The 143,840-nt window shown below is 43.1% G+C and overlaps 5 protein-coding genes, 3 long non-coding RNA genes, 1 other non-coding gene and 2 pseudogenes across 12 annotated transcripts; 6 read left to right on the top strand and 5 right to left on the bottom strand.

Annotated features, from left to right (window-relative positions):
• Positions 1-7,098: 7,098 nt before the first annotated feature.
• Positions 7,099-9,573, bottom strand: LOC121534730. 2 transcript variants are annotated; one of them, XR_005994667.1, is made up of 5 exons: positions 9,471-9,573; positions 8,639-8,746; positions 8,102-8,254; positions 7,825-8,002; positions 7,099-7,715 (listed from the first exon to the last, which is right to left on the bottom strand). It is a non-coding gene; the product is annotated as an uncharacterized LOC121534730 (long non-coding RNA). The 2 variants fall into 2 exon arrangements; XR_005994668.1 differs by having other exon boundaries at positions 7,825-7,944.
• Positions 9,574-26,916: 17,343 nt separating this feature from the next.
• Positions 26,917-27,647, top strand: LOC121534756. The gene is made up of 3 exons (XR_005994680.1): positions 26,917-27,041; positions 27,170-27,307; positions 27,567-27,647. It is a non-coding gene; the product is annotated as an uncharacterized LOC121534756 (long non-coding RNA).
• Positions 27,648-28,770: 1,123 nt separating this feature from the next.
• Positions 28,771-31,140, top strand: LOC121534729. Its single transcript, XR_005994666.1, has 3 exons — positions 28,771-28,897; positions 29,042-29,258; positions 29,738-31,140. It is a non-coding gene; the product is annotated as an uncharacterized LOC121534729 (long non-coding RNA).
• Positions 31,141-44,515: 13,375 nt separating this feature from the next.
• LOC121534728 (SH2 domain-containing protein 1A) lies at positions 44,516-49,310 on the top strand. Its single transcript, XM_041841312.1, has 4 exons — positions 44,516-44,752; positions 45,550-45,610; positions 48,504-48,648; positions 48,748-49,310. The coding sequence occupies exons 1-4, from the start codon at positions 44,547-44,549 to the stop codon at positions 48,768-48,770; spliced, it is 435 nt and encodes a 144-aa protein (XP_041697246.1). The 5' UTR covers positions 44,516-44,546; the 3' UTR covers positions 48,771-49,310.
• Positions 49,311-59,765: 10,455 nt separating this feature from the next.
• LOC121535659 lies at positions 59,766-72,331 on the bottom strand. The gene is made up of 11 exons (XM_041842909.2): positions 72,027-72,331; positions 66,905-66,991; positions 64,700-64,782; positions 64,412-64,596; positions 64,227-64,308; positions 64,042-64,141; positions 63,433-63,796; positions 63,192-63,330; positions 62,868-62,979; positions 60,258-60,333; positions 59,766-60,115 (listed from the first exon to the last, which is right to left on the bottom strand). Exons 3-11 carry the CDS (start codon positions 64,773-64,775, stop codon positions 60,038-60,040), a joined length of 1,212 nt encoding a protein of 403 aa, XP_041698843.1. The 5' UTR covers positions 64,776-64,782; positions 66,905-66,991; positions 72,027-72,331; the 3' UTR covers positions 59,766-60,037.
• On the top strand, positions 67,244-82,119 carry LOC121535658 (annotated as a pseudogene).
• trnae-cuc lies at positions 72,067-72,139 on the bottom strand. Its single transcript has one exon. It is a non-coding gene; the product is annotated as a tRNA-Glu (tRNA).
• A 327-nt stretch (positions 82,120-82,446) lies between the features above and the next one.
• Positions 82,447-94,860, top strand: LOC121535657 (caspase-8-like). Its single transcript, XM_041842904.2, has 6 exons — positions 82,447-82,759; positions 90,638-90,935; positions 91,503-91,585; positions 92,148-92,256; positions 92,417-92,993; positions 93,980-94,860. The coding sequence occupies exons 2-6, from the start codon at positions 90,647-90,649 to the stop codon at positions 94,149-94,151; spliced, it is 1,230 nt and encodes a 409-aa protein (XP_041698838.2). The 5' UTR covers positions 82,447-82,759; positions 90,638-90,646; the 3' UTR covers positions 94,152-94,860.
• Positions 94,861-95,816: 956 nt separating this feature from the next.
• On the bottom strand, positions 95,817-99,279 carry LOC121534727 (annotated as a pseudogene).
• A 4,923-nt stretch (positions 99,280-104,202) lies between these two features.
• LOC121534726 (ciliogenesis associated TTC17 interacting protein) lies at positions 104,203-107,918 on the bottom strand. 3 transcript variants are annotated; one of them, XM_041841308.2, is made up of 10 exons: positions 107,761-107,918; positions 107,473-107,557; positions 107,166-107,351; positions 107,031-107,086; positions 106,307-106,393; positions 105,998-106,165; positions 105,683-105,807; positions 105,303-105,379; positions 105,124-105,212; positions 104,203-104,825 (listed from the first exon to the last, which is right to left on the bottom strand). In XM_041841308.2, exons 2-10 carry the CDS (start codon positions 107,549-107,551, stop codon positions 104,637-104,639), a joined length of 1,056 nt encoding a protein of 351 aa, XP_041697242.1. In that variant the 5' UTR covers positions 107,552-107,557; positions 107,761-107,918; the 3' UTR covers positions 104,203-104,636. The 3 variants fall into 3 exon arrangements, with proteins under 3 accessions (XP_041697242.1, XP_041697245.1, XP_041697243.1); XM_041841311.2 differs by having other exon boundaries at positions 105,998-106,120; XM_041841309.1 differs by lacking the exon at positions 107,761-107,918 and having other exon boundaries at positions 107,473-107,753.
• Positions 107,919-115,731: 7,813 nt separating this feature from the next.
• On the top strand, positions 115,732-124,589 carry LOC121535656 (protein lifeguard 3-like). The gene is made up of 13 exons (XM_041842903.2): positions 115,732-115,836; positions 115,951-116,207; positions 117,660-117,974; positions 118,166-118,233; positions 118,341-118,405; positions 118,505-118,558; positions 118,825-118,875; positions 118,986-119,025; positions 120,344-120,381; positions 120,482-120,569; positions 120,655-120,750; positions 122,313-122,366; positions 124,109-124,589. The coding sequence occupies exons 3-13, from the start codon at positions 117,665-117,667 to the stop codon at positions 124,256-124,258; spliced, it is 1,014 nt and encodes a 337-aa protein (XP_041698837.2). The 5' UTR covers positions 115,732-115,836; positions 115,951-116,207; positions 117,660-117,664; the 3' UTR covers positions 124,259-124,589.
• The last annotated feature ends 19,251 nt before the right edge of the window (positions 124,590-143,840 follow it).

The following is a 143,840-nucleotide window of genomic DNA, read 5'->3' as shown; positions in this document are numbered from 1 at the left end:
ATCTGAAACGTAAGTCATTACATATAATGTGTGGCCTAGGCCTAAAGTTATAGATACATATTTCAATGTTCTAATAAATCATTTCGATTATTTTACCCTTATTGTCGTCATCACCCGTTATAATAAATAATATTTACACAGTTTCAGGACAGACAGACGGCAGCTGAAGTCAAGCAATTCTCTTACTGCGCTTCAAGACAAACGCGTAAACTTGTTTTAAGATGTAGCTCTTCTTTTTGTTGGTATTTCTTTTCATTTTTAAATGGTACACGAAGAGTTGAGCGCTCGTCTGAACGATGGCGGGTATAAGAACTGCCTCAAAGCGGGGTACTGCCTCAAACTGCGGGACGGGTTGCACTCTTTGACCGATACTGAGATGAGATCATTCCATGGTAATCTAGTCACAAGGAACACGGGTCTGCGGCGGCGGTGTCAGAGTGGGTGCAGACCAATGATATGTATAAACCCTGGATGACTGACAGGGGTCGCTGTATTGAAGCCTCCGCGCAGCCGGTAATCCTAAATCATAAAAAATATTTTGGAAGCTATAGAAATGCATTTATTAATGGCTACATTCGTTTTTGACAACTTTATTCTATTACAGACACTTTAATGCATACTTTAAAATTATATTATGTGAGCTAAACATACAAATGTAAAATTAAGAAAATATATAAAGACATTTTCCCTAAAGTATTTGTTTAGAGAGTACTAATATTACTGTCCCCACTACAAAGGAGGAGGAGCATTTCTGTCTTTAATAAAGCCATTTTGTGGGGAAAAACTCATTCTGATTGGCACCCATGCGCAGGCATGTGAAATCCATATATTAAGGCCTGATTAATGTAATTGTAACTCAGTAAAGTCTTTGAAATTGTTGCATGTTGCGTTTATATTTTTGTTCAGTATATATTGACGGAGTGTCTTTGATTTGACATCCTGCAATTGCGCAGTTCAGCGCAAGATGACCGTTAGACCCGATGACATAGCTAGCCAACGTCGCCATGACATTACCTACAAGTGTTATCGGGGATTTCAAGTTGGAAAAGCAGTTTTTGCCTATCTTCATACTGTACTGTCTTTGGTGTAATCAATGGGCAAGTTCGTTTTGCATTACCTGGTGCTCTGGGAGGGTGGAGATTCCATTTATTCCATTCCAGCCTATACAATGAGCCTGTCCTCCTATAGCTCCTCCCACCAGCCACCTCTGCAGCCTCCTCCTCTGAGGGGTGGCAGGTAGCCTAGCGGTTAAGAGCGTTGGGCCAGTAACCAAAAGGTTGATGGTTTGAATGCCCAAGCCGGCAAATTGGTAAAATCGTATTTTCTGCCCTTGAGCAAGGCAGTTAACCCCCAACAACAACTGTTCCCTGGGCACTGATGACCTGGATGTCGATTAAGGCAGCCCCCCGCACCTCTCTGATTCAGAGGGGTTGGGTTAAATGCGGAAGACACATTTCGGTTGAAAGCATTCAGTTGTGCAACTGACTAGGTATCCCCCTTTCCCTTCCCTTCCCAATGGAATGGTCTAAAATGAGCAAACTCCGCCCAGCCTGGGCACTGTGCGATGCAAAACATACTCGCCCATTAGTCCAAACAGTTGCATCGAAAACAAGAGTTTCTATTGGACAAATTCAGATAGGTCACATTATGTTTTCTCTTGTGTTCCACAGCTGTACTCTAGGTTGTTGGGTGTGTGCAGTGTGGAGGACAGAGATCCTGAGGCACCAAATACACCCCAGTGGGACAGTGAACTGGGGGAACTGCAGACCCCCACTCTGGAACCAGGACCACTGGGAACTGGCCAAGGGAGTGTGCGTGTTATTATTTGTTCTAAAACATTACTGATTTATTGGGTTTGTTATAAAAATTGTACACACACCTTACTTTCATCTGTCATATAAGATCATTGACTACTTCTCTCCCCCTCTCCTTCTTTCTTCCTGTGTCTCCCTTTCTCCCTCAGGCCTACATGCCGCGGGGTCAGGCTGGGTTTAAGGGGGCGGAGCTGCTCCACCTCCTCAACTACTGCTCCCACTTCAACTACTTAGACTAGCGCGGAATTCAAGAGGTAACACACACACACGCTCTATCTCTCACACACACTCTCATACACACACTCACTGTTTGACTGTATATGGGTTATTCATGTGTACGTCTCTCCTTTCAGGTTATCAGATGTAGGAACGACCTGATGCACTCCTGTGAGATGCAAGTATGTGACCAGTAGATGAGGTGCTACCAGGTCAGCATACAGCAGCTCCTACGGCACTTCACACACCTGCCAGAGTTGGCAGCAACCGGACAACAGAGACAAGAGGTGTGTGTGTGTGTTATATCAGCTTTCAGATCTGTGTGTTGTATTTAGGGTTGGGCGGTATCCAGATTTTCATATCATCATACCGTCCTTCTCTCATCCCGGGATTTACGATATTACCAGCTTAATACACAAGGCGGCGCCAAAAAACACAAAAAAGCCCATCGGCGTCTATTACCAGAATGCTAACAAAATTAGTACAAGTAATAGAGAATTTCCATGGAGGCTGCTAGCTAATGCTAATAAGCACAAAAGAAAATAAACAAATTGCAAAGAAAGGCAATCCAGCTCATAAAGTTATACATACAGTGGGGAGAACAAGTATTTGATACACTGCCGACTTTGCAGGTTTTCCTACTTACAAAGCATGTAGAGGTCTGTAATTTTTATCATAGGTACACTTCAACTGTGAGAGACGGAATCCAGAAAACAAAAATCCAGAAAATCACATTGTATGATTTTTAAGTAATTAATTTTCATTTTATTGCATGACATACGTATTTGATACATCAGAAAAGCAGAACTTAATATTTGGTACAGAAACCTTTGTTTGCAATTACAGAGATCATACGTTTCCTGTAGGTCTTGACCAGGTTTGCACACACTGCAGCAGGGATTTTGGCCCACTCCTCCATACAGACCTTCTCCAGATCCTTCAGGTTTCGGGGCTGTCGCTGGGCAATACGGACTTTCAGTCCCTCCAAAGATTTTCTATTGGGTTCAGGTCTGGAGACTGGCTAGGCCACTCCAGGACCTTGAGATGCTTCTTACGGAGCCACTCCTTAGTTGCCCTGGCTGTGTGTTTCGGGTCGTTGTCATGCTGGAAGACCCAGCCACGACCCATCTTCAGTGCTCTTACTGAGGGAAGGAGGTTGTTGGCCAAGATCTCGCGATACATGGCCCCATCCATCCTCCCCTCAATACGGTGCAGTCATCCTGTCCCCTTTGCAGAAAAGCATCCCCAAAGAATGATGTTTCCACCTCCATGCTTCACGGTTGGGATGGTGTTCTTGGGGTTGTACTCATCCTTCTTCTTCCTCCAAACACGGCGAGTGGAGTTTAGACCAAAAAGCTCTATTTTTGTCTCATCAGACCACATGACCTTCTCCCATTCCTCCTCTGGATCATCCAGATGGTCATTGGCAAACTTCAGACGGGCCTGGACATGCGCTGGCTTGAGCAGGGGGACCTTGCGTGTGCTGCAGGATTTTAATCCATGACGGCGTAGTGTGTTACTAATGGTTTTCTTTGAGACTGTGGTCCCAGCTCTCTTCAGGTCATTGACCAGGTCCTGCCGTGTAGTTCTGGGCTGATCCCTCACCTTCCTCATGATCATTGATGCCCCACGAGGTGAGATCTTGCATGGAGCCCCAGACCGAGGGTGATTGACCGTCATCTTGAACTTCTTCCATTTTCTAATAATTGCGCCAACAGTTGTTGCCTTCTCACCAAGCTGCTTGCCTATTGTCCTGTAGCCCATCCCAGCTTTGTGCAGGTCTACAATTTTATCCCTGATGTCCTTACACAGCTCTCTGGTCTTGGCCATTGTGGAGAGGTTGGAGTCTGTTAGATTGAGTGTGTGGACAGGTGTCTTTTATACAGGTAACGAGTTCAAACAGGTGCAGTTAATACAGGTAATGAGTGGAGAACAGGAGGGCTTCTTAAAGAAAAACTAACAGGTCTGTGAGAGCCGGAATTCTTACTTGGTAGGTGATCAAATACTTATGTCATGCAATAAAATGCAAATTAGTTACTTAAAAATCATACAATGTGATTTTCTGGATTTTTGTTTTAGATTCCGTCTCTCACAGTTGAAGTGTACCTATGATAAAAATTAAAATCGGCAGTGTATCAAATACTTGTTCTCCCCACTGTATATAGGTATAAGCTACCAAATGTCATTTTGGATGAGTTTGGACATTTACAAGCGAATGTGAACGAGAGACATTGTGCAAATGAACAGAGTTTTGACGTATGCTTGTCTAAAGAAATAACAATACTGGCTCTGGAGCAGCATGTGTACACGCTGTGTCTGTGTGGAGTCTGGAGTCGCTAGGGCAACGGGCCTGCCTGCTCTGAGAAGAGGGGGGAGGAGCAGACGGCCTAGAAAGGAGAAGAGAAAAAACGCAAGGAAATCAAGATAGCAGTGCCAGCTGTCCAGATAACTCATCCAAAGGGCTTTGACTTCTCAAACACAGCAGAAAGCTAATACAATATGATGCCCCGTGTAGTGTATTAAAAGATTATGACTTTCTTAATGGGTTTAAGTGGAACCTTTGAGGATGTTTATTTTAGTATCAAGAGGGAATGTTTTAGTGTAACGCCACATACAACAGACAGGAAGTGTGTGTTGTAGACAGGGGATTGGACAGTAGAGGGAGCCACCCACATCTTGGGAAGATTATATATACTGGGTAAAAAGCGAAGAAGAGGTTAGAGCGGCCATTGCAATTCGGGGGATGCCGTTCTCCGGGTGATCTTGACACCTGTAACTCATGCTGAAAGCTTGTGATATGAATAAACTTATGATCAAGGTTCAGTATGAGCGGACTCCTTTGTTTATCAGCAATAATTGCCAGCATTTACTCGATACTACACCCGTCATCTTATTAATTCAGCCACTTACTTATATAACTAGAAAGTTAAACTTAGGGGTCGTGCTAATGCAGAATTCTGCATTTTTTCACGCAGGAAAAAAATATACAACGCATAAGAAATATCTTGCTGCGTTTTCTAAACACAGATTTACAATTCTTCCTATTTTAATTTCTGCTCGGCATCAGACTCATTTTGTTCTTCAGTTGCACTTCTCCACTTGGATGAGAATTCACGAACGGGCATTCTATCAGCAGGCAGTACTCTGACTGATGTGTAGCTACTTATCTCCGGTAACATGCAAGAATAACTTTAAGCAAAAAATTAGGAAATTTAGCTGGCTACATTCTTTCTATGATGAACATTAGAAATATGATGGCCATGCATCGTTTTTGCAAAAAAGACCTAGCTTTTTCATTGTAAGCTCATTTACTTTGCCAACCAAATAGCATTGCGATAGATAGATATTGTAGGTGTCCTGGAGGGCAGGCAGTGTGCACCCAATGGTGCATTTTGCTGAGCGCATCACCTTCTGTAGCACCTTGCGGTCCACGGCGGTGGAGTTGCCATACCAGGCAGTGATGCAGCCTGACAGTATGCTCTCGATGGTGCTTCTGTAGAACACTGTAAGGGCCCTCTGGGACAGGCCAAATTTCTTCAGCATCCTGAGGTTGAAGAGTCACTGACATGCCTTCTTCACCACAGTGTCCGTCTGGTTTGAACATTTCAGCTTCTCGGTGTATGTATGCAAATGTTTATAAAAAACCTTTTTATATTGACATTGGAGCCTTGAGAACCTCGGAAATATACTATTTAAACATTCTACACCCTTTATATAGCCATTCAACCCCTATACCCATTATTCGCATAATGGATATAACCGCACCTCTATTGCCATGGTCTTCGGCACAGCATATCTCTGATAAGACAATTATGCACTGAATTCTCACTGCCTATCCAAATAGAGCAACTGTGCAATGATTTGTCTTTCACCTTCAGAAAATACATCCCTCTGTTAAGTAACCCACAGAACGCAAGCAGGTAAACGCAACATGCCGCATGATGCAGTGGTAGCCTCCAGAAAGAATGCACGTAAGGTAATAAACATAATAGCATGGTAGGCTATATATACATTATATAAACTATGATGATATACACATAGGCATATATGTATTTTAATCTATAGCTACACCTAGCCTATTATAGGCCTATAATAAATTCCTCTATAAGAAGATGCGGTTATTATCGCATATAGCCCTATATTGCGTAGCTTATTTGAAGGTCAATCAACAATATAATAAGCTATAACCTAATAAGTTGTTCCCTGTTACAAATGGTAACAGGAGCCCTGTGCAGCATAAATAGTGTAACATTGTATCAGCCCCTTCAAAACGCCCTAATTCTTCATGACACCCTTCAAAACGCCCTAATTCTTCATGACACCCTTCAAAATGCCCTAATTCTTCATGACACCCCTCACGCACGTCCACTGATGTCGGAATTTGCCTACATATTCAATCTAAGTATTTGCTTTTCAAATGCAATATTCCCATCACTTTTGATGATTGTTTTCTCATTACTCACAATAAAATCACAAGGCCTACTAAAGTTGTTTAGACCAATCCACTGCTCATAACCTACAGTATATCAATCAGTATTGTGCCAGGTGCCTATTTTAGTAGGCTATAGTTTGTGAACTGTATACTGTAAAATTCTATATATTTATATATCAATTGACATCAATTAATTTAGGTATAACAACTATCAAATCATATGCTGCTGTAAATAGGCATACGTTATTGTCCTTCATCAGCCAGTAAGATTCAATAGGACACATGGAGAGAGCCCCTATGTCTTAGCATTTGATATTATGGTGTAGGGTACAATGCACTGCTGAAATATATGGGTTGGGCAACAGTACATTCTACTCAATATCAGGTTCTCATTGATACACCGTTAACTGATTTAAAGTCAAACATAAAAAACGAGTGATAGGCTACTGTTAGATTTGGCAAGTGACATTTTAGAAAGGTGATGTTGTACTTACAATGTTGCAAGGGGCAGCAATGGCTTACAGCATGCTGCACCAACACTTTTTATTACATCAAAATAATTCATTCATACTATGTAATCGATTGAAACACACACAGCTGTTAGTGCTTAATACATTTATTTATTCAGACCTTTATTTATTTTCGCAGTCCCAGAGACTAAGGACTCTTTTGCAACACACAATTACACAAAAATCACAATCACAGCAGCACAGAAAATACTCAAAGAAAATAAAAATAAAACAAACAACCACATTCCTCAGTAAAGAGGTCCTCAACCGACATTCTGAGTTGCTAATGATGTCGCCATCATCTAGGACTGGAAGAAACGGAGGTGAGGAGAGGAAACATGGCAAAAATGCACTGAAATTAGACATTCCACTAGCGCGTCATCAGGCAAATTACATTTCCCTGGATGGGTTCAGAAGGTGAGGAGTCAGGGGTCAACGTCGGAAGACCAGGCTGCTCCCGAGGGAGGTGGTGGCTGCCTTCTCCCTCTCCTGCGGGAGAGAGCAAGACCGAGAGAAAGAGGCAGGGTGGTGTATGATTTCAGAAAGCATAGCAGTCGTCATCTGAGCTCTCAGCAATAGGACTTCTAACTTCATCTACATCAGAGTCATCAAAAAGCCCCTTCTCCCAGAATCAGCTTGTGGTAGGTGTTCCTGGTGTTGTCTTGATCTTGTGTCAGTTAACTCACTCTTCTCTTCAGGTGGCAGAGAAGGCCATTCCTCCCTCTGACAACTCCACTGCATTGCCTAAAAGTCATATGTAAAGCAGTAAATGATTTACAATTCCACTACACAAAATAGTGTGGAGGGTATTTGTGAAGGAAAACAAAAAGTTCAGTCCAAAAATAGTATAAACCTCAACTTCCTCTGATCTTGCAGCTGTTGGGACAGTGCCTCCAGAGTTCCCGCTGCTCTTTGTAGGCTCCCCCAGTGCTTCTTCATCTCCTGCACCAGGATCCTCTCTTCCTCCTGCAGTCTGTTCACCAACATCAGTCTGTTGAAGATTGCCTTTTTGATGGCAAAATGGCTGTTGCCTCACAGAGGTATAAAACAGAACAGCAGCAATGATTGCAGCCTACGCTGAAGTTAAAACTTCAATCACAATAGATACCTTCTGCAAATCATATACTTACTGGTGCCAAGTCTCTCCCATGGCCACACAAAGTTGTCAGTATTGAGCAGCCACTGTGGGGAGCCTAAACTCTGCCTGCTGCTCGTGAAGTTGAACAATGGCAGCTGTTAAGGCTGCCTTGTCCATAACAATTTCTCAGAATCTGATGCCTCCTCTTGTTGCCGTCGGAGTAAAAAGGGGTGATTAGACGGACTGTAGATTCAGATATATTACATGACTATAAATTATAGAGATACTATAGATGCACAGACAAAGAGAGTACAAAGCAATCAACTCATTTCTAAAGCATTTGTCATCATGCAGTTATAACATTATACAAGGCATGCAGAGTTGTGGCTCACAAGGAACTCTACTGTTTATGGTCATGCAATTTCTCAGTTTAATGAAATGTTTTACATTAGATCAATTAATAACAGGTCATGCCTACATTTGATCATAAATATGGTCTGAAGTGTATGACTAATGCATTTTATTTCACAAATCAGTTTTACTGCTTGATTAATAATGTGTTTGAGTTCATATTGTCGTTGGGCTTTACCTGTCAAACGGTATAGGTAGTGTTTCCTCTGTTTCACAATGAGGTAAAGCCCCTCAATCTTCTTCTGGAGATGCCCCGTCTGCCCTGTCTGACTATCCTGAAGTGTGGCTGTCAAACATAGGGCAAGTTACAAACATGACTCCACTGACATCAATGCAATTATGAAGTTGAGAGACAGAGAAACATTCACTTTTCTACCTGTTGGATTCTGGCTTGAAATATACTTATTCCTGTCATCATATTAGAACGTATTGATTACTTTACATGTATAAGAAATGTATATGTTAGGGGTCAATGAAGGGTGAATAGGAACTTGGTGTATGGAAATTTACTGAGTGAGACAAGGGGAAGTGCCGAAAGTTAATATTCTGTTCAAACATGTTGTTGCTGAATATTCATATTTCTAAGGAAGGAGGCAAAGGGTAGCAGTCTAGTTTCAGTTCCTGATAAGGCAGGCCCGTTGCTGTGGAACTAAGGCAATGAGGAATTTAGAACTCAACTCGAGATAAGGTCAACAGTTGAAGAGAGAAGACACTGCTGGGAGGGGGGCCATAGGGGCCCACCCCAAAGACCATCTGACTACAGTCCTATCCCATACACACACTTCCACGCCCATGAGGGTCCTAGACTTAGGCAGGCCATGACAATACCAGTGAGAGGAACATACTGTGTTTCTGCCTAACAGAGAAGGATTGTTTATCTTAGTCATGCAAGGCGGTGACTCCGCCTAGTCGGAATGTATAAATATATGCTTGTGGGTTGAATAAACTTGGTTTGAGCCTTTTCTGGTAGTCCGTTTGAGTTTACTCTATTTGTTCAGAACCTAACATACCTTCAGGCCACTGCTGCACCTCAGCAACCCACTCCTGGAGCACAGCGTCGTAGATGTCCAGCTCTGCCTGCTTTTCTTCAAGGAGGCTGGTCTCCTCCTTCAGTCTTTTGACATTCTGAAAAATATATAATTCAGTTAAGGAATAACATAGGTGAAGGTTCTAATTTTTCAAGTGACTCACACTAAAAGATTTGACTTTAATGTATACAGTCATCTTGATGTTTTTACTACATCAAGATGACTAGTAAAAATAATAAAAAGCTGAGCCAGGATTGCAGACATAAGATCAGACATGCAGAAATAGATAAACATGAATGAGAAAGCAGATACAGGTAAAAAATAAATAAAATGTTTTATGAACGCCCCCCAAAGAAATACCTTCACACATCTCTTTGCCAACATGCAATCCATATTGGCGAACTTCCTCTTATTCCAGCCCATTGCCAGTAGTGTGATAATGTCTGTCCGTACTGTTGGAAAAACGTCTTCAGTCAGCTATTCTAATAAATTACTACTGTGTGCCTAACCAATCAACATAAAGACTGCAATTACAGACATGTGTACGTTTTTTTTATTTTTACTATAAAATAATTAACATAGCATGACATAATATCACAGCATCATCAGTTAAGCCCAAAAAGTAAATGTCCTTCACTGTCAACTTCTCCCTTCAGTAGTAACGTGTTCAAGAAAATGTCCTGCTTTGGGGCAATTTATTTGGTTTCCATTCGTCAATGTTTGTTTTTTACGGGGTGGGGTAGTTAGCCCCAAGCCCAACCCCCAAGATGGAGGACCATGGACTGCTTTGTCTTCCTCCTACCCTTCAACCTGGTTGCACCTGCCAGGAGTATAAACCCCCTCCGGCTTAGCTCTCCGGGTCATTGGAGTACCCAAGCCTCTCCACCGTGGCAATGTGACAGTCCAGGAGAGGGGCAATTAGGTTTATCTTATTAATTGAAGTGTGCTAGAGCTCAACTATAAGGACCACTTAATAGTTAAACATTATTAAGGGAATTATGTTGCAATCCTAAACCTTCTTCAGCATTAGTTATGTTATCATAATATACTTACCAGCCTTGGACATGTACTTTGTCGTGACAGCAGCTCTGGATATAAAACTATTCACCAGGCTGATTGCGGCCTCCCCATTTGAGCTATAATGCTATAATGAACGAATAACATTTTAAAATAATGTATTTCATTCTATTATTTAAAAAAGCATTACAATATCCTTTCTGGAGAACAGAAAACAGTCATGAAGGAAAACAATTATCTCACGACCATTCATGTGCCTTCGCATGCATAACGAAGAGGGTGCATTTTCAGAAGCTCATCCAACTCTGGCAACGCCTGCACAACTTTCTGCAAATATGGCCAGTATTTGCATGCAACATCGCAGCAGAAAAAGCCCACCGCAAGTACAGTGCATTCGGAAAGTATTCAGACCCCTTGACTTTTTCATCATTTTGTTACGTTATAGCCTTACTCTAAAATGGATTAAATTGTTTTTTTCCCCCCTCATCAATCTACACACAATCCCCCATAATGACAAAGCAAAAACAGTTTTTATAAATGTTTAGAACTGAAATATTACATTTGCATAAGTATTCAGACCCTTTACTCAGTACTTTGTTGAAGCACCTTTGGCAGCGATTACAGCCTTGAGACTTCTTGGGTATGACGCTACAAGCTTGGCACACCTGTATTTGGGGAGTTTCTGCCATTCTTCTCTGCAGATCCTCTCAAGCTCTGTCAGGTTGGATGGGGAGCATTGCAACGCAGATATTTTCAGGTCTCTCCAGAGATGTTCGATCGAGTTCATGTCCAGGCTCTGGCTGGGCCATTCAAGGACATTCAGAGACTTGTCCCGAAGCCACTCCTGCGTTGTCTTGGCCATGTGCTTAGGGTCATTGTCCTGTTGGAAGGTGAACCTTCGCCCCAGTCTGAGGTCCTGAGTGCTCTGGAGCAGGTTTTCATCAACGATCTCTCTGTACTTTGCTCGGTTCATCCTTCCCTTGATCCTGGCTAGTCTCCCAGATCCTGCCACTGAAAAACATCCCCACAGCATGATGCAGCCACCACCATGCTTCACTGTAGGGATGGTGCCAGGTGATGCTTGGCATTCAGGCCAAAGAGTTCAATCTTGGTTTCATCAAATCAGAGAATCTTGTTTCTCATGGTCTGAGAGTTCTTTAGGTGCTTTTTGGCAAACTCCAAGCGGGTTGTCATGTGCCTTTTTCTGAGGAGTGGCTTCCATCTGGCCACTCTACCATTAAGGCCTGATTGAACTCTAGATCTCTGTCAGAGTGACCATCAGGTTCTTGGTCACCTCCCTGACCAAGGCCCTTCTCCCCCGATTGCTCAGTTTGGCCTGGCGGTCAGCTCTAGGAAGAGTCTTGGTGGTTCCAAACTTCTTCCATTTAAGAATGATGGAGGCCACTGTGTTCTTGGGGATCTTTAATGCTGCAGAAATGTTTTGGTACCCTTCCCCAGATCTGTGCCTCGACACAATCCTGTCTCTGAGCTCTACGGACAATTCCTTCGACCTCATAGCTTGGTTTTTGCTTTGACATGCACTGTCAACTGTGGGACCTTATATAGACTGGTGTGTGCCAATCATGTCCAATCAATTGAATTGACCACAGGTGGACTCCAATCAAGTTGTAGAAACATCTCAAGGATGATCAATGGAAACAGGATGCACCTGAGCTCAATTTCGAGTCTCATAGCAAAGGGGCTGAATACTTATGTAAATAAGGTATTTCTGTTTTTTATTTTTATTACATTTGCAAAAATGTCTAAAAACCTGTTTTCACTTTGTCATTATGGGGTATTGTGTGTAGATTGCTAAGGATATACACTACCGTTTAAAATAACATCAAATTGATCAGAAATACAGTGTAGACATTGTTAATGTTGGAATATCTACATAGGCGTACAGAGGCCCATTATCAGCAACCATCAGTCCTGTGTTCCAATGGCACGTTGTGTTCGCTAATCCAAGTTTATCATTTTAAAAGGCTAATTGATCATTACAAAACCCTTTTGCAATTATGTTAGCACAGCTGAAAACTGTTGTGCTGATTAAAGAAGCAATAAAACTGGCCTTCTTGAGACTAGTTGAGTATCTGGAGCATCAGCAATTGTGGGTTCGATTACAGGATCAAAATGGCCAGAAACATTCTTCTGAAACTCATCAGTCTATTCTTGTTCTGAGAAATGAAGGCTATTCCATGTGAGAAATTGCCAAGAAACTGAAGATCTCGTACAACGCTGTGTACAACTCCCTTCACAGAACAGCGCAAACAGGCTCTAACCAGAATAGAAAGAGGAGTGGGAGGCCCCGGTGCAGAACTGAGCAAGAGGACAAATACATTAGAGTGTCTAGTTTGAGAAACAGACGCCTCACAGGTCCTCAACTGGCAGCTTCATTAAATAGTACCCGCAAAACACCAGTCTCAACATCAACAGTGAAGAGGCGACTCCGGGATGCTGAACTTCTAGGCAGAGTTGCAAAGAAAAAGCCATATCTCAGACTGGCCAATAAAAATAAAAGATTAAGATGGGCAAAAGAACACAGACACTGGACAGAGGAAGATTTGAAAAAAAGTGTTATGGACAGACGAATCAAAGTTTGAGGTGTTCGGATCACAAAGAAGAACATTTGTGAGACGCAGACCAAATGAAAAGATGCTGGAGGAGTGCTTGATGCCATCTGTCAAGCATGGTGGAGGCAATGTGATGGTCTGGGGGTGCTTTGGTGGTGGTAATGTGGGAGATTTGTACAGGGTGTAAGGGATCTTGAAGAAGGAAAGCTATCACTCCATTTTGCAACGCCATGCCATACCCTGTTGACGGCACTTGATTGGAGTCAATTTCCTCCTACAACAGGACAATGACCCAAAGCACAGCTCCAAACTATACAAGCACTATTTTGAGAAGAAGCAGTCAGCTGGTATTCTGTCACCGGATCTCAACCCTATTGAGCTGTTGTGGGAGCAGCTTGACCGTATGGTATGTAAGAAGTGCCCATCAAGCCAATCCAACTTGTGGGAGGTGCTTCAGGAAGCATAGGGTGAAATCTCTTCAGATTACCTCAACAAATTGACAACTAGAATGCCAAAGGTCTGCAAGGCTGTAATTGCTGCAAATGGAGGATTCTTTGACGAAAGCAAAGTTTGAAGGACACAATTATTATTTCAATTAAAAATCATTATTTCTAACTTTGTCAATGACTACATTTCCTATTCATTTAGCTGTATTTCCTATTCAAACTAATTTCATGTATGTTTTCATGGAAGACAAGGACATTTCTAAGTGACCCCAAACTTTTGAACAGTAGTGTATATATTTTTTCTTCCATTTTACAATAAGGCTGTTACGTAACAAAATGTGGAAAAAGGGAAGGGGTCTGAATACTTTTCGAAGGCACTGTATTTATCATTAAATTACATGTGCATAAGTATGTGGTTTTAATGTACATTAGCTGTGGTTCCTCTTATTTTGGGAGTAATATAATATTTTGAATCGATTTTCAATAGATCCAACCTAAAAGTGAATGCCTGTGTAGTATCTGAAGAGTCTAGGATTGTGCTGACGTTTACAAAATTGTGTAACAGCTGAACTTTGCTCTACTTGGTTGTAACATCTGGAAAGCATTACTGATGTTCATGGAAAGAGGAGATGTTGAGTGAGGGAGAAGACTAGGGATTGGTTTTTTAGAATCACACCATAATACGTCATAAAGGATATAAAAGCATGTCTTGAACAATAGAATAGGGAATAGCTAATCAGATTGGCTCGGGCTGTTTTCCAGACATCTGCAGGTGTTTGTCAAAATTCGATGCTGTAAACTCTTTGTTATAATAAACCTTTGTGAACAGAGTACAGTGTCGGCGGATCTTCTTATCATCACAAGCATGGACCAGCAAAAGTGTTTCTTTTAGTAACTACACCTGTAAGACAGAGGCTTAGGTTTATAAAAAAAAAAATTGTAATTTAACTTTCATTTAACTAGGCAAGTCAGTTAAAAAACAAATTCTTATTTACAATGACGGCCTACACCGGCCAAACCCGGACGACGCTGGGCCAATTGTGCGCCGCCCTATGGGACTCCCAATCACGGCCGGTTGTGATACAGCCTGGAAACGAACCAGGGGGTCTGTAGTGATGCCTCAAGCACTGAGATGCAGTGCCTTAGACCGCTGCGCCATTCGGGAGGTTACAGTCAATCGGTCTGAGGATTTGAACATTTTATAACACTACTTTGTATTTAATCCCACATTGAAATGAAAGCCAGTGAGCCAACTAAAATTGGTCAGTATATTGCAACTGCATTTAGTACTAGTTCGAAATTTCCTAGCAAGGTAGCCATGCTGTCTGACAAGTTGAATGACGCTAGCCTTGCTGAGGCCCTTACTCTCTTGGGGTTGTTGTATGTAGCGTGATTTCCTTAGGGTCAAGCGACCTGGCTTCAAGCCTCCCTCAGGTCAATACCCCTACCATTTGCTACTCTGATGAGCAGAAGTAGGATAGTGTATTAGGGTCAAAAGCATGTCCTGTTAAGGCGTGAGGGATTTGTTATAGAGAAGCACAGGTTGTGTTTTCTGAACCGAGGGAGTAGTTTAATGATCCTAGCCTTAATAAGTCTGTTAAGAAATCCCCCAAGGGAGATCTCGCTCTTGGCATCTCCCTTGGGGTTCCTTTAGGGCAGGGTTTCCCAAACCTCTCCTCTGCCCCTCCAGACATTTCACATTTTTGTTTTAACCCGTAACTGGCACACATGGTTCAATTAGTCAACTAATCATCAAGCTTTTAACTAATTAAATCAGGTGTGGCAGTTTAGGGTTAAAACAAAAATGTGTAACTTCTGGGGGGGCCGGTGGAGAGGGTTGAGAAACCCTGTTTTAGGGTCAGATGGCCCTGGATAAAGCTTTGTTTAGGGCGATACTCACCCCGCCAAAGATGGAAAGGAAGTTGTGGGGAGAGAGTTGAGTTAAAAATAAAATATAATAAAATGTTATTTGTCACATGCACCGAATACAACCTTACAGTGAAATGCTTACTTCCAAGCCCTTAACCAACAATGCAGTTTTAAGAAAAATAAGAGTTAAGAAAATATTTACTAAATAAACTAAAGTAAAAAATAAAAGATGCAAATAATCTGGGTAGCCATTTGATTAGCTGTTCAGCAGTTTTATGGCTTGGGGGTAGAAGCTGTTAAAAAGCCTTTTGGACCTAGACTTGGAGCTCCGGTACCGCTTGCCGTGCGGTAGCAGAGAGAACAGTCTATGACTAGGGTGGCTGGAGTCTTTGGCAATTTTTAGGGCCTTCCTGGTATAGAGGTCCTGGATGGCAGGAAGCTTGGCCCCAGTGATGTACTGGGCCGTACGCATTACCCTCTGTAGCGCCTTGCGGTCGGAGGCCGAGCAGTTGCCACACTAGGTGGTGGTGCAACCAGTCAGTATGCTCTCGATGGTGCAGCTGTAGAACATTTTGAGGATCTGAGGACCCATGCCAAATCTTTTCAGTCTCCTGAAGGGGAATAGGTGTGGTCGTGCCCTCTTGACGACTGTCTTGGTATGTTTGGACCATGATAGTTTGTTGGTGATGTGGACACCAAGGAACTTGAAGCTCTCAACCTGCTCCACTAAGCCCTGTTGATGAGAATGGAGGCGTGCTCGGCCCTCCTTTTCCTGTAGTCCACAATCATCTCCTTTGTCTTGATCACGTTGAGGGAGAGGTTGTTGTCCTGGCACCGCACTGCCAGGTCTCTGACCTCCTCCCTATAGGCTGTCTCATTGTTGTCTGTGATCAGGCCTACCACCGTTGTGTCATCGGCAAACTTAATGATGGTGTTGGAGTCGTGCTTGGCCACGCAGTCATGAGTGAACTGGGAGTACAGGAGGGGACTAAGCATGCACCCCTGAGGGGCCCCCATGTTGAGGATCAGCGTGGCAGATGTGTTGTTGCCTACCCTTACCACCTGGGGGCGGCCCGTCAGGAAGTCCAGGATCCAGTTGCAAGGAGGTGTTTAGGGAGGTGTTTAGTCCCAGGGTCCTTAGCTTAGTGATGAGCTTTGAGGGCACTATGGTGTTGAACGCTGAGCTGTAGTCAATGAACAACATTCTCACGTACACTACCGTTCAAAGGTTTGGGGTCACTTAGAAATGTCCTTGTTTTCGAAAGAAAAGCAATTTTTTGGTCCATTAAAATAACATCAAATTGATCAGAAATACAGTGTAGACATTGTTAATGTAGTAAATGGCTATTGTAGCTGGAAACAGCTGATTTCTACTTAGGTGTACAGAGGCCCATTATCAGCAACCATCAGTCCTGTGTTCCAATGGCACGTTGTGATTGCAAATCCAAGTTTATCATTTTAAAAGGCTAATTGATCATCAGAAAACCCTTTTGCAATTATGTTAGCACAGCTGAAAACTGTTGTGCTGATTAAAGAAGCAATAAAACTGGCCTTCTTGAGACTAGCTGAGTATCTGGAGCATCAGCAATGAGAAATGAAGGCTATTCCATGCGAGAAATTGCCAAGAAACTGAAGATCTCGTACAACGCTGGGTACTACTCCCTTCACAGAACAGCGCAAACTGGCTCTAACCAGAATAGAAAGAGGAGTGGGAGGCCCCGGTGCACAACTGAGCAAGAGGACAAATACATTAGAGTGTCTAGTTTGAGAAACAGGCGCCTCACAGGTCCTCAACTGGCAGTTTCATTAAATAGTACCCGCAAAACATCAGTCTCAATGTCAGCAGTGAAGAGGCGACTCCGGGATGCTGACCTTCTAGGCAGAGTTGAAAAGAAAAAGCCATATCTCAGACTGTCCATCTTAATATTTTATTTTTATTGCCCAGTCTGAGATGTGGCTTTTTCTTTGCAACTCTGCCTAGAAGGTCAGCATCCCAGAGTCGCCTCTTCACTGTTGACTTTGAGACTGGTGTTTTGCAGGAACTATTTAAACAAGGGATTTTCTAAGTGACCCCAAACTTTTGAACGGTAGTGTAGGTGTTCCTTTTGTCCAGGTGGGAAAGGGCAGTGTTGAGTGCAATAGAGATAGAGATCTGTGGATCTGTTGGGGCGGTATGCAAATTAAAGTGTGTCTAGGGTTTCTGGGATGATGGTGTTGATGTGAGCCATGACCTGCCTTTCAAAGCACTTCATGGCTACAGACGTGAGTGCTACGGGTCGGTAGTCATTTAGGGAGGTTACCTTGGTGTTCTTGGGCACAGGGACTATGGTGGTCTGCTTGAAACATGTAGGTATTACAGACTCAGCCAGGGACAGGTTGAAAATGTTAGTGAAGACACTTGCCAGTTATTGACTAGACTGGTGGGGGTCGGGCGTGCAAGCGGCTCGGGCTGGCTGAAATTTGATATAGAGGATGTCTTAATAAAGACAATCAAAAGGTAAGTCTTTGTACTTTATTTGTAAGAGTTGGTCATTTGTTAGGCTATTGGTTAAAGGTGCAACACAATATTGAATATTGAATTATCATTGATCTAGTTCAGTCTTATGAATCACTTAAACATATTTAATAATATTTTACCTTGCTTGATGACTGTGGACATTTTTGTTTACTTTTTGTTGTTCTAAATAGAGACGGTTAGAAGGGCCATGTTTGATTGTGTAGAAATGCAGGAAATGTGCTTTAGATGCCGCCAAAAATGGGAGGACCCCCAGACCCCCCGTCAAGTTATGTCCCCCCCACTTATAAAACCAAAGTTGCGCCCCTGCTTTTACCCTAACCTTGACCATTTTAAACGTCAACTTCAATGGGGTAGGTACGTCCCAAGGATCCCGCATAGCACGGACCTTGGTTGAATACTGGCTCCTGAACGCCTGAACAGTTCCTGACAGTTCTGCAGCAGCAGTCCACAAGCCGGCGAACAGGCGCCGTCGGCGGCTACGGGATACTGATCGAATCTGCTGGTACTGGAGAATTGGAAACTAGAAAGTTGCATTATTATCGAGCACGACAACACGACATTTGTTTCACCATGGACTCGCTCAGACGGTTTCAGGATGACGGGTATAAAAACTGGATTAAAACGACCATGGGTCTGAATAGGCCCTTTTCACGATGACGTCATCTAACTTCCGCCTTTCCGCGTAGCAGGTTAACTTCACTTCCGTTCGCCCGTAACCTGAGACTTCTCTTCTGAGGTACGTTTAAGTTAAATTAGTAAAGTTAAGAGTAATAATGTTTACGTATATGCAATGGTTTGTAACTTGCTAACGTTATTGTTAATTCATAATTGTTCACTGCCTTAGTTACTTAAAAGTGGGCTAACGTTAGCTAACAACAACTTAGTACCAGATACCGATAACGTTAAAAGGTAGCGTTACATTGCTGCCTGGCTGTAATGTAACAAGTTTACTTAGCTAGCTATCTAACCCTTTGTTAGGCAGTTAGTTTATTCATGAATGTATAGTAACTCACCTATTCAAATACTGTTGTGCATGATAGCTAGATAAATATTGATTCCTGGTCAAAGCTGAATGTTAATTTAGCTGTTTCTTTTCTCCCGGTGTCTGTATCGCAACAGTATCCCATCCAACACCGAAGCATGGCACAATCTTCGAGAAGATGCTATTGCAGTGTACCATTTTGTTCAAACAACAAACAGAAATTCCCGTATCTTCCCGTAAAAATCTCCTCAGCTCAGCAGGGAGGACACTCTTAAGACCCAGGCCATCGCCCGGCTGAGGATTTTAGTCGAGAGGGCCATACGGAGGGTGAAGGAGTACCATATCTGGGATGGGCTTGTTCCTCTTTCCACAGTGGGTTCAGTGAATCAGCTGTGGGCCATCTGCTGCCTCATGTCGAACTATCAGGGACCTCTTGACATTAAAGGAGACAAACCAGTCTGATGTTTTTGTCAACTGGAAGTTGTATATTTCCTGAGTAAGCTAGATGGGCTGTAAATAGAAGTACTTTTATATTACTGTATTGTATGTACAAAAAAATGTAAATATGAATTAACTTTGTTGGTAATTTAATTGATCTAATGTTATACTGTATGTTTTTGTTAAGGGTAATAACTTTTTCATAGCTATTAATGAACCTAATGTGATATATTGTAAAAATATCCAACTATTAACCATGTTATGTGCTTATGTGTCATGGCACTGATGGAACTATTAAATATATGTTTGCAAGCAACTGCTTCCAATCCTTTTTGATTTTGGTAAGAGCATTTACAACATCGCAATCCTTTTCAAAATTTGTATTTCAATACATAGATATACAGTATATAACACAATTAAGTTCATTTGCAGTTAAAGAAAAACATGTCGACATTTACATCACAATCCTTTTCAAAATGTGTGTTTCAGTACATAGGAGATATACAGTATATGACAAGTTAATTTGCAGTTAAAGAAAAAAATGTCAAAGGTTCACCTTCCACATTTACCTTAACACTATTTACACATAAAATTCTGCCTTATGTTTTATAACTTAAGAAGACATCCATGTAGATGTTATAATAGAAATGATCAAGCTTCTGTCGCATTGAGTGGATAATCTCCTCATCCCTAAAGATTCTCTCAACTGTGAAGTCAGTGCGGGTATCTGTAATGAAGTCACACCACTGAAGTCCGCTTAAGGCGAGTTGGCCTTGAACCTGATAGTAGTATTTGTGGCTCTTCTTAAGGCAGGCCTGGCCTTTAACTGTGATCAGGTGTTTAACTTGGGTAACATTTTCAACATCGCAACTCTTAACCTCAGCAAGACCAAATGGTGGTGCTTCTGTTGGGCAGAAGACTTTAGCATCCGGGCTGGCTGCAAGGTGAGGTGAATCAGGGTGGATGATGACCCCGCATTGTTTCAGAGAGACATCACAAAAATCAGAATATTGCCTCAGTATCTCAGGTTCCAGATCCAACCCTCTTCTCATAGCAGCTGTCTGAGGAGTTCCTCTCAGAATGCGGGTTGCCAAAGCCTTGGCAGACAACTCCCCCACGAACATGGCATATTTCACGGAATCTGCTGGCTGTCAGTCGGGGTTTGCGTACCTGGCTCCACAGCTGGCATTCTGACTGCATTCTTGTTTCTGCTTCAATAGCAGCAGACATCTCCTCTGACACAATCAGGCTGTCCAAATGACATTGTTGTATGTAGTTGGGCTCAAAATCAATGGGAAATTTAAAGTTGTAACCTTCAATAGGCAACTGAGGAAACTCACTGGCACCAGGGTGTTTAATAATATCTCTACTTAATTCTAGAGGGCACTGGTAAGAAAGCACAGACCCAAATGGCACAGGGCCAAATTTAGAGTCCACCAAATTAAGGCCCTCAAGCCCGTGCAGCAATTTGCAAATCCCTGGTTGTGGACGGATGTCTTTCAGTTTCTCAGCACTGGCCATGACGTGAGGATCCGGAATAGGCCCTGGCATGAAAGTGAGATATGTCAAGTTTAGATTTCATTAAATGCCACCTTATCTTTTTCACTAAAAAAGACAACCACACTCATCCAGTCTCGTACATGCTTCTAATACAAATAAAAAAATATCCACTGAAAGTCTATATAAAAAGTAACAAATAATAATCACTTTTATGTTTGTATTATTTTAGAAATGCACTAAAGTCTTTGTGCTCTAGTACAGGCGGGGGCTCATTCAGACTCACCATCATAGGCTCGGTACAGTGTGCACTTCACACCAGCTCTGACACTTGTTTTTTTCTTAGCCGCTGGTTTACACACCGCCATATCATTGGTGGCCTCTGGTACAATTCCCTGTGATATAATAATGATGAACAATACATTGTCAAAAGTCAATACAAACTGCAAAGTTCTGCATCAGTGTAACAAATAATGTCTGACCTGTGTCCTAGGCCGGTGCCAGGTCTGCAGTGCGCTGGTGCATGACAGAGGCAATGGCACTGTCTTAAAGCCCATGGTAACATAGTGAGCACTTTGAAAAAGAAGTGCTACTATGTGATTACATAGTGCTTTCCCAGCAGAGCAGGAACATGACATGTGATTGAGTACCACAGGAACCTCTGCAGAGTCTAGTGTAACCTGTTCATAGAGACATAACAATTAGTGCTGTACTTACAAAACATTTTTTCTGCGTTTCATTATAAACTACTGTACACAATTTTCAAAACCCAATTTCTTTTTTTAATTAAGAAAAATTGGCTGTTCTGAAACCTTTGACAAGTAGTGCCAACACTTATCGAAAATTTGAACATTTTGAGTTATCACAGAATCTTTCCCAGTCTTTATTGCCGTCAACAACCCACATCGGTTTGTAAGAATTTCGTTGTGTATTAAGTTTAATGATACAAAATCAGAGCTCAGACTGAGAAACAAACTGATCCACAGTGGAACTTTGTGGAATCATTCTTATTAAATCTGCAACCGCAGCAAAACACAACAAAAAGAAAACTTATCTATCTTAACCTATCTTATCATAATGTTAGAGAACTGTTTATCTGAGAAACCTGAAGCCGATGAGCCTCCTCATTTTTCTTCATGGACCTGTAACATCGCCCTCTCACTGTCACCTCACCGTTAACTACACTTGAGACTGTTTCAATACAGTGATTGGGAGAAAGGGCGCAGCATTAGCCATTAATACATTACTGACTCTTATTTTACGGTCGATACAAACAGCAGTAATATTAAAAAGAGGCTGCAAAACAGAAACTCGTCAGCTCATAACCTTCGCTAGCATAGGGCTAATTTAAGCTAAATAAAGATAAACACGTACCTTCATAATCAAACAGGTAACCTTCAACGAAGAACTTGTAGCCTTTATCAAGCTTCGATCTTGAAGTAAGGGACCACTTGTCAGCAAGTCGTTCTACGTCGTTAAGTCGTATTGGTGGCAGATGTGAAAGGGACTGGGTGAACTCCATAATGATGTGCTACTAGCTAAGCGTTCCTAAGCGACACCGGATGTAAACATAACCTGCATCGCGGCAGAACGGAAGTTGTCTGACGTCACGTGAAAAGGGCCTATTGTCTTAAAACGCGACTTGGAGGTTTCCTAGAAAACGAAACCGAAACTTACCACTGTGAACTCCGAAAAAAAGTAAACATTAAATTAAATGGCGCTATGGGGAACCCAATGTGTAACCAGGTGAATAAAAATGATATCTGCCGGAGTTACAATGTAATATGATTTAAATAATAGTAATAACCATTGGCTCACTGTAGCGTGGATGTCACTGCATGCTTGTTACTTGTTGTCACTTACAAAAGACATATAACAGAAACTTGACACTTCCAAACCGAACAAAAATAGACACTTCCTGTTGCAATTTCCTTTTATTTCTTAAAAGGTCACTTTTAGAATGATTATAACCCTAAATAAATAACAAAACTCTTAATCTAGGTTCCTAAAGTGTGTAAAGAAGAAGTGTGTGAGCAATGGAAAGTTGCGATCTTGGCTAACCATAAAGGCGGACCGGTGTACTGGAATAACTCCAACCCGTACCTGTGGCCTACAAAGAAATGGGAGGTGGCCAAGGTAAAGCAATGAGTAACGGTCTGGCTGTACATATCATGTGTTTTACATTGTAGTGTATTGAGATTATGATGGTGTTAAATGTTTTTTTAAGTGGAACTGAAAGAATGTTGATTTTAGTATCAAGAGGGAATGTTTTAGTGTAACGCCACATACAACAGACAGGAAGTGTGTTGTAGACAGGGGAGACTGGTGATTGGCCAGAAGAGGGAGCATCTTTTTGCATTGTTTATAAGTAGGGGTAAACGAAGAAGAGAGGCAGAGCAGCCATTCTGAGGCGTCGTTCTCCGGGTGTCATGTCACCTGTCACTCATGCTGAAAGCTTGTGATCTGAATAAACTTATGATCAAGGATTCAGTATGAGCGGACTCCTTTGTTTATCAGCAATAATTGCCACCACTCACTCGATACGACAACATATTGTAATGATCCTGCAGTTAGTAGTTGGTACATTATTGTAGTTTGTGTGTGTGTCTGTGTGTGTGTGTTTTGTGTGTTTGAATAGGTCCACATGAACGGTGGAAACGGGAAGCACACCACAGTGGAGGAGTTTGACATCTCTGCATTCCTCAACCTCATGTCCCATTGCCTCCACTTTCGCAAATTTGCCAAACCCAATCTTTTCACACCGGTAAACATTCTCACACGCATGCATGCACACATACATACACACATTCACACATGTGCATGCTTACCTGTGTGGGCTTGCATGTGTGTGTGTGTGCAGGTGACCAACGTGAGGAACAAGGTGATGCACTCGGCTGACTTCCGGGTGGAGAGGAAGAATTTAGAATTGTACCTGGGCCGAATCAAAGAGCTTGGCCGGGCTCTGGAAACACACTCCCCCAAATTGAGGGAGCTGGCAGAGGAGATCGAACAGGTGTGTATGTTTGTGTGTGTGTTTGTGCTAGTAAATCCACACTCAACTTTTCACATTAGCAATCTGACCAGTAAGATATCTTGTCAACTATTCATTATCTTTTCACTATATTTTCCCCAGCTCCAGAATACAGACTTCAGTTTTATTGTGAACCAGTTTGGTAAAAATAGGGCGGAGGGCAAAGCGGCGGGCAATGCGGCGGATGAGGGCAAGATATTCGAGGACATGCAGAAGCTCCAGAAGTTTCTGAGTCTGGAACAACAGATACTAAAGGAAAAGATGGAGTGTCTGACCCAACGCTATGAAGAGGACAGAGAGACAGCCCTTACTGTAAGACACACACGCACACACTGTAAGTCCCCTCACACACACACACACACAGACACACACACACACACAACCTCACTGTAAGACACCTCAAATGTGTGTGTTTGTGTGTACCTCAAGGTGGACGAGCTGCAGTGTGTGAGGGTGTTTCTGGAGGGGAACAAGGACCTGCAGGAGAGCCTGGGACCACAGTGGGAGAAACTGAGAGAGGTGCAGGAAAAAGTGGACTTGCTCAACGACAGAGTGGACACACTGGAGAGGAATACACACACACACGGTGAGAGAGGAACATAGAGAGAGAGATGGATCCAACACCACTCAGGGCATTGGTTTTCCAGACAGAGAGAGTCTGACTGACTGACTGACTGAAGAGAGAGTTACTGAGGATCCAGCCCTACTCAGGGCATTGGTTTTCCAGACAGAGACAGAGAGAGTCTGACTGACTGATTGTCTGTCTGACTGACTGACTGAATAGAGAGTTACTGAGGGATCAAGCCCTACTCAGGGCATTGGTTTTCCAGACAGAGACAGAGAGAGTCTGACTGACTGACTTACTGACTGAAGAGAGAGATACTGAGGGATCCAGCCCTACTCATGCAGCTGTGTGTTGTGTGTTTTCCAGATCCTGAGTTCGCTACTGAAGTCCTCAGATATAAGAACCATCTGTATGAGGAGGCCAACATGCAGGGCTGGCGTCCGCCCGTCTTCTCAGAGATAAAGGAAGGCCTCGGTAAGTCAGAACCTTAACCCTAGCCCTGGGCCTGGAGTTTTTCCCCCAAAAAGACTGTAGCCCATAACTGTCATCCAGATTTTTCCTGGCTAGCCTAGGTTACATAGTCAGGAGAAACTCCTGGCTCTTATCCAAATCTGTGGTGTAATTAACAGATGTCTAATGGCTGTTTTATTATATAATGTGTAATATCTTTATAATATCATCAAACGGCTCTATCAAAACTCGTTAATTGGAAATAAATGCTCTATTGTTATTATTATTATTATTATTATTATGTGAAAACGTTGGAGATGCATGCAGCTGTGTCTCTCTGAAGACTGACCCTCTGACTTTTCTCAAATTGGGCATGTCCAGGTTTCAGGGGTTGTGTGAAGGTTAGAGGTCTGACGTTTCAAGGTACTAAGGTGTGCGGAAATACGAAGGCCTCTCACCAGGAAGTGGCTAAATTGGCCCTGCAGCACCTGAGCCAGCTAGCCAGTGACAGCACTAGTCTGAGTGAGCTAGCCAATGACACAGAGGAGGGAGAGGCATCCAGTAGCCAGACGGACCAACCACAAAGCCTCTCATGCACAGGTACTGTATTCCTCAGCAAATCCAATTTATAGTACAGTATCTGTTATAAGATCATGTCATCATATTAGCATGTTTCTCAAACAAGTCCTAAGTCAGTGAGCTGCTATTTGTGTCTGATTGGTTCCTCTCTACCATGTGACTCTGTCTTCAGGCCCCATGTTCTTTGGTTGTGTCACCGTGGTCCTTAAAACTGACGTCACCTCTGGAGAGAGGCATTCTGGGAAGACAGAGGCTGTTGAGTTTGCCTACAAGAAACTAGCTCTCCTGTTGGATCTACCAGAATCAGGTTAAAGAGCCCACCACCATACAGTAATGTACATCTACCTTTACTGTTTTTCCCCCCCATGTCCATCAAAATGCTTGTTGTCATGGAAACTCTTTTCTTCTTTTGTACCTCAGCTTCACCCTATAAGGATGTGGTCCTGGAGCACTGTCATACGCAGGATGTCCCGCCCCCAGAGGAGGCCCTCCAATCTGATGCCGAGCGGAGGAGCTACCACTGCACCCTCCGATTCACTGGACCAATCACCTTCTATGCCCCAGGTAACGCCACATTCAGTAGAGGGCCAAATGGATAATTTACAATGTTATGTTTTATGATGTATTGAATGTAAATATACTGTGTGTATGTCATGTATATGTCATGTATATAGATATGTATTGTATAATGTTTAAAATATGACTGTTTCTGGTTGACTCCAGAGGGTTCCAGAAAAAAGAAACCGGTGCAGCAGCAGGCAGCTAAAGTGGCCCTCCAGCGGCTGTCCTGGGTCCTCGGCAGTAAGGAAGTGGTGGGAGGGAACTATGTAAGCGCCCTTAAAGAGCTGCTGGAGGCCCAGACCCCACCTCTGGAGATGCCTGATTATGACGTCACAGACAGAGGAGAGGGGGCGGGGGAGGTCACTGAGAGAGGAGGGGGAGTGGAGGAGAGTGAAGGGATGACAAGTGAGATTGAGAAAGGGGGGATAGGGAAGAAGGAGAAAGGAGTGTGGCCAGACGAAGGTGAGGGCTGCCCTCACATCCCACCAGCTCCCGTGATACCTAGCTTGCAGCCCCCCGAAAGTCAGGTGGTCCCAGTGTCAGCCATGGACACCTCAGTTACTATGGATACCATGGTGACCATGGACACCGTGGTTGCCATTGATACCACAGTCACTATGAATACCATGGAGACCCAGGGAGGAGGAGCCTTAGAGTCAGACCCCCGCCAAGCCACGCCCACCCTCCCAGAGGAGCGCAGCGTCTCTTCAGGTACACATTCAAACTCGCATAGCTTTATTGTTCATTTCATGTAAACGGACAGCTTTGTACCTAGAGAAAAATATGTTCAAGAATAAGACAACAGTGAACACTGTTGAAAGAACACAAAGAAAGAAGTGTATGAAAAAGTGTAAGGTCCCTTCATCTGTCCTACCTTTTTCAGACAGCCGGCGGTTCTTTGCGTGTGTGACGGTATGTGTGCAGAAGGACCTCATCCCACAGGAGGCGTCTACGCAAGAGGGAGCGCTACAGGCAGCCTACTGCAGCCTGCTCCAGGGCCTGTCTCTGGAGCTTCCACCTACAGCAGGTACACTACACACCTTACATGGGGGACAACTTCAGGTAGACTGACCTTAGATCAGTACGGGGACAACTTCATCTTACTTCGTTGGTTAGTGGATGTTGCTGTGACTCAACTCGTTGCTACCCTTTCAGGCAGTGAAAGGCAGAGCGTGTTGGAGTTCTTCAGACTGGCAGAGTCTGACCCACCAGTGGAGGACTGTGTAACAACAGCAGAGGGAAAGCACAGGTGCACTCTGGGAATCGTAGGCGAGCTCACGTTCCACAGCCCAGGTGACTTTGTTTATATAAAACACTTTATATTTCATTACAATGGCACATTTGATGAGAAGTAGACATTGGTTATGAAGGGTAGTTGCAGTTTTTCCAGGACATTAAATTATGTCTCACACTCACATGTAACCAGTGGTGTAGTGGATGGTAAACGCTTTTTACCCATCTTTTGCGCCAAAATGCATTGAAACTAAAGGGAGCGTTACTTTACTCTCCTCGTTACTTTACTCACCCCCCCCTCTCTCTCTCGCTCTCTCAGAGGCGGCCCCTAAAAAGCAGCAGGCAGAGCATTGGGCAGCTAAGGAGGCCCTGAGGCGCCTGAGTGGAATCCTGAGTGGGGTTGTGGGCAGCAGCGGAGCGGGTCTGAACTACAAGGGGAACCTCCAGGAGCTGCTGGTCAAGCATGGAGGAGGAGCTAAACCAGAGTACAAGAACAGTACTGGAGCAGGTTATTCTTGACCTCTTTCTCTCTCTGTTTTTTTTTTTTTTTTTTTTTTTTTCTAGTTTATTTTTATTTTAATTTATGATAATTTTTTTTTTTTTTTTTTTGATTTTTTTTTTTTTTTCTCGCTCTGTTTCTCTCTCTCTTTCCTCTCTCTCACTCTCTCCATTTCTCTCTCTGTTTCTTTACTGTCTCTGTCCCTCTGCCATGATCTCTGTCCCTTTCTCCCCACAGTTGCAGGTCAGGTGACAGGGGAAACTTCTGACTATACTCTACAGGCTGACAAGTTATCAGTTAGTGTTGCTGTTGCCATGGAGACAACACCTGAAGATTCGGGCCCGCTTCCCCCCAAGAGATCGGCAGAGATGAAGTCTGGGGGAGAGACGGAAGGTGACTCTCCTTTCAATGTGCTTCTATTCTGAGCTACCCTCATTCTGAATTATCCTAAAACTTGATGTCAATGGTAAACTGTAGGTATGTGTGTTTCAGAAATCCGCCGGTGTCTAGTGCGGTGGGATCTGCAGCCCCCGTGTGTGGTGTGTGAGGATGTGTCTGTGGAGCAGTGGTGTGAGTGGAGGGTGGAGGTCCGACTAGACCGCTATACCTTCCACAACCAGACCCTGTTCAGCTCTAAGAAAGAGGCAATCCGTCGGTCCTACCACAGTCTGGGCACCACAGGGGAGATCTGTCAGCCTGGTACTGGTGAGCAATCAATTAAATTACATTTGACATATGTATAAAGCTTCTCATAAATACAGATGAGCTGAGCCACTAATCATTATTTCACATTTTAAAAACTACTCCTTAGTGACTGTGGTTACACTACACTTGGACTTTCAGTCAAAACAGACAAAATAATATCGATCTCAGCGTCCTCTTTCTCCTCCCTCTATCCTCGCTCCCCCTTTCCTCCCCTCCTCATGTCTCCTTTCTCTCCATCCCTCCCTCTCTCTCCCCCTCTTTCTCCCCATCTACTCTCTTCCCCATCCCGCTCTCTGTAGATGAGAGTCAGTCCATGGGGAAGGTGAAGCAGTTTTTCCTGCAGCGGTCATTCCCATTGCCTGTAGAGGATGTAAAGGAACAGGAGAAGGGCAGGTTCTGCTGCACTCTCAAACACATCACCTGTGTCTTCACCTACAGTGGCCAGGGTAACACCACGAAAAGTTGGAATGGATTTATTTATCATGTATGAGAGGGGCACATGATAACGTTAGTAAATGAAATGAGTGTATTGAATGAATGAATGAATGAACTGAATGTATCACATTGCTAAAGGCAGATTTCATTGACAGGTTCCAGTGAGGCTGCAGCCCGTCAGTCAGCCTGCCAGAGGGCGCTGTCTCAACTGGCTCCTTTTATTGGCAACTGTGGTCCTGTGGCCCCAACCGGCAGCACTGAGAAGGCGGTTCAAAGGCTCCAGATTCTGTTGGAAGGGGCAGGCCTTACATCTGCTAACTCCGCCCTTACAGGAACTCAGTACAGAAGCTCCATCCAGCTGAGGTTCTCTGGGTAACGACTGATTTATAGAGCTCTCATTTCTAAATGTCAGGGAATTTAAAGTTAAAGGGATAGTCCACTCTTAAGTGGTTTAAAACATTTTTTCAACCACTTAACTTGTGTTGTATTTTGAATTAACTATTCCTTTAAGGTGCTGATGACATACAAAAAGCCTTGAATTCACTGTTAGTTGGCAGAGATGTTCCTTAAAGCTGATGTGATTGACAGTTATAGTATGGAGACTCGAGGTCAGGGGAATAAGAAAACCATTAGAGCCCAACTCATCCAACGCTTACTGGGTCTACTGGGGGAGGATGAGATGGGTCAGTACCACACACACACACACACACACACACACACACTGTTATTAGGGCCAGAGATAGCTCAGTCGCACAGGGTTCACCTTGTTTAATACTGACACACACACATAATGTCCACTTCACTACGCACAAACACACACTCACGATACAGTATTGTGAATCCCTCCACAGACTCCAGCAGAGGTACCTCAGTGAGGAACGTTCTAGATGAGTGGTTTGTGAAGAGAGGTCTGGAGAAACCTGGGTTTGAGGAAAACAGGTCTGGGACCAAAGTCACCTTCTCCACCCCTCTACTCTGCTCCTACACAGGCAGGCCTCTGAAATTCCCATACAAACACAAATGCAAACGCACACACACACACACAGTCAGGTTATTTTCTGATTGGCTGTTCTCTCTGTCTCTCCGAAGATTGGCAGGCCAGCAAGGAGAAATCTCAGAAGAGATTGGTCGAAGAATTGCAGAGGCGGGTCAAATACCTGTATGATGGAAGCACCAACTGAGAGCCCAAAGATTGTTTACTTACACTTGGCTCCTGCATGTAACGACAACATGTCCTCCATTTCCCAGCCTGGATATATCTCCTCCCAAGTTTTCCTCTCTTTCTTCTCCTCTCTGGGTTTCATCTGGCCTGTGGTGTTGGTGGTAGATGTGTCTGTCTTTATTAGTATGGTTTTAGGACTATAATATATATATATATATATATATAATATAATAACACTCTTGCATGCACTGTTTTTACCGCAGGGTTTGGTCCTGATATTAAATTATCTTACTTTTAGCAGCTCATTGCTGTTTAATTTTACTCTATGAAGTTTTTGCACAGTCTAACATAATGAATGCACTTACATTTTAGCCATTTAGTCATTGTACTGGTCCCCCGTGGGACCTCAAACTCACCCCAGGTATCCTCTTTTTCAAACATGTAATAATGACCAAAGTACTTAAGCTCTAAATAAAAAGGCTTCTCTCTGATCATGAAAATACCCTCCACTACCTTGTATGATGTTCAATACTTGTCTATCTTATCTGTCTCTCGAAGTGTCTTACTGGTGTAACCATGGGGATCACTGGTGTAACCATGTGGATCACTGGTGTAACCATGGGGTAATGGGGATCACTGGTGTAACCATGGGGTAATGGGGATCACTCGTGTACCATGGGGTAATGGGGATACCTGGTGTAACCATGGGATAATGGGGATCACTGGTGTAACCATGGGGGTAATGGGGATCACTGGTGTAACCATGGGGTAATGGGGATCAGGTGTAACCATGGGGAAATGTGGATCACTGGTGTAACCATGGGGGTAATGGGGATCACTGGTGTAACCATGGGGGTAATGGGGATCACTGGTGTAACCATGGGGTAATGTGGATCACTGGTGTAACCATGGGGGTAATGGGGATCACTAGTATAAACCATGCAGTCACTGGTGGAACTATGCAGTCACTGGGGTAACCATACCGTCACTGGTGTAAATCTAGGATCACTGCTCTTAGTCTTTTGTATGGTTGGCTAAGAGTGTGAGTAATGTTGGGAGAAAAGTATGGAATCCTGGAGCGGGTTGGTTGGTTCATTCTACACCAGCATGTTGAAAGGTTTATTTTAGCCAAAATATAGGTACTCTGTCATTGGTCTCAACATCTTGTGAAGAGTTTGTCTGATTCCCTGTCAATAAACATTTTCAATCATGGCATGAATCATCTTATCATTACTTTTATATTGTTCTTTTCCATCCTTTCCCGCGTAACTAAACATCACCTAGATCAGTTATGTCATTTTAAACTCTGTTTTCTCTTATTGGAGTTTAAACTAGAGACAGTCATGGTAGTGGGTGTTAACTTTAGTTTGAGCTGAAACAGTGATCTAATACCTTACCCAGTGGGCACTAAAGCTCCTCTTAACCACACTACTACAGGACACATTGGTGTGTGTGTGTGTGTGTGCACATTTAATGAAGCTACAGAGCCAGAAACAACTTTCACACACATTGCATGGCCAGACAGACAGTCTCTCAGTACCACATCCTGAAATAAAAAACTTGAACTCTTTGCAGCAAGAGTTGTTTCTGTTTCGCTCTTGTACCTACGCATAAGTGCTTGATTAGCCTCCTAGATAGGAGGCCAATGTAGTACGGTGTCGGTCTACAATTCTGCCACGCTGCTATTTATTGTTGTTTCTGCACCAGCGCCTTTTGATGTGATTGACTATGAATGTGTTATTACACATACCAATATGTTTTACTGCAAACTCTACTTCCTGTAAAACAAATCAAATCAAATTTTATTTGCCACATGCGCCGAATACAACAGGTGTAGACATTACCGTGAAATGCTTACTTACAGCCCTTAATCAACAATGCATTTATTTCTTAATAAAACGTTTTAAAAAACAACAACAAAAAAGTGTTGAGAAAAAAGAGCAGAAGTAAAATAAAATAACAGTAGGGAGGCTATATACAGGGGGGTACCGGTGCAGAGTCAATGTGCGGGGGCACCGGCTAGTTGAGGTAGTTGAGGTAATATGTACATGTGGGTAGAGTTAATGTGACTATGCATAAATAATTAACAGAGTAGCAGCAGCGTAAAAAGATGGGGTGGGGGTGCAAATAGTCCGGGTAGCCATGATTAGCTGTTCAGGAGTCTTATGGCTTGGGGGTAGAAGCTGTTGAGAAGCCTTTTGGACCTAGACTTGGCGCTCCGGTACCGCTTGCCGTGCAGTAGCAGAGAGAACAGTCTATGACTAGGGTGGCTGGAGTCTTTGACAATTTTGAGGGCCTTCCTCTGACACCGCCTGGTATAGAGGTCCTGGATGGCAGGAAGCTTGGCCCCAGTGATGTACTGGGCCGTACGCACTACCCTCTGTAGTGACTTGCGGTCGGAGGCCGAGCAGTTGCCATACCAGGCGGTGATGCAACCAGTCAGGATGCTCTCGATGGTGCAGCTGTAGAACTTTTTGAGGATCTGAGGACCCATGCCAAATCTTTTCAGTCTCCTGAGGGGGAATAGGCTTTGTCGTGCCCTCTTCACGACTGTCTTGGTGTGTTTGGACCATGATAGTTCATCTCCTTTGTCTTGGTCACGTTGAGGGAGGGGTTGTTATCCTGGCACCACACGGCCAGGTCTCTGACCTCCTCCCTATAGGCTGTCTCATCGTTGTCGGTGATCAGGCCTACCACTGTTGTGTCGTCGGCAAACTTAATGATGGTGTTGGAGTCGTGCCTGGCCATGCAGTCATGTGTGAACAGGGAGTACAGGAGGGGACTGAGCATGCACCCCTGAGGGGCCCCCGTGTTGAGGATCAGCGTGGCAGATGTGTTGTTACCTACCCTTACCAACTGGGGGTGGCCCGTCAGGAAGTCCAGGATCCAGTTGCAGAGGGAGGTGTTTAGTCCCAGGATCCTTAGCTTAGTGATGAGCTTTGAGGGCACTATGGTGTTGAACGCTGAGCTGTAGTCAATGAATAGCATTCTCACGTAGGTGTTCCTCTTGTCCAGGTGGGAAAGGGCAGTGTGGAGTGCAATAGAGATTGCATCATCTGTGGATCTGTTGGGGCGGTATGCAAATTGGAGTGGGTCTAGGGTTTCTGGGATAATGGTGTTGATGTGAGCCATGACCAGCCATTCAAAGCACTTCATGGCTACAGACGTCAGTGCTACGGGTCGGTAGTCATTTAGGCAGGTTATCTTAGTGTCCTTGGGCACGGGGACTGTGGTGGTCTGCTTGAAACATGTTGGTATTACAGACTGAGTCAGGGACATGTTGAAAATGTCAGTGAAGACACTTGCCAGTTGGTCAGCACATGCTCGGAGTACACGTCCTGGTAATCCGTCTGGCCCTGTGGCCTTGTGAATGTTGACCTGCTTAAAAGTCTTACTCACATCGGCTACGGAGAGCGTGATCACATAGTCATCCGAAACAGCAAATGTCATATTGTGCACTCAAATAATTGACTCCTGACAGTATGTAAATAGTTATATCGTATGTTAATGTTGTCATGTCGGCTAATATTTGTAACGTGATCCTGCCTTGTGTGTTGTATGAGGTGAAAACAACTATTTTTTGATCACAACAACAAAAAAATGTGAGCACATATTTCTTACTCTTCATGTGTTGTGGACACACTCGCCGACTATTATGTAGTTTCTCTTTCTTATGCTAATGCCCATAAACTGTGCTGTGCTGTGCCATTCCTGCTCTATGTGAATCATAGTTATTAAACCACCTCAATTGGAATCCAACCTGTCTATCATCTGTGCCCTTACAAGCAGCTGGGAGAGAACACATTACACGCTAAGAAAACCCTACGAATATACAGATCCTACACTTCATTGTGGTCCTTCGAGCCGGAACGTCAGTGCTTTCAACCGGAGCAAGGTGCAAGACTACTACGTGAGTGAAGCTTTCACACAACCAGCAGTTCGTCCGAAGCGTCAGACACGGCCACCACAGCATCTACAAGATTATGAAGTAGGCTATGTGAGCCATAGATAGCAAAGTATGATGGCATTCTCATCAAGAAGGAGCGGCCAAAATGACCCCCTTCACCTCGTTACGTGCAACCTCATCCACTCGCCAGGATCAATGGGATGCTGCCCCAGAGTGGGACCATCATAGCCATCACTACAGAGGGTATGGTTCAGAACTTCAGCTAGCCTGCAGAGGAAAAGAGAGGACATAGAGGTAAGCAGAGAAGCCTCCACACCCTATGTTTACCGGGAACACAGGAGAGAAGAGATCCGTAAAGAGAACGAAAAGCTGCGTATGTCTCAACTAATGGTACAGAGAGAATATGTCAAGCTTCATGGAGTTAAACAGGAAATGAGGAAGTTTGTGACCTGACTGCAGCCAGCTACACCCCCACAAAGTCTACTCAACAACCGTCTGGCCGTTCTGTATGGTTCGAGTCGGTCCTTCCAGTCCACCTCATTCCCCCACCTGAGCTAGAGGAAGAGTTCAGTGAGGAGTACGATGACGACGAAGAAGAATGCGACGATGGTGAGTGGCCTGATCCACCACCATGGCCTACAGAGGAAGAATCAGAGCAGCCAGAGAAAGAACAAGTAGTAGACCTGGACAAGATGATGAGTGAGCTCAAAGTCATAATGGATCAGGCAACTTCTGCTTCTGCTAAGCAGAGCAGACCAGCATCCGTAGTCAAGACTCCAGGCCACTCTCCAAGAGAGGCTACACCTTCGCCGTGCCCCAGAGAGTCAAGATACTGTATCACCCTATGGGGACTATCGCCAACCTCTTCACCAGGACAGTGCTGCACTTTCACAGCACTAAGTTGGTGCAGCGACCCAGCAGTCTCTTCCTCATAAGGCTCACCCTTATGCAGCAGCCGTGAGCCACGAATAGCTGCCAGCCAAAGGCAACTAGAGCACCCACCAGCTCGCCAACCAGGTCAGGTTCCACGGATACCTAGGCCAGACCTTTAACCCTGGCTGCCTCCTAGAAGCTTCGCCACCGCAGCAGGGCAGACCTACAGAGGGCCTGGCCAAGGCCAATCATCCTTAACTTCAGCAGCCGACACCCGAGTTCGCTTCCCTGAAGATCGCACTACAGAACCTCCTGCCAGCTGAAGGGAACGAGCTCTTTAAGTATCAGGTCCTGGTGGATCACTTAAAGCTAGAAGAAGCCTGCCTAGTGGCAGATTCCTACCTCAACTCCCCCACGCCTTACTCAGACACCATGGCAGCCCTTAACGAGATGTTTGGACAGCCACACCATGTTGCCCTGCAGAAGATACCCGGTGTCATGGGCTCTCCCGATGTACGCCGTGGAGATACAGCTGCCTTCAAGAAGTTTGCACTACAGGTCTAGTCCTTAGCGGGCATGCTCCGGACACTGGGCCCAGATGGCGACATAGAGCTGAAGTGTGGGTCTCATGAGGAATGCCTACTCAGCAAGCTACCACCTGAGATGAGGTCAGACTTCCACCGTAGCGTGTTTCACCAGCCAGGTACCACATACACCTTCCTCGAGTTCTCAGAGTCCTGGTGTCAAGACTACGATGGCCAGTCATCAAGCAAAGGGCATAAGGACAGGCTCGGGCAGAAGTCAGAAGTGTGCCATGGGAAATGTGCAGCTTCAATCCCACGGAGCTACAACCTGGAGAGTGGAGCTGCTGCCTCAGCATTCAACAGTTCACCTGCCTGCAAGAAGAAAGGCAAGGTGAAGCCATACTGTCCTTATTGCAACATCTCTGAGCACTATCTCCACCAGTGCTCAGCCATTCAGACGCTCACCAAGGAGCAAGTAACAGAGTGGATCAAGACCAACAAGAAGCTTCCCAGTGCACCCTCAAGAAACCCTGTGAGATCTGGTAGGGAACGCAGCTACAAGTCCTTCACAAGGTCAACGCCAGACCCCCCAAAGAGGTACCAAAAGAGGAGAGCTGCCTTGTACCTGGACAGACCAGCTGACCGCAATCGCGTCCTGCTGAAGATGATCAAGGTGCTCCTATACCATGGAGACCGTACCTTTGACACCTACGCTATTCTGGACGATGGGTCCGAGCGTACCATGCTCCTTCCAGACGCGGCATGGAAGCTTGGGTTACAGGGGATGCCTGAAGAACTATCCCTCAGAACCATTTGGCAGGACATCCTGACCCTCTGTGGTGCATCAGTGACCTTCCACATCTCTCCAGCCTTACAACCCAAGACCAGTCCCCATTGGATCACCCCTATCGAACAAGGTTTGTGGCACACCACCTCCGGCCCCACAACTTCCGAGCTGTTCAGGAATGTTGAGAAGCTCTGGCAGGTTGACACCTTACATTTCCGGAACGAGAAAGAGGTGACCCGGTCGAGGCAGGACCAGGAAGCCTAGGCTCTGATGAAGGTGATTTATGCCAAAATGTAAGCCGATTGTTTACTTGTCCCGTCAATAAATCTACCAGATTTATGCAGCAACAGAGTGCTCCTTTTTCTTTATTCTCCCGGGTTGTCACCAGTTGAAGTATCCTGGGGTAAGGAATGTTTATTTTATTTTCAAGTCCCTCAGTCGAGCACCTGATTTCCCCTTTTTCATTTAGCTGGGCTGAAGCACGTTTGGGTATACCTTCTTTCCAGGACCAGGAAGCTGTCGACCTGCTCGAAGACAAGACTGCACACATGGAGGTAGTTGGACTGCTTTGCTACATCACCCCGCTACTGCGCAAGAGAGACACGTCCTGCTTCCAAGCCCCAAAGGAAGCGGTGATACCAAGTGCAGGGAGACGGCTTGCTAAGGATCCAAAGAGAGCTGCAGCCAGTGCTGAGATATAGAAGCTGGTGCAGGCAGGCTCAGCTAAGAGGAGAATCGTGGTACATCCCCCACCATATGGTGAGTCACAACGGCAAGGATCACATCATATTCAACTGCTCCTACCAGTTCCAGGGTCTCAATCTGGTGCCAGGACCTACCTTTGGTGCATCACTCCAGGGATTACTGTTGCGGTTCTACGAGCATGCTGTCAGGATCAGTGGAGACATCAAGAAGATAGTGTGGCGCGACATTAAGAGAGAAGAGCCCCCCCAATGTCTTCAAGTGGCAGGTGCTTCCCTTTGGCACCACCTGCAGCCCATGCTGCACGACCTTGGCTCTCCAGAGGCATGTCACAGAAAACAGCGAGCCTGGAGAAGATGTTTGGTTCTACGTAGAGAGGTGCTTCTACATTGACAACTGCTTCCAGAGCGTGCCAACCCCAGCAGAAGCCAGTCAGCTAGTGGACAAGTGAGAGCTCCTGGCATCTGGCGGGTTCGAACTACGCCAGTGGGCCAGCAACGTGCCAAGCGTCGTCAATGACCTACCGAAGAAGGCCAGATCAGACAGCCTTGAGCTTTGGCTCACCCAAGAGAAAGAAGATTCTATCCTAGGCCTCAGCTGGCACTGGGGTACAAGCATTGAGCTGTGGACTACCGAGTGCCGACCATGCAAAATATGTACAAGGATCTCGCTAGCCAGTACAACCCCCATAGGTTCATTCTGCCGTACAGAGAGCTACAGATCCTGCCACGCTTCACCCTGTCTAGGTGCTACGTACCTGCAGATGTCGACCAATCGAGTGTCACCAGAGAGGTCCATGTGTTCTGCGACGCGTCAGAGAAGGCCTACGGTTCCGTCACATACTGAGAACAGAAGATTGTCAAGGCAAGACCTATCTGCCTTTCTTCCAGAGTTGCTCCAAAGCGACTAGATTCCATGCCAAGACTAGAGCTCTGTGCAGCCGTCACTGGAGCCCATTTTGCCAAGCTGCTAGAGAAAGAGCTTACCTTGAAGATTGACCAGACCACCCTGTGGACAGATTCCACAGCCATGTTGATGTGGCTGCAGTCGGAATCCTGCTAGCTTAAAAGTTTTCGTAGGCACCAGGGTGGCTGAGATTCAATAACTTACAGACCTCCGTGTATCACAAGAGGCAAGACTCTGCAAGACCTTGCAGAGCCCAACTGATGGAGCCAAGGACCACTGTTCCTCCTTCAAAGTCCAGATGAGTGGCCAGCTAAGCCAAATGGCCATCCTGAGGAGGTGTCACTCTGCAAGGGCTGTTTACTCTCACCACGAGGGCTGTTTACTTGGACCTCCTGACCAACATCGATGCAGACTCCTTTCTGGTGGCCCTTAAAAGATTGATCGCCTCCTCAGGGATGCCTGTTGAGCTGTTATGCGAACAGGGAACGATCTTCCAGGGAGGCGAGAAGGAGCTGCTTGAGGCCTTCGCTGACTTGTCTCCCAAACTGCAAGAGCAGCTTGCAAAACAGAACATTGTCTTCCACTTCACCCCTCTGCAGCACCGCACTTCGGAGGAGTTTGGGATAGAGATATTCGCTCCGTTAAGACTTTCCCCTACACTACAGTGGGTGCCCAGTCAGTGACCGAAGAAGTGCTCAGGACTGTACTCATTGAAATCCCTTGGGCTACCTGTCCTCCAGTATTGCAGACCCGGACCCTGTGACCCCCAACCTCCTGTTGATGGGGCAGCCAGACGGATCCCTGCCGCAAGTGGTGTACCTCGAAACTGAGCTCGTCAGCAGACATCGATGGAGACACTACCAGATCCTGACGGATCACTTCTGGTCCAGCTACATCAGGCACTACTTACCCAGCATGCAAGCCCGCCAGAAGTGGCATGCCATCCCTGCAAACCTCAAAGAAGACATGGTGGTTATGTTGGTGGACCCCAGCTTCCGAGAGACCTCTGGCCCATTGGACGGATCATTAAAGTTCACCCAAGTGCAGATGGTCATGTGAGGTCTGCCGAGGTCAATATCAAGGACAGAACCTATTACCGTCATGTCACCCGGTTGGTCATCCTCCCAGCTATCCCAGACAGAGAAGATGACGAAAGTACGCCTGCCATAGCCCTTCCCAAGAGCCATTAGCCTTACTCGGGAGCAAATTGACTTCGCAAGTTTACAAAAAGGCTATGGAGAAGAAATATTAGTTCATCATAGGAGACCTGTAGCTCCGCCCACCGGTGATGTGGAGCAGAGCATGCTGGGCGATCTCCAGCTCTGAGGAAAAGGAAGTAACTAGAGAAAAGTACACAATCCAAGTGATAAGTTCCAGCCATCTCCTGTGATTACCTTTAGTTAGCATTCTTTGTTTTAACCAGTGTGCGTCCTTCAGAAATGTGAGTACATATTTCTTACTCTTCATGTGTTGTGGACTCACTCGGAAAGATTATGTAGTTTCTCTTTCTTATGCTAATTAGCGTTTTTACCGCAAGCTAGCAACTGCAAGCTTGCTAGTTCTGTTGTTTTTGTCATCTCATTTCAGACATTTAGCATTTGATTGTATAGTATAATGTCCCCCAGTGCCTTGTTTTATATGCACTGTGGTTGTATGGATGTATACTGTATAGATTATGTGGGTATTCTGTTAGCTATGAGCATTGTGGATGCAGCTACAGTGAGGGAAAAAAGTATTTGATCCCCTGCTGATTTTGTACGTTTGCCCACTGACAAAGAAATGATCAGTCTATAATTTTAATGGTAGGTTTATTTGAACAGTGAGAGACAGAATAACAACAAAAAAATCCAGAAAAACACATGTCAAAAATGTTATAAATTGATTTGCATTTTAATGAGGGAAATAAGTATTTGACCCCCTAACAATCAGAAAGATTTCTGGCTCCCAGGTTTCTTTTATACAGGTAACGAGCTGAGATTAGGAGCACACTCTTAAAGGGAGTGCTCCTAATCTCAGTTTGTTACCTGTATAAAAGACACCTGTCCACAGAAGCAATCAATCAATCAGATTCCAAACTCTCCACCATGGCCAAGACCAAAGAGCTCTCCAAGGATGTCAGGGACAAGATTGTAGACCTACACAAGGCTGGAATGGGCTACAAGACCATCGCCAAGCAGCTTGGTGAGAAGGTGACAACAGTTGGTGCGATTATTCGCAAATGGAAGAAACACAAAATAACTGTCAATCTCCCTCGGCCTGGGGCTCCATGCAAGATCTCACCTCGTGGAGTTGCAATGATCATGAGAGGAATCAACCCAGAACTACACGGAAGGATCTTGTCAATGATGACAGCTGGGACCATAGTCACCAAGAAAACAATTGGTAACACACTACGCCGTGAAGGACTGAAATCCTGAAGCGCCCGCAAGGTCCCCCTGCTCAAGAAAGCACATATACATGCCCGTCTGAAGTTTGCCAATGAACATCTGAATGATTCAGAGGAGAACTGGGTGAAAGTGTTGTGGTCAGATGAGACCAAAATGGAGCTCTTTGGCATCAACTCAACTCGCCGTGTTTGGAGGAGGAGGAATGCTGCATATGACCCCAAGAACACCATCCCCACCGTCAAACATGGAGGTGGAAACATTATGCTTTGGGGGTGTTTTTCTGCTAATGGGACAGGACAACTTCACCGCATCAAAGGGACGATGGACGGGGCCATGTATCGTCAAATCTTGGGTGAGAACCTCCTTCCCTCAGCCAGGGCATTGAAAATGGGTCGTGGATGGGTATTCCAGCATGACAATGACCCAAAACACACGGCCAAGGCAACAAAGGAGTGGCTCAAGAAGAAGCACATTAAGGTCCTGGAGTGGCCTAGCCAGTCTCCAGACCTTAATCCCATAGAAAATCTGTGGAGGGAGCTGAAGGTTCGAGTTGCCAAACGTCAGCCTCGAAACCTTAATGACTTGGAGAAGATCTGCAAAGAGGAGTGGGACAAAATCCCTCCTGAGATGTGTGCAAACCTGGTGGCCAACTACAAGAAACGTCTGACCTCTGTGATTGCCAACAAGGGTTTTGCCATCAAGTACTAAGTCATGTTTTGCAGAGGGGTCAAATACTTATTTCCCTCATTAAAATGCAAATCAATTTATAACATTTTTGACATGCGTTTTTCTGGATGTATTTGTTGTTATTCTGTCTCTCACTGTTCAAATAAACCTACCATTAAAATTATAGACTGATCATTTCATTGTCAGTGGGCAAACGTACAAAATCAGCAGGGGATCAAATACTTTTTTCCCTCACTGTATATACACTGAACAAAAATATACATACAACAATTTCAACGATTTTAATGGGTTACAGTTCATATAAGGAAATCAATCAATTGTAATACATTTATTAGGCCCTAGTCTATGGATTTCACAACTGGGAATACAGATATGTATCTGTTGGTCACAGATACCTTTTTTTTAAAGGTAGGAGCGTGGATCAGAAAACCAATCAGTATCTGGTGTGAACACCATTTGCCTCATCCAGCGTGACACCATGTGGCCTGAGGATTGTTTTCCCACTCCTCTTCAATGGCTGTGAGAAGTTGCTGGATATGGGCAGAAACTGGAACACGCTATCGTACATGTCGATCCAGAGCATCCCAAACCTGCTCAATGGGTGACATGTCTGGTGAGTATGCAGGCCATGGAAGAACTGGGACATTTTCAGCTTCCAGGAACTGTGTACAGATCCTAGCAACATTATCATGCTGAAACATGAGGTGATAGTGACGGATGAATGGCACTACAATGGGCCTCAGGATCTCGTCACGGTATCTCTGTTCATTGAAATTGCCATCGATAAAATGCAATTGTGTTCGTTGTCCATAGCTTATGCCTGCCCATACCATAACCCCACCGCCACCATGGGGCACTCTGTTGACAACGTTGACATCAACAAACCGCTCGCCCACACAACGCCATCTGCCCGGTACAGTTGAAACCCGGGATTAATCCGTGAAAAGCACACTTCTCCAGCGTGCCAGTGGCCATGGAAGGTGCGAATTTGCCCACTGAAATCGGTTACGACGCCAAACTGCAGTCAGATCAAGACCCTGGTAAGGACGACGAGCACGCAGATGAGCTTCCCTGAGACGGTTTCTTTGGTGCTGCTTGTAGTGCTGTGTGGTAGCATCTCTTTGATCTTTCATTAGTGAAGTCACAGCCACTTCACCCTCACTGTCACACCACAGAGAGAGAGAGAGAGAGAGCAAAAGAGGTGGAGGGGAAGTGAGAGATGAGTGTGTGTGTGGGGGCGTGAAGTGGATATATATCTGGTGGTAAATGGGGAGGAAAGGGAGGTTCAAGATGACCATAGTAGAATAGCTATATTTTCACACACAAAAGTTGAGAGAGAATTAAGTAAAATAATATCATGAATCTCATATTGCTAAAAGGAAACTCCTCTCCCCTTATAAACAACCAATCACGTGTGATTTGTGTTATGGGCCTAGATGTGTCTACTACCAGACAGCCACTTTCGGCTCTAAAGACCTCGAAATTTGACACATCTCCAACCCCCACCACCCTCAAACAGACGTTTGATCTCTCGCATATCATCTGATGGACTGATTGCAGTGGATCTGTTTCTCATTCCAAAACCACCTATCTGTCGCTCGTCGGTCGGCCGCTGCTCCCTCCCACGCATTGCACACTGAGCAATTGGCTCCGCTGTCTGGCCCACCGCGAAGGGGTGTCTGCGCTGTGGTGTGTGTGTGTGTGTGTGTGTGTGTGATGAAGGGGAAAATAACTCAAGTGGGTTTACTAAAACAGCATAGTTGAAACTAAACAAGAATTTGAAATAGCATATTGAAATTGTTTTCTAGAGAAACGTCAATGTGAATGTCCCTGCACAGAAGAAGTCCACCCTGCACAATGTGAAGGAGGTTATGAACAAGGAAATTGTTTTGTTTAGAGTATATAGTTGGTTATATCCTACTTTGTTGACATCCTCTCTCAAAATGATTCAAACTGCCAGGCGCTTAAAAAGTTCATAAAAAGTTATTTAGGCCTGATGCCTATTTATAGTTTGCATAAAGATCCCAGGTAGCACATAACGTTCTGAGAACCAAATGTTTCTTAGAGCTTGGTGAGCGGTTGGTTGTCCTGTGGTTATTTTGCATACAACTTTCCCACAACGTTCTCGGAATGGTGCAGGATAGTTGCTTGGCTTTGGAACATCCTCAGCACATTTAAGGAACTTGACAAAATAACGTTATTTTCTTGCTATTTCATTACTTTAACAGAACATTTTCTAAGTTAAAACATGGTTACATTTAATTTTAATTTTACATTTTAATTTAATTTTGGGGAATGTTCTAGGAACGTTCTCCAACTGGTTTGACATTGGGAATTTTCTGAAATAGTTCAGAGAAGGTTAAGAAACAACATTCTCCTTTGGGAATTTCAATACTTCACCATTACATTTCCACCAGGTTTTCTCATGGTTCTATTTAAAGTCATGTTCGCAGAACATTAAGAAAATGTTCCATAAAAACCTCAAGAAAACATTAGTAACGTTGAAAGAACGTTCTGAGAATGTTATTGAAAAACATATACATTCCGTTCTCATCGTCAACAAAACTCTCTCTATCCTCTATCTTGTTAAGTGTGTTCAGGTGTGTTGGCTGCGCCCACTAATTGGCCACACCTGATCTTAATGAGTGCCTGTTTCCTTTGAAATGGGGTCATTTGAATAGACTAAAGTGAACAGCTTAGTATTAGTTTAAAACCTGGTGGTGCAGTGGACTAATTCCATGGATAGAGAACAGAAGATCATAGGTTTGAATCTCACTGACGCCGTGCAACCATAATAAATAAATATGTTTGCATGATTAATGCTTAAGCAAATTAATTTATATTTGTGCTTGGAGGTCAGAACAGTTAAACTAAGCTAGCTGTGTTATAAAAAGTCTTACTGAAACATTCAGTGGAAGTTTTAAGGAACTTATTTAAGGACCTCCAAATAACCGATAATTTCCATTCTCAGAAAGTTAATAAAACCTCCAAGAAAAACGTCCAAGTAAAACGTTCTCAGAACCTCACTGCAACCTAAAAATGAATGTTCCCAGAACAGGTGAAATTTTCACTTCCGTTCTCAGAACATTAAAAAAACGTTCAGTTTTACAAGTAAGGAAACTTATGGCTTCGTTGCCAGAACCAATGCGAAACCAACAACTTAGTTCCCACAATTTCAAAGGAACCAAATGTGCTAGCTGGAATGCAGCCTGACTCTTGCTCATAGTTTTAATTTCTATATATTTTATGCAAACCCCAAGTAGCCTATAGTTCAATTATTGATTTGTCAAGCCTATATTTAATTCACAATTGAAACCTAAACCATTTTGCTTGTGTGAGATTTAAAACAATTTCAGAAGGAAACACCACAAATTGTCACATGCTCACATCTAATTAATTATAATTCTGTAGGCCTAATATTCAATTTAGTACTTCTCACGTCATAACTCCATTTAAGACAATGGACAAAATATCTAGAAAGAATCACACACACACACACACACACACATTTCCGTCTGTCAGAGAATGGTGTTGTCTGTCTGAATCACACAGACAAAAGGCCCTTGTTTTGACTTGAAGCTGAGAAAAAAACACTAGGTGTGCCGGTTTTTTGCAGTTGACACGATTTAAAAAAAACAGTGTGAAACACCAAGTCGCTGTCTGTTCCTGCCTCGCGCCCTTTCCCACAGTCTGTCTGTCTGTCTGCACTCTCTCATCAGGGCTCCATGGCTCGCAAGGCTGACAGCCGTGCTCATCTCCAAGGTTGTACGCTCACAGAGCCAGAGAGTGAGAGCGCGCTGGTCCTGTCTATCTACTACGGTAATATCGGTAAGGGGAAAACGGAGAGGTTGCTGGAGAGGCATGGTAGAGAGGGGAGCTTTCTCCTGCGGGACAGCGAGAGTCTGCAAGGAGTTTACTGCCTCTGCGTGAGGTGAGTTGATAAACTCATTCTCTAGCCTATTTTTTTGTGGAGCGAGTTTTTGACAGAATTTTACGGATTTAAACTTCCAGAGGCCTATGTGATTTTTTATACTGTTTTTATGTATGCTTTATGTAAGCTTTCTGTTAATGTATATCATGAAATTGTTGATACTATATATGTTGTAGTCATTTCTTACATGACAAAATAGGCCTTATTGTTGGGAAAATCCACAATTTGGCCACTGAATTGTATTTTAATTGAGATTTAGGCCTACAAATTATATGATTGAGCAAAGACCGTTTTATTTAATGTCATATTAAATATAATATCATATGGATGTAGAAATGGAGTAGGCATAGGCTTTTATACAGAGCTTTTAGACAGCTCAAGCAAGCAAACACATTATTTTATTAAATCAGAAAGTTAACATTTTCTGTATCTACATTTTAAGCTGTCACTCGGGCTACAAAGGTTTACTATTATTTAAGTTCAACTAGATTGATTGTTAGGACCATTATCAATTGCTGTAGCATGAAAAAATAACAATAATTGAACAGTAATTGAAATGGTCTATTAATTTGCTGAAAATTACTCATAGGAGTTTAGAGACAAAACAAGATGTCTTGTACTGAGATTAGTAGAAATACCTAATTAGAAATAAGAGCACATTCAGAATGAGTGAATAGTTTTTTCAACGTGTGTGTTTCAATGTCGCCAGTTTGTTTTACCTTTGGTTTATATTGACATAAGGTTGTGAAAATGGATATCCTGAATTTGACTGTAAATCCTTTCTCTCTCTGGTTCAGAAGGACACCGTACGTCCACACTTACAGAATCCACCACTCCTCTGAAGGATGGACACTTCAAGTGAGTTACTCGGTATTATCGTGAGAACACAAGGGAACATGATTTCCAAAGTATTCATTACACATGGAAAATAAACTTGAAACTTGAACTTTTTGAACTATTAATGCTCACTGCACACAGACACGCACAGACACACACATGTACACACGAGTGACTAATACCTCCCATGTTATGCCTGCCCATGCAAGGCCTTGTAGTCAGTGTATACAGTTGAAGTCGGAAGTTTACATACACCTTAGCCAAATACATTTAAACTCAGTTTTTCACAATTCCTGACATTTAATCCTAGTAAACATTCCCTGTCTTAGGTCAGTTAGGCTCACCACTTTATTTTAAGAATGTGAAATGTCAGAATAATAGTAGAGAGAATTATTTATTTCAGCTTTTATTTCTTTCATCACATTCCCAGTGGGTCAGAAGTTTACATACACTCAATTAGTATTTGGTAGCATTGCCTTTAAATTGTTTAACTTCGGTCAAACGTTTCAGGTAGCCTTCCACAAACTTCCCACAATAAGTTGGGTGAATCTTGGGTCATTCCTCCTGACAGAGCTGGTGTAACTGAGTCAGGTTTGTAGGCCTCCTTGCTCGCACACGCTTTTTCAGTTCTGCCCACAAATTTTCAATAGGATTGATGTCAGGGCTTTGTGATGGCCACTCCAATACCTTGACTTTGTTGTCCTTAAGCCATTTTGCCACAACTTTGGAAGTATGCTTGGGGTCATTGTCCATTTGGAAGACCCATTTGCGACCAAGCTTTAACTTCCTGACTGATGTCTTGAGATGTTGCTTCAATATATCCACATAACTTTCCTTCCTCATGATGCTATCTATTTTGTGAAGTGCACCAGTCCCTCCTGCAGCAAAGCACCCCCACAGCATGATGCTGCCACCCCCGTGCTTCACGGTTGGGATGGTGTTCTTCGGCTTGCAAGCATCCCCCTTTTTCCTCCAAACATAACGATGGTCATTATGGCCAAACAGTTCTATTTTTGTTTAATCAGACCAGAGGACATTTCTCCAAAAAGTACGATCTTTGTCCCCATGTGCAGTTGCAAACCGTAGTCTGGCTTTTTTATGGCGGTTTTGGAGCAGTGGCTTCTTCCTTTATGTTGATATAGGACTCATTTTACTGTGGATATAGATACTTTTGTACCTGTTTCCTCCAGCATCTTCACAAGGTCCTTTGCTGTTGTTCTGGAATTGATTTGCACTTTTTGCACCAAAGTACGTTCATCTCTAGGAGACAGAACGCGTCTCCTTCCTGAGCGGTATGACGGCTGTGTGGTCCCATGGTGTTTATACTTGCATACTATTGTTTGTTTGTACAGATGAACGTGGTACCTTCAGGCATTTGGAAATTGCTCCCAAGGATGAACCAGACTTGTGGAGGTCTACAATTCTTTTTCTGAGGTCTTGGCTGATTTCTTTTGATTTTCCCATGATGTCAAGCAAAGAGGCACTGGGTTTGAAGGTAGGCCTTGAAATACATCCACAGGTACACCTCCAATTGACTCAAATGATGTCAATTAGCCTATCAGAAGCTTCTAAAGCCATGACATCATTTTATGGAATTTTCCAAGCTATTTAAAGGCACAGTCAACTTAGTGTATGTAAACTTCTTACCCACCGGAATTGTGATACAGTGAATTATGAGTAAAATAATCTGTCTGTAAACAATTGTTGAAAAATTACTTGTGTCATCCACAAAGTAGATGTCCTAACCGACTTGCCAAAACTATAGTTTGTTAACAAGAAATTTGTGGAGTGGTTAAAAAACAAGTTTTAATGACTCCAACCTAAGTGTATGTAAACTTCCGACTTCAACTGTATATACAGTACTACCCCTTGATTTATTCCACATTTTGTTGTGCTACAGCCTGAATTCCAAATGGATTCAAAATATTTTTTCCTCACCAATCTACACACAATACCCCATAATGACAAAGCGAAAACATGTTTTTAGAATTTTCTGCGAATTTATTGAAAATGAAATACAGAAATATCTCATTTACATACGTATTCACACCCCTGAGGCAATACATGGTAGAATCACCTTTGGCAGAATTTGCCCGAAACATAACGCTTTGTATTCAGGACATGAAGTTCATTTCTTTGCCACATTTTTTGCAGTTTTACTTTAGTGCCTTATTGCAAACAGGATGCATGTTTTGGAATATTTGTATTCTTCCAGGCTTCCTTCTTTTCACTCTGTCATTTAGGTTAGTATTGTGGAGTAACTAGAATGTTGTGGATCCATCCTCAGTTTTCTTCTATCACAGCCATTAAAATCGGTAACGGTTTCCTTCCTCTCTGGCAACTGATTTAGGAAGGACTCCTGTATCTTTGTAGTGACTGGGTGTATTGATACGCCATCAAAGTGTAATTAATAACTTCACCATCCTCAAAGGGATATTCAATGTCTGCATCTACCAATAGGTGCCCTTCTTTACAAGGCATTGGAAAACCTCCCTTTTCTTTTTGGTTGTATCTGTGTTTGAAATTCACTTCTCGACTGAGGGACCTTACAGATAATTGTATGTGTGGGGTACAGAGATGAGGTAATCATGTTAAACACTATTATTGGACACAGATTGAGTCCATGCAACTTATTATGTGACTGGTTAAGTACATTTTTAGTCCTTAACTTATTTAGGCTTGCCATAACAAAGAGGTTGAATACTTATTGATACAAAATCTAAATTTAAACCATTTTAAATTCAGGCCGTAACACAACAAAATGTGGAAAAAGTCAAGGGGTGTGAATACTTTCTGAAGGCACTGTATGTGAGAATAACTGCACTTTATTAACAATCAACAAGTAGACAATGAAGTAGCAGCTTACAATACAACACAATTGTGTGTGTGTGTGTGTGTGTGTGTGTGTGTGTAGTTATCCCCTGGGGAGATGCTGCAGTGTTTTGGGACTCTGGAGAAGCTGATAGAGAGCTGCAGAGCGGGGGTCGCTGCTGACAGCTTACCTCCGCTCACACACCCCCTGGACAAAACACAGCTGAGAGACGAGTGGCTGTGGAGCGGTAGGACATACACACACACACACACAGACACACACACACAAACATATCACTCACACAATGCTTGTAATATAGTTGTAACGCTTTAATCTTTTTCAACAGAGACGGCCTATATGGAAATTTGAAGCCAACCAACACATAATTAAAGTGGGATTACGTGTACGTGTGTGTGTTTGTGTGTGTGTGTGTGTTTGTTTGTGCGCGCATGTGCATTTAATTGAGCCTTTTGTAAACAACAAAAGCATTGTCTCCTAAAGTGCACCTGTTTATGTCTGTGGTTCCACAACTAGGCGTGTGGTTTCACATGGAGGGATGCTTTGAAGTGTGTGTGTGTGTGTGTGAGTTTGTATGCGTACATGTGGACCAGTTGTGCCATAAGTGCACACAAGGACATTAAAACTGCCATCTACCATGGTCTTTCTCTCTGTGTATAATGTACATTATATGACTCATATGTTAAACAGATATGTTACTGTTGAAGATGTTATGAATGAAAAGGCTGTCATTGCAAATAAGAATGTGCTCTTCATTGACTTAGGGAACACTGTCGAAAAAGTGTACAAATCCAAAACAGAGGTTTAAATCCAAATATAGGCAGGATTTATTGGGAGATCATTTCTTTATTGACTTGCCTGGTTAAATAAAGGTTAAATAAATAAAAATAATAATAAAATGTCAATTTGAGTTTTTTGGGTATTAAAGGCATATTCATTTCTTAATCCATTCCTTGTTTGTATATGACTATACAAAATAATGTACATATCACTGTATACAAGGATACACACGTACTCGCATACAGATAAGGCGGCAGGTAGCCTAGTGGTTAAGAGTGTTGGGCCGGGGCCACCCGAGTGGCGCAGCGGTCTAAGGCAGTGTATCGCACTGATCCCAGGATGTGTCACAACCGGCCGTGACCGGGAGTCCCATAGGCCGGCGCACAATTGGCCCAGCGTCGTCCGGGTTAGGGGAGGGTTTGGCTGGGGGGGCTTTACTTGGCTCATCGCGCTCTAGCGACTCCTTGTGGCGGGCCGGGCACTTCTGTCATCAGTTGAACAGTGTTTCCTCCGACACATTGGTGCAGCTGGCTTCCGGGTTAAGCGGGCGGGTGTTAAGAAGTAAGGTTTGGCGGGTCATGTTTCGGAGGAAGCATGACTCGACCTTTGCCTCTCCCAAGCCCGTTGGGGGGTTGCAGTGATGAGACAAGATCGTAAATGGATTGCAATTCAATATCACGAAATTGGGGAGAACAAGAGGGTAAAAAATAAATAAAGTGTTGGGCCAATAACCAAAAGGTGGCTGGTTCGAATCCCCAAGCCGACTAGGTGAACAATCTGTTGATATGCCCTTGAGCAAGGCACTTAACCCTAATTGCTCCAGTAAGTTACTCTGGATAAGAGCGTCAGCTAAAATGTAAATACAGCAGTATAATTTGCTGTTGTTATTTTGTCCACTAGGTAGAGTCACTGTCATTTTGGTATTTGACCCCCAGACTAGTTTGAATTTGCCCCTAGACACTGATCAGATCTGAGTTGGGTCTTTGCATTGTTGATAAATGGTAAAGGTAATGGATTGGGGGAGGGTAAACTAATCTTAGATCTGTTCCTATGGGCGACTTCTACCAGTAACATAACTGACCCCTGTTTTCACAGTCATAACCCCTGACCTTTACATTCATGTAATTGCCAAAGCAGGTCACAAACCAACAACCCTTATAGGTCCACATTTCAACTGTTAAGGGGGTCTTCAAAATATTTAATCTTTCCCCTCACCTGTCACTTTTTTGTGTCCACATCATTTGCCGTATGGTTATTATGACAGCCATTGGGGGACTAGACAGCTAAGCAGCAGCAGAGCCTCTTGTGGAGGAGGCTACTCTGTTGTAGAATTGAGTGTTGTATTCGAGACCACCTAAAGCGAGACCGATTCAAGACCAAGAACGGAGCAAATCGAATCCGAATCAAGACCAAGACCGGAGTGGGTCCGAGACCGAGTCAAGACCGAGACCAGAAAAATGCGAGTCCAATTGAAGACCATGATTGTAATTTTGTCAAATCACTGTCACAAAGAATGTCCAGTATTTCTGTGTTCATATTTCAGAACAACATATGGATTCTTTAGAAAAAATGCATGCTAAGGGAAAATAGAGCCACTCTACAAATGATTACTAACCCAAACACAGTGGGGAACAATGGGCCTTCTACGGACTAAGGATTTATAAAATAATTATTATAATAATAATGAGCATTATATTATTATTTTCAATGATGTTCTGATTTAATCTCTTCAGTTTTTTTTGGAAAGGAAAGGGTTAACACTGAAGCGAAAAAAAGATCCAATCGGGATTTTTCTTTGCTGGTCTCTGGTGAGATAAATCTAGCTAGCTAAGTCAGGCATTGGCTAGGCCATCAGAAGCTAGATAAAGGCATCTGCCATTCAACTGTATTAGGGCAACATTTTGGAGTGACAGTGGAATCAACTAATCATATTTTGACTTAATGGGTGGGACCATTTTTACAAAAATTTATGGAAACTTCTGCCTTCTTGAAGGCCAACAGGTCACTGCGCAATAGTGAGCAGTAGTTTTCCCATGGTCTAGTTAGCTAGCTTTTGATGTCGGCTAGTTAGCGGCAGCTGCAGCAGGTGTAATCAAAGAGGATGTTGTTGCTAATTTGTTAGCTTCTCCCTTTTCAAGAATAACTTGCAACAAGAAGTTAAGTTTCAAATGATCATCATCTGTGTTTTATGTTGCAGCACACTTGCTATTGTTAGCCATCTCTTTGAAAATAACTTATGTGTGTGAAACATTGTTGCATTTAAAGTAGAACTGACAGCATTTTAGCAACATGAAACCTGTTCATATACACCCCCAGGAAGAATATGACAACACAAGATATATAATCTGACAAGCAACCACTTAGATATGGTCATTTTCACATTTTCATAAATTCCTTGAATGTTTGGGAATTACATATACTAAGGCATTTGTGAAAATTCTATAGAAATATAGAGTGGGAAAGCGGCTGTGCATTTGGACAATTAATAGACACTGCAGTAAATAAAACCGCATAAAAACCTCTGTCTTATCCAGGACTGGAGTCTACACAGACCGGTGCGCTATAGCCAATCAGAGCTACAGTAGGCCTTTATACAAACAAGCCATTGCCACACAGGCCTGCTGTCATTCACTTAGAACCTTACTGTGTGTTTACAGGCAGTTGCAACAGCACGACTTTAGATCATTAGAACGCAAAAGCCACAAAATACACCTGAATGGATTTCTGTAAATATGTAAACACCATGGGAGTCCTCTTACATTTGGGAACTTTACAGTCCTATTGATCAAACAACCATGAAAGCGTAGGCTCTCTCTCCATCAGTTATGCACATCACCAACAACAAGATCAACAACTAATGCTAGTCAGAGCAAGATGAGCTAAAATATAACAAAGGAACATTAGATAAACCCTCTGAAGCTTTTTCAGCTATTTGGCCATCAAAATTGCACTGATAAATGATAGGGAATTGTAGCCTCCTCGTCCTTTCTGCAGCGTGCCTGCCAATCCATGTCCCAACCAAGCACCCAAGCTAACTGGCTAAAGTTGTCTAGCTTGCTAACTAGACGAGAGTGCTCTGAAATCGGAGTAGATAGCCAGAGTGAATTTGCAAACGCAGGAGATATGCTAACTGGATAATAGTCATTCAAGTTCTTGCTAGCTAACCAAATGACACCTGCATCTCTAGCTCTGTATAGCCACTGAAAAACAATATGAGGGGGAAAAGTCAGTCACTCACCCACTACTCCAATGGCATGACATGACATCCTCCTAGCAGCTAGCTAGCTAGCTATCTAGCTAACATTAGGCTCTGTGTTTTTAGCTTGCTACATAAATATATGCGCTAGCCTATTAGCCACGTTATGACTGACTTGTGATAATTTCCCTTCTAGTTTGATTGTATTGACCTTCCCAGCATTAGTTACATTCATCCGTTTTTGTCCAGAATATTGAGTCATTGAAACTGAAACAGTGCATCCCGAATGGAGGCAGCAAACAATGTACCAGGCCAGCTGTAATTTACAACCTGATAGCAATATATTTTGGACTACCAAGAAATGTAATGGTGAATTATATTAATCATGCATTGAACTGCATCCATCTATTCTGCCAACAATGCCTTCTTGTACGTCGTTGAGTCAAATATAACCTATTTTTAAAACCTCTTATAAAGTTGGTTCTGTAGCATAAACTGGGAATTTGATATTCTTTGTCTGTTTGTTTCATATCTGCAAAGTAGTTAAAATGCTGTCAGTTCCACTTTAAACTTAAGGTCACAGGTTACTTTGTGTGCTAAACATGAAATGCTATTTGCAATGGGAAGTAATAGTTGTACATTTCGATTGGGAAAGTCTTAATGGTTGTGTTTTTGTATTCTTATGATTGGGACCTACTGGCTTATTATGTCTGAGTTTATGGACTGTTTATCCTTTATCATCATGCTGTGTGTGACTGCTGTCTTTCCATCGGCCCTATGCAGTGGTGTAGTGGTGCCTGGAGAAGTGGGTATACTTTTTTAATTTAGCAAAAAAGTTCCTAAACGGCCAGCCCAGTGAAGGAAAGGCACCCTGTGTGAAAAATCCTATGTTTTCCTATGGCTTTTTTATTAATTTTCCTATAGATTTTTCTGATTTTCACTCTCAAAATCACACTTTGTTTTTATAGAAAATACAAAAATGTGATAGTCTAAGTCCACAACAATGCTTAAACCACATCAATCTGATTGGGTGGGCCTGTCAGGGCCTGGGCCTCTGTCCACCCACTGCCTATGATCACAGCATCACAAATAGCCTACTAACCAACACTTCAGACTAAACTTTTTCAATACCTGGTTTGCATACCCATTGTTGCCTTAGTTAGCATTTACCGGTAGATATAAGTTGAAACGTCTTTCGTACCCTACCGGCTACCGATGTCATTCTTCTGTGAGCTGCTCCATGCCAAAACCATTTTAGAGCTGCACACTCTTGCTGCCTGCAGATGATATTCCGCTGAAACTAAGCTATGTGTGTGCTTTGTGATTGTGTAGGCTACTTTGTGCATGATTTCTCTATTGTCCTACATAATTGATAAGTCGTATACCTCCACTCAGTGGCGATTTTAGCATGTCAATCTTGGTGGGGCAAACTCAAAAAATGTGTTTGAGTTGCATGCCAGCAAAGCCATTACACAACACAACACAACACTAAACAATATATTAATTGTACTATAACGGTGACAAACGGTGCCCACAAACTGTTAGGGCCTACATAAAGCTGTCCCAACAGCAGAGTCCCAACAGCAGTCCCAACACCTTACCACTGTGTTTAAACGGCCAGCTTTAAGTCAGCTGATTCTAGCCATCCCTTCTGGTTAGTTCTAGTCAGGCAGCTTAGTCTCCCATGCAGAGGTCCCCCACTTTTGTTAGTGTCTTATTAGTCAAGGTCATGCCAAATACTTATCACCACATCTCGTTCAGCCTATCAGTGGCCTTGATTCCTGGGACTTCAGTTTCAGTTGGTCTATGACCCCAGCAAGCTGTGTGGTCAGAAACGTGCTTTCCCCATCCTGATGAGCACTTCCACAGTTTTCCCTCCTGCTGAACTTTTCGTCCTGTGGACTGAATCACTGTATGTCTGATGTTTAATTGTGCATGCATCTAAACGTAAGTGCCTTGAGATCTGTGTCATATTATGTGGAGCTAAGTTTTGTTGGGTATTGTGTATAATTACCTTGTGTTGCGCTTGTTAGCTAGATCACGCTCATGCTAGCGTTAGCACTACCGTTAACATTTTTAATTGGAATGCATGCACATTTTATCATGACTGTTAGCGATTAGCTGTTTATTAGCATTGCTCATTTTTGGTGCTAGGCTATTTTCTATTATATATATATATATTGTGATGTCACGAGAGGCTGTGTCCTGGAGGGACGTTACATCCCCCTGAGGTGGCTGCAAACCCAGACAGCTATGGCTCCATCTGCTGGTATGGTCGGGAACTCCACCCCTCTATGGCCAATCTTCCCACGCAGCTGAAACAAATGAGGAGCTGATGAGCTGAAGGTTTGGGAAGGGAAGAGACACACTGAGGGAGTGTGTGGGGGGTGAAGAGACACAGTCTCCAACCTGGGCTCTCTGGAGGACAAGAGTGCTGCACGTCCACTTCCATGAGGAATATAAGGATTTGGAGATACTTACCTTTGGGAAATACTCACCTTTGGATATATGCACCTGTGGAAATACGTGTGGGACATTTGGAAGGACGTTTTGCTGGGTTGGCCACTAGATGCAACGTGGAATACAGTAAGACTGGGGAAAAGTTATTTGAGCGAGTGAGAGTTATGATTGTGGATGTGGAAGAGACATCCCTGAACTGTTAACCCTTAAAGAGACACCAGAGAACAGAATTGTGTTATACTTTCGTTAGTTTCCCAAGACCTTTAATAAAATCCTTGGTTTGTTTGAACCTTGTCTCCTTGCACTACTTGAGCAATCCCGCTGAAAGCTGTGTAGCCTCTCGTGACGTCACAATATATATATATATATATATATATATATATCACACATGCTCATTGTAATTATATTATGTATACATTTCAACATTACTGTAATGTTTATTTGAGCACATTTGCCTGAGTTTCATGTGTACAAGTCCAACAGGCTGTTTAGTCTTTTGCCCAGTGGTGGAAAAAGTACCCAATGGTCATACTTGAATAAAAGTAAAGATACCTTAATAGAAAATGACTCAAGTAAAAGTGAAAGTCACCCAGTAAAATCCTACTTGAGTAAAAGTATTAAGCAAACCAGACGGCACCGTTTTCTTGTTTTTTAAATGTACGGATAGCCAGGGGCACACTCCAACACTCAGACATAATTTACAAACAAAGCATTTGCGTTTGGTGACTCCGCCAGATCAGAGCCAGTAGGTATGACAAGGGATGTTCTCTGCTAAGCATTCAAAATGTAACGAGTACTTTTGGGTGTCAGAGAAAATGTATGGAGTACATTCTTTTCTTTAGGAATACAGTGGAGTAAAAGTAAAAGTTGTCAGAAATATAAATAGTAAAGTACAGATACCCAAAAACACTACTTAAGTAGTACTTGAAAGTATTTTTACTAAAGTATTTTGCACCACTGCTATTGCCATGTGACTAAGCCTTATGCCTGCTGTAGTGTATAGCCCTTGCTGTTGTATACTTACCTGTGCTAGCTTATACAGCAATGTCATTCATATTACTGCAGTGCTATAGCCTATATTTTCTTTCTCCTCTTCCCTTTCAGAACCATAGTTAATGTCAGTTCTCACTGGACATGATTCTCAGTTATCTGAACCATGAGTGGTCAGATGTGTGTGTGAATGTGGACATCTTCTTCAATTAAACTCCCCTGAACCTGGACATCCGCCTTATCCTTGTTCTGACCGGATATTCTGTAGTGGTTGCTACCGGCCTTAAGCCAGCAGCTAAGGTTTCTTATTATATTCATGGTCCTTCGATTCTCTACAACCCTACCCCTATTTTTCACACTGCTACACCTGGCTATCAGCGGAGCCTTGTCTGGCAGCGAAACAGTTAATTCAGCCTAATTTACTGCCTTTTAGAAAAACATAGCTGATATGGCTGACGTGCTTAAACAAATGTGGTTTCTACTGATAATTGAGATGTACAAACTATGGCATAAGGGTACGACGAGCGGATAAGAGGCAATTCGTAATTTTGATTAAGACATTAATGAGCGACCTAGGACGGACGTAGTCAATATAATTATTTGTTCAGCACTTTTGAATGTACAGCAACAGAATTCAGAACATGGGCCGTTCTTACAGTATTCTCCCTGTACACCAAGTCAGAACCGTAGGATAAATAAAGGGGGCATATAAGCAGACAGTGAAAGCTCTTACAATATTCGATGATGACATTTCTCTAAAACAGGCTATAGGCTACATGTGCACCACCAGGTCAGAACAGTAGGGGAAAAGGGTGAGGCACATGGGCTACTAACAGCTTACTACACAACATACACTTACTATTACTTTCTTAGCTACGGTATACATATCTCCCTGGCATATTACATCATTTATGCAGCAGCATACAATACATTTTTGGACTCACCTTGTTGTGCTGTGCTCACTTGAACAGGATGGTGGCGTGGTGGTTCTTCGTGGGTAAATTTTGTCATCAAACTTTGTCATCAAAATCTGTCATTCTCTGGATTTATGGTGCTTTCAAGACAACTGGGAACTCGGAAAAAAACAAGGTCCAATCATGATGTTAGTGATCTTCAGGTCGGAGCTCTAGAAAGATGACCGTTCAAAACATATCTGTGATTTCCCAGTTCCGAGTTTCCAGTTGTTTTGAACGCGGCAGAAGTCATGCTGGATTGACAGGATGGCCAATGTTGAATGTTTATCCTTTTAAGCTTGGAAAAGAGACCCTTAAACCCAGACTTGGACCCACTCCACTGAATAGCAGGCTCGTGATTGCTTTGCAACGCTTGCATTTAGCCACTGATTCCTTCCAAACCACTCATTGTTGAATTTGCGATTTCCAACTTGTTGTGTAATTTTTATGTCCAATGGCCGATGAGCACCGATACGTTTTATCTATAATTTCTCTTCATCATTTCTCTTCATATGACAAGGATTGAAAAGGATTTGCCAGTAGATTGTCGACTTGATTCATGATGATGACTGCTAGCTTGCTAGCTAATATTCTGAAGGTATGATGTTGACATGACCAGTCCAATCAAAGCTACGGTAGATATAACGTGATTTGACATAATTTCATATGTGGACAATGACCTTGAGCCTTATTGGATGGGCACTTCTAATGTAACTCTATGGCAGCACCCAAGGGGCTTGAATTTTCGAGCTCTCCATGTAGATATTGCGGCGACGTAGTGTCCCCATGAGTGACCGAACACTGAGCCAATCACGGCGCAACTAGAGAACATAACCAACCCCTACGCTCTGTATTTTCTGTTGGCTGCCCCACCACCACAGAAAGCACTGAGCTAGGCTGAAACACCTGCATTTTGGAGCTGCCTTACTCAAGAAAGCAAAAAAGAGACCATGTTTGTATGCGTCTTTATTAACTCAATTATTATTATTTTTATACATTGTTTGCAAACTGATATGTGACGCATGTTAATGCCAAAATAACATGCAAAACATGTTTTTGCTAAACAGGTGGGACTCAAAACAGGTGGGGCACACTGAAGGCCTATAGGTTCACCACTGTGCAAACATGTCTATAATAGATAAAGGCTGTTAAGATAATGTTTCAAGAAAGGAGTGTATATATTTGGCGAAGCCGTTTTATGCACTGACTGAATGGAAGCTGATTATTATGAGGTTTTTTACTCCGCTGGTCTCGGGAAGAAATGACGAGTCCTCACTGTCCGAGACCGAGTCAAGACCGAGTACGAATGTAGCCGACACCAAGATAAGACCAATATTTGGTCACGAGACCGGTCTCGAGTAGTACACCACTGGTAGAAGCTACAGTGCCTTGCAAAAGTATTCAGCCCCCTTGGCGTTTTTCCTATTTGTTGCATTACAACCTGTAATTTAAATGGATTTTTATTTGGATTTCATGTAATGGACATACACAAAATAGTCCACATTTGTGAAGTGAAATGAAGAAAATAACTTGTTTCAAAAAATTCTAAAAAATAAATAACGGAAAAGAGGTGCGTGCATATGTATTCACCCCCTTTGCTATGAAGCCCCTAAATAAGATCTGGTGCAACCAATTACCTTCAGAAGTCACATAATTAGTTAAATAAAGTCCACCTGTGTGCAATCTAAGTGTCACATGATCAGTCACATGATCTCAGTATATATACACCTGTTCTGAAAGGCCCCAGAGTCTGCAACACCACTAAGCAAGGGGCACCACCAAGCAAGTGGCACCATGAAGATCAAGGAGCTCTCCAAACAGGTCAGGGACAAAGTTGTGGAGAAGTACAGATCAGGGTTGGGTTATACAAAATATCAACAACTTTGAACATCCCACGGAGCACCATTAAATCCATTATTAAAAAATGGAAAGAATATGGCACCACAACAAACCTGCCAAGAGAGGGCCGCCCACCAAAACTCACGGACCAGGAAAGGAGGGCATTAATCAGAGAGGCAACAAAGAGACCAAAGATAACCCTGAAGGAGCTGCAAAGCTCCACAGCGGAGATTGGAGTATCTGTCCATAGGACCACTTTAAGCCATACACTCCACAGAGCTGGGCCAGAAAAAAGCCATTGCTTAAAGAAAAAAATAAGCAAACACGTTTGGTGTTCGCCAAAAGGCATGTGGGAGACTCCCCAAACATATGGAAGAAGGTACTCTGAGACTAAAATTGAGCTTTTTGGCCATCAAGGAAAACGCTATGTCTGGCGCAAACCCAACACCTCTCATCACCCCGAGAACACCATCCCCACAGTGAAGCATGGTGGTGGCAGCATCATGCTGTGGGGATGTTTTTCATCGGCAGGGACTGGGAAACTGGTCAGAATTGAAGGAATGATGGATGGTGCTAAATACAGGGACATTCTTGAGGGAAACCTGTTTCAGTCTTCCAGAGATTTAAGACTGGGACGGAGGTTCACCTTCCAGCAGGACAATGACCCTAAGCATACTGCTAAAGCAACATTTGAGTGGTTTAAGGGGAAACATTTAAATGTCTTGGAATGGCCTAGTCAAAGCCCAGACCTCAATCCAATTGAGAATTTGTGGTATGACCTAAAGATTGCTGTACACCAGCAGAACCCATTCAACTTGAAGGAGCTGGAGCAGTTTTGCCTTGAAGAATGGGCAAAAATCCCAGTGGCTAGATGTGCCAGGTTTATAGAGACATACCCCAAGAGACTTGCAGCTGCAAAAGTTGGATCTACAAAGTATTGACTTTGGGGGGGTGAATAGTTATGCACGCTCAAGTTTTATTATTTTTTTTATTTATTATTTCTTACTTATTCTTATTTATTATTTCTTGTTTGTTTCACGATCAAAAATATTTTTGCATCTTCAAAGTGGTAGGCATGTTGTGTAAATCAAATGATACAAACCCCCAAAAAATCAATTTTAATTCCAGGTTGTAAGGCAACAAAATAGGAAAAATGCCAAGGGGGGTAAATACTTTCGCAAGCCACTGTAAGCACATAAGAACTCTTAATTGAGTAGACGCTAAGCATGTAAGAACAATGCATGTTAATAAGTAGCGTCCACTCTTGAAAAGATTGGATCGGTATTAACAAATGGTAATGACTGCATCTTGCCCTCTGATAGGCTAAGGGGATCCTCCTTACAGATCGGCCCACGAGACTAGGGGTTTAGGATGATTGGGCTTTAAACAGGCCATCTTGTTTAACTGGCCATATTCACAGGTGTTTCCTTAGCTTCCTCCACCACTGTGATCTCCTCAACACATTTGGACGGCAGGGCCTGAGGGACAAACGGTACAAACCAAAGGGAGAACATTGTTTTTTTAATTCCACGAGAGGGGTTATGATATGGTAGTTTTCTTGTGAATCACCAAGTAAACATAACAAATGTTTCTTAGCTGTGTGTGGGTTTGTTTATTCACCTGAAACTGGTCGTCTCTCTCCAAGAGGTGTTTAATCTTCAGTGGGGGACCAGGGATGTGGGGAAACAAACGCTCCCTGAAACACGCACACACACACACACTCACCACAGTCAGTCAGCAGCCAGGGAATCACACCACTAATACCATAGCCACAGCCGGCCCGCTCATTAGGCAGGATCAGGTGGCTGTCTATGGCGGCAGATTGACGAGGGTAGCATTTTCTGAGCTAAACTGAACAAGACGCACCTCCAACAACAACATTTAAAACCTCACATAATTCTGCCGAAAAACCGTGACAATTTCTCTCAACTAGTGGCATATGGGCGTTTTAGGTGAGAGCTGATGCCGCCCTGTGATAAGCAGTGCCCACTTTGGCAAAGGCAGGGGCCGCAAAATATTTAGCTTGTCCATTCCCAGTGTGCCTCTCCAGGGTGCTGTTAGAGAGACGAATCGGTGCGGCGCTCCACCAACGTTCCGTCAAAAAACTAATCTAACATAAATCATGTAGCAGATATAGGATATGGTAGAAAGAGTATGTGGCCTTTTCTGTAGCCTACAGGTTGGAGATAAAATGTATGACAATGGAATGAGACAGACACTTTACATCATGCAGGTTTCTCCCATAAAATAACCTAACCTAAATGGCACTCAATCAAATACAAAATGTGCTGTCATGTTAACAAACAACATATCCTTAAAACAGGACAGGTCAAAGTAAAATGGACAGTATGGAATGGACAATCACAACTGTTGTCCAGGAGTTTCACCCCATTGTCATGATCAGTGGTTTCAAGTTTGTAGGCGTACATTTTTGACAAGCTGATCATAGCGAAAAAGAAAATACTTCTGCATTTCCCGCTGTGTAAACACATTGCAAATAGGCTCACGATAACTCCTGATAAAGTTGGGTAGCTGATTTCAGAGCTTAAATAGCCAAATTGATTAGTCACAGGAATCAGGACTAATAAAGCCAATGTAACGGCCTGTTTTACAAACGGTGGTCGTACCACATGGATGGCATTCATAAAATTCCATTGGGGCTGACATGGTAGGCTACACCCCAGTAAGCACGAGCCGACATCTTTTGGACCTCTTATTTTGGTGTTTTACAAACGGTAGGCTTACCACATAGATGGGAATTCATACAATTACATTTCAGGCAAAACTGTAGGCTACACCTCAGTAAGCACGGACCGACGCCGACGTCTTTTGGATGTCTTTTTTTGGTGCAGTCCGGACCGGCTTTGATTTCCACATCAACGGACATTGATTTTTGGTCCGGTCCGATCTGAACCAATCATAGACGTCTATGTTTGGTTCAGATTTGGTCCGGTCTGGACCCGCCTTGATTTTGCCCAAACATAGACGTCTAGAAATTACTTATTTTCAACTTTCATTCAGAACCAAAAATGAGCCTGATTTCAACATCCGGAAAGTAGATATTTTCAACGTCTGCAAAATACGTATTTTCAATATCTGGAAAGTAAGTATTTTCAACTTTCATTCAGAACCAAAAATGAACCTGATTTCAACATCCGGAAAATACGTATTTTTCAACGTCGGAAAATATGCAAGTCCTGGAAAATAACTTTTCACCTTTCATACAGAACCTAAATTGAACCTAACTTCAACGTCTTGAGAATTCCTATTTTTTTTAAACATAATTTCAACGTCATTTTGTTTACTAGGACTATTCTAGTTTGGGTTTTTTTTTGGGGGGTACTGTGCCAGTTACTGTGCAATCACTGACGCATTTATGTTTTCCCCTTTCTCTTGTTTTTTAAGAATAAAGGGTGTTTTCCACCTCTTGTTTGAAGGAAGTTCCGTTTCAGAGTGAAAATGTGTGTGGTCTGTGGTCAGAGGCTAAAATCAAACACATCATCACTTATTCCATTAATACTTATTCTATTATTCCATTAATACTTATTCTATTATTCCATTAATACTTATTCTATTATTCCATTAATCTTTCTCTTTGTTTATCTTTCTCTGTCTCTCTGTCTGTCTGTCTGTTTCTCTGTCTGTCTGTCTGTCTGTTTCTCTCTGTCTGTCTGTCTGTGTGTCTGTCTGTCTGTTTCTCTCTCTCTGTCTGTCTGTTTCTCTGTCTGTCTGTTTCTCTGTCTGTCTGTCTGTTTCTCTGTCTGTCTGTCTGTTTCTCTGTCTGTCTGTCTGTCTGTCTGTTTCTGTCTGTCTGTCTGTTTCTGTCTGTCTGTCTGTCTGTCTGTTTCTCTCTCTGTCTGTCTGTTTCTCTGTCTGTCTGTTTCTCTTTCTGTCTGTTTCTCTGTTTCTCTGTCTCTCTGTCTCTCTGTCTCTCTGTGTGTGTGTCTGTCTGTCTGTCTGTTTCTCTGTCTGTCTGTCTGTCTGTTTCTCTCTCTTTCTTTTGTAAATGTATCTGTGTTTCTCTCTGTTCTCTCCCCTCTCCATTTCCTTCTCTCTCAATCTCTCACTTGCTCTCTCCATTTCTGTATCTCTCTCGCTCCTTCTGTCAATTTCTCTGTGTTTCACCTTTGGTTTCTCCCTTTCTCTCTATCTCTCCATTTCCTGCTCTCTTCATCACTCCATTTCTCTCTCCCTCCCTCTCAATACAATTCCATGAACACAACAGAATACCTCTGGAGTCGAATCAGCAGCAGCAGAGACAGGAGGATCATGGGTATTCCCAGTGCGATGGCAGCGACCACCAGAGAGTTCAGCTGATTGGGTGATTCAAACGGTGCCACCTCTGACACACACACACACACACAATGGTGTAAACATAACAAGCAGATGGAAAAAGACAGTGAAATGTGTTTTTTAGCACTGTAAAGCATTCAGTGGTTCTCACATATTTTATTATTCTGAGATTTTCTATGTTACTGTCGTTGTTTTTGCTTCAGTTAGCGCTTTGAGTTTGACAAGCAGATATGATTATAATACTGATGACTGCAGACTCACTGATGGTGTTGCTCCAGCTGCTCCAGTGTTGAGATCCTCTGCAGTAACTACTCTTCCTCACCCTCATCCTTACATCGTATGAATGTGTGGGGTCTGCGTTGGTCTCACTGTATGTCAGTCGCTCCTCAAGGTCGCTCACCTTACAATACACATATACAGACAGCCTCTTAACAAACGGGGCCACCGCTAAACACACGCACGCACACGACTGTCTCTCTCTCTCTTTCTCTGGTATAATTACCTGGCCATTGATCTGTAGCTGGTAGTGGAAGCAGCTGGGTTTGGTGCTAAACCGGCTGGACGGGAGACCCCACTGCACCAGTAGAACCCCTTCTCTGATCCAGGCAGTGATGTTGGTTGGCGGGCGCAGCACGTCAATATCTCTGGTGTGGTATTTATGGGTGTAGATGCACCACACGTCAGGGCGTGACACGTTGAAAGTCAGGATCACCGAGGTGACGCTGTTGTCCACACTGCCTTGGCACCCAGCAGACACATGTCCAACCACACGGTCAGCGTTACCAGTCCCTCCCTGGGCTCCTTGGCCTCCTATGGCCTCAGTGACACAATCCACATTGGAGATCCTCTCAGTTTCCCTACACACACTGATATTCAAACATATACACACATGCACGCACACACACACACACACACACACACACACAGAGCCACGCTTAAAGCAAACACCTTGATTGAGGGTGGGTGTCATGTACTAAAATGAGATTAGCATTTTATTATACAGTAAAATGATAATTACACAGTAATAGCCTATGAATTGACAAGATTGTTCTATTGCAATTGTTAAGCCTTTTAGTTTCTGTGTGTCTTGGATATTGTTGGAGGGGCTTACAAGACGGAGGCATAGGATTGGCGGTCGTTAGGGAGACCATGGAATTTCCAGGAGCAGTTGAGTTGATTGGTTGGGTAGATAAGACAGTGGGCCAGTCCACCTAAAGTTACAGACAGGATTCAGTGAGTGTGCATGCGTGTGCACCTGGGTGAGTGTGTCTTTGTGTCTTTGTGCATGTGTCTTACTGTCTGATAGGTTGCACGTTTTTTCGTAGTCCTCTCTCTGAACCAGCTGCATAACACCATAAGAATCCCTCTGGTACACCATCTGAGAGAAAGAAAGAGAGAGAGAATCTGTAAATCTGTCAATCTGAGTTGGTTTAAGACAGACCCATCATCACAGAGACCTCAGATCATCATAATGATCTCACCTCTCCGTCCATATCGTCATCCTGACAGGGGTCTGAGGGAAGTGGTACCAGGCTCTGGTCTGGTTCTAGGCTCTGGTGTGTGTGTGTGTGTGAATCAGGGCTTTGGGTCTCCACTGGCCCTAAAGTAACTGTCTCAGCCATCGGGTCTGTGCTCCTAGAGACACTTGGCTCAGTCGTTTGGGATACTGTCAGACATAAACACAGAAATAGATCTCAGTAAGGCACACATACACTGCAGGGTAAACACATTTAAGATAGATACTGATAAAACACACATTTATCACTCACCTCTCTCTGTGCTCCCAAGGGAATGCAGTGCCACAGCACAGACCCAGAGCAGTGTGAACACTGGACATAGCACCATAACAAACCTGTGAGGGAGAGACACAGACACACACAGATATAACACCCTGATAAAAACATGACCACTTCGGCAGTTTCACTCAGACCTGATGAGCTTATATGGTCATGGACATTCAGTTGTTTTTGTTTTTTATCTGTTTGGTGCTATGTCACAAGTATGTGGTGAATTTTCAAAATTCGTAGTACAAAACCCCAAACTGGTAACATTTGTAACGCATCAAGTCTCATATTCAAAAAAAAAATTCAAGTGCATTTATTTTTTTTGAAGACCTCTTTCATCACACAACCATTGATCCAAAATATAAGTTTACTGTGAATTACCATGAAAACATTGATTTAATCACCAAAACACAACATAATGATATCTTCTCAATTTAGTTGTTTTAACAACCAATTAATCCAATAGCAATAAAATGCAGGACACATGTTTCAAAATTGCCCTTTGAATGTAATATGCTACAGTACTGTAAATGACAGTACATTACACTGTTTTCACATTAGGCAAAATACTTGCACTACCCTTACAATTGACTGAACATAACATTTCCATCCTTTCAAAGGTGTGATCATTGAAGACATTTTCCACAATAATTGATGCAAATATTCAAATTACTGTAATCAAATTAAACAAATTAAATAAACATAATGTTTAGCAGGCAGTAGTTTGCATCAAGCCTATCTTGAGCTTTTGGCCATAGGTTCTTATCGACATCGCATTTAATGTCCTCATTATTCACGCTCCTGGGGGAAAACCTATTGGAGGAGGGTGGTATGCTAATGGCAATGGTAATCATACATCTTCCACCTGTATTGTAATCATGTATTGTATTTTACAGTATTGTATTTTACAGTATTGTATTGTACTTATGTATTGTAGTGGTCTTGTATGTGGCTCAGTTCATAAGAGCATGGCACTAGCAACACCAGAGTTGTAAGTTCGATTCCCTCTTGGGTCACATATGAAAATGTGTGGACTCTCTGTTGTCACTTTGTATAAAAGCGTCTGCTATGTAAATGGCACATATTATGGTATTACAGTACTGTATCAAAAAGACCCCAGCAAATTCATTTTGGATGCGTGTTTACTGTATAGGGGATGCATTTGTTACATACAGTATATCTCTGATCTTGTCAATATCAGATTATTATTTATATATTTTTTTACTGTGAAGTAAAATCAGAATAGTCATAATCATAATAGTACATAACAGTATATATCATACTTTATATGTTTCTACTTTAGACATACATTTTCATTATGTAGTTCTCAAAATCTTTAGTAGGAAAACCTGTTTAAAATCTATAGGTTTAACAAATGGTTAAGTGATTATCAATTAAGAGCAGTGGGATTAAGTAACAGAAAAATGTATTTAACATATAAGAAGAGAATCATGTCAAAATGAATGTGAGCATTGCATTGTGAAAGGCAATTACTTTATATGAACATGCTTTGCAATGTGAATTTCTAGATGAAACACTGATTAAGTTTGGTGAAAAAGTGACTGTATGATTTTGTGTGTTGTACTTAGACAATTGAAAATGTGCTTAGAGTTTTGAAACAACTACATTTTTGATGATCTGTTTTGAATTTTGTACCAAGAGTTGTGAAAATGTATCACATTCTTGTGAAAATTGAACCAAAGCAATTGGAGAAAAAAAAAACTGTAACTGTCCTTCTACATCACGGATGGGCAACAACTCAAGGCACATCAGGACATCAAAATTCAACAGAGGGCCACATATTTAGTATTTTTTGTTCTACATACTTTCTATCAGGTTTTCTAATGTAGCCTTTAGTAGTTTTTTTAATCATGTCATTCCCTGGGCTTTATAGCTGCTGTAGAGGTTTTCTGAGGTATAGATCTAGGACCAGCTGACATACATCAAATCCTCACCCTATCCATTAGGGGGGTACCTGTCAGATTGACCTTGGATTAGTGTCTAGGGGCAACTGGATTATATACTCATGGGTTTAAGATAGTTGAGAAACACAAATACTAAATTGTCCCCTTAACATTGGACACGTCAAAAGTTCAAAGCACAAAACGTGTTTGTCTTAAGTGTTAATAAGGAGGTAGGAAAGAGGTTAAAAAACGTTTGTCTCATTATATCATGATAAAAGTAACATACCGTTGTATTTCTCTGAACGTACTCCTTGGTTTGGTCTTGATGCCGTTTAGTGTCAGAAGAAAGCGTGTTGACACACACTGTGACTGCCTGGGGAGGTAAAAGTGACGTTTATCATTACTGGAAGTCTGACACACAGGAAACTACAACAGCCACTCAGGGCCTGGTAGAACACTTTAACAACACATCCTTTCTTCCTCTCCTCCTTGAAGTAGGCTGAGCCTACTAACTGCTATGACATGACAGGAAAGGGGAAGGGGGTGACCTAGTCAGTTGCACAACTGAATGCATTCAACCGAAATGTGTCTTCCGCATTTAACCCAACCCCGACCTATGGAATTCATACTTTTTTCACCAAGATCCATAATGTAGCCTACGTAGCCCTTTGCTTTCACCTATCCAGCTATATCAGGTCAGTGGCTAATGGCTACTTCAAGGAAGGGAGGAAGAAGGATGCAAAAGGACCTTAGGGGAATTCAGCCAGATGGATATGATCTCAGATATGATCAATAGCAATGCTTATTTTTAAATTCAATACAAGTAGGGTGACGTGTTTTTTTCTTGGTCTGACAAGAGAAAATCTAAACTATTGTTACTAAACTATTGTTACTAAGCCCTTGTTTTTGTAGTACTATATGCTGTACATTTTTACTGTAGTACTGTTATTAGTACTGTTATTTGAGTGAATTCAGAAAAAGTGGGACACTTTTTGCATTTCCTTCTTCTGTAACCTCTTCAGACATCTATCTATTCAGAAAGTATTCAGACCCCTTGGGTTTTTCCACACTTCGTTACGTTACAGCCTTACTCTAAAATCGATTTAAAAAAACTAAAAATCAATCAATCTACACACAATACACCCTACTGACGAAGCGAAAACAGGTTTTTAGACATTTTTGTACATTTATTAATAATAAAAAACAGAAATACAGTGGGGAAAAAAAGTATTTAGTCAACCACCAATTGTACAAGTTCTCCCACTTAAAAAGATGAGAGAGGCCTGTAATTTTCATCATAGGTACACGTCAACTATGACAGACAAAATGAGAAAAAAAAATCCAGAAAATCACATTGTAGGATTTGTAATGAATTTATTTGCAAATTATGGTGGAAAATAAGTATTTGGTCAATAACAAAAGTTTCTCAATACTTTGTTATATACCCTTTGTTGACAATGACACAGGTCAAACGTTTTCTGTAAGTCTTCACAAGGTTTTCACACACTGTTGCTGGTATTTTGGCCCATTCCTCCATGCAGATCTCCTCTAGAGCAGTGATGTTTTGGGGCTGTCGCTGGGCAACACAGACTTTCAACTCCCTCCAAAGATTTTCTATGGGGTTGAGATCTGGAGACTGGCTAGGCCACTCCAGGACCTTGAAATGCTTCTTACGAAGCCACGCCTTCGTTGCCCGGGCGGTGTGTTTGGGATCATTGTCATGCTGAAAGACCCAGCCACGTTTCATCTTCAATGCCCTTGCTGATGGAAGGAGGTTTTCACTCAAAATCTCACGATACATGGCCCCATTCATTCTTTCCTTTACACGGATCAGTCGTCCTGGTCCCTTTGCAGAAAAACAGCCCCAAAGCATGATGTTTCCACCCCCATGCTTCACAGTAGGTATGGTGTTCTTTGGATGCAACTCAGCATTCTTTGTCCTCCAAACACGACGAGTTGAGTTTTTACCAAAAAGTTATATTTTGGTTTCATCTGACCATATGACATTCTCCCAATCCTCTTCTGGATCATCCAAATGCACTCTAGCAAACTTCAGATGGGCCTGGACAAGCAGGGGGACACGTCTGGCAGTGCTGGATTTGAGTCCCTGGCTGCGTAGTGTGTTACTGATGGTAGGCTTTGTTACTTTGGTCCCAGCTCTCTGCAGGTCATTCACTAGGTCCCCCGTGTGGTTCTGGGATTTTTGCTCACCGTTCTTGTGATCATTTTGACCCCACGGGGTGAGATCTTGCGTGGAGCCCCAGATCGAGGGAGATTATCAGTGGTCTTGTATGTCTTCCATTTCCTAATAATTGCTCCCACAGTTGATATCTTCAAACCAAGCTGCTTACCTATTGCAGATTCAGTCTTCCCAGCCTGGTGCAGGTCTACAATTTTGTTTCTGGTGTCCTTTGACAGCTCTTTGGTCTTGGCCATAGTGGAGTTTGGAGTGTGACTGTTTGAGGTTGTGGACAGGTGTCTTTTATACTGATAACAAGTTCAAACAGGTGCCATTAATACAGGTAACGAGTGGAGGACAGAGGAGCCTCTTAAAGAAGAAGTTACAGGTCTGTGAGAGCCAGAAATCTTGCTTGTTTGTAGGTGACCAAATACTTATTTTCCACCATAATTTGCAAATAAATTCATAAAAAATCCTACAATGTGATTTTCTGGATTTTCTTTTCTGAATTTGTCTGTCATAGTTGACGTGTACCTATGATGAAAATTACAGGCCTCTCTCATCTTTTTAAGTGGGAGAACTTGCACAATTGGTGGCTGACTAAATATTTTTTTCCCCACTGTACCTTATTTACATAAGTATTCAGACCTTTTGCTTTGAGACTCGAAATTGAGCTCAGGTGCATCCTGTTTCATTGATCATCCTTGAGATGTTTCTACAACTTGATTGGAGTCCACCTGTGGTAAATTCAATTGATTGGACATGATTTGGAAAGGCACACACCTGCCTATATAAGGTCCCACAGTTGACAGTAAATGTGAGAGCAAAAACCAAGCAATGAGGTCGAAGGAACTGTCCATAGAGCTACGAGACAGGATTGTGTTGAGGCACAGATCTGGGGAAGGGTACCAAAAAATGTCTGCAGCATTGAAGGTCCCCAAGAATGCAGTGGCCTCCATCATTCTTAAATGGAAGAAGTTTGGAACCTCCAAGACTCTTTCTAGAGCTGGCCGCCCAGCCAAACTGAGCAATCGGGGGAGAAGGGCCTTGGTCAGGGAGGTGACCAAGAACCCGATGGTCACTCTGACAGAGCTCCAGCGTTCCTCTGTGGAGATGGGAGAACCTTCCAGAAGGACAACCATCTCTGCAGCACTCCACCAATCAGGCCTTTATGATAGAGTGGCCAGACGGAAGTCACTCCTCAGTAAAAGGCACATGACAGCCCACTTGGAGTTTGCCAAAAGGCACCTAAAGACTCTCAGACCATGAGAAACAAGATTCTCTGGTCTGATGAAACCAAGATTGATCTCTTTGGCCTGAATGCCAAGTGTCACGTCTGGAGGAAACCTGGCACCATCCCTACGATGAAGCATGGTGGTGGCAGCATCATGCTGTGGGGATGTTTTTCAGCAGCAGGGACTGGGAGACTAGTCAGGATCGAGGCAAAGATGAACGGAGAAAAGTACAGAAAGATCCTTGATGAAAACCTGCTCCAGAGCGCTCAGGAACTCAGACTGGGGCGAAGGTTCACCTTCCAACAGGACAACGACCCTAAGCACACAGCCAAGACAACGCAGGAGTGGCTTCAAGACAAGTCTCTGAATGTCCTTGAGTGGCCCAGCCTGAGCCCGGACTTGAAACCGAACATCTCTGGAGAGACCTGAAAATAGCTGTGCAGCAACGCTCCCCATCCAACCTGACAGAGCTTGAGAGGATCTGCAGAGAGGAATGGGAGAAACTCCCCAAATACCGGTGTACCAAGCATGTAGCTTCATACCCAAGAAGACTCGAGGCTGTAATCGCTGCCAAAGGTGCTTCAACAAAGTACTGAGTAAAGGGTCTGAATACTTATGTAAATGTTATATTTCAGTTTTGTATTTTTAATACATTTTCAAAAATTTCTAAAAACCTGTTTTTGCTTTGTCATTATGGGGTATTGATGAGGGGGAAAAACAATTTTATCAATTTTAGAATAAGGCTGTAACGTAACGAAATGTGGAAAAAGTCAAGGGGTCTGAATACCTTCCGAATGCACTATATTAGCTCAACACATTAAACATTTGTGAAATACTCAGATGTTTCCTAAACACACAAAATTGAATTGAATTGTCATTGGGGTACAATTAAGACGGTAATAATGGTGTCCCAGTTTATACAACCTACTGTCCCAGTCTACCAAATGTGAACTGAAAATATGGTTTTGACTCAGTGTACACAAATGGGTGTGTCATGCCCATTGTAGTATGATATCAATATTACATGTTTTTTTGTGTGATTAGGAAACATCTTGAGGATTTCAGAAATGTATCATGTGTTGGCCTAATATGTTGGATAGATGTTAAAAGAGTTTACAGAAGACCGAAATGCAAAAAGTGTCCCACTTATTTGGTTTGTCCCGATAGGCGAAACCCTTTCTGGTGCTTGGCTGAACCCTTTGCAGAGGGTTCTATCTAGAATTCATAGAATCTCCTGTATATGGTTCTACCTAGGGACCCTCTATAAAGGGTTGTGCCTAGAATCAGCTATGAAGAGTTCTACCAATAACCATTTTATCATCTAAAAGGTTCTCACCTGCAACCTGCATTCAGAATGACTGCCAAGATAAGAAATTTGGATACTGAGACTACCTCAATAATCTAAACTGGAACAACCATCTCAGTAATGGGTGCAATAAGTAATGGGTGCATTTACTAACAGATTGGTTTCATCAAAATAAAAATAGAAAGTTATTTATCTTTGTGTAGCATAAAATTAATCAACCAATCAATGTACATGCAAAAACAGATATTAAAACAAACAATTCTGAAAATCACCCTGCAATAGAGCATGCTGGGAAATACTGTATGATTATATGGTTCTATTTAGCAGCCCTCTTGGCTTCGAAAGAACCCTTCTTGCCTTCCAAAGAATCATCAAAGAACCCTTTCTTCCTAAAACAGTTCTTAGGATGTTAAAGGTTCTAGGTAGAACCATTTGCGTTTAAAAGAACCCTTGTCTTCCAAAAAGGGTTATTCAGATCAAAACGGCTCTAGGTAGAACCCTATTCTTCCGCAAATAACCCTTTTTATAAATGTAAGCCCTAGGCTATAACATGCTGAAAAACACTGAAAAAATAGTTGTAACAAAGAGGTGTAACCACACCTTCTAAATGTATCCATCACCTTTCCCCAAAGTTGAGGAATGCAAGCCTAAGTGTTGTTAAAATATTACAAGCAGGCAAATACTGTACTTTTGATTGAGTGCGCAGGCCTTTTGGATGAAATTGAAACGTTCCCGGACCGGGAATCGAACCCGGGCCGCGGCGATGAGAGCGCCGAATCCTAACCACTAGACCACCAGGAAATCCAGTCAGACCAGGAAATCCAGTCAGTCTAATTACAGTACATACTTTGTTGGTCATCAATTCTCTGTCAAGCTTGGTAGGTAGATAGCGAAAGTCGATATTTGGCTTTTGCGAGGGAAGAGGGGAGAAGAAAGGAGCGCGCGGCGACTACTGAATTGTATCATCAACCCAGTCAGCGAGCGAATCACTTTTAGTAAGTCGTATTAGCTACTTAGCTATCACGTCGTTATTGTGAAGATTACTTGTTGACTTCCGCAAAACTGCATGCTTGCTCACTGCAAGTTGACACGAAAGTAGCTAACGTTAGCTATCTAGCTAGGCTGCTACCCATGCTTGCACGCGTTAACGTTACTTACTACTGTACTTTTTACACTAACGTTAGCTATCTAAACGTATTATTATTGGTCATATTGTTAAGTTAGCTAACTAGTTAGCCTTCATTGTCGAACTGTGGACTTGAGGAATGCTTGTTACATTGTTACCAAAAACACCTAGCTATGTGTTACTTTCTAGCCTTCTCTTTGTAACATTGAAATCGAGAGGTATGTATGACGAGTGGGGCGCGAGACCCCTGGAGGGAGTCAGGAATTTCAAGTGGCGTGCCATAGGCTACAATGCATGATGTACAGTATCTTAGAATCTCAATCATCCTCAAATAGGCTATCTATAACTTGTATCAGTCATTGCATTTGGAACTTGACCCATTCTTGGAATTTCTAAAAACTTCGCTGGAACAGGACAGGTTTTATTAACATTTACGTCATTTAGCAGACGCTCTTATCCAGAGCGACTTACAAATTGGTGCATTCACCTTATAGCCAGTGGGTTAACCACTTTACAATGTTTTTTTTTTTTTTTTTGGGGGGTAGAAGGATTACTTTATCCTATCCCAGGTATTCCTTAAAGAGGTGGGGTTTCAAATGTCTCCGGAAGGTGGTGAGTGACTCCGCTGTCCTGGCGTCGTGAGGGAGCTTGTTCCACCATTGGGGTGCCAGGGCAGCGAACAGTTTTGACTGGGCTGAGCGGGAACTGTGCTTCAGCAGAGGTAGGGGAGCCAGCAGGCCAGAGGTGGATGAACGCAATGCCCTCGTTTGGGTGTAGGGACTGATCAGAGCCTGAAGGTACGGCGGTGCCGTTCCCCTCACAGCTCCGTAGGCAAGCACCATGGTCTTGTAGCAGATGCGAGCTTCAACTGGAAGCCAGTGGAGTGTGCGGAGGAGCGGGGTGACGTGAGAGAACTTGGGAAGGTTGAACACCAGACGGGCTGCGGCATTCTGGATGAGTTGTAGGGGTTTAATGGCACAGGCAGGGAGACCAGCCAACAGCGAGTTGCAGTAATCCAGACGGGAGATGACAAGTGCCTGGATTAGGACCTGTGCCGCTTCCTGTGTAAGGCAGGGTCGTACTCTCCGAATGTTGTAGAGCATGAACCTACAGGATCGGGTCACCGCCTTGATGTTAGCGGAGAATGACAGGGTGTTGTCCAGGGTCACGCCAAGGCTCTTCGCACTCTGGGAGGAGGACACAACGGAGTTGTCAACCGTGATGGCGAGATCATGGAACGGGCAGTCCTTCCCCGGGAGGAAGAGCAGCTCCATCTTGCCAGGGTTCAGCTTGAGGTGGTGATCCGTCATCCATACTGATATGTCTGCCAGACATGCAGAGATGCGATTCACCACCTGGTTATCAGAAGAGGGAAAGGAGAAGATTAGTTGTGTGTCGTCTGCATAGCAATGATAGGAGAGGCCATGTGAGGATATGACAGAGCCAAGTGACTTGGTGTATAGCGAGAATAGGAGAGGGCCTAGAACTGAGCCCTGGGGGACACCAGTGGTGAGAGCACGTGGTGCGGAGACAGCTTCTCGCCACGCCACTTGGTAGGAGCGACCGGTCAGGTAGGACGCAATCCAAGAGTGAGCCGCGCCGGAGATGCCCAGCTCGGAGAGGGTGGAGAGGAGGATCTGATGGTTCACAGTATCAAAGGCAGCAGACAGGTCTAGAAGGACAGAGCAGAGGAGAGAGAGTTAGCTTTAGCAGTGCGGAGAGCCTCCCTGACACAGAGAAGAGCAGTCTCAGTTGAATGACCAGTCTTGAAACCTGACTGGTTTGGATCAAGAAGGTCATTCTGAGAGAGATAGCAAGAGAGTTGGCTAAAGACGGCACGCTCAATGGTTTTGGAGAGAAAAGAAAGAAGGGATACTGGTCTGTAGTTGTTGACATCAGAGGGATCGAGTGTTGGTTTTTTGAGAAGGGGTGCAACTCTCGCTCTCTTGAAGACGGAAGGGACATAGCCAGCGGTCAAGGATGAGTTGATCAGCGAGGTGAGGTAAGGGAGAAGGTCACCGGAGATGGTCTGGAGAAGAGAGGAGGGGATAGGGTCAAGCGGGCAGGTTGTTGGGGGGCCGGCCGTCACAAGTCGCAAGATTTTATCTGGAGAGAGAGGGGAGAAAGAAGTCAAAGCATAGGGTGGGGCAGTGTGAGCAGGACCAGCAGTGTCATTTGACTTAACAAACGAGGATCGGATGTCGTCAACCTTCTTTTCAAAATGGTTGACGAAGTCATCCACAGAGAGGGAGGAGGGGGGAGGGGGAGGAGGATTCAGCAGAGAGGAGAAGGTGGCAAAGAGCTTCCTAGGGTTAGAGGCAGATGCTTGGAATTTAGAGTGGTAGAAAGTGGCCTTAGCAGCAGAAACAGATGAAGAAAATGTAGAGAGGAGGGAGTGAAAAGAAGCCAGGTCCGCAGGGAGTCTAGTTTTCCTCCATTTCCGCTCGGCTGCCCGGAGCCCTGTTCTGTGAGCTCGCAATGAGTCATCAAGCCACGGAGCTGGAGAGGAGGACTGAGCCGGCCGGGAGGATAGGGGACATAGAGAGTCAAAGGATGTAGAAAGGGAGGAGAGGAGGGTTGAGGAGGCAGAATCAGGAGATTGGAGGGAGAAGGATTGAGCAGAGGGAAGAGATGATAGGATGGAAGAGGAGAGTTAACGGGAGAGAGAGAGCGAAGGTTGCGACGGCGCATTACCATCTGAGTAGGGGCAGAGTGAGTAGTGTTGGAGGAGAGCGAGAGAGAAAAGGATACAAAGTAGTGGTCGGAGACATGGAGGGGAGTTGCAGTGAGATTAGTAGAAGAACAGCATCTAGTAAAGATGAGGTCAAGCGTATTGCCTGCCTTGTAAGTAGGGGGGGACGGTGAGAGGGTGAGGTCAAAAGAGGAGAGGAGTGGAAAGAAGGAGGCAGAGAGAAATTAGTCAAAGGTAGACGTAGGGAGGTTGAAGTCCCCCAGAACTGTGAGGGGTGAGCCATCCTCAGGAAAGGAACTTATCAAGGCATCAAGCTCATTGATGAACTCTCCAAGGGAACCTGGAGGGCGATAGATGACAAGGATATTAAGCTTAAATGGGCTAGTGACTGTGACAGCATGGAATTCAAATGAGGAGATAGACAGATGGGTCAGGGGAAAAATAGAGAATGTCCACTTGGTAGAGATGAGGATTCCTGTGCCACCACCCCGCTGACCAGATGCTCTCGGGGTATGCGAGAACACATGGTCAGACGAGAAGAGAGCAGTAGGAGTAGCAGTGTTTTCAGTGGTAATCCATGTTTCCGTCAGCGCCAAGAAGTCGAGGGACTGGAGGGTAGCATAGGCTGATATGAACTCTGCCTTGTTGGCAGCAGAACGGCAGTTCCAGAGGCTGCCTGAGACCTGGAACTCCACGTGGGTGGTGCGTGCAGGGACCACCAGGTTAGAGAGGCAGCAGCCACGCGGTGTGAGGCGTTTGTATAGCCTGTGCGGAGAGGAGAGAACAGGGATAGACAGAGGCATAGTTGACAGGCTGCAGAAAATGGCTACAATAATGCAAAGGAAATCGGAATGAAATGAACTAAACATCCGGGAAAGGAGAGAGCAGGGCCTCACTCACCACAACACCCAAATATAACTCTCCCAACTTCCACCTCAGAAACTATCATTGTTGTAAACTACAGCGGTTCAATGTTTTCTAGGAAATGCAGTTATGAGGTGCGCAGACGACTAAGGTTAACCCAACTGGCAGATGGCGCTACTATGCTACCTACTACGGAGTCCATGGACTGCAGTGGCTTAGCTCAAACTTCATCTGACTGAGATCTACTACGGAAAAGCCAGAGACAGCGAGACACCTTGATGAGACCCCTCCCTCAGATGACTAGTCAAGCCATGAACGACTTTGAAGCGCTTTGAGATTCTTTGAAAAGTGCTATATGAATTTAATAAATTATTATTATTCCTTACGTTGTTTGTCATCTGCGTCCAACTGGAGTCTATGCACTCTACGGCCTTGCAGCCTGAATGGAGGATGTTTTATACTGAACCAAAATATAAACGCAACATGCAACAATTTCAAAGATTTTGCTGAGTTACAGTTCATATAAGGAAATCAGTCAATTGAAATAAATTAAATAAATTAGGCCCTAATATATGGATTTCACATGACTGGGCAGGGGGGTGCAGCCATAGGTGGGCCTGGGAAGGCATAGGCCCACCCACTTGGGAGCAAGGCCCACCCAATGGGAATTAGTTTTTTCCCACGAGGGCTTTATTATAGACAGAAATACACAGAAATAGACAGAAATACTCCTTAGCACACTCCCTCAAAACTTGAGACATCTGTGGCAATGTGTTGTATGACAAAGCTGCACATTTTAGAGTGGCCTTTTTTTTGTCCCCAGCACAAGGTACACCTGTGTAATGATCATGCTGTTTAACCAGCTTCTTGTTATCTTGACAAAGGCTAAAATGCTCACTAACAGGGATGTAAACTGATTTGTGCACAACATTTGGGAGAAATAAGCTTTTTGTGCATATGGAACATTTCTGGGATTGTTTATTTCAGCTCATGAAACATGGGACCAACACTTTACATGTTGCATTTATATTTTTGTTCAGTGTATGTACGAGCCGGTCCCCGGGGGTCACGAGTGTATAGCCGGCTGCATAGACTCCAGTTGGACGCAGACAGAGTGGAAGAGGCAAAGCGAGAGGGATAACTGGGCCTAAAATCTGTCTTCTCCAGCAGGTGGCTTCTTTTTATTTTTTCGCTCACCAAGGGAGGATTTTTGTATGGAGGTCAATGAGTGTCGAATTTGGTTAACAAAAACATGTATGGCTTATTTGCTACGTGTGGCTTATTTGATCGACTAGAGCTTTCGTAATGATTAGGTTGTTACGAGTGTACTGATATAAGTAGGACGTGACATCACTGCAACTAAGAAAAAACACTTTATATCGGAGTTGTGCCTGGTCGTCACTAGATCCCACAGCCACAAAGTCATAAACTCCGCCTATTTCTAAAATGTATCTTCTTAAAATGTGATTTTAAACCTAACCCTAACCACACTGCTAACCTTATGCCTAACCCAAACTTTAAATTCAGACCAAAAAGCAAATTTTTGTTTTCATGATTTTTTACGACATAGCCAATTTTGACTGTACGTGGTTGTGGTAACTAGTGGAAATTGTTGTGCCTATTGTTCACATGCATATATGCCCTCTCATTGACTAGAATGGTCCCACCTGATCTTGCCTCCTCCCGCCTGTATTCCATTTTTGAAGTCATTTATTTTCATTGTTAGAGCGGCCACTAGAGTATCTGGTCGATGTAATGGATAATCTGTGACGCACATAACAAACGACGTAAAATGAATAACTGCGCCATCTGCAGGCCGGTTGGGCTATACTCAGGACACATCAGCATAAATTGGCTTGGCCGTTGAGATGCATCTGGGATATTATGTTTTATATCATCAACACTCTCCTTCTCTTTCTCTCTCTAAGGTCCATCATGCAGACGCTGAGAGAGAAGAAGACTTTGTTAACGGAGATCCTGTCTGCGGACTCCGGCTACATCCTTCAGCATGTGCAGCAGGAGAAAATAGTGACTCAGCGGGACTACAAAAACCTAAACATCCCCAATCAGTCCGATGAGAAGACTGTCATCAACCTGCTGGATAAAGTGATGAATAAAGGAGATACAAAATGCTGTGACCTCGTGAACCTGCTGCAGAAACCACATATTATAGACAACTACCCTAGACTGGAGGAAATATTCAACAACCACCCAGCACCCAGTGACCCCACTTTCAACCCAGCCCCAACAGTTCCAATTCCCTGTACAGGTACCACACACACTGACTACTAGTACTACTAGCTTTGCACCACAACTCTGTCATTGTTTACTGACACAACCACAGACAGTACAGATTACACACTACATGACTAGACTAATTTACAGATCAATCAACTGACATCAGTGCTACTGTTCTACTGTATTAGATAGCTGGTATCAGGTATCTAACTGTGTTTTCTGTGTTTTCTAGATACTTCTGACCTGGAAACAGTGGTCACTAGTGGCGATGAGGTGATAACCCCTCAATCTACATTTAAAGTGTTTATTAACTAAATATATTACACCTGACAACTGATCATACAGTTCAGAGCAAACACACAAGGCAACAATATACAATAATACACAGAACCTAAACTTAACCTGTCTTCTCATTGCAACACAACTCTCCTTCAGCACACACAGCGGACACACAAAGCCTTATTCGCCAGGCAATGAAGGCTCCATTCAAGCCAAACCTAATACTAGGAAAAGTTAGGCTTTTTACGATTAGGGCTCTATTTATAGAAACCTAACACAGTGGTCAATCTATACGTTGGCGGTAGCGCTATAAATTCGGGGGTGTGTCAGAAGTATTTGTGACATTTTCGCACCCACAATTATGGGGCGGTTGCTGTCCGTGGCGCGAAAGTGCTGCGTTTTAATGAATAAATATGTTGCGGGTGTGTTTAGGCATGGGCCCTCTATGGCCAATCAGAACGTGTGCCATGGCTAAATATGTGGTCGCTTAAAGTTGTGTATTTATGGTATTTTATGCATTGCGTCCAATTTGAATGTTAGTCCGTTATAGCCTATTTCGTGAAATAGCCTGCCCCATATTTGCTAAATATGTTGAACATGTTTGCAGTCAACATTGTTCTAATTGTATTGCTGCAATATGGAAATACATTGTCAAACATAGGTTATAGCATTTCCACTGATATAGGGGCTAGCCCTGTAAATTGCAGTCTAGACATGGACATGCCAAACGTAGTCAATCAGCAAGATTGAATTCACTAGGCTATTGATAAGGCCTAAAAAGACAGGGTATAAATTAGAATTAAAATAAAAACGAAACAACTTGTTTTTAAATAGGCTATGTCTAACTACAGTTACACTCACCATAATTGCTCCCCGTAGGCGTATTATACAGAAAAGGCAACTTAGACTATGGAGGGTTTTATGCGCATCCTAACTTTTCACAGGAGCTGGATAAAGATTCAATATAAAGAGAAAGTGGAAATGTCCACTCACCGTTATACTGCTCGCAAATGTAATGTTATAGAAACATAATGGAACCATTTTACAGGGAGCAGACGAAATTGCAATGCATTCGAGCCATGTAGCCTACCGTTATCACCATAAACCCATGGATGGTTAATATTTCTAATAAGTATGGTTTGTAATCAGGTTAAACAAAATACAATCTGCTTTTTAAACCAACAACAACATTTCTAAATAAGATCGGGTCAGAAGCCTTATATCATAAATCGCTTCTCTCGTTCCATGGCACTGTGTGCACACGTAAGCCTAAATGTACGCATAACATTCGCACGTCAATACAAACTACTAGGCTCCTGTCAATTGTATCGTTGCCTATGTGCTAGGCAGATTCTCAAAGAAATCCGCCGTTGATATGGCATTATAGGAGGATTAAATAGTTTGTAGGAGCGCGCCTGTTTTTGGTAATCGGACATGGGGTGCTCTTTGAAAATGGGGATGGATAGCCACCTCGAACTAGCGAAATGAAGTATGCAGGTATGTGAATAATTAAAAAGCATGAGGGCACTCTCAGTAGGCCATTTAAAACCCCTTTATTTATAGGCAAGTTGGTTAATGGCCAGAATAAAAAGACACCTATTCACTTTTGCGGGGGTTTTTAAGGACACACCTCAAACATTGTCACCCCTCCCACCTCAGGGCAAGTGCGCTGATATAAAGTAAATTGCCAGTGCATCAGTTTTTACATGGCGAAATTAAAGACTAACGTGCCCTTTCAGTGTGATGTGAAATGGCTTTTGTGTGTAAATGGTCTCCTCGGTTTCCAGGTCAGTCTGTATGAGATGACCAGTGTACCCCGTGGTCTCTGTTTGATCATCAACAACGAGATCTTTGATAAACTGCGTGAAAGAACAGGAACAAACAAGGATGCTGGTATGTCAACGTTTTATCCTCAAAAACATCTCAAGCCTAATTTCTCTATTACAACATCTGACCAGCTTGCTCTTTTGCTGATTCAGCTGATTATCATGATTTGATGTGATAGAATGAGGATACAGTGAAGTGAGAGGCCTGGTTGTTAAGTGTCTTGTCTCTTCCTACAGTGGATCTGGCTAACATATTCAGCCGGCTGAAGTTCAGGGTGGTGATGTGCAAGGACAAGACTGCAGTGGAGATTCCCAGTGTGCTGAAGGTCTTCTCTGAGCTGAAGCAGTTATCTGATCTGCAACCGTACGATGTGAAGGAGTGGGTCGGTGGTCAGTTCACTGATCTAAAGGATCTTCCTAAGCATGGCGACGCCTTCGTCTGCTGCATTCTGAGTCATGGAAAAAAGGAGGGCGTCTGTGGCACAGATGGAACAGTTGTCCCCACCATTGATATCCTCTCACCTTTTCAACGGCAGAAACTGTCGCATCCTTATTGAAAAGCCCAAGCTGTTCTTCATCCAAGCGTGTCGAGGGAATGACGTGCAGGGGGGCGTGTCGGTGAACAAGAAGCGTAAAGTTGAAGGGACAGACGGGGAACTGCACACAGACGACGGCCAAGTCCAAGACTACACCCTTCCAATATACTCAGACTACCTGGTTTTCATGGCCAACGTAGAGCAGTATATCTCTATCAGGAACCCGAAATGGGGGTCCTGGTTCATCCAGTCTCTGTGTGGCCAGCTGGAAAAAGGCTGCAGCGGGTAACATCAGCTTGAAATTCACTGCAGAGCTAATTGATATCGTCTCTGTGGAATGACTGTGTTGACTTATTTTATGTTGTGTGTGTTTGTCTCCTGTTCTCTACAGAGGGAAAGACATCCATGCGATCATCACCCTGGTCAATGCTGAAGTGAGCAAGATGGACGATAAACTTCCTGTTAAGGATAAAGATGGGAAATTGATTGGCTATGAGAAGGTTAAGCAATCACCGGATTCCAGAAACACCCTGACTAAGACACTCATCTTTCCTGCTGAGACCACGCCTACTTCATAATGAACTTTTGATTTGTTCATGAAACCCTTCATCTGTCAACCGTCCATATGCTCATTCTACTTTCAGATGAAGGTTTTGATATGACGGGGTGCTTCCACACAGGCCGTGAATAGGCCTAATCATATGACACTAGCTACATTCCAGTTGTGACTTTCTCATTTTATCACTTTTAAATGATGAGACAGGAACCACCATCACTGTTGGTGTCTTTATTTACCAGTTTGTTATATTTACATGAATGTGATATTTGATATTGTTTAGTTTCATGTAAGGTATATAAGGCAGCTGGGACGATGCGCCATTTTATGTTATTGATACAGAATATCACCAGGGATATACCAAAAGTGCAGTGACATTGCTGCAGCTTAATCAACAAAACTAGGCTAGATCGACTTTTTAACCAACATAGCAATGTATTTGATATGTGAAGATAGAACTCAGAATCATCATTTTATGTAATCAGGTGGTTTCATAGCAAGAATAACATTTTATTGATCTCAACCCATAGTTTCAGCCTTACTTTCAACCTTGTTTTTATGTGATCCCATCTACTTATAACAGAATGTTTTACCAAAATGTTTTCTTACCTGCCTTTCCTGTCACCTCAAAATCTTTTATACCTGAAAATAAATGTTTATCTTTTACCAACAGTTGGATTGCAGAAGTGTTTTTATATCATACTCCTCAGAATTAATCAGCAATCCTGTTGAACTTAAAAATGTGAAACATGTAATAGTCAAATACACACCTATTTTACTGTCCTTCTCGTGTTCATAACACATATTTATGTAGACAAAGTCAACATTTTTGTAATTTCGTGTTTAATGGATAGGACACAGTCTACAGAGAGAGGAATACAAAATATTGCGTATAGGATTTGCTTTGAACATAATTTGACTAATATCTACAGTGGGCTCGCTGGGCGCTTACTGCGATTTCCAAATCACTTTCCGGGTCATTGCAGAAATGGCAGAAATCAGTATACGCGGGATGGCAATGGAAGGTTTGCGCGTAAACTGCCTTTAATTTACGCACGCTCAGAATACATTATATTTTTTATTGTCCATTAATAACATGCAGTGGAATAATAGGTCGACGATTGGTCAAGAACGGCCTATTAAACGTGACTTCATTGAATGCGCACATGTATAGCCTATAGGTGTTACATAAGACACTAACGAAAGTGAAATTAAACGACAAACAAGGTGACACGATCTATAGTAGTCTAGGCTATCTATTCAAGAGGCATCCATTGAGTTGAGAGACGGCGTTTTACTCCAAGGTAGGAAAAGGTATCGTGGTCTAGGCCTAAAAATAGTAAAGTATATTAAACTGAGTATCGTAAAGGAGAAAAAAAATCATTGTTTTTTGTGATATCGCCGGCAATGATGACTATAGTGGAGTTCGACTTCTATTCATCTAAAATAAGAAACAATACAAGTATTCCAGAAAAACAAAACCTTTAACTACAGTTTAATTACAGGAATTAAATTGCCTCTAATGTGATGTCTTAAAAACGAAGGATATTAGTTTAGACCTGGAGGGCACATGACACAGCCACATGGATGGTTAATTTCTAGAATGTTACACTATAATCTGTTTTTAGAATGGTACACTAGAATGTTACTCTGTTACACTTTTCACTAGAATGTTACACTATTAATTTATAGAACGTTAAGTAAGGGATAATCAACGAGGGGCTATGCGTTCTATGGAAGATAATGAAGGCCGTGGAAGGTGTGTTCCACGACGTGCTAGCAGAGTGAAACTGATCTTCCACTGAGTTGCTTTATTTTCCAGAGAATGCACAGAGCCGCGAGTTAATTATCCCTTTTATACCATGGCTATAATTGAACACATTTGCCACATTTGTGTTCATTTTGCCGGTAGAAATGTGTTCAACATCAACTGAGGTAGCTAGCAACTTTACTTTACTGGCGATCTACTCCGATTTCAGAGCACTCTCGTCTGTGTGCCAGAGGCAGAGCGCCGAATAACTGAGGAATTTAAGAATGATCAACACCGGTTGAATATGGCCAGTGTCAGTAAACGTCTGCAATAAAGCGTAATTCAATTGTTGCCAGCACCACAGTTACAGTCACCAACGCTCAGGATAAAATGAAAACACCCTAACCAGCTCTGCTTGTGCGAGTAAAATGGTCAGAGTGAAGTGTTCTCTCATTTGTGACTGGAAGTAGCTAGCAAGCTAGCCAACGTTAGCTATTTAGTTTGGGTGCTTGACTGCCGTTGTGAGGTCAGAACGCTAGGATGAACCCTACTCCTCGGCCAGAGCGTCCAGGTTGCGCTCTAAACGCTCCTAAGCGAAATGCTCTGAATTTACAAACATTCAAATCTGACAACGCTCTACATTTACGAACGCCCAGAGCACACTTTGGCACTCAAGATTGAATTTAGAACACACCATATATAGATGACTACAGTAGTTGCCGTGGTAACCAAACAAACAGACTTGCTAGTTTAGCTAACCAAATCATCTGTCCTAGTTTGCGATAATGAAAATAGAATTCAACAATGCCAATAATGTTTTCAATTCGAATTTTGCTTTCAAAAGCAGCTCAAACATAGAACATGTAAGAATGAACTATAGCCATTGAATTCTACCGTGCAAATATACCTTGCGTTATAGAGAATTATACAATGGGTGGGTCTAATGCTGAATGCGGATTGTTTAAAAGCGCATTCCAGTCGGTGTCTATTCCACAAGTTACCATCAGCTAAATCTATGACATTAAAATGCCTATTTACTCTGTTCCATCTGACTGCGCAATCCAACGTATCATCAGCCCAGCCAGGCAATTTATAAACTTGATCTCCACTATAAAAAGCATCTAGACATTATCTCACATTTCTTTTAGACTAACATTTAGTTTTCAACAGTCGAGATTTGTATAAACCTTGCTGTCTGTCTCTCCGACATTTGCAACATTGTTTCAATATTCAAATTCGATCTCCAGCTGTCCCATAGTAATGAACCTATCGGGAGTCGGGATGAGACAACAGGCAGGCAGCTTTTCTCAGCCAGTCGAAATCATGAATCAGCATCATTTTTATGGATATATACAAAGAACTATCAATAGAAAACAGTTAAAATGAAACGAAGTGCAGCTAGTTTGCGGTCTTTCCAGCTTCAGTTTGAAGTGATTGTGTTAGTTGTGTTGTTGGTGTAGCGTGGTTCATTCTGCGTTGTGTACTTTTAATTAGGACACTGCCACAACTGGAATTCTGATGGTTGGATAATTTTTATTCGACCTGCACACGAAGAGACAACACACAATATGTTAGCCCTTGGTGCAGTCACAGCTCTCGGGCACCTGCGTGAGCACATAGAAACTCACTCAAACACTGTCCCAAATACTCACGAGTTACAATAGGTACCCTAATTAGTGAGCTCGGTGAAAGTTATTAACATAAATCTTTATATTGTCCACATTGTAACAAAACCTATAGTTGCGTAACAGCACTTTGTGTAACTTTACCACAGTTTTATATTGACAAATTACGGAGCCAAGGACAACATACCTTGCTAGTTGAAGGTCAGGCAAAAGAGAACAATAAGAGGATACGTAAGTACAGATAACCCGCGATGGACCAAACCAAAATATACAAAACTTTTACAATTAGGTGTATTTACAATATAGATATCAAAAAAATGTTTGTACACTGAAAAATAACATTAGCTTTGCAACTGTAATTAAATAAAGAAAACACATAGAATTATTATTATTATTACTAAATTATTAACATCCCCTCTTGACCTGGCCTACTTGAACTGGTCATTGTGTGCAACTTGGTGCATAATCTAGGGGAACAACATCACACTACTACATTGGCTAGCTCCTCTGAATAACAGTGTCCTGACAAGAGAGCACATTTTCTATGCCAGGCGAAATTGTGCATCATTAGCTCATTGTTATGGATGTATCCAAATAAATGTCACTAGAAAACAGCTTACACAAATGCAAATGCAGCTACTTAGCCGTTATTCTGGCTGCACTTAGTTAGCCAGCTAGCAAGGGAAAATAACGTTGCCAGCCAGTATGGCAATGGAACATTTAGAACTAACGACTGGGTCGCATCCACAGATGTATTTATTTTATATTTAACGTTTATGTCAGTTAAGAACAAATTCTTATTTACAATGATGGCCTACCCCGGACAAACCCAATTGGGCCAATTGTGCGCTGCCCTATGGGACTCCTGATCACAGCCAGATGTGGATCGAACCAGGGTCTGTAGTGACGCCTCTAGCACTGAGATGCAGTGCCTTAGAACGCTGCGCTACTCGGGAGCCTAGATACAGAACAAAAAGACTGAACGACTGGGTCACGTCTCTGTCAACCGAACTGATAGAATGAACAACCAGCCGGCTTGGATAGCAACCGTAGATTAGTGTCGGGACTATATCTTGTGGAAGGATGAAATAGTATGAATAAATTCATAAAAATAACAATTTTAATGAAAATATGTAAATCATTATTTGAATATGTTGGTAACCCGTTGTATAAAAGTGATAATGCCCTCGAAGCCGGTGTTTGGAGGATACATTGGCACGGTTTGCCGGCTCTCAACTTCTTCTCGGGCCTAAGAACACCCGTGCTAATATATCCTCCAAACACCGGCTTCTCGGGTATTATCACTGAAATAATCACGCTCTAGAATGCCCTTCAAGCCAATCAGAAACAAGTATTCAACAATGCCATGGTATAATTAAGCAATAAGGCCGGAGGGGGTGTGGTATATGGCCAATATACCACGGCTAAGGGCTGTTCTTATGCACGATTCAACACGGAGTGCCTGGATACAGCCCTTAGCCGTGGTAAATTGGCCATATACCACAAACCCCAGAGGTGCCTTATTGCTATTATAAACTGGTTACCAATGTAATTAGAGCAGTAAAAATAAATGTTTTGTAATTCCCGTGGTATACGGTCTGATATACCACGGCTGTCAGCCAATCAGCATTTAGGGCTTGAACCACCCAGTTTATAAACAGTGTTACACTAGAATGTGTTTTTACGCACGGTTATTCAAGGTTGTGCATTTTATAAACAAGTGGAGTTTCATAGCAGGAAACCACACCCTTGATTTACCGTGCGTAAACTTTAAATACCATTATATAATAATAATAATAATAAATAATATGCCATTTAGCAGACGCTTTTATCCAAAGCGACTTACAGTCATGTGCGCATACATTTTTACGTATATAACACGTTAGATATAGGCATAGTATTGTAGTGAAACATTCAGGGCTCTAAATTAACGTTTTTCATTGGTAGCACTGGTGTTTCCTACTTTAAAAAGTTAGGAGAACCACATGAAACTTAGGATGTATAAAATGTATTGAGATACAGCCTATATTGGGCCTATATGAATTCTAGCTACCTCTGGACATTTGTTTATTATAAAAGCTAAAATATTGATACGATTACCTGTCATTGAAATTATAAAGTCATTTGTGGAATATTAGGTTCTACATTGTGTAAAATAAATATCTTCCTATTGAGATGCATTACATTGAAAATTGTACACTGTCTCTTTAAAGACGTCAGGTTTTTGATGATGACTTGCAAGAGATATGTCATTCATTCATTGCCATGATCATTCATCTGCTGAAGAAGCTATGCCTTTTGCTTTCTAAGGAAGATACAAATGGAAGATAAACATTTTGGGGAATATGGGTCAGATCTTTTGACTTTACTTTAATTAGTTCATTTATGTTATCACACTGTAACAAGTATTGTAGTTAACTGTAACAACTTATTACAGTGTAATAACATGTAACTGGTGTAACAATGAATGCATGTTTGATAGAAATGGGCAGGTTTCCACTAAATTCACCAACTTAATGTTTCGCTGCTTCTCAGCTGCATACAGTCACAAAGGTTGTGATCAACTGGTGGATGCGCTGGGTGTCTGAGAGATTATAGCCTATGCTCAATGGGCTCTATTTACTTACACTTGAATGTGCACTGTTCAAATGATATCTCCACTCAGTGTTGTTGCTAGCCCTTGCCCCTAAAATAAAGTGTACAATCTGGGTTAACTTGGTTGAGCTGGTAAAAACAGTTCAGTAGGTCAACCTCACTGACTGGGATCTAATATGGGTGGCATCCCAGATGTGGAAAAATACACTATTTCAAAGCATAGTACATGTATTGTTTGCCTAAGAACAATGTAATTACTAGTTGTTAAACAGGATTTAGCTCATTAAAATGAAGTGTATCTTGAGGGGTACTTACTTGTAATGAATGTGTACTTATACAGTACATTATCCATCCTGACAACCTGGCCCTCATTTTAAAGGTTCTGGAGGTTTCACTTAATTTCTGTACCTTATTGTAAAATAAAGTGAAACTCACAGAAGCTTTAAAATGAGGGCCAGTTTGTCAGGAAGGGTAATGTACTGTATACGTACACATTAATTACAAGTAAGTACCCCTCAAGATACACTTCATTTTAATGAGCTAAATCCTATGTAACACCTAGTAATTACATTGTACTTAGGCAAACATTGTGTACTATACTTGAAATAGGGTGTTTTTCCTCATCTTGGATTACCAGGTTAAGCCAGATAGCATGCTTTATTTTGGTGGCAAGTGCTAGAAATAACATTGAGTGAAGATATATTTTCAACAGTGCACATTCATGGGTAAGTAATTAGAGCCTATTAAGCATAATCTCTCGGACACCCAGCGCATCCACGAGGGGTCACAACCTTTGTGACAGTTGTTACTGAATCGGATGCAGCTGAGAAGAAACAAAACGCTAAGTTGGTGAATTTAGTGGAAACCTGCCCATTTGTAATAAGCCTGGTAACAAGCATTCATTGTTACACCTCTGTAATTACAGACCGCAATTACCACCAGTTACATGTTGTTATTACAGTGTAACTAATGGTTGTTACAGTTAACAACAATACTTGTTACAGTGTAATAACACTGTAAAAAGGACCCCTTAAAATGAAGTGTTACTGTTTATTTTTTACATGGACAGTGCACATTAAATCACTGTTTCAGTAAAAGTGCTGGTTTTAGCCAGCCAGCTAATTTTCAACCACAGTCCCTGGGCAGGTTATTTAAAAGATTTACAATAACAATACAGAAACAATGAGCAGTGAGCACATGCAGAGCAACATAGGACAAGCAACACGTAGCACGCTGACAGAGAAACATAGGACAAGCAACACGTAGCACGCAGACAGAGCAACATAGGACAAGCAACACGTAGCACGCTGACAGAGAAACATAGGACAAGCAACACGTAGCACACAGACAGAGCAACATAGGACAAGCAACACGTAGCACATAGACAGAGAAACATAGGACAAGCAACACGTAGCACGCAGACAGAGCAACATATGACAAGCAACACGTAGCACGCTGACAGAGCAACATAGGACAAGCAACACGTAGCATGCAGACAGAGCAACATAGGACAAGCAACACGTAGCACGCAGACAGAGCAACATAGGACAAGCAACACGTAGCACATAGACAGAGAAACATAGGACAAGCAACACGTAGCACGCAGACAGAGCAACATATGACAAGCAACACGTAGCACATAGACAGAGAAACATAGGACAAGCAACACGTAGCACATAGACAGAGAAACATAGGGAAAGCAACACATAGCACGCAGACAGAGAAACATAGGACAAGCAACACGTAGCACGCAGACAGAGCAACATAGGACAAGCAACACATAGCACAGACAGAGCAACATAGGACAAGCAACACATAGCACGCAGACAGAGAAACATAGGACAAGCAACACGTAGCACGCAGACAGAGCAACATAGGACAAGCAACACATAGCACGCAGACAGAGAAACATAGGACAAGCAACATGTAGCAAGCAGACAGAGCAACATAGGACAAGCAACACGTAGCACATAGACAAACAGACCAACAGAGCAGTAGCACAAAAAGCAACAAAACAAAATACATAAAAGCAACAAACAGTGTTTCCACACCTCACCAGCTACAGACAACAGAAACATGGAAAGTGGCAATACATAGCTAGCAATTATGTTCACAAGTCTGATTGTCCTTTAGCCATGTCTTTATGTATTTTGTGAAGGTGCGATAGGTGGTGCAGTATTGTGTTTCTGATGGCAATATGTTCCAGACATTGGAAGCTCTCATAGAGAAAGCAGTTTGTCTAAAGGTACATTTCCTTAAAGGTCATGAACAGTCAAAATCATGTTTTTCATGAAATGGGATGATATTTGAAGATATTATATTCTCTTACCTAATTAAAAAAAGTACCGCCTTGTAATCAACATCGGAGAAGGCGTGTTTGCAGAGGGGCATGGTTTATATAGTTAGATAACTACTCTACTGGTGCAAAGATTGTACTGTAGGGTGTCAGCAAATATAATTCCCTATTCATCTATGGAAAAGATACTTACGTGTCCCCTTTCATCTGTGTCTGGTGTTAGCTAGTTACTGGCTAGCTAGGTCTTCAGCCAGCATGGAACAAAAGTGGAGAAGGGTTACTGCAACACTGCATCTAAGTTGCTTGACATACGTGTTTCAAAAAGCTGTCACCCAAGGCCAGCTCATGAATATAAGCTGCCCGCCCACTTCCTGGTAGTTAGCCATGAGAGAAAAAGTACTTTTCAGAATGACTGTTCAGGATCTTTAAGGGAACTATACAGACCTCTCATGGCAGACCTTGTGGATCTGCTGCCATGGGATTGGTTGGGCTAGAAGCAAGCCGTTTTTGCTGTAGTAACGGTGCAACTATGACGATATTGAATCTGCACTCGCTGTCTTCTCTAGGGCACTCAGAAACAACGGTACAGCGAAGCCTTATCATTACAACAATTATTATCTTGGATTTTTTTTTCCTAATTGCACAGTGCTTCCAAAATAAAACTCCTGGTCACACAGCAAAATATTTTGTCGCATATGCAACCTATAGAGCCCTGGTAACATTCTAGAAATGAACCACCCATGGCTGTGCAATACATGCTTTGTAGGCCTATAGTTTCTACATCTGAAGAAAGAACACTTGCCTAAACCAATATACTTAATTTTTAAGACATCACATTCGAGGCAATTTAAACACACGCCAACTCTGCATGCCATAACGCCCTTATTCTATTCTCTCTCCAATTCTGTGATTGCAGTAACCCACAATGGACTTGAAAAAGTTGGTGGAAGGCACTCTAGACGATCTGGACAAAAAAGGTCTGAAGAGTTTTAAGTGGCACCTAAAAAATCTGAAAGAGGATGTGGATGGCTTTCCTAATATCGCAAACAACAATCTGCCAGAGTGTGCTGACAGTCAGGACACTGTGGATAAGATGGTTGAAAGATATGAAAGCCCAGAAGAAGCCTGCAAGGTCGCAGTGTTCGTTTTACGCAAAATGGAAAATCGCCTTCTTGCCAAGAAGGTGGAGGATCGTGCACTGCAGTCCCCTGGAGGTCAAATGCTCTAATTACATAACCTATACTCTAGGAAATGGATACAAATGTCCCATGGAAGTAATTGGCATTATAGAAAGTTCAGGAAATTATTATTCAGTTGAGAGAGAGGACAGTCACACACAAAATAAGCAATTAAGCCTCTTGCAAGTAAATGCCAATGTGTCTATTCATGAAACCAGCATTAAACATCTTACCATCTGGTGTAAAGGCTTAATGGTCTACCTTGGGCTACTTCTCAAATTTGTATGCAGACTGAGGGCCAAATTGATGGCATGCCATTTGATTATATGTGGCCCAATCTCCTACTGAAAATACTAGCCTCAGGGCGGCAACTCATTCCCCTTCTCAAGAAGCAGCCCATGCACACTTCCAAAACAGCCCAAGACTGCAGGGATTATCCCACTGCTGCAACCAGTGTAGCTATCAAGAGGGAACAGCGTGGGGCTTGAACCAGTGACCCTGTAGTTATGAGATATGAGGCGCAATGCCATCTGTCCCACCAGTAGCTCACCTGCTAACTCATACGTCTGTTAAATTTAGACTGGTTTTCTCTGTGTTTTTCAGCTGTTCCTGTCCAGGATCAGGATCAGGATGGCTGCATGTCAGGGCTGCGTGGCAAGATGAAGACCCCTGCAGAGAAGGAAAAGGTAGGTACCCAAGACAACAAGAGGTGATTGCTCAGTTAAGGTCCACAAAGTTTGTCCAGGCCTCTGGAACAATAACTATTAGTATAAGACTGTGACATTTTCAGACATCAAACCCAGTAGTAAAAATTATAGTAGCTCTGGAATTAGAATGACATTTGATAATTTAATACAATGATGGCTATATTAACACTAAACCAGGCTAGGGCAGTTTCTGGGTGTCTGATAACAGGAAGCCTGTCTGATAACAGGAAGTCCCATTCAAACCAAGGGATGGAAAACAACTGGAAGATTATAATTGAGCTTTGCCGTGTAAATCAAATGTGTTGGTATAAGGCAAAATAGGCTTTGTTAAAAAAACACGTGGTGTGACTAATAGCTGCCTTGAAGTGATAGGGACCAAGACATAACGGTTACCATTTAATCATGCAGAACACATTTTGTAATGGAATTAGGTAATTGGATAATGAGCCCACAATAAACCTAGGACATTTTTGGGTCAGACGTGTGATGTGAATGTGAAATGAGTTTGTGTGTAACTGACAGCTTACTATACTTTTTGCAGGAGGGTTGCTATAGCATGGCCAGCAACTGCAGAGGTGTCTGTGTGATCATCAACAATGTGGACTTTGGGAATGAAGAGAAAAACAGAAAGGGATCAGACGTTGATGCTGGTAGATATTCTATTTGTCAGCAGCTGAACATTCGGCTTGCTCTTTTTCTGTTTCAGTAGTTTACAGTTTGACGAGATAGAATTAGGAAAAGGAGAAGTGAGGAGCAGTAGAAGGAGGATATTTGAAGTGTCTGAGTGTTGAGTCTTCTCTTCTCCTACAGCGGCGCTAGCAGAAGTGTTCAAATGGCTGAAGTTCAGGGTGGTGATGTGCAAGGACAAGACTGCAGAGAATATTCACAGAGTGCTGAAGGTCTTCTCTGAGCTGAAGCAGTTATCTGATCTGCAACCGTACGATGTGAAGGAGTGGGTCGGTGGTCAGTTCACTGATCTAAAGGATCTTCCTAAGCATGGCGATGCCTTCGTCTGCTGCATTCTGAGTCATGGAAAAAAGGAGGGAGTCTGTGGCACAGATGGAATGGTCGTCCCCATCAATAAGATCAGCGAACCTTTCAACGGAGAGAAATGCATGATCCTTGTTGGAAAGCCCAAATTGTTCTTCATCCAGGCGTGTCGGGGGTGTTCCAGACAGAAGGGAGTGCCGGTGCCGAAGAAGAACCATGTAGAGGACAGGGATCTGCAGGCAGACGACTACCAAGACCAAAACTACACTCTTCCAATACATTCCGATTTCCTGGTTTTCATGGCCAACGTAGAGCAGTATGTCTCCATCAGGAGCAAAACCGATGGGTCCTGGTTCATCCAGTCTCTGTGTCGCCAACTGAAAGACGGCTGCCTCAGGTGATGCCTGATTAAATATCCTGCTGGAAAAATCAAATATGTACAACAATTTTCAGATTTGAGCAGGAGTGTAATCACTGCTATTTGGCAATATTTGTTGATTTCAAAACCAGAGTGTGTAAAATCTTGACACCTGCCATGTCTACCGTCTAGTCAATGCCTATCCTATTTAACTTATGCTGCACACACCTTTTCTATCCATATACCGTCCATGTTTATACATCCCATCAAATACTGTACCTACAGTATACAGTGCATTCGGAAAGTATTCAGACCCCTTTACTTTTTTCAAATGTTGTTACGTTACTGACTTATTCTAAAATGGATTAAATCGTTTTTTTCCCCTCATCAATCTACCCATAATGACAAAGCAAAAACAGGTTTTTGGATATTTTTGCAAAATAACATCTTTAAAAAAAAAATACTTTTCGAATATATTCCAGACTCTGACATTGTTCGTTCTAATATTTATATATTTCTTAATTCCTTTCATTTTAGGATTTGCGTGTATTGTTTTGTATTCGTATTCCTGCACTGTTGGAGCTAGGAACATAAGCATTTAGCTACACCCACGATAACTGCTAAATATTTGTACAGGACCAATAACATTTGATTCGATTTACAAAACGGACATTTTGGACTCAAGGATTCTAAAGCTAGTTTTTGGAAGTGTTAGACATGGCAGCTGTGGACCTTCAGAAACCAGTGAGGAGTTTAGAAGGAATGCTTTGACTATAGTCAAATATCCTACACACTCCAGTTCAGACTGTTTGGATATTTATTGGGACCCAAACCCTTTTAATCAGGCCACAATAGTCCGCTCTGGCTAGTTTGCGACAATTAAAGATTAAAGCATGGCTGGACAATATAAATGCTAACCAACCTCTGTTCATATCAGCTTGAAATTCACAGTAGATGTTTATGTCCTCAGTTGATTCGTTTTGTTGACATCTTATTTCATGGTGTGTGTCTCCTGTTCTCTGCAGAGGGGACGACATCCATGCTATCATCACCCTGGTCAATGCTGAAGTGTGCCAGAAAGAATGTGAACTTCCTGTTAAGGATGAACATGGTAACGTCATTAGAAATGAGCAGGTTAAGCAATCACCGGATTCCAGTCACACCCTGACGAAGACACTCATCTTTCCTGCACCTTGATGACTTCTTGATGTTACCATGAAAACCATTTGTCAACTGTCATTATGGTCATTCAATTTAAAATGAATGTTTTGATTTTAAAAACAGCTCCATGCAGGCTGTGAATAGGCCTAAATCATATTCACTGCATTCCTGTTGCGGCGTTCTCATTTTAAATCAGTTTTACATTATGGGAGAGGGGCACCATTATTACTCGGGTTTTTTTGTATTTTATATAGTTCCGGCTGTATCATCATATAGATTTTTTTTTTTATCAGAAAAATGTCACCAGCAGGGCCCAGTTTTTTAAAAGTTATCTGGATTTTGCCTATCAGATGGATAGGACTAAATGCATAGAAATAGAATGAACGAATCAGTATTGAATGGGGACTCTATTCCTATGCATTTAATCCTATTCTATAGGCCAAATCCAGATAACTTTTGAAAACTGAGCCCAGATATACCAAGTCATTTGTAGCAAGTAAACTAAGCTATATTGATTTCGTCACCAAACTAAGAATGTATTTGATTTAGCATTTTATGTAATCAAGTGGAGTTTAGTAGTAAGAACAAAAGTCATTGATATCTCAACACATTGTTTCAGTCTTACTTTATTACGTATTTTGATGTGATTTCATCTACTTCCTTTTTTATACAATAATGTTTTCTTACATGCCTTTCCTGCCATCTTAAAATATGTTATACTTCAAAATAAATATTTGATCATTTATCAGCAGTTGGATTGCTGAAATGTTTTTACCTCATGCTCCTCAGAATTAGAGTGACATCTTGTTGAATATAAAAATGGGAAACATGGCTAATAGAAAAATAGACACCCATTTTACAGACCATCTCCAGAACCAGCGGTGGTAGAATACAGTAAACATTCCCCAATTGCCAGCATTTAATAGAAAAATAGATGAATCACATGAGTTTGAAACATCTGTCAGGAAAACAGACATGGCAACCCATGTTCATCACACCCCATAGAGAATGATAGAGGCCTCTAGTGGCCACAAGACAATTTTAGCATGGTCAATGCCATTGAGGACTTCCACCATGCTTCCACCATTTTAAAGTAGTCAACTGGGTGGGGATTCATATGGGCTGTAGCCTCAATGGCACTGCCCATGCTGTCACAGACACTATAATGGCAGAGATATAAAGATGAGTCCTCTTTCTATCTCTATGTCACACTCTCTCTGATTGGAGATGGGCCAAGGTACAGAATCGGTGGTAGGGTCCCTGAGACTGATGGTGTACTTAAAAGCCAGCGCAGTAAAACATTTGCACAAACTAATATCGATATCACATAGACTGTTAGCTAAATGCTTACGAGCGAAAACTTCATCACCCCATGTGTGCCGCACAACAGAGACTCGCAGATAGATATAGAACGCTATGGACTCACAAGCGCCTGCCGTTTCCCGTTACGGTAAGCTTGATAACGTAAAATAATGTGACAGGTGAAATGAAGAACGCAATTTGCTTTATCTCGTAACGTATTGCACAAGTTGACTGCCGGTATTAACTTAAGAAGTAGCTACAAATATTCAAATTTATTGAAAAACGTCAACAAAAAAAAAATTGACGTTATTGAAAAACCATCCGGTAGCTTTTTCCAAATACCCCGGTATATGGTATATACGGTATACCGCCAAAGCCTAAAATACAATCTACACAGGACCTTCTAATCAGCAGGTTTGCATGGGCGGGAGTTTCGGCTTTCCATAGTGACATCACCATGCAGTAAATTGGTTCATCGGCCAATAACAACGAGATTTCCAAACCTCTCTGCCAATAACAGCTCGTACTTCATTGTTACCCAGAAATGATTTGATATTGATATAAAAACAACTGTATTGGGCCAATGAGAATTCAATGTTCAGACATGACTCCCAATTTGAGGTGTCTCAGTCTGGATCTGTAAGGCAGAGGTGTTTCAGGGGTAGCGGAGGAAAAGTTTCTTGGTGAGGGTGTACTTGGGCTCGGGCATCTGTTTGGAGTCTCCATACAGTCCTCTGCTGACCTCATGATTCACACGCATCAGCACCGACAGCATATCCTCCCCACTATACAGGAAACAGGAAATACACATCACAACACATCTCTCACCTGTTAATGCCCCTACCCCCCACTCCCCTAACTCACCTGGCAGCTCCCAACACCAGCTGTTTGCAGAGCTCCTGGATGTAGATGGAACCTGCCCTAGTGTTCCGGAATGACTTATACTCCTCCACTGTTGCCATACCAACCAGGAAGTCTGCATCCCAGGGGACTGACTCGATGGCGCCGGCGTCCGCTTCGTACCGCCCGTCTCTCTCCCTGCCCAATGGAGGGGGCTAATAGTGTCCCTTGCTGGAGGCCCTTCCCCTGGCAGGCCTGGATGAAGAACAGTTTGGGTTTGCCAGCCAGAGAGGAGCATTGTGCGCTGGTGAAGGGGCGTATGAGGGACCGGATGGGCACCACCCCCCCGTCTGTTCCAAACACACATACCTTCTCCCCGTGGGACAGCACACACACCACCTAAGACCAGAGACAGAGAGATTAGATAAAATTGTTTTATTCAGTTCCATTCAATGGAGTCCCATTGGGCTTCCAGAGCCGATCCTGAAGAGTATGGAGATTTATGACCGTACAAATAGATCTCACTGCTCACCAGAGCGTCTGCCTGTACATGACTCCGCCCTCCCAGCTCCTGTACCGCCTCTAACATGGTCCTCCCTGTCAGGTCCCTCTCCACCTCCACCTCAAACCCCAACTTGGAGAACACACTAAAAAGAGCCCCTAGAGAGAGAGCGAGAAAGAGCAAGAGAGAAAGAGAGAGAGAGAGAGAGAGAGAGAGAGAGAGAGAGAGAGAGAGAGAGAGAGAGAGAGAGAGAGAGAGAGAGAGAGAGAGAGAGAGAGAGAGAGAGAGAGAGGACAGAATTTGAAATCCAGGTTGGCCAATGGGCTTCACTGAATGAGATCAGGCTCATAATATCAACCAATAAGGTGAGCAAGGATGCCTACTCTCGTCCTGCTCAGTTCCTGGTCTGTCCCTCAGATCTGAAGTTCCTAGGAAATGGTGGTTATTGATGATGTAGCACATCCCCCGAGGATTACAGGTAATGGGATAGCGCTCCATCTGTTGGACAAACACACACACAGTTACCTCTAACCCCATGGACAACAATAAAATAAATGCCCAACGTTATGTTTGATGTCTATAGTCCACCCTACTGTCTAACCCTAGAGATGTTCCAGAGCTGCATTGTTGAAGTTGTTACCTGGTCAGGCCCAGACCCAGTCTGAGGTGCCGTGTCTGCATCCGAGTACAAACTCACGCTTTGCCCACACTCACCTATGGACAAGGGGCAAGAACACACTTCAGCTACACGTGTATGTGTCTGTGTGTGTGTGTGTGTGAGACTTATGGCTGGACTGTGATTCTGATATAGACATGCTCTGTAGTGACTGAGGGGGGCTGAAGGCCCTCTGGACCATGCTGAACCGGGGGGAGGAGCTGGGCTGGTCTGTGATTCTGATATAGACATGCTCTGTAGTGACTGAGGGGGGCTGAAGGCCCTCTGGTCCATGCTGAACCGGGGGGAGGAGCTGGGCTGGGCTGTGATTCTGATATAGACATGCTCTGTAGTGACTGAGGGGGGCTGAAGGCCCTCTGGTCCATGCTGAACCGGGGGGAGGAGCTGGGCTGGGCTGTGATTCTGATATAGACATGCTCTGTAGTGACTGAGGGGGGCTGAAGGCCCTCTGGTCCATGCTGAACCGGGGGGAGGAGCTGGGCTGCTGTTTCTGGTTGCTGATTGGCTAAACAGAAGATTTCTGCCATGACAGATTGCCCCTTGCTAAAAAACAACAACCATGTAAAAATAACAATGTATATTTTAATATAATGCATAAATACTGAAATATGAATCAGAGTGAAAGAGTGTGTATGTGTGAGAGACAGAAGAGGAGAGAGTGAGAGTGATTTGTACCTGCTGGCTAGCTGTGTGTGTGTGTGTATTATGTGTGTGTGTGTGTGTGTGTGTGTGTGTGTGTGTGTGTGTGTGTGTGTGTGTGTGTGTGTGTGTGTGTGTGTGTGTGTATATCAATATGTACCTCCTCTGTGCTGGCGTACTGTGCGGGTCAGCTGTGTGTCACACTCCTCCAGTGTCCTCTGTAGCTCATCCAGTCTGTCCTCTGTCAGAAGCCCCTGCCTCTCCATCTCACACAGCCTCTCCATCTCACACAGCACCTCCAGGGCCGTCTACAAGGGACAGAGAGAGAGAGAGAGAATGTAATTGTGGGTGTGTGTGTCAGTGTTAACAAAAATAGTGACCTTTTTTTTTGTCAAGCACCTATTTTTCTGTGGCAATTGACAAGACTATAATTGACTAAATAGACACAGAAAAAACTAGAACTAAATGATCCATAATACCAGCAGTAAGTTTTTTTAAATGTATATCGTGCATTGGCGGGCCGCATTTTACATTCATAAAGTATATAGAAAACTAGGCTACTTGCAGATCCCTTCCGTTAACCATTTGTTTAGGATACACCTTGTTTAGTCATGTTACCTAATTAGCTAGCTATAGCTAACAACCTGGGACGGTCATCAATATGGTGTTACCTTACTCCACCCCTAACCGGTCTGAGGGACAGGTGGAGTTATTACCACATTACTAATACCAAACCTATCATCCAATGCTTTCAGACGTACATTAATGTGTAGGAAGACGTTAGGGTTGGACCTTAATAATCTCTGTATGTGGTCCCTGTCCCTCACTGCCTCCAGGCGTTTCCTGTTGAGCATGTCTCTGCACAGGAAGCACAGAACAGCCACATCAGAAGAGTCCAGCTCCTCATCAATACGGGACAGCAGGCACAGTTCCATCATACACACACTAGATCCCCTGACCAGACTGCACTGCAACTACCACCTGCACAGAGCTATGAAAGAGAGAAGATGGTCTGGGAAAATGTGGGCCTTTTATAAACGCATTTCATGCAATTCTACATCATTTTAGATGACTGAAGACTAGCAGAATTGTTTTAAATACCTCACAAATGATCGAAATGACAATCACCAGCTATGGCTGATGCCCTTGTGTCAAAAGCCTCTCTTTTGTTTTACTTTGTAAGGCCATGCTGTTCGCTCAATAGGCCTATTTGGAAGTTGATAACATATTTAGTAGCCTACAGGCCTATAGATTAGTCTTCTCTTTTCAGCAGGAGCCATTTACTTTCCAATCTGTGTTTTCCTGCGATTGTATTTGAAATATTGCAAAATGCCTGTTTTGGATGCATGCTGTTCACTGACAGATTTGCCACGCGTTCCCGACTGTAGGCATGCTTTGTGATTGGCCAACACACAATCCACAGCTAGGCAATTTAAAAAAAAAGAAAAAGCTATTGCTCCTCTGTGGCTAAATTATAAGCCTACTCCTAGTGGAGTATTCTGAATTAATTCATTTATTTCTGAACAGACAGCAGTAATTATATAACTCTGGCAAATGTATTTCAATTTATCAGGGGTGCTGCGGCACATCCAGCACCCTTCCCGCGGCTGTGATTCTATAAGTAAACAAATGATGAAGTGCAATGCTGGATAGATGACAGTTGCAGGCTCATGTCAATCAGAGCAGGGAGGGGAAAGAGATCATAGAAAGCGAATGTCATTCTAGTTCTGTGAGAGATACAGGCGCGCTTCTCTCTCTCACCACAGCAATGGCCACGCATTGGTCTATAAGCGCTACAATGTTGCGAAAACCACAAACCCGGGCCGGCCCAACTCGAATCAATTCTTACTGTAGAATATCAGGCACGTTTTCACGTTACATTTTTTAGGGGGCAGGATAATTACAGAGGAGGCAACTTGAATTAACTCTGCTTTTATTATAATTTTTTACATTGCAAACTGTGAAAAAAATTATAATGCCAAGAGAAGTACCGGATCCTGGCAAATGGGTTCCGGAACGAAACAGTCCCAAACTGAGAGGTGCCGGACTTGTTCCGGCAGGATCCGTCTCAAATTAAGCACTGGCTACAGGACTATGACATGTAGGTAGCCTCTGCTGCATGACAGGACGAGAAACCTGCACAGTCCACAGATTAGTGCAGGGGGGCGGAATGAATGAAGGGGAAGCTGACTAAATTAACAGAATAAAACATTTTTACAGACAATTTATGTTTCAGTTTATATCTTGGTCATAGATTGTCTGTACGTATTTCAGCGTCAACAAGGCAAGTGTCAGAACAGTGGAGGCTCCTCAGAGGAGGAAGGAGAGGACCATCCTCCTCAGTGAATTTCATAAAAATACAAATAGTGAAACATTGAAAAAGTTATCCTTTTTAGATAAAACTATACTAAATATACACTGCTCAAAAAAATAAAGGGAACACTTAAACAACACAATGTAACTCCAAGTCAATCACACTTCTGTGAAATCAAACTGTCCACTTAGGAAGCAACACTGATTGACAATAAATTTCACATGCTGTTGTGCAAATGGAATAGACAACAGGTGGAAATTATAGGCAATTAGCAAGACACCCCCAATAAAGGACTGGTTTTGCAGATGGTGACCACAGACCACTTCTCAGTTCCTATGCTTCCTGGCTGATGTTTTGGTCACTTTTGAATGCTGGCGGTGCTTTAACTCTAGTGGTAGCATGAGACGGAGTCTACAACCCACACAAGTGGCTCAGGTAGTGCAGCTCATCCAGGATGGCACATCAATGCGAGCTGTGGCAAGAAGGTTTGCTGTGTCTGTCAGCGTAGTGTCCAGAGCATGGAGGCGCTACCAGGAGACAGGCCAGTACATCAGGAGACGTGGAGGAGGTCGTAGGAGGGCAACAACCCAGCAGCAGGACTGCTACCTCCGCCTTTGTGCAAGGAGGAGCAGAAGGAGCACTGCCAGAGCCCTGCAAAATGACCTCCACAAATGTGCATGTGTCTGCTCAAACGGTCAGAAACAGACTCCATGAGGGTGGTATGAGGGCCTGACGTCCACAGGTGGGGGTTGTACTTACAGCCCAACACCGTGCAGGACGTTTCGCATTTGCCAGAGAACACCAAGATTGGCAAATTCGCCACTGGCGCCCTGTGCTCTTCACAGATGAAAGCAGGTTCACACCAGCATATGGTCTTCACACTGAGCACATGTGACAGACGTGACAGAGTCTGGAGACGCCGTGGAGAACGTTCTGCTGCCTGCAACATCCTCCAGCATGACCGGTTTGGCGGTGGGTCAGTCATGGTGTGGGGTGGCATTTCTTTGGGAGGCCGCACAGCCCTCCATGTGCTCGCCACAGGTAGCCTGACTGCCATTAGGTACCGAGATGAGATCCTCAAACCCTTGTGAGACCATATGCTGGTGCGGTTGGCCCTGGGTTCCTCCTAATGCAAGACAATGCTAGACCTCATGTGGCTGGAGTGTGTCAGCAGTTCCTGCAAGAGGAAGGCATTGATGCTATGGACTGGCCCGCCCGTTCCCCAGACCTGAATCCAATTGAGCACATCTGGGACATCATGTCTCGCTCCATCCACCAACGCCACGTTGCACCACAGACTGTCCAGGAGTTGGCGGATACTTTAGACCAGGTCTGGGAGGAGATCCCTCAGGAGACCATCCGCCACCTCATCAGGAGCATGCCCAGGCGTTGTAGGGAGGTCATACAGGCACGTGGAGGCCACACACACTACTGAGCCTCATTTTGACTTGTTTTAAGGACATTACATCAAAAGTTGGATCAGCCTGTAGTGTGGTTTTCCACTTTAATTTTGAGGGTGACTCCAAATCCAGACCTCCATGGGTTGATAAATTTGATTTCCATTGATCATTTTTGTGTGATTTTGTTGTCAGCACATTCAACTATGTAAAGAAAAAAGTATTTAATAAGATTATTTCATTCATTCAGATCTAGGATGTGTTATTACAGTGTTCCCTTAATTTTTTTGAGCAGTGTATTCACGTCACCAAATAATTTATTAAAACACACTGTTTTGCAATGAAGGTCTACAGTAGCCTCAACAGCACTCTGTAGGGTAGCACCATGGTTCTCACCCCCTTCCATAGACATACACAGACATACACGTCCTCCAACCTATCAGAGCTTTGCAGCATGAACTGACATGTTGTCCACCCAATCAAAGGATCAGAGAATGAATCTAGTACTGAAAGCATAAGCTACAGCCATCTATCTCTGCAGTGCATGAAATGTGGTGAGTAGTTGAATCAAAGAGAGAGAAGGACAATAGTTGAACACTTTTGAACAAATTAATTTATTCAAAAATGAAGAAGAAGCAAAAGAGAGAGCAAGACACATATATATATATATATTTTTTTTTAAACTTTTACTTTCATTTAGTTTGTAAAGGCAGATAGCTAGTTTAGCCTACTCAAACACCCAGCTCAAACAGAGAGGGATGCTATGTTACCTAGATGGCTATGGCTATCCAATACTGGAACTCTTCCAAGTCAAGGTAAGCTTTTGGTTTAATTAATTGATTGCCACCGGGGCCCGCCCGGTGTAACTGCTAAACTGCTTGCTAACTGTACACTGTACTGCATGATTATAGCGGATTTACTAACGCGTTAGTTGTAGTAGCTATGTTGACTTGACGTTAGCTAATATGGTGACAACAATGTAGGCTGTATGTTGCGGTTAACGGTTATGATTTGAAGGTTTGGGTTGTAAAGGTTTTTTCGTCTGGTCACAGACAGCTGATGTGTTATGCACTGAAGTCCACAAGCGAAGGGAAAAGGTGAGAGGAGGAGAGCGCGTAGATGCGAGAAGGAATTATCCAATGAACAAAGAGATCTTGCTGTTTATATGTGGCTGTTATTAAAGTGAACTGTGTTTGCGAGTGATCAGTGGTGTATTCATTCCGCCGATTCTGTTGAAAAACTTTTCTTAAACGGAAGCAAATAGAACGAAAGGGGGATAAACATACCTGAATTTGTCCAATAGAAATGATATTGTGCAACTGTTGGACTAATGATTACAACCTAGATCAGCTAGATGCAGGCAAGAGTGTGCAAGGCGGTATTAAATGTGTCAATGTCTGTCACATTGATTACTCAAATTTCTCCTGACCTGTGCACCTAGGTTGTAAACTTTCATTCATAGGCTAGGTTATAGCAACCTCATGATAGGTATAGGGAAAATGTGAGTATCATGTAGTAGCCCAAACCTATCGCTGTTACATTGAACTGGGTGAATGGAATATGAATTACATTACAGTCATCCAATATGCTGTAATAGAAATAAGGCCATGCTCATTAAAAAGAATAATCGTCCTCCCTCATCTTAAACGGCACCAACCGCCACTGTGTCAGAAAAACAAAGCGGCATAATTTCTTGACGATTGATGACGTAACCAACAAACACCGCACCGGGAAAGTGCAGACTTGGAAAGTACGTTGTCTGACGGTGAGATCTGTACATAATCACGATATGCTCGTCTCCGCACTAACAATGTGAGTAGTTGTCCCAAGGGCGGCCGACAAATTTATGTCCAAAATAAACCCATAAAAACGCATTGGGATTATTTTGGACATATCTCGTCGAGAGTGAAATCTCTCGTCTGTACTTTTAGTGACAACATCGTAATTCGCAAAGAATGTTTACAGCATGTTTAATCATATTAACTTGTCATTCAACAGTAATACAGCCGTTGACTGTTGTCATGAGAAGTGACATAAAATAACATTTTAAAGGAGCGGCCAAAACTTACCTTGGGTCGATTTCTACTAATGTACTAACCACCACGTAGCCAGTAGATGAGACACTGACAGAACAGACTTCATAAGAGAACTGCTGCGTCAATTCACACAACTATCAAAAAAACTGTCGCAATTTACAGTATGTAGGCTATATACTTTTTTTTAAACGAAATATCGCTGCCACCGTGCTCCTTGGACCGGCTGTCCCGTTTTCTTTAGGTTTGAAGATTGGAGTATCAGTAGGTCATGACAATGCGCGCTCATTGGTTGTACAGTAACATGTACCTCTTCCGGGTACAGAAAATATAGGGCCTTTGTTATTTTAAGTTGAATAAACACAATACACATTTTGCTTAAATAAAACATCACACTTTATTGAAACTTAAAATGACAACACACACAGCTGAAAATGAGCTCCTAGAATTCCTTATCTATGTACCAATAATCTACAAGTGTTCCCTTTCCTCATCTCATTTCCTTCATAACCACTGCTCTGCCTTATTGCCCAAACCACTAATAGTTCAGTTGTCCTTCAAGAGATGAAAGAAAGAACACATTAAAGAGAACTGGGCTGCATCCCAAAAAGAGGCTTCTTCTCTTCATTCCCTTTCCTCCATCTGTATTGACATAAAATAATAGGGCAGGTGAATGCAAATCTCTAGTAGGCACGGCAAGCCTACATCACAGTGCTTTCACCTATCCCATATGTGTCTCAGATCAGTGCAGCTGAAGGAGAGCAAACGAGGAGAGGAAGCTATTTTAGACTATTGAGACGCAGCCCCAGTGTGCGTCCTCAGGGTGAGGAGGTGTTGAAGGTGCTCCCCGGGGATCGGAGGGAGGCGAATGGGGAGAAGTACTCGCGGGCAAACACAAAGACGTCGCTCGGTTTCCGTAGTAACAAAAACTGCAGGAAGTCGGCCATCATGGTGCGGAGCTCCGGGTGTTGCCGCAGGTACGAGGCATGCTCCGCCTTCAACTCCTCCTGTAACACACATAAGGGCATGTCAGAAACGTAGGGGTTAGTGTTTTAAGAGTAAGGGGCTAGGGCAGCGTTTCCCTACCTCGGTCCTGGGGACCCCAAGGGGTGTACATTTTGGTTTTTGCCATAGCACTACACAGCTGATTCAAAGCTAGATGCTGAGTTGATTATTTGAATCAGCTGTGTAGTGTTACGTCAAAAACCAAAATGTGCACCCCTTGGGGTCCCCAGGACCGAGTTTGGGAAACGCTGGGCTAGGGTGAGAGTAGGGGTGAGGGATAGGAAAATACTAATATGTCACCTTTCTGTCAAGGAACATGGAGTGCATCTGCATGTCCTCCTCCCAGACCAGAGGCCTCTTCTCAAACACGGGCTTAACATCCCTCACCTCTGAGACACAACACAGATACACACACACATGTAAATAGGGGAACACTCCTAATACCGTGTTTGTATGTGTGTATATGTGTGTTTCGGTACCTGTGTGTGTTTGGAGCGGGAGCAGCAAGAGCCTCATGGTCACAGGAGAGCCCACCTGCACTCGGCTAGCCAGATGCCTAAACAGGTGCAGGATATGACATCACACAGGTAGAAAGTGATGAGAGGGGCGGTCAGAGACGCAACACATCCCACTCCCTCCTTTTTTCTGTTTAAATGGAAGTCAATGAACTAAGTAGACCAGACCCAGCTGCTATCACATTGGTGTCTGTGGGAGAGCCACCCCTTAAGTAGACAGGAACTGACAATTATTTTCAATAGTAAATGTCCTGAGTGAACTATTTTCATTCATCCACCATCTTTGGGGCGGTGCCCTGTATGTCCTCTGTCCCTTTGGTCTGGTGGAAGTGATGTCATCTTACCCGTCAGGCAGGAAGTAGCAGTGCCACGTGGCTGGGATGTCCTCCACCGAGTCGACCGTCCTCTCCACCCCAAACACCTCCACCACCTCCTCTCCCACAGTCTGCTGCCTGCACCCCAGCTCCCTCTGACCACAGATAGACCACTCATTACCCAAAACACGTGGTCAATACACGGTCAAATCAAACACAAATGAGAACACAAATAAAAAGTTCCAGTACTGTAAACAAACTCATGCACACTTTTCACAAAGAAGACACACACATTTCTACTGTATAAGTAGGCTCACACACACACACACACACGGACACACTCACGTATGTGGAGGTGGAGATGTGTGCATCCTGGTCGAAGGAGAGGAAGGTCATGTTTTCCGGGATGTTCTTCCTCAGAGCGAAAACCCTCAGCAGCAGCAGGTTAGAGCCCTCGCACACTAACCCCTTCACAGAGGACAGAGGGTAAGACACGGTTTGCCTCCTCACCTCCTACACACACACACACACACACACACACACACCAGGTTAGAATTCTCAGATAGAAATCCTTCTCAAAGAGCACAATGGAAAACACACACTGCCCTCCTACCTCACACATACATATACCTCCTCCCCCCATTTCTCTCTCACCTCTCCCACAGTGGTGATTTTGTTCACCACCAGCTGTCCATCACGCTGGACCATGTGACACTTCCTGTCCAATCGGTGGTCCTGAAGCTGAGAGCAGAGAATTAGTCTATGCGGAATCGCCAGAAAACGCAAACGTCTGTTTTTTTCAACCTGACTTCCGTTTTTGTCACGACTTCCGCCGAGGCTGCCTCCCCTTCTTGTTCGGGCAGGCTTCGGTGTTCGTCGTCATCGGCTTACTAACCACTGCCGCCCCAATTATCATCATCACATTTGTCTTGTCAATCACACACACCTGGTTCTAATCCCCTCATTAGTCTGTGTATAAGTGTTCCCTCTGCCCCCTTGTCCTTGTGGGTGATTGTTTGAATGTGAGAGTAGTATAGCTCAGTGGAGCTACTCGTACCATTTTGTTGCCAGGGTAGATATTTCACCTGTGCCTGTTTCGTTTGTCGCTATTCCAGCATATTTTGTGTAACGAAGGAATAAACTCTTTATTCAGTGATTACCCTCCTGCGCCTGACTCCTTCCATCACACTCATCACAGTTTTCCATGAAAAACTGAAGCGTGAACTCTGCTCAGGGGTCTTTCTATGCCTGCTACGTTAGGTTAGCAGAGAATTTATGGGAATGTTATATTGCAGAGTTTTGATGTTTTAGTCTTATAAGGTTTTGTAAAATGGTCTAGCCTGTGTAGACCGGTTTCAGGCAGTTCAAGCTGGTTTACCTTGACGTACTCGTGGTGGTTCTGCTCCAGGGTCTCCAGGTTCAAAGAAAGGTAGGCTGATTGGAAAGAGAGACAGAGATAGTAATCGCAGACTTAGAAAGACCAACACTCAAGACTCTTCCCCCCCAGTCTTACCAGTGATGGCTGTACCACAGGGAGTGTTGTCAATAGCTCCATGGCTGTGTGCGTGCAGCAGCAGACAAGGCTGCTCCCTGCAGCTGCTCCTCTCCACAGTCACCTTAAACTCTCCCAGCTCTCTGCCCCCCTCGGACACTGTCACCAGAGAGTCTTCAAACACACACTGCTGCATCTCCGTGGCCCCTACACAAACACACACACATTATGAAAACTAGCTACAGCCATAGCAGGGCTACCATGAAAGAGGCACTTGAGAGTGCAGGTGCCAACACCTCACTGACTCAGCTACCTCTATTTAACTCACCTATGCTGGACAGAAAGGCGATGCCCTCGCTAGAGGTTTTTAACTCCTCGGCTTCCTCCGTTGTTGCAGTCTCCTCCATATCAGACTTTCAGTTTGGAGTTTCAGATACACGAAAATATGAATATGGGCAGTTTGCCAAAGCAGCTTACTACAACAACAATAACAGCAACACCACAGGCTAGAGTTGGCAAACTAATACTGAGCTTGCTGGCTGAAGTTAATGTGATAGCAAATCATTCTATAAAGAAACGATTGATTGAATCATTCAGTGAGTTCGCATGTTTTTACCTTATTTAGCTAGAAGTTCAATTTGTAAGTCGCTATGGATAAGAGTGTCTGCTAAATGATATAAATGTAATGTAAATGTAATTCTGGCAGAAGATTACACTGATCTTTTTTTCGCTGTTGATGTCTGTCTGTCTGTCTGTCTGTCTGTCTGTCTCAAGAACAAGAAAAACCCTCACAATATGGGTTGCCGTGGCAACAACGCCTGACAGTCGAAGAACCATAAAGATCTTATAAACGCGCAGCGAAATGTGTGGTGGTTCTTTCCATAGAGATCCTATTACGTTTCTAATTCCTAATTCGATGTTTTTTTTTCCTTGTGCAGTATGAACAAAGAAGCGACCCCCTACTTTTAAAACAACATTTACAAAAGAAATGACACAAAAAAGATTATTCGGCAGCTGCGTCTGGTCTAGTATTACTGTTATGAATCCAGTCTTTCAGAATAGCTATTTTTGCGATTTTCACAACCACAATTATCGGCGCAGTTTGTGGCGTTGGCGTGAAAGGGCTGGGTTTTGATCAGTGGTGGGAAAAGTACACAATTGTCTTACTTGAGTGAAAGGTAAGATTCCTTAATAGAAAATGACTCAAGTAAAACTGAAAGTCACCCAAAAAAATACTACTTGAGTAAAAGTCTAAAAGTATTTGGTTTTAAATATATGTAAGTATTAAAAGTTAATGTAATTGCTAAAATAATCTTAAGTATCAAAAATAAAAGTATAAATCATTTCAAATTCCTTATATTAAGCAATGATTTTCTTGTTTTAAAATTTTTTTATGGATAGCCAGGGGCACACTCCAACATTACATTTACATTTACGACATTTAGCAGACGCTCTTATCCAGAGCGACTTACAAATTGGTGCATTCACCTTATAGCCACTTTACAATATGTTTATTTTTTCTTTGGGGTAGAAGGATTACTTTATCCTATCCCAGGTATTCCTTACAGAGGTGGGGTTTCAAGTGTCTCCGCTGTCCTGGCGTCGTGAGGGAGCTTGTTCCACCATTGGGGTGCCAGAGCAGCGAACAGTTTTGACTGGACCATTTTCCTGTCCTGTTAAGCATTCAAAATGTAACAAGTACTTTGTCAGGTGTCAGGGAAAATGTATGGAGTAAAAAGTACATTATTTTCTTTAGGAATATAGTGGAGTAAAAGTAGTCAAAAATATAAATATTAAAGTTAAGTACAGATGCCCCAAAAAACTACTTAAGTAGTACTTTCAAGTATTTTTATTTAAGTACTTTACACCATTTGTTTTGATGAATAAACAAGTTGTGGGTGTGTCGAGGCTTGGCCCCTAACTGGCCAATCAGAACGTGCTCCATGGCTAAATATGTGTGGTTGCTTCAAGTTGTGTATTTACGGTATTTTATGTATTGCCTTGGAATCAACTATTAGTCCGTTATAGTTTGTTAAACAGCTTGCAGAAACAAAATAACAAAATGTAGACTTATCCCATCTTTCTTAAATATGTTAACTTGAACATGTTTGCAGTCCACATTGTTCTAAGTAATTGCATGGCTTCAATGTGGAAATATATACATAGCATTCGCACTGATATAGGGGCTTGGCTTACTGTAAATTGCATTATGGCTGATCATGGACATGCCAAATGTTGTCAATAAGCAATATGAAATTAATTATTGATAAGGCCTAAAAAGAGAAAAAATAATTTTAATCAAATTCTAAATAAACTTTTTTAAAATAGGCATGCTTAAAATGTCTAAATACATTTACAGGCACCATAATTGCTTCCTGTGGGCATATCATATTAAAACAACGCAGACTATGGAGGTTTTACCCACATCCAAACTTTTCACAGTAGCTGGACAAACATCCAATATAAAGAGAATGGGAGAATGTCCACTCACCTTTACACTGCTCCCAAATCTAATGTTTTACATACATATTGAAACCATCTTATTGCATGCGTGCCACGGACGTTCTCACCATAAAACCAGGACAATTAATAATTCGAATAAGTTTGGTTTTAATCAAATTCAACGAAAAACAAGCAATCTGTTCGTTATTTTCAACAACAATAAATACATGTAAAATGTAATGATATCATAAAATCTCCAGCATAAAAAAAAGACACGACGCATTGCTGTTGAACTAGCCTCCAGGTCAGTGTAGCCTACGGAGAGAGGGGTTAAAAAAAAAAAAAAGTATTCCCTCTCGGAAGACCTGAGGCGCCCTGACCTGACATCCATTCCCTGCCAGATCGTTAGCCATGAAGATCATTCTCCCGGAACATTCACCCCACCCCTGCCTGGTCGTCGGTGGCTTCTGTGACACCATTGGATCTGCCTATTCACTCCCACCAACTCGCCTCCGCTGCCCGCTCCGTCTTCTGCTTCCACATTTGAGTCTGTAAATAAATACTCACCTTCGTTCTACTCACCTTGTCCTGGTCTGCTTCTGGGTTCTGCTTTAGAGAATCGTGACACCTGAATTGAAGCATGGGACCAAATTCATTTAACCAGTTTTCCATGCTTATGGACATGACTTGCCATGTCAGGTACTTGAACATGATCATTAATATTGTCAGTAGGTATTTATTCATATTTTATAAGGTTTAACCAAATAACCCTTTTACCATGGTATGACATGATTTTATATTTCTAGATGAAATTGAACACTAGATATGTGGAAGGTGCTGGACTGGCAGATGGGGAGCAGATGGAGACGCTGTTGTCGTATCTGAGGCGCTTTGGGAAGGTCACCAAAGAGATGATGCCGTCCCATCATATTGACCTCCTGACTGATGCACTTCTCCACCATGGGAAAAAGATATGCCAGAGGCAACGTTAGTACACTTGGAATTGTTATTCATTTACGTGATGCTGGTTGACTCTAGTGATGTCAATTTTTTTTGTGTTAGTGGACTCTCTGCCACAGAGGCTTTCCCGAGCAACAGAAGTTGCAACAGAGGCAGAAAGGGAAATGGCAGAAATTTCACAGTCTCTTCCAGGTAAACCATTGTATCAATAATCTAATCATAGAATTTCAGTATTGATTAGAAATGTTGTCACATCTGTCACTGTTGTTATGTTTTAGGAACAACACTGGACACCATTAGGGATTGGGGCAGGAATGTCAGTGTCACCCTTGAGAGGCAAAAACTTGCTCTGTGCTGGGAGGAGCAATATGTTGCAATGCTCCAGCAACATACAATTGCAATGTATGCAATTAATTTCAAATAACTAAACAAAGTTGTTATTTTTTGGCATGCATTATTGTATGCCCTCTTTGATCCATTTTTTATTTTCAGGGCACAGCAGGAAAGTGGAGATGGAACAGCTGTTTGTCAGCTTGTGCAGATAGAGAGGTACTTCCTCAGTTAGTTTTTAACAGTGTAATTGTTCGATCAATTAATACAAATGATGTCCCTGGACAAAGTATTTAGAACCTTTCTGATTACAGAAAACTCAAGACGATGGAGAGGAAGAACAGCATCCTCCATCGATGGTCACCCACCAGCAATCGCTTCCAGAATGCAGAGTAACAGATTGAAGACCAATCTGGAGGGAACCTCTGTGGCCTGATGAGAAAATATGCAGGTTGTATATGTACAGTTGAAGTCGGAAATTTACATACACCTTAGCCAAATACATTTAAACTCAATTTTTCACAATTCCTGACATTTAATCCTAGTACAAATTCCCTGTTTTAGGTCAATTAGGATCACCACTTTATTTTAAGAATGTGAAATGTCAGAATAATAGTAGAGAATGATTTATTTCAGCTTTTATTTATTTCATCACATTACCAGTGGGTCAGATGTTTACATACACTCAATTCGTATTTGGTAGCATTGCCTTTAAATTGTTTAACTTGGGTCAAATGTTTTGGGTAGCCTTCCACAAGCTTCCCACAATATGTTGGGTGAATTTTGGCCCATTCCTCCTGACAGAGCTGGTGTAACTGAGTCAGGTTTGTAGGCCTCCTTGCTCGCATACGCTTTTTCAGTTCTGCCCACATATTTTCTATAGGATTGAGGTCAGGGCTTTGTGATGGCCACTCCAATACCTTGACTTTGTTGTCCTTAAGCCATTTTGCCACAACTTTGGAAGTATGCTTGGGGTCATTGTCCATTTGGAAGACCCATTTGCAACCAAGCTTTAACTTCCTGACTGATGTCTTGAGATGTTGAGTCAATATATCATTATATCCACATAATTTTCCTTCCTCATGCCATCTATTTTGTGAAGTGCACCAATCCCTCCTGCAGCAAAGCACCCCCACAGCATGATGCTGCCACCCCGTGCTTCACGGTTGGGATGGTGTTATTCGGCTTGCAAGCAACCACCTTTTTCCTCCAAACATAACGATGGTCATTATGGCCAAACAGTTCTACTTTTGTTTAATCAGACCAGAGGACATTTCTCCAAAAAGTACGATATTTGTCCCCATGTGCAGTTGCAAACCATAGTCTGGCTTTTTTATGGTGGTTTTGGAGCAGTGCCTTCTTCCTTGCTGAGTGGCATTTCAGGTTATGTCGATATAGGACTCGTTTTACTGTGGATATAGATACTTTTGTACCTGTTTTTTCCAGTATCTTCACAAGGTCCTTTGCTGTTGTTCTGGGATTGATTTGCACTTTTCGCACCAAAGTACGTCCATCTCTAGGAGACAGAACGCGTCTCCTTCCTGAGCGGTATGACGACTGCGTGGTCCCATGGTGTTTATACTTGCGTACTATTGTTTGTACAGATGAACGTGGTACCTTCAGGCATTTGGAAAGTGCTCCCAAGGATGAACCAGACTTGTGGAGGTCTACAATTTTTCTTCTGAGGTCTTGCCTGATTTCTTTTGATTTTCCCATGATGTCAAGCAAAGAGGCACTGAGTTTGAAGGTAGGCCTTGAAATACATCCACAGGTACACCTCCAATTGACTCAAATGATGTAAATTAGCCTATCAGAAGCTTCTAAAGCCATGACATCATTTTCTGGAATTTTCCAAGCTGTTTAAAGGCACAGTCAACTTAGTGTATGTAAACTTCTGACCCACTGGAATTGTGATACAGTAAATTATAAGTGAAATAATCTGTCTGTAAACAATTGTTGAAAAAAGTACTTGTGTCATGCACAAAGTAGATGTCCTAACCGACTTGCATTTGTGGAGTGGTTAAAAAACAGTTTTAATGACTACAACCTAAGTGTATGTACACTTCCGACTTCAAGTGTACATTTATGTGCCAGACCACGCCCACATTAATGTTTATTGGTCAGTTGTTTGATATACTAGTCTGGAAAGTATTGCGTTGAAGGACCTTGGATGCCATACAGTGCCTTCGGAAAGTATTCAGACCCCTTAACTTTTCCACATTTTGTTACGTTACAGCCTTATTCTAAAATTGATTCAATCATTTTCCCCCCTCAACAATCTACACACAATACCCCATAATGAAAAAGCAAAAACAGGTTTTTAGAAATTTCACATATACATAAATTCAGACCCTTTACTCAGTACTTTGTTGAAGCACCTTTGCCAGCGATTACAGCCTCGAGTCTTCTTGGGTATGACGCTACAAGCTTGGCACACCTGTATTTGGGGAGTTTCTACCATTCTTCTCTGCAGATCCTCTCAAGCTCTGTCAGGTTGGATGGGGAGCATTGCTGCACAGCTATTTTCAGGTCTCTCCAGAGTTGGTTGATTGGGTTCAAGTCCGGGCTCTGGCTGTGCCACTCAAGGACGTTCAGAGACTTGTCCCTAAGCCACTCCTGCGTTGTCTTGGCTGTGTGCTTAGGGTTGTTGTCCTGTTGGAAGGTGAACCTTTGCCACAGTCTGAGGTCCTGAGCAGGTTTTCATTAAGGATCTCTCTGTACTTTGCTCCGTTCATCTTTGTCTCGATCCTGATTAGTCTCCCAGTCCCTGCCGCTGAAAAACATCCCCACAGCATGATGCTGCCTCCACCATGCTTCACCGTAGGGATGGTGACAGGTTTCCTCCAGATATGATGCTTGGCATTGAGGCCAAAGAGTTCAATCTTGGTTTCATCAGACCAGAGAATCTTGTTTCTCATGGTCTGAGTCTTTAGATGCCTTTTGGCAAACTCCAAGCGGGCTGTCATGTGTCTTTTATTGAGGAGTGGCTTCCGTCTGGCCACTCTACCAGAAAGGCCTGATTGGTGGAGTGCTGCAGAGATGGTTGTCCTTCTGGAAGGTTCTCCCATCTCCACAGAGGAACTCTGGAGCTCTGTCAGAGTAACCATTAGGTTCTTGGTCACCTCCCTGACCAAGGCCCTTCTACCCCGATTGCTCAGTTTGGCCGGGCAGCCAGCTCTAGGAAGAGTCTTGGTGGTTCCAAACTTCTTCCATTTAAGAATGATGAAGGCCACTGTGTTCTTGGGGACTTTCAATACTGCAGAAATGTTTTGGTACCCTTCCCCAGACCTGTGCCTCGACACAATCCTGTCTCAGAGCTCTACGGACAATTCCTTCGACCTCATGGCTTGGTTTTTGCTCTGACATGCACTGTCAACTGTGGGACCTTATTTAGACAGTGTGTGCCTTTCCAAATCATGTCTAATCAATTGAATTTACCACAGGTGAGCTCCAATCAAGTTGTAGAAACATCTCAAGGATGATCAATGGAAACAGGATGCACCTGAGCTCAATTTCGAGTCTGAATACTTATGTAAATAAGGTATTTCTGTTTTTTATTTGTAATACATTTGCAAACATTTCTAAAAACCTGTTTTCGCTTTGTCATTATGGGGTATTGTGTGTAGATTGCTAAGGATTTATTTTTTATTTAATCCATTTTAGAATAAGGTTGTAAAGTAACAAAATGTGGAAAAAGTCAATGGGTCTGAATACTTTCCGAAGGCACTGTAAGTGTTTCCAAGTCTTTGAATATGAGCCTTCAGGCCTTTTGGTCTAACTGACAAGGGATTAGCCTTTGCCAACAAAACCAAAAGCCCTTAGTCAGGGTAGTAAGAGACAGTCTTTTCATTATACTGCACTCAACTGCAGGTTACAATATGAAGCAAGTGAAAAGCACTTAAAGTGGCAATCAGCAGTAGAAAAAATTAAGCGTCTTCCATGTCCCTGTTTCGGTAAGAAGCTATGGGAAGGGGCTGGAGAAATGTTACCACTCTCAAATTCTTAGACAGAGCTATGGATGCAAGGACTGAGCATCCATGATATAGCTTGAGGCTATACAGTGTTTGTTTACTTTGTTTTATTCCAATGTTTGTAAACAATCTTATATTTAGGGTTCTGGTGGGGTATGACAGTTGAACTAAGCTCATAAGGCCTTTATAAGTTATATTCTTCAAGAATAAATCGGTACATATCATTAATTTCCAAGTCCAAAGATGTATGTAGAAACTGCTGATTTCCCCTTTAAAATCCTAATGACAAGTACCTAGCTAATCTGATTAAATATTTCACCTGTTGAAGTGTTTTACTTATTATTGAAGGGTATTGTTGAACATACCTTGAGTGATGGGAGAAGTCATCATTCAGTGTGAACAGACTAGAGTGGGAACAGAGAAATTACATCTAGCTACAACGTGATGAGGATATTTAGCTATTTTTTTTTTTATATAGCTAGCTACTGTCACTAACATTCTTTTGGCAATACTAGCTAACTTAGCTAGCTAGCTCACTATGAAACTATGAAAATCAGGGTCTAAACAGCTCAACAAGTTATAATTCAAGCATGCTTTTATAAGAATCATGCTAAATCTAAATACGATAGACTATACTTGCCAATGACATAATTAAGTTGTAGAAGAACTTTCCTTACCTGTAAATATTACACTGTACACTCCCAATCAAAAACTCAAACACAATTTACATTTACATTTTAGTCATTTAGCAGACGCTCTTATCCAGAGCGACTTATAGTTAGTGAGTGCATACATTTTTCATACCCAGGAATCTGACAGTAAAAACTCCCGGGAAACGTTTTGTGTTGGCTTCTATGGTGAACATGCGCACTCAGTCTCAGACAGTTAAAATCACCATTGAAAAGGTCGCGTATCACGCAGTACGATGTGTGGTTCTGAACTACTATTAAAAAGTAACGCGTACATTCACCATATGAATGGTGTGATTGGTATGATGATTTCCTCCTTTTAATGGGGTGATTGTAATATAATCGGGTACTCTATTTTACCCCCATTAGATTGACTCCACCCACTAACAAGTAACAACTCTTTCAAAATTCCAGGAAATGTTCTACGGCTCGAGCTGACATCTGTCTGCCTGCTGCGGAAGGAAACAAGGAGGGGTCAGAAAGAGAGAGAAGGGACCATAGAGAGAGAGAGAAACGTTAACAGTTTCAAAAGTCGACGGAATTAGAGTTTCAAACTTCAATAATTTGATCACCTATCGTTATAGACGTGTTATAAGACTGGTCGGCCTTTATCGTTTTTTTTGTCTTGTTGTCAGTGTTTGCGTTCTTGTTTTTCCTGGATTCATTGCGTGGTGAGTCAAACTATTTTTATACTTCCGGCACACCATACACTCACAGTGTTCGTTAAAAAAATAAAAAAAAATGATTTGAATATGAGCTGAAGTTGGTAGTCCCTGGGTTACACCTGAATAGGCCTACTGTACACTTACCTTGTGAGGCAGTTGTCTAAACCACCAGTGAGCGAGGGGAGTTGGCCAGTTTACGTTTTGCCTGCGATTTAATTTTAACACTGGTGTGTGTGAGAGAGAGAGAGATCGAGAGAGAGAGAGAGATGCGCAGTTGGCTATGGCCAAACTTGGATACTTTGGTAGGGCTGTACTGACACGGGCCGTATTCAATGGGCTAAAGCGGTTTTGAATCGTGCAGACTACTTTAGAAACCTAACCAGCCAGTTTCACATTCTCACTTCACACTCTCTCCCATGACGTACGGCTGAAGAAGTTACACAGTGTTTAGTCATAAACCTGTGGGTAACTACAGAAACACACACACACACAGAGGGACTGTTTTATGGGCGGCAAACGGCAGAAGCATTTTTTCCAGCTGATATTTTTCACTGTTGCTTAGCACTGGAGATGTGACGTAATGGCATGTTTTAAGGTGGAGGCCTACACCCAAACTATCCCTGTTCGTGGGAGTTTAGAGGCCTACTCCCTAACTGTGGGAACTCCCATAATGATCATTGCAAGTTAAATGACCTATATAAACTCTACTCTCTAAACTCTCTCTCTGTCTTTCTCTCTGTCAGTGAGCTCTGTAGTGTTTAGTGTATGTGATAATGTGTGGCGTATGTAATAGTATAATAGTGGTTATTGGAAATGTTACATTTGGTTGTGATGTTTGTATGGTTGTGATGTTTGCAGTGTGTGTATGTGTGGTTGTGCTGCAGTGATGTGTGTGTGAACCACAGATATAAGCAGAAACATGGAAACCCTTGCCGAAGACCAAGACAAACAAAAACTTCACAAAATGTTGTGATAATATGTTCACATACTGTTCTGAACTGTTTGGGTGGGAAGCATGTTGACGCGTTAAGACTCCTGTCTTAGTTCTGGTTGAATGGGCCATAACCACTTCTCTCTCTCGCTCTCCCTCCTCCCCTCTCTCTCTCTTTTCTCATCCTCTCAATTCAATTTCAATTTAAGGGCTTTATTGGCATGGGAAACGTGTGTTAACATTGCCAAAGCAAGTGAAGTAGATAGTAAACAAAAGTGAAATAAACAATAAATATTAACAGTAAACATTACACTCAGAAGTTTCAAAAGAATAAAGACATTTCAAATGTCATATTATGTATATATACAGTGTAGTAACAATGTGCAAATAGTTAAAGTACAAATGGGAAAATAAATAAACATAAATATGGGTTGTATTTACAATGGTGTTTGTTCTCTCTCTCTCTCTCTCTCTCTCTCTCTCTCTCTCTCTCTCTCTCTCTCTCTCTCTCTCTCTCTCTCTCTCAGACAGTATGTCTCGGTCTGACTTCCCCCCGGGTTACGATGACTCTCATGCCCCCCTCTATGGCCCCCAAGGTGGTAACTACCCCCCTCCCCCCGCCTACGGCTTCCCTGCCAATGGAGGTCCCACATCAGGCCAGCCCTCAGCACCCTATCCCTCTGGTCCCCATGGACCTCCATACCCCGGCCAGCCTGCCGGGTACCCTGCTGGGCCCTACCCAGGCCAGCCTCACCCTGGGGGTCCAGGTTACAACAACCAGCCTATGATGCCACCCATGCCCCCTATCATTCCCCCTACGATGCCAAGCAGTGCACTGAGCGGTAAGCCTGAACCCTCCTATCTCACCTGGCTGGGGCTTACTCTGAGTGTTCTGTTACTACTGAATAAGATCCTTCACACAGTTAAAATAAATACTTGATACTATAGGTTATACTTTAGTAGTTGATTACCAGGCTTCTGTTCTGATGTGAACTGACAAATGACTCTAATGATGTCTCTGCTGATGTCACAGGCGATGGGGAGGGGTTTGCGGCAGGCAGCTTTGACAGTCTGAAAGTGCGACACTCCTTCATACGAAAGGTGAGAACACAGCACGCACACGCACACACACAGTTAACACACACACACAAACACACAAGAAGTGTATAATATTCTCTCTCTCTCTCCCTCTCTTTCTTTTTTCTTAGGTGTATATGATCCTGGCATCTCAGCTACTCGTCACTGTCGCAATCGTGGCCGTCTTCACATTTGTGTGAGTGTGTGTGTTACTATGACTGTGTATGACTGTGTGTTAGTGGTTTTGTGTTCCTGCACATGTGTGTTTGGATAACTGAGTTTCTCTTCTTTGCAGTGAATCTGTCAAGCTGTTTGTGATCAGAAACCCAGCTGTCTACTGGGCGTCATTGTAAGTACTATCCCTTATTACTGACCTATGGTTTTACAGTACTGTAGCTCAGTTGGTAGAGCATGGCGCTTGCAACGCCAGGGTTGTGGGTTCGTTTCCCACGGGGGGCCAGTATGAAAAATGTATACACTCACTAACTGTAAGTCGCTCTGGATAAGAGCGTCTACTAAATGACTCAAATGTAAATGTAAAAATTGACAGCTATACTGGCCTATGTTTTGCATGTGCTGTTTGATTGACAGCTGTGTTGACCTATGTCTTTGCAGCGCTGTGTATTTTGTCACTCACATTGTGCTGGTCTGCTGTAAAGGACCCAGGTGAGTCTCTTTCTTAAAGAACACCTTTGGTAAATGTTGACAATATAGTTGACAACAACGTTTTATTGTATTGAAGTGCTGTCCTTATGTGGCCCCTCCCCTGTCTTTAGGAGGAAATTCCCATGGAATATCATCCTGCTGGCCATCTTTGTAAGTAACTATCACTATTACTAGTCTGTACAGATCTGTTGAAAAAATGGCTAGCTGGAGCTCACTACAGGCTGTCCGGCAAGAACAAGGCAGATATGTCCATACCCAGAGTTTTATTTATCTTCGTCACCACCACACATAGTATGAACACACAAACTTTTCAGTGATTTTACCTGAAAGGTAAGAACAATTATAAACTGGGTAGTTCGAGCACTGAATGCTGATTGGCTGAGAGCCGTGGTATATCAGATCGTATACCACGGGTATGACAAAACATTTATTTTTACTGCTCTAATTACGTTGGTAACCAGTTTATAATAGCAATAAGGCACCTCAGGGGTTTGTGGTATATGGCCAATATACCACGGCTAAGGGCTGTATCCAGGCAGCCCTTAGCCATGTTATATTGGCCATATACCACACCCCGTATACTCTGTTGTAAGCTATGCAATAGGAATATCTGCACGAGAGAGAGAGAGAGAGAGAGAGAGAGAGAGAGAGAGAGAGAGAGAGAGAGAGAGAGAGAGAGAGAGAGAGAGAGAGAGAGAGAGAGAGAGAGAGAGAGAGAGAGAGAGAGAGAGAGAGAGAGAGAGAGAGAGAGAGAGGAGAGAGAGAGAGGGAGAGAGAGAGAGAGAGAGAGAGAGAGAGAGAGAGAGAGAAGAGAGAGAGAGAGAGAGAGAGAGAGAGAGAGAGAGAGAGAGAGAGAGAGAGAGAGAGAGAGAGAGAGAGAGAGAGAGAGAGAGAGAGAGAGAGAGAGAGAGAGAGAGAGAGAGAGAGAGAAGCTGACGATAGCGCGAACTATGAAAGCGCAGCAGTAAAGTGCACATACAGGCTGTAGGAATGAACCATCTCTAAACAATAACATCTACTGCGCAACACTCATGCATGAAATGCAATATAGGCACTTATAAACGACATGCACATGGCGTAGCTGAAATATACTGTACATAAGCTGCAGCAGTACTACACAGCAACAGTTACAGATGTAACAAGGTAATTAGGCCTAAAGGTAATTGCTTGCAGTCAATCATCATAATGTAGCATTAACCCTCCCGACAATAAACCCCACAACTCACTTCTTAGACGCACGCACAATCTTCCTAACCAGAACTTGTGCCTTCTTCATCTTACGACTAAAAACACTGACCTGGAGTGGGAGGGGTCAGAAGGGGAGAGTTCACTCTAACAGGACTGTGGGGAAAGTCACTGTACAGGCATGACCTTTTTTTACCTCTGCACTGGGCCACACTAGTCTGTCATACCGCTCTATGGTGGCCTGCATTGTTCTATATTAATCTGTGTATTCTGTGTTCTACAGACACTGGCCATGTCCTACATGACTGGGACCATATCCAGGTGAGAGACACACACACACACACACACACACACACACACACACACACTCCTGAGCGTGGTAGTAATGTCTGTCTTGTCTCTGTGTGTCTCTGCTCTGTAGTTACTATGACACTAAGGCAGTGTTTCTGGCTCTGGGCATCACCGTCATCGTGTGTATCATCACCACTGTCTTCTGCTTTCAGACCAAGGTAAGAGACACCTGACAAGTGTGTGTGCGTATATGGGTGTGTGTGTGTGAGCAAGTGTTTGAAACTTCATAATGTCTCTCCTCAGGTGGACCTCACCTCATGCACAGGCCTATTCTGTGTCCTGGGGGTCGTTGTCATGGTGGCAGGCATCATCACAGCCATTGTGCTCTCCTTCAAATATGTGAGTTGGCATATTACGCACGCACACACTAGTGGTGCGCAGGTCAGCTGTTTGCTCCCCTGCACCCGCCTGCAATTGCTAATAACCCATCCACAACCTCCTGACTATATGTGATAAAGTTAAAATCTGGGGCCCGCACCCGACCCTAACCTGCAAATATAGAAAATGCGCTATAGGCTACAGTCAAATACGGCAGAACGATTTTTTGACAGGGGACAGGATTTTTGTTTTTGCCTGGTTTTAGATATGTTTCTGCTTATACTTTCTGACATTTTGGAAGGCTATTTGTTAGTCAACTTGTCTATAATTAGATACATGCAGCTTCTCTTCTGTCAATAGGCTGTATGTTGCCCTGGAAGACTAAATAAACCCTTGGTTACCAGGATAATGTCATAAATCGATCGAATTAATGCTTCAATGTAGTTGACATCGGTAAAGTTTTCTGTTATCTTCTTTCACAGAGCAAAGACGTTTAGGGACTGGGGAAAAATGCTATAACAAAAAGAAAATAAACGGGAAAGATTTTCTGTGTCAAATTTCCAAATGACATCAGTTTGACCGGTTGTAAGGAAGTAGAAAGCTGTGAAAACGAATCAACATGTTTCTGTTAAGTTTTCAGTTCGGCTTGGATGCATATTTTATGTGTTTGAAATACTATCAGCTTTTATGATGCTGATAAAGATAGCACCTCTACAGATGGTATCTAACTGAGCATTCACTTTCTCTCAAGATGCGGAAATAAATAAATAATATTCCTCCACTCCTGTTCCCTAGTCAAAATGTTGCCTACAGTTTGGTGTATAATTTTACTGCAAGACTGTGAGAGGTTATAGACCTACAGTCAGAGTCCAAATTTCAGTTTCCATTTAACCCATCTGAACAGTAGGCTACAGTTCCCTTGACGTGGCATAGGCCTATTTGAAGTCCCCGTCTTGTGACTGTTGAATTTGTATAGCGCCTCACAATCATAACACATAACATAGAAAAGTCATGTTTGGGAAAGATTTGGTGAAGTGGCAAAACATTTATTTTCTGGCCCTCCCTTCTCTTTATTTTCTACTGTCCTTTCGTAGCTTTTCTCTTATTGAATTAAACTCACATTGTCCTTTTTTGCCTCCGTGGATTGACATGAACTTTTTCTGCCCGTTCCCAAAAGCATTTGGTGATTAGCATGTAGGCTATTGGCACACGTACATTTGGATCCTAAAGCTTAGGCTTATACACTCATGCCAGATAGCCTAAAATCATGAAAGAAAAACCTTAATGTAGCCTATAGATAGAAATTGCGCAAGAATTATACATTCATGGATTTTTTAAAGGTATTGTTTTGTCTTTATTCAACCCACCCGCCACCCACCTGCCCTTCATCCACACAATATTTAATTACCCTAAACCCGTCCGCCCCGCGGGTATAACTGCGGGGACTGCGGGTTATGTGACATCCCACGCATCACTAACACACACACACACACACACACCTTTAGCTATACCTAGTCATGTTTGTTTTCCATGTCTATTGTATGGTTCTGTGTTTTCTAATGGTGCTGTCTCCTCCTGGCCAGATTCCTTGGCTTCACATGGTGTATGCGGCCGTTGGAGCAGTAGTCTACACACTGGTGAGTACAATACACAGGTAGATGTAGTACAGACAGAACCACTTTAACTGTATGAGTATGTGTTTCTTCCTATAACATATACAGTGCTATGAAAAAGTATTTGCCCCCTTTCTAATTTTCTCTACTTTTGCATATTTGTGATACTGAATGTTATCAGATCTTCAACCAAAACCTAATATCAGATAAAGGGAACATAAGTGAACAAATAACACAACAATTACATATTTATTTCATTTATTTCATAAACAAAGTTATGCAACACCCAATTCCCCTGTGTGAAAAAGTAATTGCCCCCTTACACTCAATAACTGGTTGTGCCACCTTTAGCTGCAATGACTCCAACCAAATGCTTCCTGTAGTTGTTGATCAGTCTCTCACGTCGCTGTGGAGGAATTTTGGCCCACTCTTCCATGCAGAACTGCTTTAACTCAGTGACGTGTGGGTTTTCAAGCATGAACTGCTCTTTTCAAGTCCTGCCACAACATCTCAATTGGGATTAGGTCTAGACTTTGACTAGGCCATTCCAAAACTTCCAATTTGTTGCTTTTTAGCTATTTTCATGTAGACTTGATTGTGTGTTTTGGATCATTGTCTTGCTGCATGACCCAGCTGCGCTTCAGCTTCAGCTCACAGACGGATGGTCTGACATTCTCCTGTAGAATTCTCTGATACAGAACAGAATTCATGGTTCCTTCTATTAAGGCAAGTCGTCCAGGTCCTGAGGCAGCAAAGCATCCCCAAACCATCACACCACCACCACCATGCTTGACCTTTGGTATGATGTTCTTACTGTGGAATGCAGTGTTTGGTTTTCGCCAGGCATAATGGGACCCATCCCGTCCAAAAAGTTGATTCAAGTTTGCCAAAAAGCAGGATGATCTTCAAGACTCTTGGAAGAACGTTTTATGGACAGATGATTCAAAAGTATAACTTTTTGGACGACATGGTTCCAGTAATGCCTGGCGAAAACCAAACTCTGCATTCCACAGTAAGAACATCATACCAAAGGTCAAGCATGGTGGTGGTGGTGTGATGGTTTGGGGATGCTTTGCTGCCTCAGGACCTGGACGACTTGCCTTAATAGAAGGAACCATGAATTCTGTTCTGTATCAGAGAATTCTACAGGAGAATGTCAGACCATCCGTCTGGTCAAAGTCCAGACCTAATCCCAATTGAGATGTTGTGGCAGAACTTGAAACGAGCAGTTCATGCTTGAAAACCCACACGTCACTGAGTTAAAGCAGTTCTGCATGGAAGAGTAGGCCAAAATTCCTCCACAGCGACGTGAGAGACTGATCAACAACCACAGGAAGCATTTGGTTGGAGTCATTGCAGCTAAAGGTGGCACAACCAGTTATTGAGTGTAAAGGGGCAATTACTTTTTCACACAGGGGAATTGGGTGTTGCATAACTTTGTTTATGAAATAAATATGTAATTGTTGTGTTATTTGTTCACTTATGTTCCCTTTATCTAATATTAGGTTTTGGTTGAAGATCTGATAACATTCAGTATCACAAATATGCAAAAGTAGAGAATTACTTTTTCATAGCACTGTATGTATAAAATATATTGCTGATATATTGTGGTTTGTAGTGATGGTATTTCTGACACATTGTTTGTAGTTGTGTTGTTAGTGTTATCTATGTAACTTTTTCTTGTCTGTAGTGACTTATTGCTGGTATATTACTGATATATTGCTAATATATTTTCTGATATCTTGCTGGTGTATTTCTGTGTGTAGTTTCTTGCGTACCACACACAGCTGTTGATCGGCAAGGGGAAGAACTCTATCAGTCCAGAGGAGTATGTGTTTGCAGCGCTCTCCATCTACATCGACATCGTCCAGATCTTCCTGTGCCTGCTGCAGCTTATTGGTGCAGCCAGCAGATGAATCACTGGAAACAACGTTCCCTCCCATCCCCACCCCCCAGAGACAGGCAGACTCAGCTCACCAGAGTGCAACTGCACTCACTATAGAATTAGAATGAGTAGTATGGAAATACTGGTGTACCTACCACAGAACGTTGTTTTGAATGGGAACGTTCTTTCTACAAATTCTAATTCTATGGTATTGACTACGCAAACACACATATTTAGCACTTTTCATCAAGTCTACTCTTCTGCTAAAATGTATCTGCTTGCAAAGACATATGTAGTAATATATCAGTATAGACACCAGTGGTGTAAAGTAACTAAGTAAAATACTTTGAAGTACTATTTAAGTTGTTTTTTGGGTATCTGTACTTTACTATATCTATTTTTGACAACATTCTCTTTTACTCCACTACATTCCTAAAGAAAATATATACTTTTTACTCCCGTACATTTTCCCTGACACCTAAAAGTACTTGTTACATTTTGAATGCTTAGCAGGACAGGAAAATTGTCCATTTCACACACTTATAAAGAACACATGGTCATACCTACTACCTCTGAAATGGCGGACTCACTAAACACAAATTGTTGGGAGTGTGCCCATGGCTATCCATAAATACAACAAATCTAGAAAATAGTGCTTTCTAGTTTGCTTAATATAAGCAATTTTAAATGATTCATAGCATTTACTATTACCTTTGATACTTAAGTATATTTTAAACCAGATACTTTTATACTTTTAATCAAGTAGTATTTTACTGGGTGAGTTTCACTTGAGTCATTTTCTATTAAGGTACAGTATCTTGACTTTTACCCAAGTATGACAATTGGGTACTTTTTCCACCACTGATAGACACACTGAATACAAAGCTGTAACTTAAACTAACTATCTTTATAGGAAGATTTTTTTTATTTTACCTTTTTTGTTCATAAAGTAAAAATCTGTGTTATGAGCTGGGAGCAGTAAGAGACTTCCTGAAATTGTCCAATAGGTTTGTGCCTGCTGAAGGCAACCCTGAGGTGTATTCACTAGGAGCCAAACGGAGGCAAACAAAAGCAACAGGAACCAAATGGGAAGGGACATTCCTGAATTTGTCCACTAGAAACTCATTTTTGTTGCAAAACATTTTCCAATGTGAAACGTTTAACTACTGTTTGCACTAGTAAATACACCCCCAATATCAGTCTTCCTCTGAGGCACAGATAGGAAGGAAATGTAGAAAGAGTTTATTTTTTACTCTGTATGTCTGATGCTTTTCTATGATCTTAACATGTGTAATTGGGAAATCATGAGCGAAAGCTCAGTGCTGATTGGCTTGATTTTTATGTACTTTTTGGTAATGAGAGTGTCGCCTTAGGCTGTGTTTAGACAGGCAGACCAATTCAAATCATTTTTTTTCACTAATTGGTCTTTTGACCAATCAGATCAGCGCTGAAAAAGAGCTGATGTGAAAAGATCTGATGTGATTGGTCAAAAGACCAGTTAGTGGAAAATAATATTGGAATTGGGCTGCCAGTCTAAACGCAGCCATAGTGATGCCATCTTTTAGATGTGCTTTATGTAAATGAAATGTCTGTTTCTGATGTACTTGTTAACACATATAGGAGTATACCTAATATAGTATTGTGAAACTCTGTTAGCTTTATTGTCATGTACTGGTTTGAACATACTAGGCTCAAATGTGTGTTTAGAACCCTCAGAACAGAACATTCCAATTGATCACATGGCAAACTGCTGCCAACTCTGAATATTAGAGTAGAACACTGATAATGAGAACACTGAGAACCATAGCCGCGGGAAGATGTTTGGGGGTGGGGGTACTGTGATGTTTCTGCCGACGGGTGGGTAGTGGCAGAATATTGATTTCTTTGCATGCGCTACAGACTGCTATATTGGTCCGCTAATACAGGATTAGTAAAGGCACAGTGCACTACTTTCGTGAGAGTTTATATTGTTCAAGGGGTGCTTCAGCACCCCTACTTCCCGCAGCTATAGAGTACCACAGTATGAGTCATAATACCCATAAAACCTAGAGGTCAAACAAGGAAATGGTTCCAATTGTTTTTCCACCATTCATTTTTCCCATATGGTATTTTAGAAACACTTAAAATAAGGGCTGTGTTTCGTGTAGGCTTACCCTTGCGTGACGTTTTGATAACCGTGTAAATCTCTCTAGGACAAGGTGACTTTTATCAATACATTTGCCCCCCATTTTATGAAATGCTAATTAGCTGCTAATGTGGCTATCATAAAGAACTACAAATGCCATGATGATCTGGACTAGACTGCCGAATCGCGGCAAATGTAAGAATCTCTGGATTAACTATCTAATGTTAGTAAAATGTAGTAATGAGTCAATTGGCTACATTTCTTTAAATGGACAATGTTTTGTAAAATGTTTCAATTTACACAATACCTGTTAGCAAAGGTGTCAGCTAGAGATGACATGCAGGAGCTTCCAGTGATTTGTAGTTTTGCATGGTCTATTTTGATGCTAATTAGCATTTTCGAATCTTAGAGTAAATAGAAATGAATATATTGATAAAAGTCACCTTGTCCGAGAGAGATTTAAATGGTTATCAAAACATCACACCAGGGTATGCCTACACGAAACACAACCCTTATTGATTCTAAAATCCCCTATGGGAAAAATAAATGGTGGAAAAACGATTGGAACCATTTGGAACCACCTCCACTGTGAGGCTCTATGCTGAGAACAGTCCAAAATATACACCTAAAAGCATTAACATCTGATGTTCTTTTCTACCTGATGAGAAGAAAGGAAGCCACTTGATATTGACATTAAATTATTGATTGTTGAGCTAAATCAAAAGGGAACACGCCTCACAGGGTATACTTACTTAGCAGACACACCCTTGAGTTGAGTACTGATGGAAGTGCGGGTAGACCTGCCCCTAAGTGCTGATCTAAGGTCAATTTTCTAGTGGTTGATGTTGGAACTGAGTGTGGTGAGCTAATTCTAGAACTGAGTTTAGGGGCATCTCTAGTCTAGATAGACTCACTTTGAGATGTATGTCACTGAAACCTTTGGCGCCAACTTGCTGCCCAGACAGTAACGCGATTACAATCGGTTGCCATGGAACGTTTGGTGCTAGTTTGGAGGACAGTTTGCCAAAGTCTATAGGAGCTTGCTAATGCTAATGAGAAAAATATGGACACATCTGTATTGATTTTCAAATCAAATTAAATATTTTATTACCACGTGTGTAATTGTATCTGTAATCAAAACCGTTCAAATCACATTTGATAAGATTATAAATATCCAGGATGACACATCTGTTTATTATATACAGAACATACACATCATGGGGGCATATTTTAACTGGGGCATTCTACACGTAGATATAGAACATTATGGTATATCTCTATGATTCTACATCTCTACTATGGGCTTTTAAAGAGATAGTCAGACTGATATCATGGCTTGCTATGTCACTGCTTCATTCAAAACATAAAACGGTAAGACCACAGACAAATCTGGAAAATCTGGAAATACGGGATCTGTTGAATGAAGCAGTGACATAGCAAGCTATGATATCAGTCTGGTCAGGAAAGACTGGGCCCTATACTGATCGAGCCAGATATATCTTCTTGGGGCTGAGCGTGTGCTCATCATGGACTAATGAGAGTTGATTCAAATAAATAATAATAATAATAATATGCCATTTAGCAGACGCTCTTATCCAAAGCGACTTACAGTTGTGCGTGCATACATTTTTGTGTATGGGTGGTCCCGGGGATCGAACCCACTACCTTGGCGTTACAGGCGCCGTGCTCTACCAGCTGAGCTACAGAGGACCACATATACCCACAAATAAACTCTTGTGGGTGCGAACATAATTACTGAACCAAGTATCGGTCTCTCAAACTGTTTTAATGTGATCAGTTAGTCTCTTTTAGGCTTCATCAGTCCAGATACACACACAAGCTGCAGTCACACATAACTTCTCAATTCAGTTGGTATTAGTCCAGTCTGTTGTGGTAGCGACTGCCCTCGTTCGATCTGTTCATCCGCAGGCGAATCCTCAGCTGCTTCAGATCCACCGCTCTCTTTGTCAGGATGAAACGTATTATACCTGCAGGGAGACTTATCATCCTGCAGAGAGAAAGAGGGGAAAGATCTGAATATAAACCACGTTAGAGAACAGACCCACTCGGCACAGTGAAACAGCTGATTCCTCTTACGGAACCAATTGAGCTCTGCTATGAAAATCAGAAAATTACAATACCCATACTGGTATCAGAACATACACCTATTGCATTGTTGGGAAGAGATGCATTGTGTAAATTGAACTGTACAATAAAATGTACACCAGACGGCTGTCTGGTAGAAGTGCCAAAGGAAAAGGTTTACCAATTGTTGATGATGACAGAGATGGATTCTTCTTCAGTATTCTGGATTGGAAATCTCAGTGAAGATTTTTTGAAGCAGGCTAAGATATGGGAGAAATTCATTGTGGCAAATATGCCAGATGCGAGGCTTCCGGAATATCCATTTCATTGTACGCTCAAGTATTTCAAGAATGCTGCCCAATCGAACTCAGAGGAATGGTTGAGTCATCAACCAAAGAAAGTTCAACTCAGCTCATGTTGCATAATTTTAGGACCACAAGGAGCAGCTATGAAGATAAACACAGACGATTATCTGGATAAAGAATTTGAGATTGAGAAGAATGTGCCACATGTGACCTTGTTGATTTCTGAAGGCTATGAGCAGAAGCAAATAGGAGAAATGATGACAGAAGCAGAGAAAGCTGTTTTCGTACCGATGAAAGAGAATTTGGCGATTTGGAGGAGTGAAGATCAGCGATTTCTCAAAATCATGATTTCGGCTCAAGGACAAGGAGAGCCACAAGCTGTACGGATGACACATGAACCTATTTGCAGTGCGAAGATGGATTCAGACCCTATGAAAGAGGAGATGTTGCAACAAGTTCCAGAATGTTTGTGGTCTCAACACAGTACCGATATTGGACTTGTGAAATCAGCCCAACCAGTGAAAGTTGAACTTCGACCAGGATCAAGACCTCCTTGGAAGAATCAGTATCCATTGAAAGATGAAGCAATCCAAGGGATTGAACCACAAATTGAAGGACTTTCGAAAGCAGGTGTTTTGAAGAAAATAGAAAATCCTCAGAGTAACAATCCTTTGTTGTCTTTGGAGAAGCCATGAGGGGTTGATAGTAGCGCCTCTAGACCTATTAGGTCTGATGATTCAGGAAGCACATGGGTTAGCTAATGTTGCAAGGGGGGAGGTTAGGAGAAAGATCACAAAGGAGTATGGTTTTTGGGAACCATATTTGCTCTAACAGGTTGACTATGTCATAGGCAGTTGCACAATCTGTCTGAAAAATAATGTTCGCAGGGGTGTGACTGTTTTTCTTAGTTACATTCCTACACCAAGAGGTGCATAAGATGTCCAACTAAGCTAAAAGATGCTCAGTCGGTTGCAAAGTTCTTGTGTAAAGAAGTCATAAGCAGGTGGGGACTTCCCGATCAAATATCCTCAACTTAGTGGGAAAGAGTTTTGTGGATAAATCAGTGAAATGGATTTTGAAAAAATTGGGGAAAAGTCAGAACAACAAAGTTATGAAAACTAGGGTTGAAATAACTCTAGGAAATTTTGAATATCCGATCATTTTTCACGTCTTTACATATTATTGTGATATTTAGTATTTTCTTATGAATCAAAGGGGGGAAATGGAATGTGATTCATTTTATATATCATTTTATATATCATTTTTATATGATTGTTGATATTGATGTTTTAATTTTCATGTGTTGTTTTGCAAAAGATACTGGTTGGTCTTTTCTTTTCTTCCAGAAGCATATGGGGGAATGTGTAGAGGGGATTCAAATACTCAAACATGGACAATATGAATGGACTGGAGGAAGTGGAACAAGGAAGGTGTGGAAATGTTCAGATTCCATCATCGACGTTGCATTAAAAGTCGACACTGCTGAGGATATGCAGTGTAGTGGACTACATTCCAGTGTCTGCAATGATATATAGACATATTTGTATGTGTAATACATAATTTGTGTCATATTCTTTCTGTATACATTTTTGAAGAATGATGTTTTCTGTTGTTGGGTACATGTGGGGACCTCAGATGTTTTTGTTTTTTCGTGGATGCTTAGGGATATTGGGTCTAGGCAGGGACAAAGAGAATCCACAGGAGGGTCCGATGGGTCGACCAACCTGAATGTGGACATTTTTGATTGTATTATGTTTTCTGAGGCTTTCATGTGTATTCAATTGCATCATAGTTTAAAATGCATTGATAAAGATTTATAAATTGATCTGGAGTACTTAGGTGGTCGCCTGGAGCAGAGGGGCCGTGAGAGAATTTTACTGTCTTGATTGATTGATGGATATTTGGAAAGAAAGCTGCCAGACAGGTTTTTCGCTCTTACACTCCATAACGATTTGTTTACACTTCATAAAAATGTGTTCACACTACATACATTTTGTTTTATTGTTAAAGTTACACAAGATTTGTCATAATCCTATTATTTTTGTTTTCGAGACTTAATTAGTCTCGAAGGGGGGAAATATGTAGTATCTAAACAGTTTATGATTTTGCTGACGTTTGCAAATGGTGTGTTAGAGGAATTTGGCTCTGCTTGCGGAAACATCTGGAAAACATTACTATAGGGGCCCCCTAAGACAGAGGAGATTCGGATGTGTAAAGGCCAGGGATTGGTCTATAAAAAACCACCCATATTATGTTACATATTATAAATAACATGGTTGGAACAAAGGACGGAGAGAATAACATATTAGGGATTGGGTTGGTTGTTCTCCGGATTTTCTGCAGAAATTTGTAAATTGACGCTGTAAGCTTTGATGTAATAAAACGTATAATTAAGGACAGTGTCAGCGGATTTCTTGTCTTCACAGCATGTCAGCATCGTTGTCTCGACACCACAATAGCGCTTACAAAAAGCGTGCAATGACTATGGAAATTATATATTCTGAATTGACGGTGGATGGCAAAAAATCTAAAGTAAAGATTATAATATATATAATAGTTTTTGTTGTTTTTAGATTTTTGTCCATCCTCCCCTAATTCTGAATGTATCCTTTTCATAGTCATGGCACGCTTTGTGTAAGATCTACTGAAGATTGAAAGCCCCCCCAAAAAAAGAACATCAAAATTTTAACAAAACAAATGTGTGGATTTTTGTCCTTCCTCCCTTGATTCAGAATATATCATTTTCATAGTCATACAAGTGATGGTTGCAATGCGGTCTGGTCGAGGGACCTGCACCTGCTGTCCCGTATTGATGAGGAGCTGGACTCTTCTGATGTGGCTGTTCTGTGCTTCCTGTGCAGAGACATGCTCAACAGGAAACGCCTGGAGACGGTGAGGGACAGGGACCACATGTAGAGATTAATAGCGTCCAGTCCTAACGTTCCCCTACACATTCATGTATTTTTATTTTTATTTTATTTCACCTTTATTTAACCAGGTAAACCAGTTGAGAACAAGTTCTCATTTACAACTGCGACCTGGCCAAGATAAAGCAAAGCAGTGCGATAAAAACAACAACACAGAGTTACATATGGGGTAAAACAAAACAAAGTCAAAAAATACAACAGAAATACATATATATACAGTGTGTGCAAATTTAGCAAGTTATGGAGGTAAGGCAATAAAATAGGCTATAGTGCAAAATAATTACAATTAGTATTAACACTGGAATGATAGATGTGCAAGAGATGATGTGCAAATAGAGATACTGGGGTACAAATGAGCAAAATAAATAACAATATAGGGATGAGGTAGTTGGGCGGGCTAATTTCAGATGGGCTGTGTACAGGTGCAGTGATCGGTGAGGTGCTCTGACAACTGATGCTTAAAGTTAGTGAGGGAGATAAGTGTCTCCAGCTTCAGAGATTTTTGCAATTTGTTCCAGTCATTGGCAGCAGAGAACTGGAAGGAATGTCTGAAAGCATTGGATGATAGGTTAGGTATTAGCAACAGGGGTGCAACTTTCACTGGGGACAGGGGGGACATGACACCCCCACATTCAAAAATGTCACATTTGTCCCCCCCAGTTTTATCATTGCACTGTGATACAAAACGCGGCGCCGGTGTGCTTTATGACCATGCAGACGGCAGACGCCTCAGAGCGGTCGGGTAGTTGGTTTTCTGGTTTCAGACGGCTGGATTTAGGACCAGCTAGATTTAGGACGGCATGGACACTACAGAGCGTGCTGACAGGCTGTGTGAAGGCAAAGCTTCTGAAAGGCTGGCGTGTAGGACCAGCACGGGAGAGATGAACAGAGGCACCTGCTATCTGTGTTGTGCTTTTTCTCTGAGTTGTAAAAGCAAAGAAAGCAGAAACTGGATACTCTTTAGTTGACTGATCTAGCTGGCAAGGTAACTGCTGTATGTATTCCCAGTGCTGAGCTAGTAGTAACTGACATGTTACGTTAGCTAATGTTTCATCCCCTCTCGACTGAAGTGAATGAATTAATGTACTAGCAGCTAGTTAGCTAACTTGTAGCTACCACAGCCAGATCAGCTCTAGCTAGCCTCTAGCTATCTGTCAAACAGCTGTTGTGTGTATGGAAATGTTTTGTAGCCTTAGTTTTTTCCTGCTTCAACAGAAGTAATTTGATGATGTATCATTAGCTAGAGCTAGTCAAAAGTTGGTTAACGTTAGCTAGCTAGCTCATTAACTTTAGCTATTATTTTTGCTCAATCACACTAGACCTGAATCAAACGATGAAACCAACTGCCGAACGATTGAAGACCGATATTCTGAAGTTTTTCCAGTGTTAGTGTCAGAGTGTGGTGGGTGGAATAGTAGGAATCAGGTGCAGGAAACCAGGAGGACTTCAACAGATCTTTACTAGAGTCCAAACACAAATAAGTCGCCAACCCAACCGGGTGGCGCGAACAATTACGCACGAAACCAACAGTGCGGTAACAACAAGAAAAGCGCACGCAGTGCGAGCTCTCGAAACACAATAACGAGAGAACCAAACACGTAGAGGCAAGCTGACATTCACAATCACGCATAACACCTGACCCAAACACACGAAACTAAATAAGGGAACAATTAAGACACAAATAAGGGACAGGTGTTATGAACAGACAAAACCAAATGAACATGAAACATAGAACGGTGGCAGCTAGTACTCCGGAGACGACGACCGCCGAAGCCTGCCCGAACAAGGAAGAGGAGCAGCCTCGGCCGAAACCGTGACAGTACCCCCCCCTTGACGCGCGGCTCCAGCCGTGCGCCGACCCGGAGCTCGGGGACGACCCCGGACGACGCGGAGCAGGGCGCGCGAGGATGACCCCGATGGAAATCGGTCAGTAGGGACTGGTCTATACGTCCCTCCTTGGCACCCAGCACCGCTCCTCCGGGCCGTACCCCTCCCACTCCACGAGATATTGAAGACCCCCATCCGGCGTCTAGAATCCAGGATGGACCTCACGGTGTACGCCGGAGCCCCCTCGATGTCCAACGGGGGCGGAGGAGTCTCCTCAATCTCAAAGTCCTGGAGTGGACCAGCTACCACCGGCCTGAGGAGAGACACATGGAACGAGGGGTTAATATTTTTGTAATCAACAGGTAGTTCTAACCTATAACTCACCTCGTTCAATCTCCTCAGGACTTTAAATGGCCCCACAAACCGCCGACCCAGCTTCCGGCAGGGCAGGCGGAGGGGCAGGTTTCTGGTTGAGAGCCAGACTCGATCTCCAGGTGCGTACACTGGCCCCTCACTGCGGTGTAGGTCGGCGCTCGTCTTCTGTCGACGTATGGCACGCTGCAGATGGACGTGTGCAGCGTCCCACGTCTCCTCCGAGCGCCGCACCCACTCATCCACAGCGGGGGCCTCGATCTGGCTCTCATGCCATGGTGCCAGAACCGGCTGGTACCCTAACACACACTGAAAAGGGGTTAGTTGGGTGGAGGAGTGGCGAAGAGAGTTCTGTGCCATCTCGGCCCAGGGCACATATCTCGCCCACTCCTCCGGCCGGCCCTGACAGTATGACCTCAGAAACCTACCCACATCCTGGTTGACACGTTCAACCTGCCCATTACTCTCCGGGTGGTACCCCGAGGTAAGGCTTACCGAAACCCCCAACCGTTCCATAAATGCTCTCCACACTCTAGAGGTGAACTGGGGGCCCTCGGTCAGACACTATATCCTCGGGTACCCCGTAATGCCGGAAGACATGGGTGAACAGAGCCTCAGCGGTCTGTAGGGCAGTGGGTAGACCCGGCATGGGAAGGAGACGACAGGCCTTAGAGAACCGATCCACAACGACCAGGATGGTAGTATTCCCCTGTGAGGGGGAAGGTCGGTAACAAAATCCACCGAGAGGTGGGACCAGGGTCGTTGTGGAATAGGCAGGGGTTGTAACTTACCCCTGGGCAAATGTCTGGGCGCCTTACACTGGGCACACACCGAACAGGAGGAGACATAAATCCTCACATCCCTAGCTAACGTTGGCCACCAGTACTTCGTGCTAAGACAGTGCACTGTCCGGCCGATACCCGGATGGCCAGAGGAGGGGGGACGTATGAGCCCAACAAATGAGGCGATCGCGTACCTCGAGCGGAACGTACGTCCGACCCACAGGACACTGTGGAGGACTCGGGTCGGTGCGTAACGCCCGCTCGATCTCACCATCAACCTCCCACACCACCGGAGCAACCAGACAAGACTCCGGTAGTATGGGCGTGGACTCAACTGACCTCTCCTCTGCGTCATACCGCCGAGACAGAGCATCTGCCTTCCCGTTCTGGGACCCAGGGATGTATGTGATTTTAAACACAAACCGGGCTAGGAACATAGTCCAGCGAGCCTGGCGAGGATTCAGTCTCCTAGCTGCCCGGATGTACTCCAGGTTACGATGGTCAGTTAGAATGAGGAAAGGGTGTTGAGCCCCCTCGAGCCAATGCCGCCACACCTTTAGGGCCTGTACCACGGCTAACAGCTCCCTGTCTCCTACGTCATAATTCCGCTCCGCCGGACTGAGCTTCTTTGAGTAGAACGCACAGGGGCGGAGTTTAGGTGGAGTGCCAGAACGCTGGGAAAGAACGGCCCCTATCCCGGCCTCTGACGCGTCCACCTCTACTTGGAACGGTAAAGAGGGATCCGGATGCGCCAACACCGGCGCCGAGGTAAACAGGTCCCTTAGTCTCCCAAATGCCCTGTCCGCCTCAGCTGACCACCGCAAGCGCACCGGACCCCCCTTTAACAGAGACGTTATGGGAGCTGCCACCTGTCCAAAACCCCCGGATAAACCTCCGGTAATAATTCGCAAAACCCAAGAACCGTTGCACCTCCTTCACAGTGGTTGGGGTCTGCCAATTACGCACAGCTGACACCCGGTCTACCTCCATCTTCACCCCTGACGCAGATAACTGGTAACCCAGAAAGGAGACCGACTTCTGGAAAAACAGACATTTCTCTGCCTTGACATATAGGTCATGCTCCAACAGCCTCCTCAATACTCGGCGCACCAGGGCTACATGCTCAGCACGGGTAGGACTATACACCAGAATGTCGTCGATGTACACAACTACTCCCTGTCCCTGCATGTCCCGGAAAATCTCATCGACGAAGGATTGGAAGACTGAGGGAGCATTCATCAACCCATATGGCATGACTAGATACTCGTAGTGTCCGGAAGTCGTGCTAAACGCTGTCTTCCATTCATCGCCTCTCGAATGCGCACCAAGTTATATGCGCTCCTAAGATCCAATTTTGTAAAGAACTGCGCACCGTGCAGTGACTCCGTCATAGTCGCAATCAGAGGAAGTGGATAGCTGTACTTCACTGTGATCTGATTGAGACCGCGGTAATCAATACACGGGCGCAGACCTCCATCCTTTTCTTCACAAAAAAGAAACTTGAGGAAGCGGGTGAAACGGAGGCCCGTATGTATCCCTGTCTAAGAGACTCAGAGATGTATGTCTCCATAGCCTTTCTCTCCTCTTGAGACAAGGGATACACATGGCTCCGCCGGGAGAGCTGCTCCTGACTGGAGATCTATCGCACAATCCCCCCGTCTATGAGGCGGCAGCTGCGCCGCCCTAGTCTTACTGAACGCCAGTGCCAAATCCTCATACTCGGGGGGAATCTGCAGTGCTGACATTAGATTCGGACTCTCCACCGAGGTCGCCCCTATGGAAACACCCAGACACCGCCCCTCACATTGAGCAGACCACCCTTTAAGAGCTTTCTCTCGCCACCTAATAATAGGGTCATGAGTCATCAACCAGGGAAGACCCAGCACTACCGGATACGCAGGAGAGTCAATCAGATAGAGCTGAATTCTCTCCTCATGACCCTCCTGCGCCGTCATCTGAAGGGGTGCTGTGACTTCCCTAATCAACCCAGACCCTAACGGACGGCTATCTAGGGCATGGACGGGGAAAGGCTTATCCACTGGAAGGAGGGGAATCCCTAACTCTATACAGAACTGGCGATCTACAAAATTCCCAGCTGCGCCTGAATCTACCAGCGCCTTATGCTGGGAACGAGGTGCAACCTGTGGGAAACAAACAGGCAAGGTTAGGTGCACGACAGAAAGCTCTGGGTAAGCAGGGCGCCTACTCACCTGGGGGGACCCCCAATGCGTGACCTGCCATCTCCCTCACTGGAGGACCCGCCCCAACACCTAGCCGCGGTGTGCCCTCCACGACCACAGTTGGTGCAAGGGCCGGGTCCCCTCGGGCTCCTCCTCCTCCGTTCCCTAGCGCCAGCACCTCCGAGCTCCATAGGGCTCGGCTCGGAGGTGCTGGAGAGTGGAATGGGCGAACCCCCCCTCCCGGGACGCCCACGGGTGGCGAGCAGGGTATCCAGCCGGATGGCCATGTCGACCAGCTGGTCGAACGTCAACGACGTGTCCCTGCACGCCAACTCTCGCTGGACGTCCTCTCGGAGGCTGCAGCGGAAATGGTCGATATGGGCCCGCTCATTCCACCCTGCGTCAGCCGCTAGGGTCCGAAACTCTAAGGCAAAGTCCTGGGCGCTCCTCATCCCCTGTCGGAGGTAGAATAGACGTTCCCCCGCCGCCTTCCCTTCCGGTGGATGGTCGAACACAGCACGGAAGCGGCGGGAGAACTCCGCATAGTTCGTGGTAGCGGCGTCCATTCTCCTCCACTCGGCGTTGGCCCACTCCAACGCCTTGCCGGTGAGACAGGAGATGAGGGCTGAGACGCTCTCGTGTCCCGAGGGCGCCGGGTGTACGGTGGCGAGGTAGAGCTCCACCTGCAGCAGGAACCCTTGACACCCGGCAGTGGAGCCGTCGTACGCCCTCGGGAGCGAGAGCCGAATCCCACTAGGTTCCGGAGATGAGACAGGGGGCTGACCGATGGGGCTGGTTCGGTTCGTGGAGGTGTGGGAACCCCGCTGGTCTCCCATCGGTGCAGAGTATTCATCACCCCCTCCAGGGCATGACAGACCTGGTTGATGCGGTCCTCCTGACCACGAAGACGTTCCAGCCATCTCGGCTGTCGGCGCGGTCGCTCCTGCTGATTCCATGGTGAGGATGCGTGATTCTGTCAGAGTGTGGTGGGTGGAATAGTAGGAATCAGGTGCAGGAAACCAGGAGGACTTCAACAGATCTTTACTAGAGTCCAAACACAAATAAGTCGCCAACCCAACCGGGTGGCGCGAACAATTACGCACGAAACCAACAGTGCGGTAACAACAAGAAAAGCGCACGCAGTGCGAGCTCTCGAAACACAATAACGAGAGAACCAAACACGTAGAGGCAAGCTGACATTCACAATCACGCATAACACCTGACCCAAACACACGAAACTAAATAAGGGAACAATTAAGACACAAATAAGGGACAGGTGTTATGAACAGACAAAACCAAATGAACATGAAACATAGAACGGTGGCAGCTAGTACTCCGGAGACGACGACCGCCGAAGCCTGCCCGAACAAGGAAGAGGAGCAGCCTCGGCCGAAACCGTGACAGTTAGTTTCTATTAGTCAGTATAGTAATGTAACGTTATTGATCTGTCAGTGTCCCTAGCTAATTCCCTACTTTTCACATTGACACGGTATAAACAGCTCTATAGGCTTCACTGTCATGGTGCACAGTCAGTACACAACACTATGCTCATTATCTCTTAGCAGGATCAGATGGTGACAGGTGTCCCTGCAGGATCAGAGCCAGGGAAGACCAGTCTACGGAGCTCAGGTGATTTTTGCAGTATATTATAACAATTAGTAAATGGCTACAAAGTTCCATCTTGAGTTGATGGGTAGGCTACAGTCTGGGATCTGGGAATAATGGCCATTTCAGATATTGAACCATTGATTCTATTCATGGATAGTATAATGTATAAATGTACACCAAGGTAATTCTTTGTCATGTCTCATCTGAGCAGGATCAGATGGTGACAGGGGTCTCATCAGGTTCAGCCAGGGAAGACCAGTCTGTGACAGCGCAGAGGTGAACTTTTTCCGATACAACACTTTATTCTCTCTGTACAGCAAACACTGGACAAGCAAGACACTTCAAAGATTGAAACTATTTTAAGGCAGTCTGAAAAACCTCTAAAGTTGATTTCCAAACTGTATCGAGGGTTGATAGAGGCTTTTCCCAATGACACAAAACATGTAAAACAAAAATGTGGGGAAGACCTGGGAGAAGCTATTGATGATGATGAATGGATACAGATACAGTGCATTCGGAAAGTATTCAGACCCCTTGGCTTTTTCCACATTTTGTTACGTTACAGCCTTATTCTAAAATGGATTAAATTATTATTTCCCCCTCTTCAATCTACACATAATACCCCATAATGCAAATGTATGAAAAATATAAAACAGAAATACCTTATTTACATAAGTGTTCAGACCCTTTGCTATGAGACTCGAAATTGAGCTCAGGTGCATCCTGTTTCCATTGATCATCCTTGAGATGTTTCTACAACTTGATTGGAGTCCACCTGTGGTAAATCCAATTGATTGGACATGATTTGGAAAGGCACACACCTGCCTATATAAGGTCCCACAGTTGACAGTAAATGTCAGAGCAAAAACCAAGCCATGAGGTCGAAGGAATTGTCCGTAGAGCTCCGAGACAGGATTGTGTCAAGGCACAGGTCTGGGGAAGGGTACCGAAAAGTTTCTGCAGCATTGAAGTTCCCCAAGAACACAGTGGCCTCCATCATTCTTAAATAGAAGACGTTTGGAAACACCAAGACTATTCCTAGAGCTGGCCGCCCGGCCAAACTGAGCAATCGGGGGAGAAGGGCCTTGGTCAGGGATGTGACCAAGAACCCGATGGTCACTCTGACAGAGCTCCAGAGTTCCTCTGTGGAGATGGGAGAACCTTCCAGAAGGACAACCATCTCTGCAGCACTCCACCAATCAGGCCGTTATGGTAGAGTGGCCAGACGGAAGCCTCTCTTCAGTAAAAGGCACATGACAGCCCACTTGGAGTTTGCCAAAAGACACCTAAAGACTCTCAAACCATGAGAAGCAAGATTCTCTGGTCTGATGAAACCAAGATTGAACTCTTTGGCCTGAATGCCAAGCGTCACGTCTGGAGGAAACCTGGCACCATCCCTACAGTGAATCATGGTGGTGGAAGGGGGGGGGGAACAATTGAATCCATTTTAGAATAAGGCTGTAACGTAACAAAATGTGGAAAAAGTCAAGGGGTCTGAATACTTTCCAAATGCACTGAAATGTTAGAATGCCCAGTCATATAATCTCAGACATAAATTACTGCAGTTTAAGACCATCCATAGAATGTACTATATGCCAGTGAAACTGAATATCATGCACTCAGAAAGTGTATTATTCTGCTGGAGATGTAAAGCACAGAAGGGGACATATTTGCATATGTTATGGTCTTGTGAAGGCTGGCTGAATTCTGGCAAAGAGTATGTTCTTTTATTTCAGCATGTCTACAGATTCTCCCTTCTCCCTGTTTTTGTTTGCTTGGCAATGTTGATACTGAAGAAACTGTGTAACCTAGCATTTATAGCGGCTAAGAAATGCATTGCCATTAATTGGAAGGTTGGTTATCCTCCCACAATGTATGGAAGAAATGTCAAGTTATGTACAGTATCACTAGATTCGTTTTATTACAAGATTAATGGTATACTGGGCAACTTTCATAAGGTCTGGATGCCTTATAGTCTGTATTGAAAACATGCCCACTTCAGGGGAGATACCTATTTAGGCAATCCCTAGTTGCTGGGCTGCTCAGTCCTGGCCCTGGGGGTCTGCTGTACTATTGTCACTCTGTCCTTGACCTAACACACCTGAAACCAATAATGAATGTTTCTCTAAGATCCTAAAGCTGAGTGAGGTGTGTTGGGTTGGGGCGCTACAGGGCTGTGGACCCCTAGGGGCAGGACAGGGTGACCCAGCTATATTGTGTGTAAGTAAAAAGAGTTCTATAGTACTATTAGGCCTATGGTATGAATTATATGGAGGATGTACTGTTTCTGTGTGTTAATGTGTAGATGTATGTGTGTTTCCATTCATCTTTTGTTTTCCAAACCTTTCCCTTGAGACAAAAAAAAGATGGGAAGGAAGCTGTGTTGGGGAGAGAGGTGAGTTATTGACTAGACTGGTGGGGGTCGGGCGTGTAGGCGGCTCGGGCTGGCTGGGCGGTCTGGCTGAAATTTGATATAGAGGATGTCTTAATAAATACAATCAAAGGTAAGTCTTTGTACTTTATTTGTAAGAGTTGTTCATTTGTGAGGCTATTGGTTAAAGGTGCAACACAATATTTATTATTTTGTTATCATTGATCTAGTTCAGTCTTATCAATCACTTAAACATATTTAATCATCTCTTACCTAGCTTGATTACTGTGGGCATTTTTGCTTTCTTTTTGTTGTTCTAAATAGAGACAGCTAGAATGGCCATGGGTCATATTAGATTGTGTAGAAATGCAGGAAATGTGCTTTAGATGCCCCCCAAAATGGGAGGACCCCCAGACCCCCCGCCAAATTATGTCCCCTCCACTTTTAAAACCAAAGTTTCACCCCTGATTAGCAATGTGGTAATAACTCCACCTGGCCCTCAGACAGGTTAGGGGTGGAGTAAGTTAACACCATATTGATGACCAATCCTTTCAGATGTGCCGAATGGAAAGGGGCAGAAGGTGTAAGCTTGGGCTATAGGGAGTCGGGAGTTTTTATCATATTTCATATCAGTCCATTCCTTTTATATCAGTGAGGGGGAATGAGCAAGTGCACACCTCATGGAGTAGGGTAGAGAATCTGAATGCAGCCCCTGTCTAATCCTTAACGGTCTGGCTTCAGGTGCAGGATGGGTGTGTCTTGTTACTGAGGCTGCAGGAGAAAGGCGGTCGCCACTAGTTAACACTTTGCCTATTTCTACCATTTATCTTCTTAAAACCTAACCCTAACCTTAACCCTAACCTTAACCACACTGCTAACCTTATGCCTAACCCTAACCTTAACCACACTGCTAACCTTATGACTAACCCTAACCACACTGTTAACCTTATGACTAACCCTAACCTTAACCACACTGCTAACCTTATGACTAACCCTAACCTTAACCACACTGCTAACCTTATGACTAACCATAACCTTAACCACACTGCTAACCTTATGCCTAACCCTAACCTTAAATCAAAACCAAAAAGCAAGTTTCTATGAATTTTTACGATATAGCCTACTGGAAGACCACTACTTCCTGTCCCAGCTCCTCGATGTCATTGGTCGACAGGACCTGCTCCGCCTCCTGGAGACGGCAGCCGGAGCGAACGGCCAACACTCAGACTGATGCAAGCACCACCCTCTCACAGTACAGGTGAGCACAGAGCTGTGTGTGTGTGTGTGTGTGTGTGTGTAAGTAACTTCATTGTCACAACAATGGACCACATAGAGAGTGACCAGCAACACTGAATTGCTGGTCATTCTGGTAATTCCCTGGTTGCTTTACATCTTTCTTTCTTTTATTATTTATTTATTTCACTCTCTCTCTCGCAATTGAATTGAATTGTGTACTGACTGAGAGAGAGAGTGAGATGATGCTATATAGGGTCTCAGAAGATGTAACTCAGGAGAATGTCACTAAGATGAAGTTTCTGCTGAGCGATAAACTGCTCTCAGGACGACTGGATCTCTTCACTGTAAGAAGTATATCACACACACTCCCACAAGCGCGCGCACACACACACGCACACAATTACATTATCTCTCTCTCTTGCTTACTTTTGTTGTTCTAAATAGAGACGCTGAATAGAGAAGCTGACGCGTGTGAATTGTGAGGTCAGCAGATGACAGTTTGAAGACTCCAAACGAGCCCAAATACATCCTTACCATGAAACTCTTCCTTCCCTACCTCTGAAACACTGGTTGGCTGACTTACAGCATCAAATCTTCCAGATCCGGACTGAGAAACTTCAGATAGGCTGTTATGATTTAACAGTGAGTTCTCGCCTGCTTATTTAATGTACGTAAGCTGTCACGCTCAAGGACCCTACCACAGCTTCTTGTACCTTGGCACATCTCCCATCAGAGAGAGTGTGTTGTAACATTGGTTGGAATGTCTGTTTTCCTGAAAGATGTTTCAAGCTCAAGAGATTAATGTATTTATCCATTAAATGGTGGCAATTGAGGAATGCTTACTTTGTCTGTGCAACAAAACTATAATACATGTGTATTTTACCACCGCTGGTTCTGGAGATGGTCTGTAAAATGGGTGTCTATTTTTCTCTTAACCATGTTTTACATGTTTTATATTCAACAGGATGTCACTCTAATTCTGAGGAGCATGAGGTAAAAACATTTCAGCAATCCAACTGTTGATAAAAGATAAAAGATTTATAACAGTATAACATATTTTAAGAATGTATAAAAATTCCCAAATAAAGAAAGTAGATGAACTCACTTAAAAATATGTAAAGTAAAGCTGAAACAGTGTGCCGAGATATCAATAACTAGTTGTTCTTGCTATGAAACCTGACATAGAATGCTGATTTTGAGTATCTTCACATATCAAATAAATTCTTAGTTTGGTTAAAAAGTCAATCTAGTCTCACCTAGTACACTTGGTTGAGCTGCAGCAGTGCCACAGGGCTTTTGGTATATACAGTGAGGGAAAAAAGTATTTGATCCCCTGCTGATTTTGTACGTTTGCCCACTGACAAAGAAATTATATTTATTTGAACAGTGAGAGACAGAATAACAACCAAAAAATCCAGAAAAACGCATGTCAAAATGTTATAAATTGATTTGCATTTTAATGAGGGAAATAAGTATTTGACCCCCTCTCAATCAGAAAGATTTCTGGCTCCCAGGTGTCTTTTATACAGCTAACGAGCTGAGATTAGAGCACACTCTTAAAGGGGAGTGCTCCTAATCTCAGCTTGTTACCTGTATAAAAGACACCTGTCCACAGAAGCAATCAATCAATCCGATTCCAAACTCTCCACCATGGCCAAGACCAAAGAGCTCTCCAAGGATGTCAGGGACAAGATTGTAGACCTACACAAGGCTGGAATGGGCTACAAGACCATCGCCAAGCAGCTTGGTGAGAAGGTGACAACAGTTGGTGCGATTATTCGCAAATGGAAGAAAC

Source organism: Coregonus clupeaformis, chromosome 21 (assembly GCF_020615455.1).
Source record: "Coregonus clupeaformis isolate EN_2021a chromosome 21, ASM2061545v1, whole genome shotgun sequence".
NCBI classification, from domain to species: Eukaryota; Metazoa; Chordata; class Actinopteri; order Salmoniformes; family Salmonidae; genus Coregonus; species Coregonus clupeaformis.
The sequence above is the reverse complement of the archived record's forward strand: the minus strand, read 5'-3'. Positions and strand labels throughout refer to the sequence as shown.

What these genes read in the sequence shown, in the direction of transcription:
- LOC121534726 (XM_041841308.2), bottom strand. Translation starts at nt 107,551, where the DNA reads ATGGAGGAGACTGCAACAACGGAGGAAGCCGAGGAGTTAAAAACCTCT. An exon ending in CGCCTTTCTGTCCAGCATAG is followed by an intron (nt 107,352 to 107,472) that starts GTGAGTTAAATA and finishes GTGTTTGTGTAG; the next exon opens with GGGCCACGGAGATGCAGCAG. An exon ending in CTGTGGTACAGCCATCACTG is followed by an intron (nt 107,087 to 107,165) that starts GTAAGACTGGGG and finishes CTTTCCAATCAG; the next exon opens with CCTACCTTTCTTTGAACCTG.
- LOC121535657 (XM_041842904.2), top strand. Translation starts at nt 90,647, where the DNA reads ATGGACTTGAAAAAGTTGGTGGAAGGCACTCTAGACGATCTGGACAAA. An exon ending in CCCCTGCAGAGAAGGAAAAG is followed by an intron (nt 91,586 to 92,147) that starts GTAGGTACCCAA and finishes TACTTTTTGCAG; the next exon opens with GAGGGTTGCTATAGCATGGC. An exon ending in GGGATCAGACGTTGATGCTG is followed by an intron (nt 92,257 to 92,416) that starts GTAGATATTCTA and finishes CTTCTCCTACAG; the next exon opens with CGGCGCTAGCAGAAGTGTTC.
- LOC121535656 (XM_041842903.2), top strand. Translation starts at nt 117,665, where the DNA reads ATGTCTCGGTCTGACTTCCCCCCGGGTTACGATGACTCTCATGCCCCC. An exon ending in GCCAAGCAGTGCACTGAGCG is followed by an intron (nt 117,975 to 118,165) that starts GTAAGCCTGAAC and finishes CTGATGTCACAG; the next exon opens with GCGATGGGGAGGGGTTTGCG. An exon ending in TTGTGCTCTCCTTCAAATAT is followed by an intron (nt 120,751 to 122,312) that starts GTGAGTTGGCAT and finishes CCTCCTGGCCAG; the next exon opens with ATTCCTTGGCTTCACATGGT.
- LOC121534728 (XM_041841312.1), top strand. Translation starts at nt 44,547, where the DNA reads ATGGCTCGCAAGGCTGACAGCCGTGCTCATCTCCAAGGTTGTACGCTC. An exon ending in GTTTACTGCCTCTGCGTGAG is followed by an intron (nt 44,753 to 45,549) that starts GTGAGTTGATAA and finishes TCTCTGGTTCAG; the next exon opens with AAGGACACCGTACGTCCACA. An exon ending in CTGAAGGATGGACACTTCAA is followed by an intron (nt 45,611 to 48,503) that starts GTGAGTTACTCG and finishes GTGTGTGTGTAG; the next exon opens with TTATCCCCTGGGGAGATGCT.
- LOC121535659 (XM_041842909.2), bottom strand. Translation starts at nt 64,775, where the DNA reads ATGGTGCTATGTCCAGTGTTCACACTGCTCTGGGTCTGTGCTGTGGCA. An exon ending in AACGTGCAACCTATCAGACA is followed by an intron (nt 64,142 to 64,226) that starts GTAAGACACATG and finishes CTGTAACTTTAG; the next exon opens with GTGGACTGGCCCACTGTCTT. An exon ending in AGCTACAGATCAATGGCCAG is followed by an intron (nt 63,331 to 63,432) that starts GTAATTATACCA and finishes GTGTATTGTAAG; the next exon opens with GTGAGCGACCTTGAGGAGCG.